The sequence below is a fragment of the Enhydra lutris genome, unplaced genomic scaffold (assembly GCF_002288905.1).
Source record: "Enhydra lutris kenyoni isolate GAN:26980312 unplaced genomic scaffold, ASM228890v2 scaffoldscaffold12, whole genome shotgun sequence".
In the NCBI taxonomy this organism is placed as follows: Eukaryota; Metazoa; Chordata; class Mammalia; order Carnivora; family Mustelidae; genus Enhydra; species Enhydra lutris.
In genome coordinates, this window is record NW_019154096.1 from 64,164,525 (window position 1) to 64,306,503 (window position 141,979).

At 47.5% G+C, this 141,979-nt stretch overlaps 3 protein-coding genes across 7 annotated transcripts; 2 read left to right on the forward strand and 1 right to left on the reverse strand.

Annotated features, from left to right (window-relative positions):
- The first annotated feature begins 9,544 nt into the window (after nt 1-9,544).
- On the forward strand, nt 9,545-29,911 carry LOC111145306 (hyaluronan binding protein 2). The gene is made up of 12 exons (XM_022500144.1): nt 9,545-9,575; nt 16,079-16,189; nt 17,631-17,738; nt 18,916-19,032; nt 20,137-20,256; nt 20,751-20,922; nt 22,330-22,427; nt 23,300-23,555; nt 24,613-24,755; nt 25,506-25,640; nt 26,959-27,104; nt 29,431-29,911. The coding sequence occupies exons 1-12, from the start codon at nt 9,548-9,550 to the stop codon at nt 29,593-29,595; spliced, it is 1,599 nt and encodes a 532-aa protein (XP_022355852.1). The 5' UTR covers nt 9,545-9,547; the 3' UTR covers nt 29,596-29,911.
- A 278-nt stretch (nt 29,912-30,189) lies between these two features.
- LOC111144798 (nebulin related anchoring protein) lies at nt 30,190-99,420 on the reverse strand. Of its 3 annotated transcripts, XM_022499275.1 has the most exons (42): nt 99,198-99,420; nt 98,774-98,868; nt 98,105-98,192; nt 93,812-93,916; nt 91,213-91,317; nt 90,017-90,121; nt 89,136-89,240; nt 88,266-88,373; nt 87,672-87,770; nt 84,654-84,758; nt 83,567-83,683; nt 81,284-81,388; nt 79,517-79,624; nt 78,351-78,455; nt 73,621-73,719; nt 72,234-72,338; nt 70,404-70,511; nt 70,056-70,157; nt 67,563-67,760; nt 66,886-66,990; nt 64,153-64,251; nt 62,975-63,079; nt 61,717-61,824; nt 59,932-60,243; nt 58,769-58,873; nt 55,941-56,039; nt 54,230-54,334; nt 53,425-53,532; nt 52,769-52,882; nt 51,124-51,321; nt 49,336-49,440; nt 48,095-48,193; nt 46,073-46,177; nt 45,625-45,732; nt 44,432-44,743; nt 38,870-38,974; nt 38,000-38,098; nt 36,623-36,727; nt 33,243-33,350; nt 31,719-32,030; nt 30,846-30,977; nt 30,190-30,294 (listed from the first exon to the last, which is right to left on the reverse strand). In XM_022499275.1, the coding sequence occupies exons 1-42, from the start codon at nt 99,267-99,269 to the stop codon at nt 30,190-30,192; spliced, it is 5,187 nt and encodes a 1,728-aa protein (XP_022354983.1). In that variant the 5' UTR covers nt 99,270-99,420. The 3 variants fall into 3 exon arrangements, with proteins under 3 accessions (XP_022354983.1, XP_022354984.1, XP_022354985.1); XM_022499276.1 differs by lacking the exon at nt 81,284-81,388; XM_022499277.1 differs by lacking the exon at nt 61,717-61,824.
- Nucleotides 99,421-104,744: 5,324 nt separating this feature from the next.
- On the forward strand, nt 104,745-132,834 carry LOC111145267 (caspase 7). Of its 3 annotated transcripts, none has more exons than XM_022500076.1 (7): nt 104,745-105,049; nt 111,386-111,495; nt 129,845-129,981; nt 130,336-130,464; nt 131,245-131,420; nt 131,807-131,936; nt 132,530-132,834. In XM_022500076.1, the coding sequence occupies exons 2-7, from the start codon at nt 111,386-111,388 to the stop codon at nt 132,751-132,753; spliced, it is 906 nt and encodes a 301-aa protein (XP_022355784.1). In that variant the 5' UTR covers nt 104,745-105,049; the 3' UTR covers nt 132,754-132,834. The 3 variants fall into 3 exon arrangements, with proteins under 3 accessions (XP_022355784.1, XP_022355782.1, XP_022355785.1); XM_022500074.1 differs by lacking the exon at nt 104,745-105,049 and adding an exon at nt 105,729-105,782; XM_022500077.1 differs by lacking the exons at nt 104,745-105,049; nt 111,386-111,495 and adding an exon at nt 121,909-121,943.
- Nucleotides 132,835-141,979: the final 9,145 nt, after the last annotated feature.

Consider the following 141,979-nt stretch of genomic DNA (forward strand, 5'->3'; position numbering starts at 1 on the left):
CCAAGTCTTTTGCCTGGACCCCGGTTAAAGATGAGATTTCTTCTGTCCACAGAGCTTCAGGGGCGTGGTCCTTTGTATAGGAATAGGAATCTCTTAGACCGGGAGTCTGTGTGCTGGTTGGGGTGTAATGGCTCCACGTGCTTCTGGAACTTAGAGAAAAGCATTCACAAGGCCTGTGATCACTATCTTTTGGAAGGATGTGTGGACACTCTCCCGTGAATTTAGGTCATGCAGCAAACCTTATAATGTCTTCTCTATGAGCTCATCTACCTTAGATTTTTATTCAGATACCCATGATCTGAAGATGTATAGGTCAAATGTGATGGCCGTCAACATCAGAGAGGCAACCATGGGTTCTTCCTGGCCGGAGCTACATTTGGTTTTCCTTAATGAACATCTGTCACCAGCACAGCCTTGTAGGGTTGTCCCCATTTGATGGGTGAGAATCAGACCCAGAGTTGTTCAGCTAACTTCCCAGCCAGGATTGAGGCCCAGATCTGCCCAACTCCTCCCCCCTTACAGGAAGCCTGCTCAACTCCGTGAAGCACGGGCACCGCCATCCAGGGTTCAGAAATCTTTTCTTGCTCTGCTTCTTGGGTGATTTGGGGGTGCCTCTGGTCTTGGTCATAGTGGAATTTGACCTCTTCCAGGGTCAGAAGCCAGAGGACAAGGCTTCGTCAGGCCTGCCCTACTTAGCTCAGCCCATCCCCAGAGAGGACAAATGACAATGGCTCTCCCTTTCCCCAGTGTGTTTGCTTCCACTTCTGGACATTTTAAACCTTAGCGTTTAGACCTAAGAACTCCAGAACTCTATCATCCTCCCAGGCAGAGTACCACAGAAATTTTTGAACAGGCTGGAGTCTACAGATTGGCAACTTGGGGTACATTCTGCTCACAGCCTGAGTTTTATTTGGTGGGTAGAAGTTCAGCCTAAGAGTATTTTAATTTCCTTTCGATTGCTAGGTGACATTTGCAAATCAGAACATTTTACATAGAAATACAAACTCCCAGCTTCTCTTGAAAACATTTTAGTAACATGGGGCTCACATTCTTGCTTGGCACCAACTAGGTGAGGGGCTATTGCTCCCATTTTTAGAAGAAACTCAAGCCCCTGAGTCCATAGGCCTTACCACTTTCTACTGTTGACAACTTTTTGCTTGACAGATGTTCATTATCTGCTGGGTTCTAGCTTGGAGAGAGAGAAAGAAACAAGAGGGAGCCCTGTTTGTCTGTTATGACGCAGAAACAGTGTGGATGTTGAAGAATTGGAATCAATTTTGGATGGTCACATAACTGGGTTCAATGTCTGATTCATTTGAGCATCCAAACCTGCACATCCCCCAGGACTAAACCAGGCCTTTGATGGGAAGATACAGGCCACCCCTTTCTAAGCTTCAGTGTTCCAGAATGTCCAAGTCTCTTTCAAACCCAGGAGGGACATCCCTCCCTCTTGCTGGAACCCACACAGAGTCTTATAGAAAAGAGAGCGACTGAATTTCACTGAGACTTCTCATACATTTTTTTTTTTTTTGACTGATCCAAAGCACAATTTCAACTCATTAGCTTTGGCGGTGTGCACTGGTATTTAGGGAAATCAGGTCGCAGGAAATCGCACGTGAAGATAGGCACAGATATATTTATATTTGAAATTCATTAGGGTTCCCTAAATGCAAAAGCCATGCTGCTGTCACAGAGAAACAGCATGGCAGAATATTCGGCAGCCGGGATTTTAAATAAAACATGCTTTTCTTCATAATTAATATAACAAGGTTTTCTGGCTTAGGACCTGGCAAGGATCCCAGGAAAAATAAAGGGGTGGGGGTTGATGGGTTGGTGTGATGTGCCTCTGACCCAACAAACATATCCCAGGAAGAGTTTATGCTTAGGGAACCCTCCTCAGTCATGCCCACAAGAGAGAAAAAGAAAGAAAGAAAGAAAGAAAGAAAGAAAGAAAGAAAGAAAGAAAGAAAGAAAGAAGAGTAAGAGAGAGAGGGAGGGAGGGAGGGAGGAAGGAAGGAAGGAAGAAGAAAGAGAAGGAAGGAAGGAAGGAAGGAAGGAAGGAGGCAAGGAAGACACAAAAAAAAGAAAAAGAAAAAGAAAGGAAGAAAGAAATTCAAACTCATTGACAACAGTGGCTAATAATCATAATCATAGTGGCAACCATTTATTAAGTTTATTAAGTCTCTACCGTGTATCAGCTATCATGTGCCTACTGCTTATGATCTCATTAAAGTTTCCGAATAGCCCCACAAGTTAAGGACCATGTCACCCTCATTGGACAAATAAGAAACTAAGCTATAGAAAAGATCAATGGTCTGCTGTAGACGCAGCCTGGGGCTGGGCGGGGGGTGGGGCACGGTTACAGAGTGCAGATTCAAACCCAAGTCTGCCCAATCCCAGTTCCAAGCTCACGACCACTGCGCTAGAGGCTGGCCATGTCAGGTGCTACCCAAGAACAAAGGAGAAGGTTCAGTGTGGTGTGGAAGGTGTCAGAAGAGGCAGTGGTCTCAGACTCCAGCTTCCAGCAGGCGACAAAGTTACTCCCACCTGGAGACAACTTCCACAGTTCCTAAAGTTTTTCTTTCTCACCCCAGAAGCATCGAGGCTTGCCAGATGGCTAACCAATCAGTCCAGTGTTTTCAAACTTTACTCATGAATGAAATCTTGTTAAAGCCCAAGCCAGTTTCTTAATATGTTCCTTAAACATACTTATCTTTTCTCTATCTCGATAGATTTATTTTTAGAGGAAATTGTCACTACTATAAATGGAAAAACAAAAATCACAGAAAATGATGTCATTGAATTCTTACTGGTTACACTTGTCACGCAGATGGTCAGAGCCTCAAGCCTGCTTTCTCCTTGTGGGAAGGGGGGACTAGCAAGAGGGGGAGAGGGTAGAGACTTACCAGCTCCAGCGAGTTTTTCTTTGTGATGGTTTTCGAAGGGTTGACAGTAGAATTGGGAAGGGAGTGACCGCCTCCTGCTGTGTTGGCTGTCACGCCCTGGCCAAGCACCACCCACATCATCAGCCTGGAGATCCCTGGGTCCCGCCTAGAAGACGCAGCTTCGGGGCTGGACTGGGTTCCCATCAGCGGGAAGCGACTTTTCTGAGCCCCCGAGCTATTTGCTGAGGCCAACTGGCCCAGGTTAACTTGAGGGGTTATGCTCCTATGGCCGGCCTCAGACCCATCCTACTCTTTTGTTTTATTTGTTCATTTGCCTTTCCAAGGGCTTCCAACTGCATTATCACATCTAGAAAGGAGTGTTTTTGTGCCATCTCCCCGTCCCGAATGACCTTCAATCCTCCCCAATTCCTTGAAAACTACACTCCCAGGGAGCAGCTGCATCCCCTTGAATAACACATCAGGGCAAGGAAATTTTTAGTTTTACAATTGGGGAAACTGAGGCACGGAGGGATTTCCAATGCCTTACATAGGAGCAAATATCAGCCCCCAGTCTCCTTGGCCAGGAGCTTCATGCCTAAGGCAGATACAATCAAAGTGAGGCTGAGGGTAAAGTCACCTGGGTACTGGTTTGAAATTCACATTCTAGGCTTACTCCAGACCCAGAGACGTAAGACACCTGCAGATCGGGCCCTGGAATCTGAATTTTCACCCAGCTCTCCAGCCAAGAATGACAACTGCCATGGAACTCCTCCCTCCACCCCACCCCCTCTCTGCTTGTCACATGAAGCTACAGTCAGTCTAGCCCCTACTTACCAGGGGGTGGGGGGGACTCGGTGGGCTCTACAGCTCTGAGCTTGAAAGCAGAGAAGCTGTACAGAGTGCCTCCGAGCCAGGCACAGGAGACTGACTTCAGAAAAAGGCAGTCAGGTCTTGAGTCCCTCCCCTGCCCCAGTCAGCTCAGGTCCTTAAAGGAATACTTCACACTCACACACCCCGGGCCTTAACTTCCTCCTCCTTACAAGAAGGCTCTAGACCTATTCCTCTCTGCAGTGCTCACTTGCTGGTCACTATGGTCCTGCTTCGCCCAGGCTCCCAAGAAGGAAACCACCCACCCAGACAACTAGGCAGGGCTTTCTTCTTTGGCCTCCCTATTTTCCTTCTCTCTTAGAGCCTTGCCTCCTTGCCGGGGTCTTCAGATTAAAGCAAAGCCACAGTGAACCTGCCGGTCTTGAGAGAGCATCGTGCAGCTTCTGGGCTAAAGCAAGAAAGGCAAGATTCCTTGTGACCATAAAAAAAGAAAGTAAGAAAGAAAGAACCAAGTGGCACCCTTTTGACACCTATTAGGATGGCTAGAGCTTTTTTAAAAATGGAAAGGAACCAGGGTCAGTGAAGATGCGGAGAAATTGGAGTCCTCACGCGTGGCTGGTGGGAATGTAAAATGGCGCAGCTGCCGTGGAAAACAGGATGGTGGTTCCTCAGAAAGGTAAATGTAGAAGTATCCTAGCACCCAGAGAATTCCACTCCTAGGTATAATCCAAAAGGATGGAAAGCAGGAACTGGACGCTATTTGGACACTAGTACTCACCATAACCAAAGATGTAAACAACCCAGGTGCTCCTCAACACACGAAGGGATAAACCAAATGGATATACAATGGATCCGACTCCGCCTTCGGAGGAAGGAAATCTGGATATACACTACCAACACGACCCTCGAAAACATTATGCCTCGTGAAACAAATCCAGTCACAAGGACAGACACTGGGATTCCACACATATGCAGTACCTAGAGTAGGCAAATCTAGAGACAGAAAAGACAACACAGGTGGGCTGTGGGCAGGGAGGAAAGCGTTGTTGTCTAGTGACTACAGACTTTCTGCTGGGGATGATGAGAAAGTTTTGGTGAAAGAGAGCAGGGACCGTTATGCACAACGGAAATGTGGCTAATGTCACTGAATAGCCCACTTACAAACGGTTCAAGTTAAAAAGTACTCAGTTAAGTGTATTTTATTACGTTGTTTGGTTTTTGTTTGTTTGTTTGTTTGTTTTTTGGAAAAGGTGTAAGTGGCTTTGCACAACTGTTAATTTCATCACCTCGCTTGTCTGGAGCAGGAGTCCCAGTGTGGGGATGGTATGGGGCAATAGTTGGGATGGTGACCGGAATCCTAACTCTGTCCTCTGTCACTGCCACCTCTCACCCTGACCTTGAGCTCTTTGTCCAACAGTGAGGACTGGCCTGCTGAACTGCACACTCCTGTCTCTGGCTCACCTTCCAGTCCCAAGGCTGTGGCTTCACCTGGCCACAGGGCAGACTTCTCTCCCACCCAGCTGCCCCCGGGACAAACGCAATTCTTCCTCATTGATCTACCACCAGGTCGTGATAGAACATCCAAGGAGGAAGGGACGGTGGGATTAGGGTCCCCATTTTTTACCTACCAGGGGAAAGGTTTTTCTGTTGTTTGTTCACACCAAGCCAAGCTTCTGGCCCCAAGGGACAGGTCTAGCTCCCCATCTCCCATCTTCTGCTTTCCAAGCTTGGAATTCATCGACTCAGGGTTTTAACCTCTGCCTTTTTGTTTGTTTTCCAGAAGATCTAGAGTTCTGAAAGGTAGGGGAAGAACCAGAATTGAAATAGTCTAGAAAAAGATTAAACTAGATTAAAGAGAGGACAAAGCAGATTAGACTTCAATGCTCCTCACCCCCAAGGAGACTACACCATAAATCAGTAAGACTAAGAGACAGTATCTTTCTCTCTGCCCTCTTTTTCTTTCCCACTAACCAACCTTAGCCTAGAAGATGCTAGAAGCTGCTATTTTAGTCCTTTTGAGACGAGAAATACGAGTTGTGGAAGAAGCAGGCCTTGGCTGGCATGCCCCTCGATCTGGGTGGAGATGTGCGTTGAGATGCATTAGCCACAGTGGACCGGCGAGGCTGGAGCTGACTTTTGTACCTTCAGCAGCTGTCACTGGTGCCCATTGGCCCTCTCTGTGTCCTGCCAGGCCTGGGCTAGTCTGAACAGGCCTTTCCTGGGACAGACAGGGGTCTGATCTCATCACCCAGTTCCATGCCCTGCCTCTCTCAGAATTAGGTAGCTTTTCTGTTTCCTTCTTCATTCTTCCTTCCCAGCAAATGCCTGCCATGGCACCTTCATCCCCCGTCGTAATGGAGATTAAGACTGAGGCCTCTGATGGCCGGCCGGCCCCGTTCCATCCTGGAGGCAGCAGAGGGTCAGCCGAGCTCCTCCGGGCAGCTTACTCTCTGCACATCTGTTTGCTCGCCTCTAAAATGGGCATAATTATAGAACCTCAATGATCAAGGATTGTGTACAGCAAGGGAGACCAAACGCACATACATCACTTGGCACACTGTCAGCTGTCCACGCACGTCAACTGAGACGACAGTTGTCTCCTCTTTCTTCTTAATTCTTTTGCTTTAGGGGTCTTCCTCCTTGGATTTCCAGCCCCAGGATTAGGAGCTGTTTCATTTCCCTGTCACCGTGGAAAAATGGAATGCCATAATGGGATGAAAAGAGACAAATATTGTGCCCACCCAGTCCCCTGGCCCGGCCACCAGGTTAGTTTCAGGATCCAGGCGTCTGGCGTAAACAATGGCCACTGGCCGGGCCTTTCCCACCTGGGCCTCCCGTTACCCAGCCTGTGTCGGGGCACCCCGTTTCTGCATTTCACTGTGGCCTCTGCTGGAGGACCCGGTGAGTCACAAAACAAGTGGGCCGGCTTCGGGTCCCTGGCACCCCCTGACACACAGCCCAAGCTGCACAGCTGAGCGGCAGCAGCTTCCGACTCCGAGAGACCCAGTGGGATCCTCAGGGCCCCCGGCCCTGTAAGGTCCAGCTTTCTTTTTGTTCGGTTTCCCTCAGAGCGCCCGCACCTGCTCCTGGAAAGGGCACGTCTGCCACCTGCTGGCTGTGGGCGGCGCAGCACCTGGCCAGCCCTCCTGGTCCAGGTCAGAGCCGCGATCTGGGGCTCTGGTCCAGGCACAGGTGTCAGAGGGCCTTTTCCGCGCTGGGTGCCGAGAAAGTCTGTTCTTCCAAGTCCTCCCTCCTGTCCTGCCCACTTCTCGGGGCCGACAGTGAACAGGCACGGCAGTTTATATGGGAGAATTCAGGTGGTACCGCCTCTGGGCTGGGCAAATAACGGATAGACAAGCTCTGGACAAGCTTCATGGAGGGAAGCTGAGGTGGGGTAAGGGACAGGATCAAGGCAGAATTGGAAGGAGGGGTAACGTTGGCATCTGGGGCTGTCTTTGGGGCCTCTTTTGGCACCACCCTGCCCCTCAAGCCTGGAGGGGTCAACATCAGATGCTCCCCGTTCAAGACCTCAGGCCCGGGAATACCCCCTGAGACCCGAACTCAGTCTTCCTCTGTCAGGCTCCCCACTCAGAACCCCCTTCCCAAACAAAATGCCCAGGCTTTGTCTCATTCTTTGCAGAAATCAAGCCAGGTGGCCGTGAGACAATTAAACGGGGACAGGCATCATCCAGAGAGCAAATGTCCTCAGCGCTCTGCATCTACCTCCCTCCTCAGCCGTGTGTGGTAAATGTTGTCCAGTCTACAGAGGGTGGAAGGAACAGCACACTGAGCGTGAATATAGATATATTCACGATGCCATTATCATTCTTGAGAAGTTCCACATTGATACACTAATATTCTTTAATATGAGTTTATATTTGGGTTTCCCGGTTGCCCCAATAATGTCTTTTATAGCTTTTTTTTTTTTTAAATCAAGGATCACTCCCTGCATTTGGTTGTCAGGTCTCATTTAAAAAAAACATAAAAACATTAAAAAACATAAAAAAAAAACAGCCTTCCCATCTTCTTAGTCTTTCATGACACACACTGACATTTTTGTAAGGTCGAGGCTGGTTGTTTTGTTGAAATGGCCACTGTCTGCACCTGTCGTATTCCTCATGGACAGACACAGGATAAGCATTTTTGTCAAGAATCCCACTTGTTGATGTTGTGTACTCGGTACCTCCCATCAGGACGCAGTCTTTCTTTTTCCTGTCTTTTCTAATTTATTGTCCATCTGCCTAATTCCCAAAATGGTTAAAGAGGCCGACAGTAAAACAGAAAATCAAAAACTACCACTGCGGGAAGAGGAAGGTTGATGTGGGTACTGGGAAGATGACCACATTGACCACAGCTTTTTGGTGGCTAAGACCCAAAGGGATGACCACATTGACCAAAGATTTTTGGTGGCTAAGACCCAAAGGGAGACCTGTCAGGGGCTAGAAATTTCTTTTTCTAAATAGGAGGTCAGCAAACTTTGTAAAGTGCCAGATAGGAAATATTTGGGGCTGTCTGGTCTCTGTCACGACTTCGGCGGTGTAGCACAAAAGAGGTTTCAAAGAATACTTAAAAACAGGCTTGGCTGAGTCCCAATCAAATTCAATTTGTAAAGCCACATTTCCGGGTTTGGCCCCAGGGGCCTTAGTTTGCTGACTCTTGGATTAAGTAAAAGCAAACGTTCCAGCTATTAAACGAGTAATGCTTTCTTTTTCCGGTAAGTACTGTATTCTAGAAGGAACTGTTCATAACACTATTTATTTATTCAGCAAAAACTCTTTGAGGATTGCCGTGCACCGAGCACTATGCTCAGTATGGGGTAATACATCACTGATGAAACAGACAAGATCTTTGCCTTTCTGGAGGACAGAGCCAATGTGAGAAACAGATAGCGTGCAGATAAACAGATGTAAACTATGTGTCGCAATAAGAACTATGGAGCAGGGTGCCTGGGTGGCTCAGTGGGTTAAGCCATTGCCTTCGGCTCAGGTCATGATCTCAGGGTCCTGGGATCGAGCCCCGCATCAAGCTCTCTGCTCGGCAGGGAGCCTGCTTCCCTCTCTCTCTCTTTGCCTGCCTCTCTGCCTAGTTGTGATCTCTCTCTGTCAGATAAGTGAATAAAATCTTAACAAAAAAAAGAACTATGGAGCAAATGAATGGACATAGTGATGAAACAATGGGTGAGGGGTCATACCCATAGGGGAATTGGGGAAGTCCTCCTTGAGAAGATGTCATTTAATCTGGGACCTAGTGATGGTCATGGAGACAGCTTTCCAGACAGAAGGAAGAACAAGTGCAAAGGCCCTGGGGTGAGGGGAGCTTGGCTAGTGCTAGTTAGAACCCACGTGTGGCTGGAGATTAGTGTCAGTGGAAGGGAAGGGTATGGAAGGAGGTTTATAAGTTGTGGCTGGTGTTTGTATTTTATTCCAAGAACAATGGGAAGCCACTGGAGAGTTTTAAGCATGTGTCCATCCCTAGCCCAAGGAGCTGTCAACCAAGACCATCACCTAGACTTGAGTGTGAATCTGAATTCTATCACAACTGTGTGACCTCTGACCCTCAAATTTCCCATCTGTCAATGGGCCGACAAAAGCCTCTTCAGAGGGCTTTTATAAGAATGAGATGCAGCAATGCACAATCAGGCAGACAGGAGATGCTCAATCCATGCTAATCCCTATCACAGACAGGTTGTCCATACCTGGGCAGCCAGGCCCCAGCAGGAGAGCAGGTTAGCACAAGCCCCATAAGTCAAGGAGGCACCCAGCCAGTCAGCTGACTCGACCTAGCTCAGCCCTGTGTGGGTTTATCTTTGTTTTTGTTTTTTTCAGTTCTCCCTGATGTCCTTACTCCTAGACCCGGACCCAGGTGAGTGTGTGGATCGCCCTGGGGCTCCTCACAAACCACAGGCTGGTTCTGGGATGGAAGAAAGGGGACCCACGCATGTAAGTGCTGTCACAAGCTCAGGGTTCAAATGATTCAGAAGTGTTGTAGACCCCTTTCGAGAAATTTCCCAGAAAAATGCACTCCCGGTATTTGTGTCTCTGTGCACAAACACCATGCTTTATTCAATTCTGAGTTGCCCATGGATACCCCCAGTCCCCTGTCAGGACCCCAAGGGGAAAATTGCTGGTACAGTTAAATCTCTTCATTTTACAGAGAAGGGAATCGAGGTCCTGGGAGGGGAGGCTACAGGTCACACAGCCCATTAGAGATGCGATGAGATGAAAAGGCCAACGCAAAGCCAGGGTGGCACTGGGCACTTACTGGCCCCCTGCAGGCCCACCCTGGGCCCCGACTCACTCCACCCCTTGGGTGGGGAGCCAGGTCCTCTGTGCTGTGCCACGCAGGCAGTCCCCAGGCTGACCTGCCCCTGTGGCGGCCTCCCACCAGCACCCCCAACAACGACCCACTGCCTGGTGCCCTCAGCTGTGCCCAAGCCAAGCAGAGCTGCTCCTTCTGCCATCATCCAATCTTGGTCTTTGACTCTGGGCCCAAGTCTCCCTTCTCTGCTCCAAGACTGAAGGGAGGAAATGCTACGCAAAACTCCCATCAGGGCGGAGACTGGCATTCCCACTGGCGGTGACCTGTGCTGGTCACCCCACAGAGGACCATAGCCAGGGAGACAGCACATGGAGATGGCAGTCATGTCTGAACTTTGGGTCAAGGGCTTATTTGGAGTCAAGGTGGGGACAACTGGGTCAAAATCCATGTGACAGTCAATATTCTCCTGCAGCAAAGCCGTGGCTGGCTCAAGACAGATGATGTCTGATCTTTGTCCACTCCTTATGCTCAGGGGATGTTTGTGGAATTGAGCATGGCATGTGGCTTTTGAAAGGGTCTATGTCTTTCCCCAGTGCAAAGGAGACTGTCCTACTCAACAACATATAATTTAGTTCTTGGAGGAATTGTGTTTCAGGGGGCTCCCCCAGCTGCCCACATCAGCATCCACATGTGGAGCTCAGGGGGTCCAAAGCCAAGGGGACTGGCAGAGCTGCCCCCTCCATGGCCTTCAGCACACACCACTCAGGTACCGGGTGTCATACAGATGGAGCTCCAGAACTGTGGGGTCACACACTGGATGGGGAGCATAGTGGAGTCCAGAAACCTCATTCTCTTCAAGGATTTGTAAAGCAGAACCACCCCTAGTCCATGAGGTCAACTTTGAGAATTAAGAGGTGTCTTTACCCCAAGACACGGTATTGCCATCTTCCAGAAAATTGCGGAAGACATCTACAGTGACCATGAGTTTCTGACACTCTGGCACTGAAGTTGTGCAGTGAACAACGTGAACAACTGGAAGCAGTGGCCCCACTAAACTTGGATCACAGGAAAGGGAGGATTCAATCTCTGTGTTCACAAGGCTTTTAGCTTTAATGAAAGAGATTAGAAGCGATAGGATCAGATTTGGTCTGCAAACAGGAGAACTTCCTCACCATCAAAGTCATCAAAAAAATCTGAATGGGCTGTTGGGCCCTTGGGAGGTAGTAAGTTCTCCATCACTGACCAGCTTTAAACACAGGCTGCTTAGGAGGGAGTGGAGAGTGTTGGATTTAACCTTCTGAAATTCTAGGCTCTAGAAGAACTCTGTCAATAGCTTTTGTCAGTTTGGTGAGTAGATGAAGGGACGCTGGAGCCCACCATCCCCGGACTCCCAAGTCCGTCTCGAGGTGCTCTGTCGACCTCTGGCTAGGGAGTGGGGTGAGATGTGTAGCTGGGCCTTTCTACAGAGCAGGTTAGGTTTTAAAAATGCCCCTGTTAGTGTCTGCTTTAATTGCACATGGGTGTGGTGCTTTGATGGAATTTGTCAGATCCCAGCTGGCTTTAGAGAGCAGCGTGGCCAAGGAAACACCATGCCAGTGTCCACAGGCAAGCGGCTTCTGTAGCTGGTCTTGCTGGACACAGCACATGGCGAGGGTTTGGCAGGAGCAGAAGGCGCCTGGGCCACAGTCCCCCGTGGGTGGCAGAGGTGGGGGCATCAAACAGCACAGACTCCGCTCATCTCCCCAAAGCAGGTGCCGTGACAGCCAACGAGCTTGAGGAAATGCCTCTTCAAAGCCGGCTGGGCTCTGCCCAGCAACACAAGCTAAAGCCCATCCATCAGCTGTCCCGCCGCCTGCCAGTGAGGGTCTCGGCTGAGCTTGCCCTGTCAGCTGGATGGGGAGCGTCAAATACGGGCCAGCAGGGCTGGGGTTGGGGGAGGCCCTCGGAGGACCCGTCTGTGCCACGGTGATGGATGACGCCAACAGGGACAGCATTCCGGAGATTTTTATTCCGTTCCGCACATCTGGCAAGCTCCTTAATCAAGCAGCTGCAGAGTCCCCATCGCACAAACGCGGAGCTTTTTCCGAGAGACCCTGGGTCCAGACCACGGTAATCCCAGTTGAGGGACTTGGAGCGTGTGCTAAAAAAGATTTCTCGATGTGTGTTACTTCCTGGAAGCTGAAACCCATGGAGTTTCCTGAAACACAAACCCACAAGAGGCTCCTGGGCCAGTAGAAAAGCGAACCAGATTTGGCACGAGGTAGACCTGGCTTGTGACGCCACGTCCTCCTATCTCCACACACATTTATTTAGTATAGGGTCCGGGACGTAGATAATAACCAGTTATCAGGATGATTTGAGGAAGTTCAGGATACTCTCACCATCCTTTCTGGTAAGTTCTAGAAACAGACTCTGGTAACTAGACAAATCCACAAGGATTTCTTTTGATGCCTAGTATAAGATGCTCCCAACAGCTGCTCCATTCTTCACCTGAAGCATTCTCCTTTTCTACAGTCTAGAGAATGTCTCCAAAAATGTGTATTCGGTCCTGGAGTGTTTTTCTCCAGTCCAGCAAAGAAAGCAAATTCCATGGCAGACTGTAAACCGTGGGTGGCAGAGGAGGGGCCAGAAAAGCAGGCAGGAAAGCACTTGGACAAATTTCTAGACTCTACAGAGCCCATCAGACATCTTCTTCACCAAATACCTCTGACCCGGAACTCACATAGTTTCTCTCCTAAGTTCCCTGTTTCCTCAGCTCCAAGCAGATACCAACTTTGCTGGCAGAGCTCCGTGCCTGCTGTGTGCTGGCTAGTCAGAAGGAAGGGAGGTCCCGCCACAGAGGGAAAAACTCACTTGTTGAACACAACCATTAACTGCATATAGGGCTCTGTGCTGGGTCTGAGGAAAAGACAAGGCCCTCACTCTTAAGACACCAACTGCCTACTTGGAGGGAACAATCAGATGGACAAAGTTGCATAATAAACCATCTGAGCGCCAGCCATGAAACTTAACATTCTACAAGGCTGCTGAGGAATGCTGGAGTTTCTATAATTCTTATCCCACTGGCAACCCAGGATCAATCAATCCCTGTGTGTTCATTCATTATTACTACAGAGTATACTACCCTAAACTTAGTGCCTTCACCCATGAGTATTCTTCCTAGAAGAAGAATAGTGTGTCAATTCTTTGGATTGGCAATTTGGACCGGGTTCAGCCGGGCAGTTCCTCTGGTCTAGACCAGTCTCGGCTGATGTTGGCCGGGCCTTCTCTTGTGTCCGCAGTCAGCTGATGGATCAGCTGGGCTCTTATACATTGGAGGCCTTGACTGGAAGCGCTGGACCTTTTGTTGCCCACACATTCTCTTATCCTCTATAGAATAGGCCAGACTTGTACAACAGGGCAGTCACAGAGGCCCGAGAGAAAAGAGAGAGGAAGTACACCAGACTTTAGAGACCCAAGCTTGGAACAGGCACATTGTCCTTCTAACACAAGTCCCAAGGCCAGTTTACACCCAAGGGGGGAGGGCGGGAATCAACTCCATCTCTTGGTAGGAGGAGCTATGAAGTCTCACTGCCAAAGATGAAGTGACAGGGAAGGGTGGGGAGTCGGGACTGTCTTCCCCCATCAGATTGGCTCATATAGCCTGAACTTGCCAACGTAGAATGTGAAGCAACCTCACCTAGACTTGGCCATATCTAGCTCCCCTGCCTCTCCATTCCCTGTTCATCTCCCTTCTTGGCTGGCTTTCCTCCCCCATTCACCCTGGCCCAGAAACTATTGTGTTGGAGGCTGCATCCCACTCTTTTCTGTATATCTCTCCATTATTCCCAGTGCCTTCCTGAACCTGGTGTCATATTGGCCCATCATAGGTGCACAGCACCCTTTCCTTATGTAGACAATGGGATTAAGTGCCAACAGCATAAAAAAGACAAAATAAACTTTAAGTTTGGAGGAGGAGAACCCCTGCCACGGAGGGCATGCTTCTATACAACACTCTGAAAACATGGGGCAGGAGCTGCAGAGGATCTCAGTGCTTTTCCTCGCACAGAACTCCAACTGGCTGGCTTCTGGTGACATGGGGCCACTGAGCCTCTGTTGCTTCTCTCCGTCTTAACCAAGGGCCCTGGCCCCCTGGGGAAGAGCAGGGACTTTTTGCTTTGTTTAGCAGAAGTATGACTCAAAGACTACATGTCTCATTCCCTCTTCAGCGTCACTGAAGGCTGAGCAGATCTTGTTAACAAAGCTGGATTCCAGTTAAAATACACCAGCAGACATTTCAGCCATCCCCTACCACCTAGAAAAGTCACGCGATTCCAGTTATGTAAAAACCTTCCCCATTTCCAAATATCTGCAAAAGGAATGATTCTTAATGGCTGAGCTGAGATTAGCCCAGCCGACCTTCAGCCCGGGGGTGGGACGGGAGAAATTACAGGAGCACTCTGGAGGCACTTATCTACACACACCTGTTGGAAAAACAAAAATAAATTCTCTAAACCAAGAAATAAATAAATAAATGATGTAATCAGCTCATTACCAGCCCATTGTCTCTCCCAAATGTCAGTTTGAAATCTTTCATGTCAAACTCTGAAAAATGGTTTTTCTCCCCCCCTCACTTTCTCACTCTCTTTCTCCGCTTTATCGTGCTAGATGGAAAGAAACTTTATTTGCTCCAGGAAGACAATGGCCTTATCTTCAACCTAGATCCTCGTCCCTGGAAAGGTGGCCTCCTCCGGGAGCATTTTCATAGTGGGGAAAAGCAGCTCACGAGAAATAATGAGCAGGCAAAGGGAGTCTTGACTTGACACTGTGATAAATGAGGTGAAACTTTGGCAAGGAACCAGAGTTGGCGTATTCAAAAAGGAAATAAAAAGATCGTTCCATTTTAATGGGAAATATAAAACAGCCATTGTGCAAAAGTCGATTTTTCAAAAGCCAAAGAGATAAAGACTAGAAGGGAATGACTGAGAGACGAGGGAGATAATGCGGTTGATAATCAGGCTGAGGTAAAGTGCCACGCTCGGAGCTACCGGCGGGCTCCGTGGGAGCGCCTTTGCAAGTCTCGCAAGCTGGATTTGCTCCGGCCTCATTACCATATGCATCTCCGGACCTTGTCCTTCTAGCTTTAAGTTGCCGCCTTGCCACACTCCTGCCCGCCGGAGAGAGCAAAGTCAGTCCAACTTTCTTCAAATCCCAAACTTCTCTCCACTAGCCACAGAGTTACCAGCACCCTCTAAGTCCCCAGAGGACAGAGAGCTGAGCCTTACACAGGCACTTGCTCTTCCCAATGGACATGACTAGCATGAGATCGACAACTGGGGGCTGCACCACACCCTGTCTTTCCCTGGACAAAATCCAGGAACCTTCTCTAGGCTGTCCTTGGGCCAATCCTACATAGCAGGCTGGGTATGTGATGGGGATGGTTGGACCCCGTTCCCCAAGGATAAGTGTGAATTAATGGAGGCAGTGGAAGAGACCAGCTGAATGCAATCAAGCTGATGCAATTTAGGGGTTCTATGGGGATTAGCTGCCCTAGTCCAGGTGCTTGGTGCAGGGCTCAGTGCATAGTAACAGCTCAATAAATCCTAGCTGTTAGAACGAGGCTAGAGATACAAGGAAAGTAGTTTGGTGCCGTGACCAAGAGGAAAGTGATGAGTTTCTTTGACTTCGTAAATTAAGGTGACTAATAAAGGCCCAGGGAGAAAGTTAATTCACAGAACCGCCCAACGAGGTGCTCAGGCACCATTGGGTCTGACCCTGGGCACATCTTGTGTAGGACCTTGGAGACCTTCTAGACCCCAATCATCTTCCTACTGTTTACAGATAAGCAAACCGAGGCCCCGAGAATACAAGTAACTTGTCCAACATCACAGTCGGTGGAAAACCAGATCTTGACTTCTCCTCATTTCCAGTCAGGTGCTCTTGACCCTGACAAATGCCAACACTGCCTTGCTGGGCATAGCTCACCCAATGAAAACTCACGGCACCTAACCCCCTCTGTCCACCCTATCAGTCGAGGAGCTAGAAAGACACATGGGTGCTCCTTCAGGATCTGGAAATCTTTGGGTTGAATGATTAGGGTTTCTTCCATTCTCTTCCTACTTCTGCAGATTGGACCCCTGACTACTACGAGAATAGCTACGAGGAATACAACCAGGAAGAGAACAGCAGTAATGCTCCTGCCTACCAGGAGAATCCTGACTGGTACTACATGGAGGATGGTAGGTTCCAACACTCTTCAGGGCCCCTCCTGGGAGGAGGGAGCACTGCTAGAAGAGAGTTTGTGTGTGACTGTACACAAGCACCTCTCTTTCCTCTCTGACCGGCGTCAGAGAATGGGTATCGAGTAAATGACTAAGACTGGCTTTTTTCAGTTCGAATCATACACTAGGAGGACTGGGGGAGGAGGGGTTCCTAGAGAGTCTTTCTCCTACCTTCAAGTGACAGAGGAAGCAGCTGAGGCCAGGAGTGGTGTTGACTTAGCGAGGGTCATACAGCAAGGTAGTGTATCATCATCTGGGTCTCCAGACACGGTGATTAAAAGTCATGTTCAAAATCACTTCCTAGCTTTGCTATACAGAAAGGTCCTAATTATGCAGAAAAGGCTGGGTTGGCATTCAGCATCAGATGGTAGGCTTCACAAATTTGGCATTGAAACTCACCTTCCCCTTGGGCTGTGTTTTTCTTTCTCTTTACACTCCTCGGAAGCTTTGCATCGTTGTTAGTGTGTGTGTGTGTGTGTGTGTGTGTGTGTGTGTGTGTGTGTACGTGCACTCACACATGGGCTTCTACATTTGTTTTTGTTTTTATGGCTTCTTAACCCAAGAAATGGGACAGAAGGAAAAATGAGAAGTGGGGCCTGAGCAAAACCATGTGATGAAGCCAGGAGAAGGAATGGAACGTACTTAGCCGCTGGAATAAAAACTGTAACTGTGCGAAGTGGCCAGGAAGGCAGGGCCAAGATACAGGGCATCAGGGGAACATCAGAAGGGACCATCAAAACAAGAGCTGGGCCCAGGGATCCTAGTTCCTGAACCAAAGAACAATGTGTGTGAACAGAAGGATAAAGAATTCCCCAAGGGAAGATCCATTCAGACAACCATGAAAAGCCAAAGGCACAGATGAAATATGACAAAATCTAACTGAACAAGTAGTTGAAGAAAGATGAAGGCCACTGGGTCATTTCCTCCTCGCCGCCAATTCTTCTGTCACCCTCTTGCCTTTGGTCTTCTTTCCTGATGTTCAGAAAGCTTGTGTTTCATTAGGGGTGGGTTTTCTTTCCCCACTCCTGACCTCCACCCCCGGGCACTGGGAGTAGGGGAGGTCTTCAGGCTTATGAAATGCCTTCAGCATCAGAGGCAGACCCCGTGGCACTCCCAGCGAGACTGGGAGGAGAAAAACACTGATGGTGGAAAAGGGGAGTTTCTCAATGAGAAACTCAATGAGATTCCTTCTCGCCTGTCCTCTTACTAACCTGAATCTCTCTCTGGTCCTGTGACTGCGGTTTTCCTTGCTCTTTAAGGGGAATTCATATTTCCCCCTTTCCCCAATCACCGGCAACTCATTCCCTCTCTCATTCGGGGCAGGAGGCTGAAGGTTGATGGGCCAGCAGGGGGCTTCTCACCTGCTGTGAATCGCAATCATTGACTTCTGCCCTCATAGATCCGTGCCTGTCAAACCCCTGTGAACATGGCGGGGACTGCCTTGTCAGTGGCGACACCTTCACGTGCAGCTGTCCGGCCCCTTTCTCTGGAAACAGGTGTCAGAATGGTGAGTGTGCTTTCACTGGCTTTCCTCTTCACTCTGAGTTGAACAAGAGGCTATTCCTCCTCCAGCTCTAGGGGCCAGAAAGGGCGGAATGATTCCGTGGAAAAGGTAATAACCACACATATTGTATCCCCCATAATGGACTCCTCAGCACGATAACAAGCAGCATCTCATTAATCCTCCCCCATGCCTGTCTGATAGACTGGTATGTCCATTCTACAGATGAGAACACTGAGGCTAAGAGGAGATAAGAGCTGGACTCTGACCAAGCTGTATTCTCCACTCAGGGCTTGTTGTTTAGAGTGTTTAGACTAACTACAACAGAGAAATACTGTTCTTGAATGAGAGAGCAGGAAGAATCTGAAGGCACATGAGGCCCAATCCAGTTAGAGAAAGGAAGCCCAGAGATACAGGGGACTTGCTCATGGTCACACAGCTAGTTAGAAGAGCAGAAATTAGAGCCCTGGTGCCTGGCTCCCATCCCCATGCTCTTTCTTCCTGCCATCCTCACGATGTCTGACTTCAGTGACCTCTTCTGGGCATAACATGAAGCTATGTGATAAGATATTGAGACTAGAACTCTTACGGGCTAAGTGCACCCCTGGAGAGAACATGGTTCTGTTTCATCTAGCCACCATCTAACTGGAGTGAGGGGGCCAGTGAGGACCTTTAAATAGGGCTTTATGATTGCCTTGTTTTCCCTGTGCCCTCTTCGCCCCTTCCTTCCATTTGCAATCCTGTAAGTCCTTCAATAAATGTATCAGGATGGTTTGGGGTATCAGGCATTAACATAATATCTGGGTTCATCCCTCAACTTCCCCTAAGAACGAAAAAACTGTCAACAGAATATAAGATCAACTACAAAGTAGAGAAACTGAAATTGCAGTTCTATTTGTTTGTGGAAGGTACAAAAATTATTAAGTTTTTTTTTTTTTAATCAAGATAGAGCAAAAAAAGAATATGAGCCCTGGGAGGAACTGGGATGCAATCATTCATGACCCAAGGATTTTTTTTTTTTAATTGTCCAGGAGTAGCGTGGTGTTTCCAGACCACAGACAAGGGCACGCATCCTGTCAGTTGCCCCTCACCACCCATCCCCAAACATCATATTGTGCAGGTACCCTGGTAAGTAAAATGTGTCCCCAATCATGTCACTCACTTCTTTATGGATCTCCCATAGTGCAAAACAAGTGCAAGAACAACCCATGTGACCGGGGCGAATGTCTCATTACCCAGAGTCCTCCCTATTACCGCTGCGCCTGTAAACACCCTTACAGGGGACCTGACTGCTCCACAGGTAAGTGCTAAAGGCTCGCCCCTTCTCTGCTAGGTTTTCTCTCTGGCTTGTGCCTGGGATGTCTGCAAACTATGGTGTGGAAGTCCAGATACCTCTGATGCTTTAGTGGCATCCAAGATGACCCTTTTAACTAGGACTTTTTATTTTTATTTTTTTAAAGAATTTATTTATTTGACAGAGAGAGATCATAAGTAGGCAGAGAGGCAGGCAGAGAGAGAGAGGAAAGCAGGCTCCCCGCCGAGCAGAGAGTCCGACACGGGGCTCGATCCCAGAACCCTGAAATCACGACCTGAGCCGAAGCCAGAGGCTTAAACCACTGAGCCACCCAGGTGCCCCTTAACTAGGACTTTTTTAAAATGCATTATCCCAGGGCACCTGGTTGGCTCAGTCAGTAAAGCGTGCGACTCTTGATTTGGGGGCTCTGAGTTCGAGCCCCATGTTGGGCGTAGAGATTACTTAAAAATAAAATCTCAAAAAAAATAAAATGCATCACCCCTAGAGAGTCTGGGGGAATTAACTAACCTGTGTTCCTTCCCATCCAAAAAGAATAATCTTGAAACTCATTTCCTCCAGGTAGTAAGCCTGGTCTATTTCTGGAATGGGCTGTGTAGGGGATTAAATCTGTACTTAGTCACTGCTATGAGTCAGGCATTGTCCCAAGGGATTTATGTTTTTTCTTACATTCTTCCAAAAATGCCACAAGGAAGAGCTTTACAGACGAAGGAACTGAAGTTCAGAGAAGTTAACTAACTTGTTTACAGTCACACAGCCATCGAAGGGCAGAGCCAGGTTTCAACCTAGCCCAGACTGGCCCCCAGTTTCCTGCTCAGTCTATACCCCTTGTTCCTTACTGGGTGACTCATCTATTTAGGTGTTCTTCTTTGCATGGCCTCCATCATATTGACTCAACCAGGTTTGCTTATGTTCTTAAGGTTCATGTGTACATTGACTAGAGTGTCAGTGGGTCTGTCTTTCCCCTGTGGTAACCCAACTTTTATGAAAGGATGGGCACCAAAAGAGTGCCACCAATATCTCCTCATCATCTCTGATGTAGCTACAATTCCTTCTGAAGAGACTTCCTGGCCCCACTTCCTGTGTTCACAGCGGCTCCTGCGTGCAGGCCAAATCCCTGCCAAAATGGTGGCACCTGCTCCCGGCATAGGCGGAGAACCAAGTTCACCTGTACCTGCCATGACCAGTTCAAGGGGAGATTCTGTGAAATAGGTATGGGTCTCTACCGCCTCTTCAACAGAAACTCTGGGCCACAGGGAGGACTTTGGGATCCTTTTATGTTTGGGTTTTGTTCCCAGAATGGAGTTCACGTCAAGATTCCGAAACTACTATTGCCTTGGCCTTCCAACCAAAGGGCATAGGGTGCACCTGACTCTGTGTAAATAAAGTCACAAACTGGGATGTAGTATAGGACAATCGAGCACACCTGGGCCTCCCTGGGCCTCAACCCACAGGCCACCAGCCCTTGCGTGAGCCAAACTTAAAGAATTAATTTCCATTTACCCACAACCACCGTGTTTCATGTTTTTAAGCTGGGTTGAACATGGGATATACAAGCCACTCTCTTTCTAGAATTCATGGTGGAATCTCAGGGTGATCAGTATTCAGGCCCAATCCTCTCCCTACTTGATGCACCTGCCAGGTCCTCTTCAGGAGCAACATGCCAGTCCCTCTCAGTTCCCGTGTCCCTGCCTACTCTTTCCAAGGTCCTGATGACTGCTACGTTGGTGATGGCTACTCCTACCGAGGGAAAGTGAGTAAGACAGTCAACCAACACTCATGCCTTTACTGGAACTCCCACCTCCTCTTGCAGGAGAATTACAACATGTTTATGGAAGATGCTGAGACCCATGGGATTGGGGAACACAACTTCTGCAGGTAAAACTAACATTCTTCTCCATGAGCAGTCTTGGGCGCTTGTCAGTGTAAGGGTTTCTCTGTCCATTTCCCCTGCTCCTAGTGTTCCTCGGCCAGCTTAGAAATTGGGGAGCGGAACACTGAAACTCATCATCTTTCTTTCTGGGAAGGTTTTCCTACACAGGATATGCTAGGTTTTGCTGCTGTAACAAACAGCTCCCAAATCCTAGTGGCTTGAATACCGTGAGGTTTAATTTTCACTGTGGCTGCATGTGTCATGAGGGCTGGGGAATGAGGAGTGAGGGAGAATCTTAGCTCCACAGAGTTACTCAAATACCCAGGAAAGGCAAGGAGAGATTCAAAAACAGAGCATGAATTTTTTTTACTGCCTGAATCTAGAATGGATGCATCATCTCTGCATATATATTTTATTGGACAGAAATAGTCATGCTTTATCCTGCCTGACTTCAAGGGAAAAATGTAAAAGATAAAATGGAATGTCTAGTCAGCATTGCAATCTCTGCCACAAGGATGCTCAGTTTTTCCCACATCAGGATAAGCCCATTTCTACTATGGTGATGACTAGTTACCTTCTTCCCCTTCTGCTCTCTCCAGACACCTCTGATGGCTTCCTCCACTGCTCTAACCAAGGCCAAGGATGCATATCATCTGCTTACAAGGGACAGGAATTTTTTTGTATGGCTTTAAACTGGTTCCATTAAGCCAGAGGATTTCCCTTGCGTGAAATACAAATTATCTCCCACTTTCACTCACTTTGAGCTGTTTCCTTCTTGGAAGGTTCTTCAGAGTGATGCCCATGATAGGCTTCCTCAGAGAATTCTCACGCACAGGATTTAGAAGTCTGGGCAGAGGAGCTCTTCTTTTACCATGTGTCTGTGGCTATTTCACTTTCCTGACCAAGGAGAATCTTCAACAGGGATCTCATTTCTTTGCCTACAAACAATTTGATATGTCCCATGGATCTGGCACAAGGCTTGTCGACTACTTTCTGATCATTGGGATTCTTCTCTGCAAGTTAAGTTTTTCCAAAAACACTATGTGCCAGGGTTTGCTAAGCTTTTGGAAGAATGGAATGGAAAGTGGTCCCTGGAAGAATGCAGGAACTTGGTACTCTCTCTTTTTTTTTTTTTTAAAGATTTTATTTATTTATTTGACAGAGAGATCACAAGCAGGCAGAGAGGCAGGCAGAGAGAGAGGAGGAAGCAGGCTCCCCTAGAGAGCAGAGAGCCCGATGCGGGGCTCGATCCCAGGACTCTGAGATCATGACCTGAGCCAAAGGCAGCGGCTTAACCCACTGAGCCACCCAGGCGCCCCGGAACTTGGTACTCTCTTATCCAAAGGTCCTTTGATGAAGTTCAGTGGCTTCACCAAGCCTTAACCTTAGATTATTTTGTGTTTTCATTTTAGAAACCCAGATGGAGATAAAAAGCCCTGGTGTTTCATTAAAGCCAACAATGCAAAGGTGAAATGGGAGTACTGTGATATCTCAGCTTGTTCAGCCCTAGGTAAGATCACGGTTGTCCCAAAGTCCCAGTAAGGGTGAGGTTGCATGTCAATAGATAGATGTTCCTGCACCCCATCTCTTCTACACTATCCACCCACCATACCTGTTTTACCAATTGCCATCCCAGTGGAAACCCAAATGCCCAATCCTCTGCTCCCCTTTCAGGATGCCTAGCATGCCTGGATACCTTTGTACACTGAGGCCAGTGATCCAATTATAAACTCAGGTTTCCTGACTCCCAGTCAGTGTACTCAGCAAATACTTGTGGATTTCTCGATATATGCCCAGTAGTATCCCAGGTCTCAGTATACAGTGGTGATCAAATATTGGCTGAGACTCCACAGCCTCTCAGGATGCGACACGGACAGAATTCCAGCCTCACGATCTTCCTGGCAGTCCTCTCTGGCCCACCTCTCTAACCACGTCGGGAACATAGCACCCTCGCACCTTGGTCAATGGGATTACCTCCCTGGATAGTTTCAATTCTGTGCCTTTGCTTTCATGGTCATGTCTAGAATACTGACATATGTCTGATTTTGTCCATCTCCAACTATTCTTTAAAAATCAACTCAAGTAACCCTTCCTCCAGTGATAGATTTACATATTTATACACAAGTTTTTGTATACATCTCAGAATAAGAAGTAAAAAGCAACACGTTTATCATTAATTATATAGACTTGCTTCATAGGAATCAAAGTATTAACACATATTAATTGTGCACCTACTATCTGCCTGCCTGGTATACATCAGTGCAGTCTCTTAACTCTGAAGCTTGCTAAGCTGCTGGACTCGGAGTCATACCTCCGACAGCCTCCTTCTGAGGCCCTGGAAGGAAAGTGAGTGGTGTGATTTGTCTTTCTTGTGTCCCACAGACATTGCTGACCCAGAGGGAAGCCCCACAGAGCTTCTGACCAAGCTTCCAGGGTTTGACTCATGTGGGAGGACTGGGATGATGGAGAAGAAGATCAAGAGGATCTATGGAGGCTTTAAGAGCACGGCGGGCAAGCACCCGTGGCAGGCATCCCTGCAGACCTCATTGCCACTGGCCACCTCCATGCCCCAAGGCCACTTCTGTGGGGGAGCGCTGATCCACCCCTGCTGGGTGCTTACTGCTGCCCACTGTGCCGAGTAGGTGCCTACAGAAAGCAGAGGCTAGAGAGACTCGAGTCTCTGGGGGGTGTTCTCCCCTTCCCATCAGATCAGCATTTTGGTGACTCTGGCAGGACCAAAGGGGCTGATCTAACCCTAAGAGCAAAAGAGTTGCTCCTTAAAACCAGATGGAAAAGAGCTACCATGTCTAGAATGCTTACCACGGACATTACGTGCATTATGACAGTTAATCCTGAACACAATCTGCAGGAAGACAAGCTGAGAAAGGACAGGGATTTTTACTTTTATTTATTGTAATATACCCAATGCCTAGTGCAGGTCTTCATACAGTGCCTGTCCTTAGAAAATATTTGTGCAGTGAAAAAAATTATTGTTATTCTCATTTCGTAAACAAGGACCCAGGGTCTTGGGAAGGTTTAGGACCTTGTGTAAAGTCATGTGTAAAGTGAGTAGGTAAATGGGATATGAACCCAGATTGACCTGTTTCCTTAACCTCTCCAGTCTTGCCCTGAACAGAGACAACAGCATGCTCCTATTGAATGCCATTACCATGAACCTCCTGGTTTTGTGTGTCTTCAGCCATGACTCCTGTTTGGCCTAAAGAAGCCAGCACTACTTCCCCTGAGTTCCCAAAGTTCATGGTCAGGGCTGGTCCCATGTAGCCCAGGCCTGGGCTACATGGGACCAGCCCTGACCATGAACTTTTGTGGCAGCCTTCAAAGTCTTCCTATCCAGTGTCATTAAGCAAATTCTTCTGGCATTCCTCAAACATGCAAACATTAACCTCAACAGAGAATAGTTGTTCAAGAAGTTCATTGACTGCTCTTTAGCAAATCCCAGGGGGAACAGGAGGTCTCTCAGTAAATGTGGGATACATGTCACAGCTTACGTTTGGAGACTGTGTTTCCTCACATTTTCTTATTTGGACCACACAGCAAGGTTCTGTGACCAAGACAATAGTTATAGATGAGGATACCAAGACTGCAGAAGGTTGGGTCATTCGTCCAAGGTCAGCCAGCAACCAGCGCTCAGCTTCAGTCTCTCAAATACTGGACCTTTTTACCTTCCCTTGCAGCATAAAGACCAAACATCTGAAAGTGGTGTTAGGGGACCAGGACCTAGAGAAGACAGAATTCCATGAGCAGAGATTTGGGGTGGAGAAGATCTTCAAGTACACCGACTATAATGAAAGAGAAGAGATTCCCCACAATGACATTGGCAAGTCTCCTCGATGGCAGATCTATGGGTCTTGTTCTTGGGTAGATTTCATGACTGATGGAAAGTTGAGGTTTGGTCCTAGAAGATGCTTTTATCTTTTTGGTCCCTCACAGACTCTATAAGGTGGAGAATTTATTCCAGAACCTTTTAGTTTTAAGGGTCTGTGTTGATGTTATGGATAAATGAGGGGAAGAAGTGCTAGCAAGGCTACATTGTACAAAGAAGTCAGCCTTGAATCCCAGCTCCTCCCTTTCTAGCTGGCTTCACTCCTCCAAGCCTCAGCTCCTCTTCTGTAAAATGAATACACTGGTGTACAACAGTCAGCTTCCTGTGTGTTCAGTGACATGACGTGCATATGTCCCCATGTACATCTGGCATCTGGTAGGTGCTTGGATGTAAAGGCAACGATGTTAAGCTGCTGGCTGCTCAGCGTATACCCCAATTCTCCATTCCTGGAAACTGTCACTCTCTCTCTTTCCTCAATATCTTATTTTTCCCTCTTGAAGCTTGTTCTTTAAAAAATGGATTAGAAATTATTTCAAACTCCTCTATTTTTTTTAATATTATGCTCAGCCTGAAGAGTGACTCCTCCCCCAAGAGAAGTCAAAAGAATGCAGTGGCCAAGGAGAGAGGCATTTGTTCGTTAGGGACTGGGAGTGGGGCTTTGCTATGTCTACCTCCTGATCAAGATGAAGCTAATGACAGAGAAGATATCATTATTCATTTCCTCTTTCTCTCCCTCCCTACTAGCTTTGCTCAAGCTAAAGCCAGTGGATGGTCACTGTGCTTTGGAATCCAAATACGTGAAGACTGTATGTTTGCCGGAAAACATTTTCCCCTCTGGGACTGAGTGTCACATCTCTGGCTGGGGTGTGACAGAAACAGGTAAGTCTGGCTGTGCACCCTCCTGAGATGAAGGTGGGTTGCATTAACCAGAGAAGAAAGGGGTCAAACTCAACATCCCTTCTGAACTTGAAATCAGTGTTCTGTTGAAGATGTATTACCAAAAGAAGAGATTACCTCATGGCTAAAGCTCTAGTTAAATCTCATTACTTCCAAGGAGCCTTCCTTGATCTTTCTCTCTGTCCCTGTCCCCTACCTTGACCTCCATCAAGTATTGATCCTGTATCCACAGAGATCTCTCTCCTTCCCTAGGTAGATTGGAAAGAGGATAGATTATAAACAAGATGGGTTTGACGTCAGACAGACTTGGGTTAGGTTGTTGGCTTTGTCACTCGGACAGTTGAGTTTTAGTTCCTCCACATCCACACTTACCTCCTAGGTTTGGAATCATGATAAAAGGAGCTGATAGAGTTCTATGGAGATATTCACTAAGTCAGCCCCTGGAGCGGGGGTCCGTGCTTGTTCACCTGTCTCCCCTGGAGTACTTTGCTCAGGGGTCTTCACATTGTAGGCATTCTATAACCTTTCTTAAACCAAGCTATTGATTTGTCTCTAGGATGTGGTCTTATCCAAAAAAGTAACTGCAGGATTAATTTCCTCATGTGCTGACAAGATTATATTCTCTAACATATAAACTTCAGAAGTGTGTTTCAAGTCTTTCTCAAAGACTCAAAATAGATTTCTCCCCCCCAAAAAAATCTTGTCCTTAATAATAGAAAGCAAGAAACACTTTAAATAGACCTGTATTCATGAAGAAAATGAAATGTAATATACAAATTTGCCAGAAGGCTTTTGGGAAAGAAGATTTCGGGTTAATCAGATCTAGGGTTAACGGGAGACCAGTCTTCACGGGGATCATCACTGTCGTGCACCTAAACCTCTCAATATCACCGTGCTGACCAGAGCACACTGAACAGACCAGAGGACCTGTTCTGGGAAGTGGGTAATCTAACAGAGCAACCAGGACACTGCACCTGTCATTAGGAATCTACTGTGTGCCAGCCCTCCACTAGGAAATTTAAAAAGTGGTTTAAGACACTATCTCTGCCCTTCTGACCTGCTGGTCTAGTTGGGAAGACAGAAGAGAGAATAAATGTCTCTGTTCCACTGTGATATAAGCACAGCGTGGAAGGTCTAAAAAACCACGGTGAAGCCAGGAGGCCAAGAGCTCCCGTCCTTGAAAGAGGAGACTCCTAAGCCCAGCTTAGACCTGGGGCCATCTTCTTATCCATGCTAGCTTCTGGTGGGGCAGGTGTTACCCGGGTCCCCACAGTGGTGACTTCTTTCCTCTACCCCACAGGGGAAGGCTCCCGCCATCTCCTGGATGCCAAGGTCAAGCTGATTGCCAACACTTTGTGCAACTCCCACCGACTCTATGACCACATGATCGACGACAGCATGATTTGTGCAGGAAACCTGCAGAAGCCTGGGAAAGATTCCTGCCAGGTCAGAGGTTCCAAATGGCACTTGGAGAAGGGGACGTGGGTGAGAGCTTGTGCTGGGCAGAGGCCAGACTGAGAGCCCAGGGCTGGGAGAATGGTTCAGAGGCCCACCTGCCGTAAAGCTAAGGCTAAGGCAGGTGCACCTGTCCTCTGGCAAGTTGGTACCCATATCCATCCAGGAGGATCCGGCACAGTGACTATAGCGGCCACTTGGCCTGCCTTGTCTATTTAATTCCCATGACCCTGGTGAAGGGGATATCATCATCACCAGATCACAGACATTTCGAGAAATGATCTTGGCCTAGAGTACCTAGGTGGTGAGTGGCAGAGCGAGAATTTGCTTCCCTGTGTTTAAATGTGAAGATGGTCCCTCTGGTCTCGGCCCTGGGCAACGGGGCTGAAAATCCCAATGAGGACCCAGGTAAGAGACCAGTGTCTAGGAGAAAGATGACAGGCCTCGAGAATTCGCAATAATAATAACTAAGCATTGGGATTTGCATATGTATGTGCATGTGTATGTGAGAGCGAGACCAAGACGGGGGTGGGGATTCAGCTGTAGCAAACTAAGTGATTGAGTGGCTCCTTAGCCTGCTGGCCTTCCTTCCAGTCTAGGACTTTGGGGGACCTCAAGCCATGGAGACCTATGGTGACTCAGAGGTTGCAGGACAGGGAGAGGGTGGAGGTTCCATTGACTGGTGCCAGGGGTTCTCAAGCCTTTCCCTCAAGTCGGAGACCAGGCCCCATAGTGTCTCTCTATAGAGGTCATATCTCACCAGAGACATCCTTCCTAGACTCCGAGGAACACCTAAGCTTAGAATTTTCTGTCTGTCATCCTCAAAAGTCCCCCAGCTGTCCGGGAAACCCCAGTGTGGACACACTCAAACCTCAGCTCCCCCTCTTACAAAGGGGCCCAGCGATGATCTGCCGGCCTCGAGCTGGGATAGGAAATCACCATCACTCTCTCTCAGGTTTGTCCCTTCCCAAGGGGCTGCAGATATCCACCTACTCAAAAGAGGGTCGTGGGCTGATGGGTGTGATTTGTCTGAACCCCCTGGAAGATGAGTAAGGAAACAGATCATTTCGTTCTCTAGGTATTTCGAGGGCTTTGCTCGCAGGCTTTGGAAACAGTCATGGGTTTGAATCCTGGCTCTTTCTCTTTTGACTTTTGTCCATCACTGAATTGCTTTGTCAGCTCGGGCTGCTCTAGTAAAGCCCCATAGATTGACTTAAATAGCATGGATGTATTTCTTCCAGTTCTGGAGGCCGGCTGTCCAGATCAGGGTGTCAGCATGGTCAGGCTCCAGGGGACGCCCTCTCCCAGGTTACAGACCACTGACTCCTTGTGACCTCACACGGAGGAAACAGGGGGCTACCCCTGTGGGGTCCCTTTCCCCAGGGAACTAATCCCATGCTCCATGACTTCGCCTCATCTCCTCCCAAACGCCCCACCCACCGATAGCATCACATTGGGGAGTTAGGCTTCAACATCGGGATTTTGGGGAGGAACACATTTCAGTTCATTACACTGAAATAATTCTCCAATCTCGGGTGCCTAATCTACAGTATGGAAATAACGTATGCATAAAATCCTAAGGTGTGGCTAAGATTCAAAGAGATGATTCACTAAAAATCCTCTCACTGGCTAGTGTAAGCCATGGTGCACGGTGAGAGCCGTCCCTTGTCACCAGCTTCCTCCTGCCGTGTGAGCTGGGCTCAACCAGAACTGGGCACTGTTCTATGTACTTGACAGACATTAATCTGCACAGGAGCTGGGGCGGGGTCGGGGGAGGTCTGTTGTTCTCCACAACCCACCATGTGAGAAACTGAGGCCCACTTCAGTGGGCCTGGTTTGGAACTAAGAAGATCTAATCCCATAGACCATGTTGACAATCTGGACTATGCTGTCTCTGAGCCCCGTCCTCCCCCACACTGTGTGTGCCCTGTGGGGCCTGGGAGGACTCTGTCCAAACAGGTTACCGCCCCCCCCCACCAGACCTTGCAGGAATGAGAAGTTGGGGGCCCCTGAGAACTCGCTGTGACTACGAGTCATGACTAAGCGTGTGGAAGCAGGGGCGTGACCACTGTGATCCAGCCCTGTGGCTTCTCTGCCAACCCCTCATGGACTCAGGGGTCTATGGTGGTACTTGCTTCTCTCCCTTCAGAGCTTTGTGTCTTAGGAGGCATTGGAAGAGCCCTGCCACCACTTTCCAGAGAAATCCACTGGGGTGATTTCCTCCATTGCCCCCTGGCATCTCCTCATGGAAGGCGGAGCGTGTCTCTGAATATATCCTGATTCATAAAGCTGAACTCAGGTGTCTTTTTTCCCTCAGGGTGACTCTGGAGGCCCTCTGACCTGTGAGAAGAACGGCACCTACTACGTCTATGGGATAGTGAGCTGGGGCCTGGAATGTGGGAAGAAGCCAGGAGTCTACACCCAAGTTACCAAATTCCTGAGTTGGATCAGAGCCACCATCCAAAAGGAGGGTAGCTTCTAAGGTGTCTTCTGAACCTGAGAGCCCATTGTCCCGAGCACCTGGACAAGGCCAGGCCTCATGGGCAGCACTGGATGCCCCGGGAGCCCCCAGGAGGCCATATAGCCGAGTGGCCATGCTCTAAGCAGAGAAAACGGCCGCCCGGCCTGGGGCCACCCCAGACCAGCACGTCCACTGCTTTATCAGGCTGCCTCGTGGGTAACCCAAGAAGTGCCAGAACCCACCCAATAGATACTTTGTTGGCTTCCCTTCAAACATGGGCACCTTCTAGAAAATCACAGACCGCCTTCACCTCAGATATTTGCAAACATGGGATCTCAGAATGACCGGAGCCAGCGGGAGTCACCTTGACATCTTTATTCCTCATCCCAGACACCCAAGGTATGCCACAGAATGGGCCACCCACTTCCAGGATTAGACGGGAGACCAACAATACAAGATTCTCTGTGGCTTTCTGAGAGTCGTTGTTTTAGTAAAGGGGGCTCAGGGGAGGGCTGCCGCACGGTTTTTTCAGCTCACTCGAACGGAAGCACGTCTCTGCTGGGCACCTTTCCTCCTGAGCCTCTTTCCCAAGAATCCTGGGCGGACGCAGCTCACTCACAACGACAGAACCTTCCTCCTGTTGACATGTAGAATCTCCATGGCGTCTGGGTTCACATCCCCCCTCTGATTATCCGTGGGCCCCACAGCCTCTGGCCCCCCCTGCGGAAATCAAACACACGTCCCTGAGTCAGGGTGAAGTTTCCGCCCGGCTCCCACAGGATGAGAGATGCTACCCCACCCCGCCCTGGCCCTCCTCCCCCACTCCCCAAGAGAAAGGATCCTCGAGGCAAGAAGGAGAAAGAAGCAAAGCCAATCTCTCATTTAGACGTGGTGTCTTTCTTCAGAACAAAGTAGGGTTCAAAACCCAGACCGCTGCAGCCAGCGAGTCCCTGACCCTTTCTACGCACGTAACGAGCCAGCAGTGAGCGCAGCCTGGGCTGCCGTGGCTCGCGATTGAAGGAGCCTCGGTAGGTTTGTCTCCGCACAACTAATGGCTATGACTTCAGAGAAAACCCTGCAGGAAGTTTAACCCGGGTGTCATCCGCCCGGCCATCTCAGACCCATGAAATTAGGCGCCTTGCCCCAGCTGTGTTCCTCACTTCTTCAGAGCCGGCTGACCTTTGGCCAAAAATAAAGTTTGAAAAGAAACAATGAGTCTGCCTTTCCCCACGGCCTTGCCGGCTGGGGCGGGTTTGCAGCTGGCTACTCACAGAAGCCCCCTGGAGACTTAGGCCCCTCGCCTTGGCCAGTTCTGCCGCCCGCCGAGCCATTTCCACTTTGTAGGAGCCGGGAGGTGTCCAGCCAATACCTCTGGTCAGGTTCAAGTCAGATTTGTACTTGACCTTAGGGGACGGAGGGAAGCAAGACAAATAGGTCAGCAGGGTCTGGGGTGGTGGAACATATGCCGTTGTCAGTAAAGCCAGGACAAGGGGAGCGAACTCCTCCTACAGCTGCTGTGCGGAGGGCCCGATGTGCTATGAGCCAGGCCGGCATGTCCCTGGGCTTTGCATCTTTTGACTCAAGCAACAGGAGTGACACTGGGGGCCGAGGGTGGGGAGGATCGGTTCAAGTCTGAGCTCCCACCTTGACTCTCTCCATGGCCTCAGGAAAGCCATTTTCCTTCTCTGGGCTTCAGCTGCCTCCCAGGGAAAGTGCAAGGACAGAGTTAGGGACCGGCTAAGACCTCTTAGAAACAATGTGGCAGAACCGTTGAAAGCTTGAGCTCTCACATCAAACCAAATGGGGTTCGTATCCCAGGCCTACCCCTTTCGCTGGGTGATCTTGAGTCAGTTCCCTAACCTTTCCAGGCCTGCGTTTTCTCATCTGGAAATTGAGGCAGGGACGGGTTGCTGTGGAAGCTCCAGGACGCTGTGCTTGAAAAAGCATTTGGCAGCGGGCCTGGTCCACGGTAGAGACTCCACAAATTAGAATTATTAGTCCTTCTGGCTCTACAGTGTTAGGTCTCCCAGATTCTATCTCGGCCCAGCTCCCCCTTGAAGGTCAAGGGCCATGCTGTGTGGTGGCCGAGGCAGGGGAGGAGGGGCTTGGCTGGGCGGGAGTGGGGGGCATGGCGGATAGCTCACATCGCTTTGCAGTTGGTGGGCCTTCTGTGCGTGCTTCAGGCCTAGCTGCTCCAGGTCGCAGGTGGGCTGGGGCAGGGGCTGCCTGTAGCCTGTGTCGCTGGCCAGCTGCTGGCTCCTCCTGGCCTGGATGAAGCCGGGCTGGTCCGGGCGGCTGTGGAACTGGGACCGACTCTTGGCAAAATCCTTCTTGTACTCATTGTCACTCTGGAGTTTGCCGACGCTGAGGAAATGCCTCATCCTTGGGTCGTCGTTGACGCTGCGGTAACCAATCTGCAGGCCCCGGTCCCGTAGGAAGGCCTCTTTATACCGGAACTGCAGGTCAGAGAAGCAGAGATGGGTCCTGGGGACCTGCCTGCCCTCCCGGACCAGCCCACAGGATTCTCAGCAGGAAGTGCACCACAGGGTAAGAGGACAGCTTCGGATTCAGGCAGACCTGGAATCTAGAGCTCCCTCTGCTACCTTCTAGCTGTGTGGCCTGGGGCCAGTTACTGAGTCTCTCTGAGCCTCCATTTCCTCACCCGATAAAATGGGAGAACGACCCTCCACCCCACGGGACACGGAGAGGATTCAGTGAGCTGGGGGCTGAGATTTAGGTTCGTGCCCAGCGAGCGGCAGCTGGGGGTACTAAGGCTGCTGTAGTGAATAACTCAACAGGAAGAGGAGCGCGCCCACTCTCTCAGCGGCCACTCTTCCTTTGATTCTTCCCAGCCTCCAGGGACCCCATCCAGGGTTCCTCAAACTATCTATAGGGAAGGATCAGATTCATTTTGTTTTGGTTTTTGAATTTCCAATCCATCAAAGACCCAAAGGTGGTTCTACAGCATCTCATTCGTATGTCGTGGTAACACCCAAGCCAGCCTCTGCCCTGCCGCAGACGAGTCCCCGGGTCACAGGCTTGGTTGTCACAACGACTGGTTGCCAAAAATGTTTCTGAATGCTTGTTCTTGATTTCTGGACCGATTGTGGGCAGATGCGAGCTATTCACGAGTGATCCGCGATCTACCTTCCTTTTCCATAAAAATGGCTGCCATGTTTTGAACACCTGTTACTTGCATGGCACTGGAAACCATGTTGTTTTCAGTCCTACATTGATCCTAGGAGATGAAAATTGTATCCCCATTTCACAGATGTAGATGTGAGCTTTCGAAGAATGTAAGCAACTTGCCCAACACTACACAGCCACGTCCCAAGTGACTGAGCCAAGATTTGAACTCAAAATCAATCTAGGGGAAAAACTCAATCTCTTTCTACCCTGTCACATTGCACTTCAGCTAGAAGTCCCTTTATTGTGGATTAACACATCAGTCACATGTTAGTTCACTTCTAGGGACCCATACGTCAACTTCTAAGAGTGTCCTCCCCAACCTGAAATTTCTGGCTAAGGTTCTAGAAACTAAGGGCCTATTTTTAATTTCATTTGAAATACTTGTCAGGTTTGGGTGCTTGGTGGTTTGCTTTTCAACAGAACTGGGAAAAGCAGTCAGACCTATTAGTGACAGAGGGACAGGGAGCCCAAGGTCTTACATCACTGGCAATCTCCCTGGACGCCCGGGCAGTCTGGAATGGAATGGCATCCAGCCTGAAGTCATAGCCGCCAGCCCGGGTCTGCTCCCAAGAGCTTCTGTAGGCTTTCTAGATGGGGAAAACAGAAAACTGAGTGAACAGGGAGTGAGAACCCCATACCTAGTATGTTTTTAGCTCTGAGCAGGAAGGAATGCATACCCTCCACCCTGCAGGTGTCCAAGGACAGAGCCATGGCCTCACATCCATCCCAAGGAGCTCCCCAAGCTCTTGGGACTGGTGGGGCTGGCCACAGGGGGCTCAGCTCTAAGTTCCTGGTTTGAGCATCAGGCCCTGCTCTGGGGGGTCTGGGGTCTGTGAGTCTGGCTCATTTGCTACATCCTGGTGGTACCAGAGGACCTGTCCTACTCTTTCCTGTCTTTGCATTCACTTTCAGTGCCTCGGGTCTGCAGCTTCTGGATACCAGAACTCAAAGTTTGAGAACTCTGCTTCTTCCCTCATGCTAAAAGCTCTCCATTCCTTGGGTCCAGGCACCCATGTGTTTGTTAGCTCCAATGACTTCCTGGGGGCCCCCTCGGCTACTTCTGAAGCCGAGTCCCACCATCACAATGAAGCATTACGCCTCCCACAGGTAGCCCCCTGGTGCCCACATGGGAGGAAGAGCCTTCACCTGAATTAAATTGATTGCCAAGAACCTGACCGAGTTCCTGACCCATGTATTTCACATCTTCCTCTTTCATTTTTTCCCTTTTGAAGTTGTTCTCACACACCCTCCGGGAGTCTGTAATCACATCCTCTTGGTCCTCAGGTAGACCCACATACCAGAGAGAGCATCAAAATCTCCCATGCCTTCATGTAGCTACTATTTTTTTTTTTTAAGATAAGGGAATGGCTCCATGAAAGGAACCATCTGGTGATCCCAGCGGAGGGCTGTCCTTTATTCGGCCACAGAGAAGGGGGACAGCAGGTGAGACACATCAGCAGCAGACGACAAAGTGACAGCCCCAGACCGTGTCAGGGCCTCACTCATTCCAAGAGTCACAGCAGATCAGGAGGCCCCTGAAGAACCTTACTTTTGTCACTTGGAAATAGAGGTCATGGCTGAGGCTATGATCTACAGGGGATTGAGGGGATTAAGCAAAGGAGGGATGGCAGATAAAAAGCAAAGGGCCTCGCACCACTGCACAACTGGGCCTGGAGCCAGAGGGGCCCACGGAGAAGGAGCCACATTGTTGTGGAGCTCACCCTCCATCATCTTCACCCCTTCACCATCATCATCATCTCCAACTCCAACATCCAAACCCACCAACCACGAGCCAAATACCTGCTGTGTTCAGGGGCCTATTTGCCTAATTGATGGGTCACACATAGCCCCGAGGATTCAGTTTACTGGATCACCATGGATGGAGCAGGCAGGATGGAATGATAGGTAGACAGAGAGCAACATTCAGATAAGGACAGAGCAAGCATCACCTTTAGCATTCCGCCCCTGATACGGTGGCCCCACAAACAGTAGCATATACAGCAAATAGAGTCCAAGCCCTTAGCATCCCCTGGGAAAGGGACAGCTGGCGACTTCCTACAAAGGGTCTCCACGCTGGATCAGGGCTAGGCAAGGACGCCAAACTTTCCTCAGCACCAAGCTCCGACGTCACCCCACTCTGGCGTCTGATGCACCCCAGCTCTCCAGCCTCCACAACGGAGGCTCACCTAGTGCAAGGGGCCGAAATTGGGGTTCTCCCCAAGGCGCCCCCTCCCTGTCCCCTGCTCCTTCCCCCTGTATACTATTTGCTTGATGGCGATCACTTCCTGCCTGAGTTTTTTTTTATTCTGTTGAGGTTTCTGCCTTGCCACTGGGAGCCTTTAGATTCCGTAGGCCCTTTGATTTGGAACCCTGGGCATCCTCTTCTTTATCACAGTGGGCGCAGTTTTGTCCTCATCCTCACACATTAGAGTCATTTGATTTTTAGTTATTTCGGCTGCCTTACACATCTCAACGGCTTTCTTTGCCCAGGAAGGTCACTCTCCCCGCACATCTTCCTCACAGAGCACTTGATCCAATTGTGAGCGTTCTCCACGCCCCCGAAGAAGTGCTCTTTCAAAAGAGGTTCACGAGTTCCCCACATCCCACATGCCCCAGCGGCTCATTTCAGCTCCGGGACTCTGCAGACTGGCATCCCTCGTGAGCCGAGAGGCGTCTGTCGCCAGCCCAGGGTGGCTGTCCTCCTTCCGCCGGGCCCCAAAGGGACTAGCAGTCTCACCCCGGTTTTCCCGGCTCAGGGCTTCCAATCCCAGCGGCCGGCGGAGGCCGGGCCTTCCCCCCGCATCCTCGGAGCACGAACGCCATGGAGGTTTTGTCCCAGCTCTGCTGAGGGGGAGGTCCCGCTTCCCCCAGATGGAGGTCAGCCCACCAGAGCTGCTGTTCTAAAATTATCACTCACACATCCCTCAAAAGCCTCAAATGGTCATAATAACTCATATTTACAAAGCACCGTCGCATTCACCGCGTGGGATCCCACAGGGCTTTACAAACGCCACAAACTAATACACACGCTAACTAGAAGGCGCCTGGCGCCGCCCCCCGCGAGGCAGCCACCTCTGGGGGGCGCGGGAGCAGCTGTCGATCCGCGCGCAGCCCCAGGACACAATGGCCAGGCCAGGGAGGGAAGAATGGCTGGACTCTGGGAGGCCCCGCGCGGCCCCAGGCCGACACACTCAGCCTGTGTGATTCTGATCTGACGCCGTCGTTTGATTCTGCCGCCCGCCTACCTGTCATCCCCAGATCACAGCTTCGCCGGCCGATCGGCGGCCTATTCTGTGGCAACCGGGGCCTCCAACCCCCGCTAACAACACGCCCGGGTTTAGGAAACAGCATCTTGGTTATGCACGCAAAGGGCAGACATCTGAGGGGGACAGAAGTGTGGAGGCCGCCGCCTCCTGCACAAAGGGGCCGCTTGTGTTTGTGCCCGATGGACGACAATTGCGCGGCGAGAGAGGGCCGCCGGGCCTGCCGAGTCACCCGGCTCCGAGGAGACGTGTCCGGGAAAGAAACGGAGCAGGGGTCTACACCTGCCAGGGCCAGGGGAGCCCCTGACGGCAGCCTTCACCCATCGCGCCCGGAACCAGAGTTTTCAAGCCGGAAGGAGCCGCCGACATCGGTGGGCCCTGCTCCATCCTATTTTCCAGTTGAGGAAACTGGGGCCCGGAGAGGAAAGTGGCTCAGACTCACACGTGCTATCTGTCTCCCTCTTGGTTCTGGGTTCTTCCTGTCTCAAGTCCTCTCCTTCCTGGGACTTTTCTCCCCCCAACAAATACAATCCAGTGCGGGTGTAGACACATTTGCAGAAGGAGGGGCGCGCCCCACAAAGCATGGCTCCACTTACGTCACTCAGATGCAGTGCGTTGAGGCGGGCTCGGGCGAAATCCGGGTGGTCGGGGATCGGGGTGTACCTGTGCAGGGATTCCGCATCCCCCAGCCTGTACAGGCGCTGTGGGGGAGACAGGCTGCGGTCAATGCAAAACAGGCAGCTGGCCGAGGTTATGGGTGAGAAGCAGGCTGCCCCTCCCCCACCGGGTGCCATGGGACAGAACCCAGCCCTGCCCACGGGAGAGCATCCCTCCAGAACCCACCACCGGACCCACCGCGCCCATGGGCCGAGAGTCAGGGAGGGTTGGCTGGCGGTAAGTAGCCCCCATTTAAATATTTATCAAGATCTGCTCCAAATAGGCCCCAAACCAGCATCCTGGTTGGCCTCCCTGTGTGGTTTTACAAACAGTATAAGGTGTGGGGCTCTTTTGAGACTCTTAGCAATTGAGTATTGTTAAGTTTTCTACTAGTATGAAGAAGGATTAATGCCCTTATTGCTTAATAATAAATGAATCTTAATAATAAAAAGACACAACCATTAATCCTAAAATGTCTTAATATGTTTTAAGAAAATTAAAGTTTTCAGAGTCTACCTGGGTCCCAGGAAGACACAAGTTTAAAACTCAAGCTTTCTCATACTTGCTATTTTTAGAGCAGTGATCTAAGAGCTACAAAGAATTTTAGAACAGGATAGAGTCTCATCTCCTTTTAGAGAGGATAATATAGTATTGAATATTCTGATCCTTTTCCAAATTCAGTTTGGGCTTCACGAACGTGAACCTGTCGGTATATTTGGACTCTGTGTGACCAGGGGTCAGCTTTGTCACTGTGTGTGCAAAATCAAATCCCTCGACGAGGTCAGAGAAAAAATATTTAAGTTCCTATACTTCAAAATAAATATAGGAGAGAAGAAATGAGGCTAAATCATACAGAGAGAACAGAAACAGAAAGAAGCCTTTAATATAGCTGTTCTTTCTTTTTTCTAACTGGGTTATGTTCAGCTTTTAATTCCATTACCATCTATCAATAATTCAGATGTATCTCATCTAGTGTTAGTAAAAGATCATCAATAATACACAGTATTAATATTGTTATGATTATGAACCAAACCATAATAAGGAGCCTGTATTGAGGACCTACTACGTTCCCCATACTTGCTAAAAGGTTCACATATGTTTATTTATTTATTTCTCATTTAATTCACTTAATTGCCCTCCTTTCAAATAAGGGAATGGAGGTTAGGAGAGAACAAGTTAACTGGCCCTACATCACCCAGGTAGTAGACAGAAGGTTTGCATTCCCATCTATCCCAAGCCCGTGCTCTTAAGCACTGAGTACTGAGCAACACTACCCACTCCTGGGCACCTACAGTTGATGATGAAAACATACCCACCTCATTGCAATGCATGTAGCTGTTCTTGGCATGAACCAGGTCTGGGGAGTCAACCACCGTGGTGAACTTGATACTATCTGGTTTCTTACGGTATTTGGTCTATAAGGGAAAGACACGGATTCCCACGAAACAGTTGAATACGATGTATTTTTCTGAATGTGGCTTCACTCCACCCACTGGGTACTGGATGTGCCGATGCCACCACTGAAAAACAAGTCTCTCTTCTTGGTGGGCACCTCACAGGGTCTCTAAGCTGTCTCTGTGATAAGGAGCATTTTACAAGTATTCACGCTCCTGCACAATTCCAAGGCATATCACAGGAAAGGAATTCAGTAGAGGGAAGGACTCAGCATCAATGCAGACCCCGTCCAAATCAGTTTGGCTACTAAGAGATGGAAGGACGCAGCGCCACCCTTGAGGGGATCCCCAGGCCTGAATCTGCAGGCCAGCAATATCGTGGGGAGTTTGGTAAAGGTAACCATCCCTCTGCAGTGCGTGATGTTATCTGAAATCAGATAACCGCAGACACAACGCTTTGCATAAATTCTGTAGGTGGATGGCAAATTCTGCCCCCAAGAAAACAATGAGCCAGTTTAGCTCATAGCCATCTAATGTACCTACCGGGAATCTTCTAGTGCATCATCTGTCTCTCACTGCCCAGTACAGAACATGAATTTCACTCCCCAGCGAGTGAACTCATTTGGAGGGAAACCTTGTTCTGTCTTGTGATTTGGTTGCAAAAGGCCAGGAAAAAACTGGGGGTCTAGTGGCCATGGGGTCCTCTTGGGGTTTTCACCCCATAAACAGGTTCCCTCTTCAGGAGGAAATAAATGCCAGGTTGCATTTATGAGAGAGTTGGGTGAGTGGTACCTCGCTGATGAGTTCTCCAGCCTTCTTCGCACTCTCTAGCTGGGGGGAACTCAGTGTCAGCCATCCCGCTCCCTTCATGCCCATCAGGTCTGACTTGTAGCGAAACTGCGGGAAGAAGATCATTGGCTTTTACCAACAGAGGGCCAAAGACCATCAGGTTATTTCAAGGTGCTTGATTTGTAATAGCGTCTGTATTCATCTTCATCGTAACACGTCAACATCTTCATTCAGAGTGCATTGTGCACATCATTAAGTCAAACTGTACAAGGGTATGTACTCTGCCAGGAATTAAATAATGGGTCATGCAGAAAAGATCCAAGCAGGCCCCACCTGTGAATGGGCAGGGTTAGAAGTCAAGGGAATGGATGCACATGACTGCTTAAAAAAAGAGTAGAGACCCACACCCAAGCCCAGCCATCAGCCTGGATTATTCTGTTCCCTTCTGGCAGCGAGGAGACTGCCTGCCCGCCTTCCTGCCTGCCTAAAGAGAACAGTTTTACCCACCTTCAGGTGATCAAAGGGCCCAGAGCCCTGGGTCAAACCTGCTGGGACTCAGAGCAAATCGCTTTACCAAAATGTGACTCAGTTTCTCTCTGTGATAGCTGAAGGTCATCACAACCCTTCTGTTCTCATGAGAACTCCTGAGAGGCCTCGAGAGCAAAGGCCACTCAATGCGTTGGATCTGGTTTTGTCTCGTGGTGGTAGGGGGGGAGCGAGGGGGCAGAGACAATGCCAGCAGGACTCTAAGGACCACACACACTTAGATACAACCGGCCCAAAGCATGAGAGGCATTTTAATTTTTTTGTGCCTGGATTTACCTCCCCTTCCTGCTGTTGGCTTGGGATTTGCTTATATCACAATGACGGGCTAGGTCTCATCCATTTTCTTCATTTTAAGGACTCAGAAGATTAGAACTACAGCAGCATTCCTGGGTGAAAATCCTAAGCGGTGAGTGGGACAATAGGTCTGATTAGGAGTCTCCTAACACGTTAAATCTTATTACCCTTCCACGATCTGCCCACCATTACCTAGGACAAGACGGGTGTAGGAATGCTTTTCTTCTCTACTTTATGGAAATTAGGCATTTTTAAAGGTGGAAAAGGACTCTCCAAGGAAATCTAAAATCTGGATCTCAACGAGGTTGATAGCGTTTCTCTAATTTAGATATAAGCTCTGCTGTAACGCCAAATACCACTCCAGAAACCAGTCTTCTGGCCTTTTTAGTTTCCTTTCATTTCAGGATTCACAGCGTCCCTCACAGCTGGCCTCAAAGAGGGTCCGTTTCTGATCTACTGTCTGCTGGTTAATGCTCCTGTGCAAATTCCACTCTGCCTTCCAACTGGTGAAGGGAGACATCACTCAAGTTCAGGAGCAGGTCTCAAAACCCCATGTCAGTGAGATTGCTTTGTATGCCGCGATCTTTCGGTCTACACCGGCAAAGCTTTTGCCTTCCACTCTGATAAAGAACAGAGAAAATTGGATAAATTTCTAAGTTAGAGAGAATAATCCTACAGGGCCTCTTCACAGCCGGGCCTTGCTCCTTTCATACGCAAGATGAAGTGGGGAGCGCGCTTTCAACTCGCCGTTTGTTGCGCTGAGCAGTACAATGGCAGGTAAGTCAGAAAGCAAGATGCTGGTTCCCCAAAGATCTGACTGGGCCTCAGACTCTCTTATAAATGGATTGTCTCTTGATATCTCAGCTCCCAGCCCAGGTTTGACTATTCACACAGACCCTAAAAACAACATGCCTGCCCCGGACTTCACGATGAAAGAAGGGGAGAGAGGAGGGGAGTCGAGAAGAATCAGCTACCCAAAGAAGGATTTGAAGGAGGATTCTAAGATAATAAGAGACCCTCTCACGCTGTCCGGCTGCACCTGGCTTTCCCAGATGGCCGTCTTGCTGTTTTCCCTTGCCCGGATTAAGGCCTGGAAGCCACCTTCAGATTCTTACGTGGGGGTTCCTGGCACCCTTGTTCTGGAGCACAGGCTGCAGTTTTGGGTCCCCAATTCCTAACAATGTCAACAACTGCACCCAGGAGGTGACCGGGAGAGGAGGTATCTGGGTCCTATTAATGAAAATCTTTATACTCACCCTCTGGAGAGGTTTGCTTTATAATCACCCTCTTGCCAACTGTGGTTTGCCTTAGACTCATCACCTCACGCAACGTTCACACCACCCTGCAAAGGCGGGGTTCTTATACACATCTGCAGAACAATTTTGGTGTTCAAGGGACTGTTCAGATTCAGAAGAGCCATGGATGGCTGTTCTCTGGGTGAACCAGACAGAGGGTCCTTAACAGAACCCGCAGGAGCCAGAGAGCCTGGGTTCCTAATCCAGCCACCGGAGGGAGCCAAAGAGCACCAAACCAGGAGTCTGGAGACCAGAGCCCAGCTTCCACTCTGACTTGTGGTGAGGTCTGGAGCAAGTCATTTCCCTGACAGCCTGTGACCCTGGGCAAGTTATTTAAAATCACAGTACTCTAGTCACCACATCTGCAAAAATGGGAGTCATATCAGCACATACTTAGATACTAAATGAGATAGTTCGTGCAAAGTATTGAAGCAAATGCCAGGTTCAGAATAGACATCCTATACATTTTAGCTATTGTTATTATTGTTTCCGATGGAGAAACTGAGGCTCAAAATGCTTACAGAGTCTGCCCAAGGTCATGCAGCTGTAAAAGGTGGGGCCAGGGCTGTCTCCTTGACAGTCCCTGCAGGTGTTTTTCAGGTCTCCCTGCAGCTTCTGTGCAAAATCATGGCCATTAACAGTAGAGCATTCCCTGGGCAGAGTATGAGTCTCAGATACGTTCCAGAGCCAAGCACAGGACAGGCAAGGCTTGAGCCATCATGGCCTGAAACCTTCGCCAGAGAGGTGAGCACCTCTTGGCTCCCTCTGGCCCAACCCACAGCTTTCTTTCTGGCCTAGGTAGGAGAAGGCAGGAGAAGCAGCTGCAGGCCAGGGGTCCTGCTCCTCCCCCAGACTCTGCTGAATTGAATGAACACACATAGAGCCTTTGTTCCTTTTCCTATGCATCATAACCACATGAAATTAGATTTTCAATAACGACCACAAGAAAACAGAAGCCTCAAAAGCAGCTGGGCTTTATGGGGTGTCCTCTGTTCATAGCAGCTTGGAATCCACACTCCCAAACTATCAAACTTCAGATCTATAAAGCCATGTATGAAGCACAACACGGTGATTTTAAAAGTTAAGCAACAGGTTCTCAGCATTCAAAATTGTAGTCTACAGCCTATCTCATAAAACGTCCGTTTAAGGGTGCCAACCACCATTTCCTGGAAAGTCCTCTTCTTTTTAAATTATTCTTCCTACTGGCTTTAGGGCTAAAATATCCTTTCTTTTCAGAAAAAAAAAAAAAGTGATATAAATGGTAGCTTGAGGTAATTTTTTTTTTCTCACTTAGCTAAAAAAAAAAAAAAAACTCACAATATATGGACGCCACCTTCTTATAAACATCTACCCACAAACCCTGAAATCTGAGGTCACCAATCAAATCAACCCTCTCTGATCTTCTGTTGCCTAGGAAGTGAAGAGACCCCTCGAGGACACATAGCCCGTAAGTTTCAAAGAGGGGCTTCCGACCAACATCTTCGGGTTCCCAGCTCGGTGCTAGATGGCCTATGTATCTCCCTCTGGGATATGCCCTGCCCCAGAGGTTTGTCTCCCCCTCCCTGTCTCCAAGGAACAGCCCACTGACAAGAGGGTCAGGCCGCGAGCTCTTCTTGCAGACGGGGCTTGGCCATCTAGCAAGCGGAAGGCCTTTCCAGCAGAACGCAGCGGGCGCGGTGGTGACCACGCCCTCTGTATGGAGCCCCGTGAGCTCCCCCTTCTCCACACTGGACTTGCTCGTGAACCCTGTGTGGCTGCTCTTCCAGCAGACTGTGATGAATAATTAGGTGATCCTTAAACCATCACCGCCCTGACTCATAAGTAACCCCCACTCATGTGTTTATGATTTTCTACCTGTGCCACATCATTCAACCTAAGAGCAGTCGTTGCCCTAAAGACAACCGTAATTGTAAGGCTTGGTGTAGAGAACAATCCAAATAGCTTACACTTCCTGGCCCGTTTCTATGGACCAGACGCCACACTGGGTGCTTCATATAGACCAACCAGTCGGCCAGGGATGCTGCAAGGCACGGGGTGGGGCCCACAGCAAAGAATTCTCTGGCCCAGAACATCCAGGTTGCTGGAGTTGAGAAACCCTGATATGGATGGGAAGGGTTAATGTGACAACAGTCCCACGGGCTGTGTTCTAAAATGAGAGTTCTTTCCTCTTAGGGCTGCTCCGAGGTATAGAGAGACAGCATGAGCCCGGTCTCGTGGCACAGCACCTGCTGCACAACACGTGCTTCACACGTGCCGACCACGCCCACACTGGGTGGTTAGCGGGTTCCTAGGTGCCGACCATACCCACACTGCCTCATTAGCGGGTTCCTAGGTGCTGACCACACCCACACTGTGTTGTTAACACATCCAAGTGGAGGAAGCTGAGGAGTGGAGGGGGATGGGACGGACTCCGGCACACGTTGGGGGAGCTCCCCACCAACCTGTTTGGGTCCCTTGCCTGGGTGAGGACCTCTCCCTTCTGTGTCTGTTGTCTACACTGGGGTTGTGGGAAGCATGACTCCCCCGCCTTGAACTCCCTCCCCGAGAGCAAGGTGGGTGAGATCGTGGGTTCTACGGCCGGTCCTGCCTGGGCATCTCCCACATGACCTTGTCTGTTAAAGATGAGTCATAACTGTCCCTGCCTCATGGCATGAGAGCAAGAGGGACAGTAATGGCAGTCAGTCAGTCAGCATCAGCCATGATTGGATCTACTGTTTTCCGGTCATGACCTTCACCCCCACCACTCAGCGTCCAGCCCCAGAGCTCTCTTGGACCCCACTGCAGGCCTCGTCCTCCTCACTCGCCCACTTGCTTCTCAAATAAGCTGAGGCTCCTCCCACTGAGGGACTTGGCCTTGGGATTTGCTCTTCTGTTGGCTGGAGTGGTATCCCCTTCCCTTATCAACTTTGGTCTTTGCTCAAATGTCGCCTTTTCAGTGGTAACTGCCCGGACCCCACCCCTGATTTTAAATTGCACGTGTGCAGGTCCACACACACCTTCGCACCTACCCCGCCGCCCTGCTTTGTCTGTCTCCACAACATGCATCACCATCAGACGTGTGTCACCATCAGACATACTACGTATCCTTCTTCTCATAGTCTGTCTCCCTCCCATATCGTGGAAGCCCCATGAGCACAGCAGTTTTTTTACTCTTACTGACTGTGGTATCCCCAGGGCCTGGAATGATGCCTGATACATAGCAGGTGCTCAAGAAACAGTTGTTTCTTGATTGATTGATTAATTGGTTAATTGATTGATTGATTAATCAATCAAGAAACAACTTGATTGATTGATTCCAACTCAGATGACCTAACACGGAGACCCAGCAAGTCCTGGTTTTGATGGGGTGGGGAGGGTAAGGGAGAAGCAGAGATTACACCCAGTCTTGGTGGGAGGAGGAAGGCTGGTGTGCAGCCCGAAGGCCCCCTACCTCACTCTGCAGGGCATGAGCTCTCTTGGCCCAGGACATCTTCAGGTCCTCAGGCAGAGCCGTGAACTCGTGGCACCGTGTCCTGTAGTCGTGGTCACTGGCGAGGGCCTGGGCCTTCCTGGCATGGACCAGGTGCACCATGTCCAAGGGCAGGTGACACTGGGCGTGGCTGCTGGCCGCCCCACGCCTGTACTGAAGCTCGCTCTGCAGCTGGCCCACACGCCAGCAGTGCTGGAGCCGGGGGTCGTCGCTCACACTCCGGACCCCAATCAGCCTTCCTCGCTCCTTCACAAAGTCATGTCTGTAGAGAAACTGCAAGGGAGGACTGCTGTCAGGGGCCGGCATTCAGCCTGCTTCAATTCCATCTGCACGTTTTCACTGCAGACTCTAGAAAAATCACCTAGTCTTTCGTGAGGACGTGATGATTATAAGAAGAACCACAGTGAGGTTGGCCCGAGAGCATGCTTCCTCCCTGGGGGATGAACAATTAAAACATCGCTCCATTCTTCCTATCTAATTAAAACCAGATCCCCAGAACCAAAGAAAAGGCCCCACTCCCTTAAACGTGTCCTGTGGCCAAAAGGAATTTATCAAAAAAGGTAAAAGAGAAACTTGTGCTTTAACCGTGCGTACTTGGCAAAACATGAAACCCAAAAGACAGGATCCGTTTATTTGAAGTCCACATTTTCTGTGATTTGTTTGTGGGAAAGAGAAAGTCACCTTCATGTCCCAAAGCTATGGACGCTATCGACAGAGTGGCTGAAACACAGCTGGCAATTCCTCACGCCAACATGTGAAACTACAGAAAGCCAAGAGGAAGATGTGTTAGGGCTGTGTTACGGTTTCTAGAGCAAGTTCTGCTTCAAATTCCAGGTGAAGTTAGGCAGTGCACATGTTACTGGGGGCTGGGGCGTTGGGGGGTGGTTGTGATTGTGGCTCAGGAACTACAATTAGAAATAGATCATCATCTCTCTCCTGCTGGAGACCTTTGCCTGAATTTAGCCCGATTAACAGAGTCTTTCTTTCCCTCCCTCCGTCAAAGAATCTCATTTCTAACTAATATATTCTGCAGGTGACATCCTGTCTCACAGGGTGATAGCTTTGCTTTAATTCAGGAAAATCAGCCCTAGACGTTGTTCTACATGAAGTTAACAGACATTAGGCAAGATGGAAGGTCATATCATTCAACTCACATCACTAGCTCGATCTCCAGAGACACGAGCAGCCTGGAAGGGGAGAGCATCTATTGTCAGCTTATAGCCTTGAGCACGGAGATTACGCCAAGACTCCTGGTATTTTGCCTACAGTAGGAACACATGTAGATCTTCTTAAAAAAAAAATGACATGTTTCGGGGAACAAAGGCTACCCCTTTCATTTGTAATACAGTGTTCCAGAATCGATCCCTGACGAGTGAAATCTCTCTCTTTTGCGAAGACAATCTCATTAGCACACACAGTAGTGCGCGCTGACGCATTTGGACACAACACACTTGCGAAAAGGTGTATGTACTGTGAGTCCCGAAAAGACTTTTTTTTTTAGGTTTCTGGGAACACCGGAAGGGTCACTGTGAGATCCCATCCCAGCCACAGACATGCGTGGCTTTGGAGCCCGTCCGAAGCTTGGCAACAAGAAAGGCTTACGTCACTCAGATTGGCTGCGTTTGCTTTCGCTCGGACCAGCTCGGGGAGCCCCAGGGTCAGGGTGTAGCGGTGCATTTCATCTGCTCCGGCTGCTTTATAGAGGCGCTGGGTAAAAGAGAAGAGAAAACAAGCAAGGAGACAAGGCTTTGGTTTCTGCAATGCTGGAGGTCCCTCGTTTGCAAGTGGGAGATAGGTTCCCGGAAGGCCCCTCACTGGGTCATGGATACACCTGCTGCCTTGGGGAAGATCTTTCTTTCAATAAAGACAGTCTTTCATGAGTCAAATTGAGTGACATAAAAGGAATGTGTAAGGAATTGCAAGTTGCTTTTGACGGGGTTCAGGACAGGTTACCCCGGAATATGGAAACTTCAAGCTGAAAATGTGAGACACAGCGGGGGTTAGAAGAGCTCTTCCTTCTCTCCTCTCCTGACGCAGGTCATGAGATCCTCCTGTGAAAGGCGCCCTCCCTACACCCAGAGGAACCGAGCATCTTTCTCTCCAAAGATGGAGGGCTGCTGAGAGGAAGCTGAGTGAACAGACCTTCCTCAGGATTCCCATTCTTAACTCTATCTCATCTGCCCATGACTTTCCGCTCTTCATTGAACCTCGTACAAAAACGTTCAAGTTTAATTGTTTCTTCTGGTCTCCAGCTCCTTATAAAGGTTCCCATATCGTGTAAAACTTACATTAAATAAACTCGTATGCTTTTCTTTTGTTAATCTGTCTTTTGTGACAGTATCCCCACTGAGAACCCAAGATGGGGAAAGAAAAGGTGTTTTTTTTTTCTTTTTCCTCCCTTACACTTTACTCAACAATAGGCTGAGGAAAGAAAAATACATTTAGGAACACCATTAAGGTTCTTCTCATTATTCTCTTTTCCCTTGAGGATATGGTATAAAGACAATAAATACTAAGATCTGGGAAATTTAGGAGAAGCTCTTGTTGGTGGAAGAGAGGCTCCCAAACTCTGTTCTGCATCCTTTCCTAAAGCCCAGCTCCTCCCATGAACGAACTCACTGCAGTGTTGCCCTGAGAGGCCTCAGCTTGTTCCAGAAACGCCTATTCTCATGCTCAGAAATGGGTCTGTAGCTGAGGAGTTCTCTGAGGCCAGAGGCCGCCGTAAGAGGCACTGTTAGCCCACAGCACTCAGCTCACACAGCAGGCAGGAAAGACCCCAGAGGAACTGAAAATTGTGAACGTTGCTACACAAGCCTTTGGGGGCATTCTTCTCCCAAGCTGCTCTGTCTTACTTTTTGACTTTGGTGAGAGTGGAACCTCACTGCATAAGTAGCCAAGTCTCAGCTGACTTCCAGAAGAGTCAGAAGGAGAATTTTTAAAACTAAGGACGATGCCAAATTTAATTCTCTGCCAAGCTCAATTTCTATTTCAAACTTGCAAGAGAGCCGCCAGAGGGGCTGGAACGATGATCTGATGCCATGAGATTCCTTCCCCTGTGTGCCTCTCTGCTAGAGACGATTAAATGAAATGAGCCCACAGCAGGTGAGGGGAGGAGGCAGAAATTCCAGAAGGCTGACCCATAACACACCACATGACCGCCCTTGGGTAGCCACCCCTGAGTAACCACACACCCTCCCTCTGCTGATCATCAGGACGACTACACGTACACATGCGGTTAGCCAGTATGCGCCTAGACAGAACAGTTGAGCGACCGATCAGTACATCTCAACTTCAGAGCACGGAGGAAACCCGCAAGGATCCTGCTCAATGACCTTGTGGATTCCGTGGGTCTGGGGTGGGGCCCGAGTTGGTGCTACTAACAGGACCCCAGGAGATGCTGGTGCTGCTGGCCCATGACTGCCCGTGGAAACAGAGACTAAACCCGATTTCCAACTCGGCCTGCCTCCCTTCTGGAAAATGTTTACATTCCATTTAGGACGTTCTTTCCAGACTTTCGTGCAAACACACGTTCTTTCTCCCAGCCCCAGACCCACACATATTCAGGCGTATTTTGAACAATCTAGCAGTTTTGTAAAAGCCCATTCTAAAGCCATCCAATTTTACCTCATTGGTAATCTGGTTGCTGAGTTTTGCATGAAGGAGGCTGGGCGTGTCTGTCACTGCTGTGTACTTGAATGACTGGGGATGCTGACGGTATTTACTCTGAGGGAGGAAGATGACGTGATAAGGCACCGAAACAGAAGCGGAACAAGTGCTATAAACACTAGTTACAAAACCTCACTTTTCAACTGCTTGTCCATCCCCGGAACCCAGTCTGACACCTGCTCTCATGACCTCTGTGAACGTGAGTGACCACTGACATCCACATTTTGCTTCCAACCTTTGCTCACGGGAGACCCAGAGGTGCTCAGCTTTGGGGGTATCCCAGAAACAACTGTGTGGCTTTAAAAATATATATATAATGCCTGTATTCCACCCTGGAGCCCATGGGCCCAGGCCTCTGTGTTTCTTTTAAAGTTCCAAAGAGGATTCTGATGCACCCACCAGGTTCAGAAACCACTCTCTTTTGAGATTTCACTGGAAAAAGAAAGCACAGAGTTCAGTCTAAACTCCCACGGTGAGGTCAGTTCCATTTTCTCAGAGCTTCTGATCAATGTGTGAGCCCACATGACACTTCCAGTGCCTTCCAACATGCCCTCCTGTCCTTGCATCTGTAAGCGAGTGGAAGTCCCAGAGCCCTCGCAGGTCTAAGTAAGATTCCTCAGGCGCTCAAAGAACTTAGAATCCTAGTCTTCTGTATTTTTACTATGAAATTATCAGCAAGCTTCTATCAATCATTTCCCGGCCACCAGAGTAGGACTGTTGCTTAGATTGTTAGTGCTAATCCCCTAAAAACTAAATGAGGGAGGTAGGAGCATTTCACTGATTAAGAAGTTGAGACTGAGGGGGCAGGTGAGAGGCTAGAAGTCACACAGCCAACGAGCGCTGGACTAGAATCTCAGTCTCCCTCTCTGTTGGTCTCCAAGGCCTGCCTTCTTATCATTGTACCCTAGGAAAGCAAATCTTACAAGTCAATGAATAATTCTTATAGGTTCACCGAGGAACCTATAAGAATATCGAGGAGCCGGCTCGATATTTGCAAAACTGTGTTAAATGACATCCAGTCGGATTGGAGAATCTAGTAAGAAGAAGGGCCGGCCGAGAGATAATGCCGTGAGTGGCCACTGTTAAGCTGAACGTCTCACTCGCTCTAGCAGTGAGCAGCAAGCTGAGTGCTGGGAGGGAACTTCTGCCATGGCAATAGACTGACCCCCATCACCGGTCCATCCAGGATCCCCGGTTACCTCACTGATGAGTTCAGACGCTTTCTTTCTCCCTTCGATCTCCAACGTGCCCGGGATGACACAGGGAACGCCTCGCATGAAGTTCAGGTCCGACCGGTACAGATTCTGTAAAAAAACACGAGGCATCAGATTAGCCAAACTCACGGAACAAGGAAGCGAAGAAAAAACGGAGGACCCAAGGCAGGGCCACATCAGAATCAGGACGCCAGGCCACGCCAGTCTCTCCGGAGAGGTCACCCTCGGTGCACACACGATGCCCCTCAGTTAACGCTCATCGGGGAAACAAAAACGTAGGTCAGGACAAAAGATTTTTCTGCTGTCACTTGTCTCAGGAGCTGCAGAAGGACGGAAGGCGGGTTTTTATCTTAATGTGGGCTATCAGAAAATAATGTGGTTAGGAAGTCAGTCGTCTTGGGGCAAATGTGGGAATGATGGTTTAATAGGTCTTCTAAAACAAAACCCAGCCGCAGAGGACGGCATTAATGAATCATGGGTTAAGAAAGAACTAATAAATGAATCCAGAATCATCTGGCACAGGCCTGTCTGAGTCTATCGTGGGTAGGCGCGAGTGCGTGCACCTGAGTGATTTGGGCTGACAGTTTAAAGGGTCCCCAAATTCACTCCCCTGCAGAGCCACCAAGGTGTCCCCCCCTTTTTGCCCCACCCCCCAACCCCGGGCGTGCTGTCTTCCAACTGCTATCACAATGAGAGACACGGCAGGCGAGGGCTCTGCTCAGGCAACACACGGGTTCCAAGTGGAGCGTGGCTGCTCCCTCGTTCCTGCAGTGGCTCTGGGGTTCCTGACAGTTCATGTCATCCGATAAACACTGCACACAGCTGGAAGATTCGAATGGATGACAGACATCCCTAATCTGAGCACCCCTCTGCTTCCAGCCCCTGCCAGAACAGGAAGCAGTCTTTGTACGGTGTTTTGCCTTCCAATCCTGACGCGTTAGTTGCAAACCCCATCCCAGGGAAACCCAGCAAGCTGGGAAATAAGGCGAGCACTGAACAGGATGCCCCTGCCTGTTGAGAGGAGACATCCAGGCTCTCTTTGGGAGTAAGGAAATCCTCAAAGCTCCCCAACACTCCCGGGCCACCTCCTTCAGCAAACAGGCGGCATGAGCTTGAAATGCATGTGGGAGGCCCATCAAGGCCTCTACAACTCCCTTCAGGGACCCAGGAAGGATCTCTGGGGCCCGATGTCCTGCCCTCCGCTGGACACTCTCCTCTGCTTGAAGTGGGTCCGCTCTGACCCACCCTCTCCCAACAGGGCATAGGCTCCCGCAGAAAATGGGCAGCTCAGGAATGTACTGAGCCCCATAAAGAACCCCCAGTCCGAGCTGAGGCCAGAGGCAATGCCATTGGCAAATCCTAAACATGCAGACCTGTGAACCGAGGGCATCTTGGTCAGACACCATGTAAGTTCGAGCCCCCCCTTCTCACTGATGGTTGTGTGACCTAGGGCAAGCTACATTTTCCCCTCCTTTGAGCCTCACTGTAATGTATCCTTAAAATAGGATAAAGACTATTGACTTAGGGTTCTTTTGAGGTAGAAATGAGATCATGCATGAAAACGTAATGCTCAGAAACAGTAAATGTCTCCTGCTGCTGTTAAATCCGTACAATCGTGCTGGGCAGGAACACCGGGCAGTGTTTCCAAAGAAAACCCGGGTTTAGGATTTCTCACCTCCAGAGACACCTACAGTGCCAACAGGAGCTTCATGGTCATGATCATGGTCAAATTTCAGCTGATGGAGCCCCGAGAGAGACGCCGGGTCTCCTTACCTCGCTCTGCAACTTATGAGCTTTCTTGGCACAGCTGAGCCTCAGGTCTTCGGCCAAGGAAGTGTACTGGGGGAGCGGGTGTCTGTAGTCCTGGTCGCTGGCCAGGCCCTGAGCCTTCTTGGCATGCACCAGGGTTACCATGTCCAACGGCAGATGGAAGTGTGCCTTTGAGAGTTCAAAGCCTTTCTTGTAATTCACCTAGAGGGGCAGACAGAACAACAGCGCCTGTTTCAAAGCCACCATTTGCAGAAGGACCATCAGGGAGAGTGGTGGCAAAGCAGTTGTCCCAGATAAGCTGGGGAGACAATCCTGGCCAGACCGGTGCTCCCTTCCTGCGGCGACAGGCTTCAGAAGTGGGGACCGGGGCTGACACTCACCACCCCCAGTTCCTGGAGGTCATCCTGATTTGGATGAGGAAGGCCCATGGCTCCCCCAGTTGGAGACCATACAAAAGTTCAAGAAACAGACATAATGTCAGTGATTCCCTTGCTCGAGTCTTTAGATCTTCCTGTCTTCCAGAGGGAAGAAGTTACAGGCTAACCTGGTTTTCTCCCTGTCACATACCAGATTCTCCCCGTCACCCTCTCAAGTTCAGATTTTTGACACCAGGGATTGTCTACTTGGGTGAGCTTGTGAAGAGCTTCTTCAAAGCACCAGATGAGACCTCCTAAGAAATCTGGGGGCCAGGAGCAGTGGGGCCAGCTTTGAGGGATGGTGCTCCCAAGAGCCCAACATGCATGCTGAAGGAAGAAAGGAGAGGCCTATTCCAGACCATGAGCCCCACTGCAGTCCTCAGAGAAGCTGTTGAAAGATCGATGAAACTCACTCCGGGCTTTCTTGGAACTCTGATACATAATCTCCACTTCCTCCATCCTTCCCAGAGCTCCAGCTACCCCTCCCTAACCTCCTGCTCCCATCTCCATGAATCCTCCCCAACTCCCAGCATAAAGCCAAGGACAATTCATGTCCAACCCCACACTCTTAGGTCAGTTTGATGGTCAAGTGAGGCTCAACGTGCAAAAGGGGCTTAGTCCTCTGTGACATAGTGGATCCATCAGCCAACTCACATGTGTGCAAGGGGACAGCATGTACACACTCGTGCCAGCACCCAGGAGATCGAAATCAAGGGCTGCACACCCAGATGTTTCCAGGGGCCAGACAAGTAGCACCAGGGAGTAAAGCAGGTAGTGGTGGGGGGTTGGGGGGGGAGCTGCATGACCAGGGAAACAGAGATCCCTTCTCAATGGAGCTCTCTGCTGTCCACTTCAACTCTAGCCTTGAGGGGTCCAGGCCCAGCTTCTGGCCAGAAGTCTAAAACTTTTATGTGAAAATTTCCATTTTTAAAGGTTTGCAATCAATTCACTCTGCAGACCAAAGAGAGTACTTCTGCTGTGCAAATCTAGCCCACAAGCCCTCATTTGGGGCCACCAGTCAAATCACAGAATGTCCAGTCCCAAAGGGAGCTAAGTCTCTCTTGATGGAGGAAGAAGCGGAAGCCCAGAGGAGCCAAGGGACCTAACAGCGACACAGAGTTCATCTGGACAGAACCAGTGGCCATAACCAGAAGGACCAAGGACGTAAGCTGGCTGGACATCATTAGCCGGGGGTGTGGGGGACCAGCTCCACCGTATTTTCTCCCACTTACTTCGCTCTGCAGCGAGTTCGCATACACTGAATGTGCGAGGCTGAGATCGTCTTCCAAGCTCCGGGAGCCAAGCATCTGCCCTTTCATTTTCTCAAATGCCTCTTTGTATTTGTACTAAAGGGAAAGAGAGCGGGAGAGAGTAACAGCTCGGGGACAAGGGACACGGAATGGGAGAGGTGGGTATTGGGCGAAAATGTTTTGTTCTTTTGACAGTGACTGGGTGAGTTAAAAGAAAACGCGCGGGAGTCGTCAAAAGGCCCAGTCTTTCATATGCAAGACTCCCAATGACTAAAGGGCTGGGTATGAAGTGGCAGGACGTGCTAGCACTTGGGCGGCCCACGCTGGAGGAAGGTGGGTGCATTGTTAGCAGTCTCTGCCCGCGGACTTGCTTTAGGAAAGTGCCTGGCGGAGGGTGCATTTCATCTGCCCGGGGTCTGGAGTTACAGTCCGGCATTGGGCTTTGTACCCGGGCCCAGGGATTTTTTTGTTGTCTGGTCTGTTCTTTCTTGCTGGTCGTTATCCGATCGCCCTAACACAGTCATTTGGGAGAGCAGAGGATTGTATCCACAGGCAAAAGAAGGCAGAGGTGAGGGGCAAAATGCAGTAAAAATTGGTCAGTATTAAACGTTGACACGGTAATGGGGATGGATGCTCACATCACTTAGGATTTCGCCAGAAGCCTTTGCTGCCTGGAACGGAATGGCATCCAATCTCAGCTTATAGCCACCGTCCCGAAGTTTGCTCCAGGATTCCTTATAACGTGTCTGTTGGGAAGATGTGGACAAATAAAGACGTCATGGGATCTGGTGGTTCTGAAATTCTCATTACCGACATGGGGATCTGCTTTGTTGTTGGGTTTTCTCCCCGCACACCCGCCCCCCGCCAACCTGCCCCCCCTTGAAGCTCGAAATCACAGTGTCTTAGCAAACACCAAGAGTTGGATCCTGCCTTGTGTCCACCCATGATGGGGGTAGAGCCTCCTGGGGGGGACTCCTTGGAGTCAGACACACCCACATGTCTCTGAATAGGAAGCAGCAAGTATAAGGTTGAGCGTGCAGAGCTCTTTACGTAAAATACAGAAAACTCAACAGTCTCTATCAAAGGTCAGGGCAGGGGGATGTTGCTGATCATGATCCCGGGAGGGCAGGGTCTCTCCTTGGCGGAGCCATTGGATGCACTTGCCTATATTCTGATGCTTCCATATTTCAGCCCCTCAGTACAAATGCCCTTCATACTAAGGCAGTTTTCCCAGTCTCCTTCTCGTAAATGGGCTTGACTCTTCTGCAGAACAGCCTCCCTAATCTGCAGAGCTCCGTGCCAATGAAGATATGACACATTTTAAGATGGCGACAGCAGAGCGTTAAACTAGGCTCCAGGCCCTTCTGAGCCCAGGCTGTTGTGCCCCACCCAGGCCCCCTGGTCTTTCCTAATTAAAACCAGGACCCCTTCTATCCACCTCACCTCACTGATATTCATGGCATTCAGCTTGGCCAGCAGGACTTCAGGGAGGTCGGCTGTCTGAGTGTAATGATGCTTTATGTTTTCTCCTTGTTCCCTGTACAACCTCTGTGGATGAAGAGAGGTTCTGTCTTAGACCCGGGAGCCTCCTCCACGCAGGCAACAGCCATGCTGCACTCCCGGGGACAAGGGTGGGCTGGCTGCCCCCTCCCCGTAGAGACAGGATGCTGGGTGCCTCTACCGAGATCTCACAGCCAGCACGGCGACGTGCGCCTCATCCCCTCCCGAGCCCCTCTTCCCAGCTCGGGACAAGACAGGCTGAAACTCGCCGCTCAGCGAACACTCTCCACTTGTAGCATCTGCTGACCGTGGGTGAGCAGAAAACGAGATCTAGTTCAACCTTAGTAATTCTGTTATGCCCTATAAACCGTGAGAGGGCATCGAAATCTAGAAGCATGAGAGATGGCTCTTCCACAGGTGAGGTCTGCCCTGGGCCGACTTCAGTCCTTGTTCCCTCTCCTCATCTCAAGGATTCTTGTGCTAATAAATGTCCACTCGGTGGGTCTGGGGTACTAGTCACCCAGAACTCTGATTTGGGCTCATGACATCCTCGTAGAGACGACACACGAAGTTGGCATCGACCACCGGAGAGAGTTTCTAAACCAGCCTTTTCCATCCTAAATCTTATTAGTGTGTCCAAGTTTCTCCGTATCACAGCAGTGCCCCCTAGAGTCGGTTAGGGTAAGGAAGAATCTGGTGGTGTTTTCCTTCATATAAAAGTTCTTGTTTGACCATCTGTGTTTCTCAGAATTCAGGGTGCTTCTGCTGGGCTGCTCGTCAAAAAATTATAAATTCCTAAACGCGTAAGTGTGTAAATCATCCCATAACATGTTCTGACAGGCACTGAGGACATTTCCAAGTGCCTGTTGAATAAGGCATCCCCAGAATAATGTATTCAACTGGGAAGCAAGAAAGAATCTTAAAACTCCTCTCCCATCAATTTTTGTAAATTTTCCTTACGGCAAGTTGAATGGTTTGAAGATATCTCTAAGGTGCGCCTGCCCTGCATAAGGATCTGTGGGCCTGTCTCAATAAAATCAGCCAAATGGGGTTGATCCATATCCTAAAGTGAGTTTTTATAGGATCTCATGGTTCAATTTAGTCCCCAACAAACACTGTGCCATGAGGGCAAAAAGCCAGATCTCAGTTCCACATTATAAAAGGAATTTGGGAAATGACTTCAAAGTTAGTCTTATGTACACAAGACCCAAATCGTTTTCAAAGTCGTTAGGGGAATTCAGAGAGCAAGAATTTCTGCCCTTGGGTCCCAAGGAGTCCTAGCAGGGCTGAGTCTGCCAATTACCAAGAATTTTGGCCCCCAAAGTTCCAGTTCTGAAAACAACACTTCAAAACAAGAAGGGCAGGGGGAAAAGGCCCCACCACAGACAATTCTTGAAAACATGCAAATGGGAAGATAGGAGAGCATGGGGACGGCGGGGTGGCGGAGCCCCACTTGGCATCCGAAGAGCAGTAACACCCCATTTGCATCCTAATGAGGAGGCACCCCCGCTAAGGTGTGTCTCGGCAAAAGGACAAGAAGTTCCTTCATCCTTAGAACAACAGAAGGAGCAAGACAAGAACCCCTCGGCTTCAATCGCGGTGTTGAAAGAAGAGCCCACTCTTAGAGTCATAATGTATATATATTATCACTTACATCCACTGCTTGGGTATAACTAATTCTGGCCTGGACCATCTCCGGAGTGTCTTTAATACTGGTAAACTTCAAAGCACCTGGATGCTGACGGTACTTCTTCTGTTGAGCAGAAAAAGATCAAAGCTGTGAATTTTGTGCTGCTCTTTCATGCCATTTGAAAGGGAAAATCATAGGTTGCTTGAGATTAGAGTGAATTTGTGAACATAATTATTATTCGGCTTCCTCCATCTTTATATCCTCGGTGCCTTCAGGTTAATATTTGTTTCAATTTAAGAATAACCTCATGTCAATTAACATTAAAGTATTTCTACCTGGTGCAAAGAAAACATTGCAAAATTAGGCTATTCCCGTAAAATACTGCGGGATGCACACTTAGGGAAGAATTCTTTTTATAGACTTCAAATACTGTGTCACGGTTGTTTACTTATCTTAGTTTGGGTCCCCCAAGCAAGAAGGAAGTCACATTTATCAATTGAGGTGTCCCGTTTTCCTTCCCCAAAAGGACACCGCAGAGATCATCACAGTCAAAACCTTTGCATTTAACAGCCAACGATATAACAATTCAATCACTTTAGGACCCAGTTAACACAAGCAAGAATTCTTTAAAATGTTACAATAACACAAAGAAGACCTCTATTATTGAAAGGAGCCATCATATATTTTGAAAGACATTGGGGGAGGGGGAAAACAAAGAATTACAAAGAATTCAAATGCTGGCAAAGATCTAGATACCCCATTCAGATTCTAAAAGTCACACTTAATTAATTCCTGTTTTTTTTTTTTTAATCCAAATACATTTCCAGAAGACTAGCACAGTTGCTATCTCAATGGAATTATAAAGTGTATCTTTCCACAAATTGAATAGTTATTTTATAAACACTTCCTCATTTATCAGGTTCCCTTTTTGTATCCTGTTTTGTTTAAAGCAGATACAGTTCAACATCCAGCCCTGTTTTGTCACCTGTTCTTATAAATAAAGTTTTATTGGAACACAGCTGTGCTCATTCATTTACATGGCAGAGTTGAGGAACTGCAAGAGAAATCGTGTGGCCCATAAAGCTGAAAATATTTACTATCTGGTCCTTGACAAATAAGGTCTGCCAGCTCCTGCTTTAAGTGATAGGCGTGTGTACATTTGTGGCTCTTTCAACAGTGTGTGGCATTCTGTCTGAAAATTAAGAGGTCAGGCAATTTGACACTAAACTGGAAATGTGCCAAACTGAAATGAGGTGATTGGGGAAAGTTGCCGAAGGATTTTCTTGCCTGACTGAAGTTGGGAACTGGTGTGAAGCATAGAAGATAAGCACATTTGTTGAGTAGGTTTGCAAAATGAGGTGGAAAATTAGGCCCACCATGGGATAAATAGTTCCAGAAAGATCCCTTGGGTGCCAGACTCAGATGCATGAAGGGATCATCTTGAAGTCTAAATTGAGTGTATAATTCATTTTTTACATCCTTTTATGAGTGGGTCCAGTGAGAGTTTAGGATCATGAGTCCTCAAACCTAGATGTTTGCTCCTGCAAGTTTCTCAAAATCATCCTTTTAAGAAGGCCTTTCTTCAATCAGACTGAATTACTTAAGGTAGTACAGTAGCCACAGAGCTCCCGGGGTCTTCTAAGGCTTGCATGTTGACTAAGATTCCAAAAAATTAGGCCACTCAGACCGATCCTACTTTCAGAACCCACTCTGTGACATGTCAGAATAACCTCCCCCAGGAAAATATCAACGCTAGGCAGGTGTGTTTGAAAAAACAACTGAAGGGTCTTTCTGTTTTACCTACTCACTTAGTAGGAAAGTCTTCTCAAAACAAGGTCCCAGGAGACTAGTAACTAAGGCTACAGGTTTTCCTGGGGCTATGTCATTGTGGTCTCCCTCCAACCCAGAAAAGTCTAGAAAGACCAGATTACTCTGAAAGCAACCAAAAAAATTCTCACTTGCCTCCTGAGCAAACAGACATGAACAGAGGGGGACTTGTGTTGTTGGAGGGTGTGCAGCCACAGTGTGAACATGAGGCAAGGACCACTCCCTGGCCTGTCTAGTCTGGTGGCTCTCTACCTTTTGGCAGAGTCTGGAGACATTTCTGGTTGTCTCAACTGGGAAGAGGGTGCTACTGGCACCTAGAAGGTAGAGGCCAGGGGTGCTGCCAAACACCTCACAAGACTCAGGACAGCCCCCTGCTCCCCGCAAGCAAGAGTTTTCAAAATGTCAATAGTCTTGAGACTGAGAAAACTTGATCTAGTCTTTAAACGATCTGTTTAGTGAAACTCTCCTAAAATATGAGCAGACGGCTCTTTTTAACACGCCGTGACACCTTCGGGTCCAGCCAGGGAGGCTACAAGTAGACAGGAGTGAGATTTAAATAGAAATGAGACCCCCCCTCCCCAATCAGGAGAGACCCAAGTCACATGCTCCACTCCACGTGAATATTCAAACTGTTTACACTGTAGCAGAAGGAGAGGGAGAATATGCACAGAAAGTCATGAAAGAGCTTTCTGGGTGCAATAAATGGGTCTTTTCCTCATCTCTCCCTTGTTGCTTCATTAAAAAGGTAAGTTGGTGGGTAGCAATTGAGCTCTTTTTTGATTGTCGTTACTATTCCTAATACCATTTGTCACCAACTTTGTTTTTGCCAGGGCTCAGTGGGCCCCTACTGGTGTGTGTTTGGTATGCAGTTTCCCCCTAATTACCAGCCCTCGTCTGGGTTTCCAGGCCTTTCATGTAGCTTTGCCTTTTTCTTTGCCTTTTGAGTGGAAATTATTTTAATTTTATACAGAAATGCCACACGCCTCGTGCAGCCAGGCCTGTTGCACGCTGTCAGGAAGTCTCACCTCGCTAATGAGTGCTCCTGCCTTCTTCGCCTGCTCCACATTTAATGACCCGGTGGCGACCCAGCCCGCGCCTTTCATCCACCTCACATCTGCCCTGTATCGGTTCTGACAAAGGAGAGAGGGAAAAAAAAAAAAAAAAAGGCAGGCCATTGTCGGTGCGCAGACATTTAAAGGGCTATTAACGGCGCCCAGATGTCGCCTTGGTGCCAGCTGAGTCAAATTAGATGCCACTTTTGTCTTATCCATTTCTGTACAGTCACAGGTAGGGCTCCAAAATGTCAATTAATTTCCCCTGTAATTGGAGAGTCCCCGGGCCAGCGCGTTAGGCCCCGCCCAGCAGCGCCCGGGGTGGAGCAGGCGGGGCTCATCCACCTGGTCCCTCATTAAGGACGCGTGTCTACCTCGGGAAGAGGAGCGTCCTCATTGTCTGCTTTCCCCGTTTCCTTGCTTAAAATGACAAGCAGGGGAGAAGAAAATGAGAATTCACAACAGAACCCAGGTGGGGAGCTATTTGAGGGAATTTCACAAGACAGCCGAGGCTTCCCACCGCGCCGTATTCCTTCTTACACCTCGGTGTGGCGCGGGGGGGGGGGGGGGGTTCTCATTTCTTTACTCGCCATTGAAGGAGTCGTTTTCATGGAAAGCCATTTAAATGGACACTTGTCTAAAACTAGCATATCGCCCATCTATCCGGAAACAGCTCGACGAGGAAGGGGGTGTCAGCACTGCCCTCCCCAGCCTCTCGTGGAACAGCCAGGTGGGGCACACAGGGAGAAAGGGGAGGGGGCTCTGGGGGGTTAACGTGCTGCTCCTGAAAAGGGACTGCCAAGTTGGAAGGAGGATGGGAGATGCTGTCCCAGAACAGGCCACAGTTAGGAATGTCACACATACATCTGCCCCCTCCATAGTAAAAGGAAACAGGGGAAACGAAGGCAGAGCAAACCCCAGGAGAAGAAAGTCCCTTTGTGATTTTTCTGGGTGCTGGTATAGGATCTAAAGTGGGCAGAGCTGGAATAAAACTGGAGCCGCTAGGAGAGGGAGGATGGGTCTGCCCTACGATCCAGAAACAGGTATCTGGATGTATTAGCTATTGTCTGGGGTGGCTCGGGCAAACACTGGTGGGGGCACTAGCACACTTGAACACGTGCACACACGGAGCTTACATCACTCTGTAAATCGTACGCCTTCTTGGCCCATTCCACCTTCATGTCTGTGGGCAAAGCGGTGAACTGATGAGATGCTGTCTTGTAGCCGATGTCTGTGGCTAGATGCTGGGCCTTGCGGGCGTGCACGAGGTGGACCATGTCCAGGGAGACATGGCACTGGGATCTGGTGTCCTCGAACCCTTTCTTGTACTCGAGCTCACTCTGCAGCTTGGACATTTGCAGTGAGTGACTCATTTGTGAATCGCCCCGGGCGTCCTTCGCCCCAATGAGCTTCCCTCGGGACCTCTCGTAATCTTCCTTGTACTTCACCTAAACGGGAGGAAGAGAGTGGAGTGCCTTAGCATCTCCTGAAGCCATTGTTCACTTTCAAACCGAAGGCATGACAATTCCAACACAGCCACACAACAGAATGTTATTAGAATTAGAGTCATAAGGAGTGTGCCTCCTATCATCACACAGTGAACTAAAATATTACTCGCTATTTCCCTTTTCACCTCAGCTGCCCGTCAGCTCAGAGCTACACTGAAGGCCCAGCTATGCTACGGTCTTTTCCCGAGTTCCTGGTGACATTCTGTCTCTTATCTCTACTCTTCAACCTCGTTTTTCCTGGCTTTAGTTTTAAGTGGCCTGCTGCTTTCATGAAAGTCACTTTAAATACCTTCCTGGGAATAGTGAAAACACCATAAGCAGAAAGTCATCATGAAAAGAAGACAGAGAAGAGCCAAAATATGATTGCTGTTTGAGAAAAGAGTTCAAATGACACAATGGAGCCCACAGAAATATGCAGGAATGTGGGGAGCATGAGGGAGCACACCGGCTTGGAAAAAGATGTGAGGCCAAGATCAGAAGAAATAAATATGTGTGGAAATGCTTTAAAAACTGTAACAAGACACAAGCATGTGACAACCTTTTCAACATTATCAGGAGACCTGGGCTCTCCTCTCCTCTGTGCCAGCTACAACAGCAGTCTTTACTGAACCCTCACTCTGAGGTGAGCGTGCACCCCCCCACATACACACATACTCCAGGCCTCAGAGCATGTCTGCAGACCAGGGATGCTTGGTGAGCTCTTCCCAGGTGAGCAGAGAAGGAGCTTACGCCAGAAGGTAGATCGACCACATCACCAAGCCACTGTTTAGTTCAGCTGATATCTCCATATATTTATAGAGACAAGTACATTTATGGGTGTGCATCTATTTTGGAAGCCAGACTGTCTTGATGAAGTGAGCGGACTTGGCCTTACATTCTGGCTTAGGCTTCTTAGCTCACATCAGACTCCCAGCAGATGGCTTTGGACGACGGAAACTCAGTACGCATGAAATCGTTTCCTTTCCTCATAACTGCTTTGCAACTGCCAATTTCCCGATGAGTTAATGGAGAGGTGCAAGGTGGCACAGCCTTCCCAGAGTCACAATGCTGAGAGGGGATAGAGTGAGGATTTTATCAAGGTCCACCTGCTACCAGAGCCCGTGCTCTTAGTCGGTGACCAGCCACAACGTCCTTAGATAGTCCTGGAAGGTCTCTGGGCATCAGTTAATCTGTCAAATAACCCATTTAGCTCACTAGTCTTGCTACTACTACTACTAATGCTTCCAGCTACTAAAAACCAACGTGTGGCAGGCAGTGTGCTGGGCACTTATGTGGCAGTCTCACTGCAAAGAGGTCACCTCTCTCCCCACTTCACAGATTGGACCCTGACACTCAGAGAGCTGAAGAGCCTGTGCAGAAACTCTCTGACTCTCCCAGACGGAAAATGGCAGCCTTCATTGAGCACCGACTCACCTCACTGGCCAGGTCCCTGTTGGCTTTGGCTGCCAGGAAGCCCAAGGAGTCGAGACGCAGCTCAAACCCTTTTGCCTTCTGGTTTTCCCAGCTGCTCTTATACAGTTTCTGAGGAGAGGCAGGAGAGAAGAGATCACCCTCCCGTGCGAGGGCTACCCTGGCCTCTGTAATGCTCTCTCTCAGAGGCCAACACTGACTGTCCTTCCACAGCAAACTGGTACCCACAATACCACCGGACCTCCTTGTTCCTGCCTCAAGGCCTCCTGACACACAGGGCTTCTGTCAAAAGAAGCAGAATTCAAACTCCAGAGACCTTGAAAAATACTAGGAGTCTTCAGGGAGGTCTCAAACACATGACCGTGGTGCAACGTTCCAAAACCCACAGCAACATTTCTGAAAGGCCTGTTCCCCACCCCCGCCTACTCACACCCCAGACCAGCTGCTGCTGCATTTACAGCTACTACCTCCCTTTGTCTTCCTGCCCCCAGTCTCTAGTCCCCCTGGGTCTGTCCTTGCTCCTCCTATCTCTTGTCCTGCCCCCTCCTGCAGATTTCAAGTTCCTTCCTCTGCAAGTCTCCTGCTCTTTCTATGTGTGTGAATTGATTTAGCCTCTGTTGCTCCTTCTAATTCTCCCCTCTACCTATTACTCGGACCAGGACTCCAAGGACCAGGTTGCTGAGTGTGAGAGCTAAGGAAGGCCTCTCCTAGCAGACAGAGAGAAGGAAGTTGGGACCATGCATGCTTTTGTGTCTAGGAGTAATAGCTACATTGTACATACTCCTTCCAGGGATTTCTGTATATTAACTCACTGAAGCCTGTGACAACCCAATGAGACAGGAACTAGTATGACCCTGATTTTACCAATGGGACAACTGAGAGCAAAGAACTTGCCCAAGGCCACATACGTAGTAAGTGGTAGACCCAAGGAGCAAACCCAAGCAGTGTGGCGTGAACACCTTGAAGTTTCACTTGCTTACCAATACCCTAATGTTGTTCTAAATAGGACCGGCAATCACCACTGCCTCCTACCCTGTTATATTCTCAGTCGTTCAAGATTCCCACCCGCTCTGTTCTAGGAAAGGTGGTCCTTCCCTCCCCCTAAGACACTGGCCAGGATCAAGGTCTGCTGGCTGGGCTATTTACAGTGCCCAGATGTGTGGAACCTCCCTTGACACACCAATACGGTGGGTGGGTCTTGCTGCCCAGGGGCCTACATCGGGAAGCAAAGGCTACAGCTGCCTTCTCCCTCTTGCCATACCTCACTGAGATTGGCAGCGTTGGCTCGGGCCTGTAAGAAGAGAGGCTCGTCGTTGCTGATGCTGTACTGATGGACAGACCGCTCGTTTCCTGCCTTATAGGCCACCTGTTGGGAGAGAGCCCTGGGTCAGGAGCAGGTGGTGCGGGGTGGGCCGGCATCACTGACGCGTCTTCAGATCCACTTGCCGCCTCTGTGACTTGCACAGGCAGTCCTTTACAAACCCGCCCAGACCAGACACTGGCCAGCGGAATGCAATAAAGGAGGCTTCCAGCCGGAGGGGTGAAGGCAGAAGCAGCGGCAGTAAGGAGCTGAGAGGAGAATGTGGCTGGGGAACCAACACCGCCAGGGTCTCTGTCCCCACACTTCTGCCATGAGAAGGCATCAACCTTCCCAAGCTGTTCCCATCTACACCGCCCACAGCCGCAGGAATAACCCCCCAGAGGTCTCGGATGAGCACAGACTCCCCGAAGGAGAAAAACTCGAAGCCTACCCTGCCACCTGCACCCCCACCATCAATCCCAATAATCCCAGTGCATTCACAGGTGCTGACACCTGGAAAGTGAGCAGTGACCCGAAAGTCAGCGTCAGTGGGCATCTGAGCACTCTGCTCTCTCTCGCTCTCCCTCCCCCCCCCCCCCCCCCCACAGCGGCTCCCTGCTGACGCTGAGCTCTGTGGATGGCACCTTTTCTGGCACGTGGACTTAGACCTTTAGGAAGGAAGGCCGGTAAGGTCCTGGCCCCATTGTAGCAGCTTGGCACCTGCTCGGTGGCGGGGGTGGGGGTGGCGAGTGCCGAACACTGATGTGTATATAAGGCACGTGCTGTTTCATTGTCGTGCCACCCAGATCTGAGCTCAGGTCACCCTCCTCCAAGGTAATTCTCTACTGGCTGCAGAATTATGGAGTCTTTGAAGAGAGAGAGGAGAGGGAGAGAGAAGAGAGTGGGCAATTCTGAGAGCCGGAAGAGAAGAATGTCAGTGGGTATCTCCCTCAAACCAGCCGAGGAGGGGAGTGGGTGAGGCAGGGAGAGCAGGGACTCTGGTTCCCACACACAGCCTGGAGGCCTCCGGGCAAGCCGAGCCCAGCCTGTCAAAAGCAAAGGCTCGTGGTTCCTAGACCGCGCCTGGGCCCAGCCTGTGACACAGCGGCCCGGCGGGGCTGGGGCAGCCTGGGACTCACCCCGCTCTGCAGCTCCTGGCTCCTCCTGGCGTGCTCCATCTGGGAGCTGTCGGCCACGCTGGTGAACTTCAGCTTATCCACCCTCTGCCGGTAGTTTTTCTGTTTCCAAAGGAAAGGGACCCTGTGGCATTCGGATTGGCTGTCCCCACCACCGCACTTGTGCTCACGACCACATGCACGTTCTCAGGGATTCCCCCATCTTCTGGGCGGGAGCCCTCCCGCAGGGCCTGCAGCTCCATCGGGACCCCACAGACCTGACACAGCCTGCTCTGGGGAGCTTCTCTTAGCTGCTGGTCCTGAGCAAGGCCCTGAACTTCTCCCCCCACTAACCCTTATATCCCTCCTTGTGCCCCGAGATGCATCCATTTTGTAAATCGAGATCTGGCATAGGAAGGGAGGTGGAGGGAACTGGGACTTTACCACCCGGAAGACAGAGGCCAAAGCTCGCCTCCGCCTCTTTCCAGCTCCGTGGCCTTGGGCACATCCCTTAATCCCCAGAGCCACTCTGGCCACAATGGTACAAAAAATAGCAGCTGCCCCACTGTGGGAGGGGCAGAAGCTTCACGGCTCTGCTTTCGGTAAGGGCAGTCCGGGGGCATAAGAGTGTTCACGTGAGCCGTCACCGGAATGCGTGGTGCTGTCGCGACCATCCAAGGAGCCCCTGTGATCAAGGGAGAGGACATGTGGGGGGTCGCGGACAGAGCAGGCTGGCGGCCTGGTGGGATTCACCCTCACAGTTTCTCCGTGTTCCAGATCACTGAGGTCTTGTCCTCCTGGTGTCCCCACCTCCCAGCCACACAGTAACTGGCAATATTTCAGATGTGCTAATTCTGTCTCCCCACAGGGACTCCTTGTCCTTCCCGGAGGTTGGCTCCTTCGGCTTTTCCACGGGACATGCCAAAGTTGACGGGAAAGGAGGCAGCTGAGCATGGCGGACTGAAGCTGAAGCTTCATGTGGAGGGGAGAGCCGAGAGGAGCAAACCCCCGGTGCCGTCAGCAAGAGGGTCACGGATACCAGCTGAGCCCAGAATAGGGTTTGGAATATCGAAGCTTCCAAGTGTCCTCCCTTGAGGAAAAAAATTATAGGGGCAACTGGGTGGCTCAGTGGGTCAAAGCCTCTGCCTTCGGCTCAGGTCATGATCTCAGGGTCCTGGGATCGAGCCCCACATCGGGCTCTCTGCTCAGCAGGAAGCCTGCTTCCCCCTCTCTCTCTGCCTGCCTCTCTGCCTACTTCTGATCTCTTTCTCTCTGTCAAATAAATAAATAAAATCTTAAAAAAAAAAAAAGAAATTCTAGAGACAATATTCCAAAGAGACTTGTTATTCTCCTCTCTCGTTCCAGTGCGTTGAATGGGAAAACTTCACCACACAATTGAAGGAAGTCGCATTACCCTTCCATGGTGGGAAATTCCCGATCGTTCCAGACTCTGCCTTTGGTCAAATCATAAGAACTGACTGAGGAGCCAAGAATCCACCCTGTACAGGGTACAATAGAAATATAAAACAGGAGAAGAGGGTGCTGTCTTCCTGGCCCTCGAGGAGCTTAATAACTAGTAGGCACAGGAAGTCAGGCAGAGATGGGAATTCCCAAGGATGGAGGTCAGCCAGCTGGGTCTCCTCCCCAAACCTTTATCCAAGACACACGGGGCTTTGTTTGCTCCACCTGGAGTTGAGCAGGCTGGAAAAGAAGCTAAGTAAGAGGAACCCTAACGTGTCATTCACTTTTCTCTACCTTCCTTATTTCTATGTTCCAACCCTTAGTGTGTCTGTGTCTGAGAGAATGATGAGCAGGAAAAATAAGATTAATTTATAAAACGTGCTTTGGGGATATAAGACCACTTCATGGGCAGGAGCTGGGGCCTCGGATCACACACACCGGAACAGAGCCCAGCTCTGCTACCTGCTCGAAATGTGACTCTCCATCTCTTTCCTCATGAAAATGAGGATATTGATAGGTTAGTCAGAGTGTCTACTCCCATAGGACGGTTGTGAGCCATAAATGCGCCATATGCATGTAATGCTCTCGAAGCCGTCAAATAATGACCTAATTATTATCAGCCCACGAAGGTCAGCTCCATTATCACTATCATTACCATTTGCAAGAGATATGCCGACTCAGCCTTCCTGATCTGAAACAAGAGTTCCCTTTGAAGAGCCCAAACAGAGTTCCTGAAATAGTCACACTTCCGAATGAAATGCCCTTCAAAAGTCCTCCTCTGCCCTCTGCCAAAGCCAGCTTTACAGGGTGCAAAGAGAAGCAGAGGCTTAGAGCCGCAGGGATGCTCTAACAGTCTCAGTTTTACCCAAGAGGAAGAGGATCGGAAGGTTCCAGAAACTTGCCCGGAGTCTGCAGTGAGGGTAAGGCACCGGCATCATGGGAACGCTGACCTCAGAACATCAGGTTCTCTGATTCAGGAGGAATCGCACACACCTCCGTGACAAACACATTTCCCCACGTGCCCATCGACTGAGTATGACCACCCTTCCGAATTTGTCTCTGGATGCCACTGCTACTCTATGTAAACCAGTAGGCTCCTTGCAGACACCTGCCCAGGATGGGTAAGGGTGTGAAGACTACCCAGAGTGCACTGCAGGTGCCAAAATGAAGAAGGACTCCTCTGAATCAGGCCCCAAACAAGCACAGGGCTTGGGGAGGGAGAAGCAGAAGGAAAGACGGCTCTCAGGGTCTCGTGGACTGAGAGCCACTAGAAGCCAGGGCCTGCGCTCGGGTTACCTCGCTGACCAGCTCCCCAGCCTTCTTGGCCTGTTCCAGATTGAGACTTCCCTCCGTCAGCCACCCGACTCCTTTCATCCATGCTAGGTCGGCCTTGTACTGCAGCTGCGAGAGAAAACCCAGGCTGTAATGGGACATAGGGAGGCAGATGGGGCAAAGGTGACGGGAGACTTAGGGGAATCCGTACTCTTGCCTTTGTTTTCCTAAAAGAACTGTCCCCCTACACTTTTACAGCACTCTCCTTGGGGGTGAAGCCACTGTGCCCACCTTGTAGCATGTTCTGTCTCAGTGTTAAAACCCCATCACTGACGACAAAGAGGGCTTTTCAGTCTTTTTCACCAAAAATCTTATCTACCAACCTGCTAAATTTCCAAGATTTACTTGCCATCTTCAACACTTGCTTCTTCCTCTTTGCTCGTCACCATTACCAGCACATCTTGACTCCTGCAATAGCTCAGAGCCCCAGGTCTCCACGCTCTAGCCTCCGCTGTCTTGACTAATATCCATAGCTCTACCTCCCCGCCCGTCCTCCCTGGGTCCAGCCCCTCCTGGCAGTTCTTCCTGCTCCTACGAGTTACATCATAGACTCATGCACGGGTTCCAAATCACCCTCAAAATGTCCCTGTACTCAACTGCAGGAGAGGCGTGAGGAGAACTGGCAGTGAGTGGGGGCTCACCTCACTCTGGAGCCCATAGGCTTTCTTGGCCCACTGAGTCTTCATGTCTTCAGGCAGTACGGTATATTCATGCAGCTTTGTCCTGTAGTCCAGGTCACTGGCCAGAGCTTGGGCCTTCTTAGCATGCTTGATGTGTACCATATCCATGGGGAGGTGAAAGTGGGTCTTACTCTCCTCGAAGCCTTTCTTGTATTCAACCTTGAATGTTATCAACAAGGCCATTATTTGAAATCTGCCTTTGCAGAAGTGATTTACAACACAGGAAAGAAGCCTGGGCTTTCATGAGGAATTGGCAATGCCACTCATCTATCAGAAAGGTGTGACTCAATTTCTGGTTCTAGAAGGGGGCAGTGCTGGGGAGCTATGGTTCCACACTACTTTGTCTGTAGGAGGAATGCCTCTCACCAATATTAAATCTTTTTATCTGGCTGATCCAGGAGGAGAAGGCTCTATCCAAGGTTTCTGTAGACTCTTTAAGAGGCAGAATGACAAGGTTGGGCTCCAGAGCCAGATGAGCCTGAGTTCAAGCTGGTCTACCCCTTGCCAGCTGGATGACCTCTGGAAAGTTACATCACCTCTATAAGGGCTAATGTTCTCAGGGGACTATTGTGATAAGCAAGCAAAATAGTAGTTGAAATCCACCTAGTACAAGGACTGGCATAGAGCAAACACCTGAAAAATGTTCACAGTGAGGATGATAATGACGATGGTGGTGATAGTGATGATGGTGATGATGGCGGTAATAATGTTGATAGTGGTGACGACGGTGGTAACAATGGTGATGATGGTGGTGATGGTGGTGATGACAGTGAAAATAGTGGTAACAGTGGTGATGCTGATAATTGTGAATATGTGGTGATGGTGGTGGTGGTGATAGTGATGGTGGTGGTGGTGATAGTGATAATGACGACAGTGGTAATGAATGGTTATGGTGGTAATGGTGGTGATGATGATGGTGGTGATGATGATGGTGGTGATGATGGTGATGATGGAGATGGTGGTAATGGTGGTGATGATGATGGTGGTGATGGTGGTGATGATGGAGATGGTGGTGATGGTGGTGATGATGATGGTGGTGATGGTGGTGATGATGATGGTGGTGATGATGGTGATGATGGAGATGGTGGTGATGGTGGTGGTGGTAGTGATGTGATGGTGACAATGATGATAGTGATTATAGTGAATATGTGATGATGGTGGTGGTGGTGAGGGTGGTCATAGTGGTGGTGGTGGCGGTGATAGTGACAACGATGGTGGTAGTAGTGGTGATGGTGGTGGTAATGATGGTGATGGTGGTGGTGACGGTGATGGTAATGATGGTGGTGGTGACAATGATGGTAGTGGTTATAGTGAATATGTGATGATGGTGGTGGTGATGGTGGTGGTGTTGAGGGTGGTGATAGTGATGATGGTGGTGGTGGTGGTGATGATGGCTGTAATAATGATGATGACGGTAATGATGGTGATGGTGGTAATGGTGGTGGGAGAGGTGGCATGCTACAGAAGAAGCAGTATGGTGCCAGTACTAAGAGTCCTAGGCTCTAACGCTACCCCTCCACCTTTATCACTGACTACTATATGGCTTTGGACAAGACATAATCTTTTTGGTCCCAACTGCTCCACTGCAAATAAGAAATGTCATTTTGTTCTCTGTCTAAAAAGAAGCCAAATTCTCAATGTCTTAGTATATTTCATGATGATGTACTTCACAGGACTTGTTCCATAGTCACATCCAAAATGGCAACCCAGATGCCAACTCTCTTATTCTAGTCAAACCATGGCTCCTGAATGACTCACCAGGTAATTATATCTGGCCGCACCATGGGAGCAGCATAAGCTGGCCTCCTAACTTGGAGCGGCAACTGTAAAGCAGAAACTCAACGCTCCTGTGTCCTTTTGGCCTGCTCAGCATCGTCAGGGAAGACCTGACCTGACACCAAGTCTATCCTCCCCCACAAAGCATCTTGGTAAGTGACACCTAAGAGGGTTAATCTCCAGCCATTATAGCTGTTTACAAGCAGCGTCACTTTGGTCGGTTGGAGTCTCCATGCTCCAGTTGTTTGCTAACGACTTTGTACATCAAGTGTGTCACGGCCACAGGACCCACTGGGGACATTGCCACAACAAGCAGGATGCTTAGTGTCTGACTCTCCCTATAAGATTACGCTCCCCTGGGGAGGAACCTGTTATGTGTTGTTCATTCCTACAGCCCTGGTGTCTTAACAGGATCTTGCTCATCGTAGTTGCTTGGTAGACTTCTGCAGAATTAATACAGGTGGACAGACACCTTTGTACCTTGAGCCATAGATGCCAGTCACCCTGTGGGCCCACACGCCTCATCTAAATAAAGAAAGTGAACAAACTCCTCACACAAGCCACGAGAGAATTTGTAGGTGGAAGTCAACCATAAGGTCCCGGGTGAAGTTGGCCCCGGAAGGACACTTAAAGCAGCACAAGTCTGAGGAAGGGGTTGAGGGACAGGAAAGAGTTTACCTCACTGCTCATCTTGGCCACCTGCAGGGAGTGCAGAAGCCTTGAGTCTGTAGTGCCCATGACTTTGCCTTTCGTTTTTTCATACTCTTCTTTATATTTAATCTTGAGAGAAAGAAGAAAGTCTACGGTGAGGGGAAGAGAAACTGTGCCACCTCAGGGGCTTTGGTATTCTCAAGGTAACGGGAACAATTCTGAAAACAACCTCCCGGGTCTTCCGCGAACCCAGAAGAAGATTAAAGTCCTGGGATGTTTACAATGTAAGCAGTCATTATTTTTTTCCGCGGGACTGCCGACATTTTTATGGGAACCATTTCTTATATATTTCTGAGTTAATGAGAGGAAACCTACATTGCTAGCGAGCTCTCCGGAGGCTTTGGCAGCCAGCAGAGAAATCGCATCCAGCTTCATCTCAAATCCTTTCCCCTTGGCCTTCTCCCAGCCTTCTTTGTACTTAACCTGGCAAACAGAAACACAGGTGACTAAGAGTCAGGATCCAAATTCCTGCCCAAAGTTAAAAAGACATTTAAAAGAACAACAACAGGGGCACCTGGGTGGCCCAGTCGCTTAAGCATCCAACTCTTGGCTTTGACTCAGGTCATGACCTCTGGGTGGTGAGACCAAGGTCTGTGCTGGGCATGGAACCTGCTTAAGATTCTCTCTCTCTCCCTCTGCCCTTCCCCTCTCTTCCTCTCTAAACAATAACAACAACAAAGCTGGTTTCTTCATCTGTTTACAGACCAGAATCTCGGCTATTATTGTCAAAATAGCAATTTTTGAGACAGTGCATTGATTCCTGAGCTGTGGGGCCATGCAGGGCAGCGGTGATGGGACAGAACAAAGAGTAGAGTCACGTGTCTATCCGGGCTGTGCTGTTTCCTGATCATGAGACTTTGGGCAAAGCACATTACCTCTTTCAGCCTTGCTTTGCCATTTGCAAGAAAAAGGGAAAAAGAGAAAAAAAGAAAAGAAAACAAAAAAACAACATAAAACCTCCTATTACCTGTCTCAGGGTTGCTGTGGGGATAAATTGGATAAAGAACATGAACCTGGGAACTAAGCTGGTAAAGACATAAGTTACTAATGTTGGCATGGTAACAACACCTATCAAATCGCCTTCTACTCTCCAACGGTCAATCTTTGCTTTAGGCCTGTGAGGCTCAGAGACATCAAACGACCTTACGTAGGTCACACAGCTTAAAAATGGCAGTACCAATTTCTGACTCAGGGCATTCTGATACCGAAGCCCATGCTACTGTGTCTATGCCATAAATAGGTGCTAGGGGTAGGATGACTCAGTAATTTCAAATGTAAGGCGGCCATCTCAATGAGCAGCCATAAAGCAGTCATTTAATAAATGGTGGCTCCTCTTCTTCTTCTCCTGCCCCCATCTAGGACAAAAAGCCTAATCATAGCCCTCTTGTGACTCCAGGAACAATCTAGTGATTAAGATTGATCTTAAAACTGAAATTTTCAGGGCACCTGGGTGGCTTAATTGGTTAAGCGTCTGCCTTGGGCTCAGGTTATGATCCCAGGGTCCTGGGATCGAGCCCCGGTTCAGGCTCCCTGCTCAGTGGGGACACTGCTTCTTCCTCTCCCCACTGCTTGTGCTCCCTCTCTCTCTCACTCTCCCTCTCAAATAAATAACAAAAATCTTAGGAAAAAAAAAAAAAAAACGAAACCTTAAATTTTCTTTGCACAGCAAAGCAGCAGTCAGAATTCACCAGGACCATGACAATGATGATGGTGGTGTGTGTGCATTTGAACACATGTCTACATAATAAAAATTAAATTCCTGGGGCGCCTGCGTGGCTCAGTGGTTAAAGCCTCTGCCTTCGGCTCAGGTCATGATCTCAGGGTCCTGGGATCGAGTCCCACATCGGGCTCTCTGCTCAGCGGGGAGCCTGCCTCCTCCTCCTCTCTCTCTCTGCCTACTTGTGATCTGTCTGTCAAATAAAAAAAAAAAAAATCTTTAAAAAAAAATTAAATTCCTGTGATCAGTTTATCCCCAGGGAACAACCACGTGCCATGAGACAGCAAAATTCAAAATCATAACATGGTGGGTGCCTTTGATGAACGTCTCTCACAACGACAATAGTCTCTGCTTTCCAGGCCTGGTGCCCTCATCCTCACGTTGGTTAGTTAAACTCTACCATGTTCTCACCTCCATTGCTTGCTCACCTCACTAAATAGTTCAGCATTGGTTTTGGCCTTCACCAGCTGAGGTACATCCTGTGGCAAGGTGTAATTCAACTTATTTTTCTCATAGTCAGCACGATAATTCACCTGTTGGATTTAAAATAAACCCACAGAGTAAGCGCAAGGTGTCTAGATAGACAGAGGTGAATTCTGGATGCAACGCTCTCTTTTTTACTTTCCCCTTGGGCCCATAGCTGAGAAGGAGTTTCTAGAAAAGGCATTTGACAAGGAAGCCTGCAATTTTAGGAATGGTTTAAATGAACTGATTAAAGAGGTCGAATGAAAAGAAAAACGATTCAAAGGCACATTCAGGGTTATGAGTTTATAAAAGATTTCCCTGTGGTTACTTCACCAACTCTCCATGAAGCACTAGAGGGTAGAGAACTTGTTTTTTGCTTTTTTGTTTTTTTGTGTTTTTTTTTTTTAACGGCCGCAGTGCTGAACATCTTGCTTACATACAGAGAAGATACTCAGAGAGTAATTATCCCATGGCTGCCCACACTGAAAAAAAAAAAAAGCCACCTTAAGTCACCTAAAGAAAGGTCAATCAGACATTATGTGACTTCCAGTGGAAAAATACAGCATCATCTGCAAAGCATCCTTGTCCCAAAACTGAACCTAACCCTGATCAACCCTACAGATGCAAATACTATTTTATAAGACATTTGGAGGCCAGAAGAACACATGAAGTCCACACTGGGATGCAGTTCATAAGGCTCAAACCATGGGAAACATAACAGGATCAACACTCCAGCTTCTTCTATAAACCACTTGCGAGGAAAGAAGAGAGATAAACAGGAAACCTTAAAGATGAAAAGAATCTTAAAGACCTATCAACCAGCCACAAGCATGGACTTCATTCAGATCCTGATTCAAACAAAATGTAAAACTGTAGAATTATAACTTTATGAGATCACTGGAATGTTAAATGCTAATAGGATACTGGTGACACCAAGAATTATTAGTTTTTGATGTGATGTATTAAATTGTTTAAATATGCTTAAATTTTTTTTTATCTTTTAGAGAGCTACCCTAAAATATTGATAGATTATATTATTTAATCTCTGGGATTTTCTTCAAAATAACAGAGGAGGGAGAAGGGGATGGGCATACAAATGAAGCAAGACTGGTCATGATGGATAGAAGCTGAATGAGGGATACATGGAGACTCATAACACTATCCTTTCTACAATTAGATGTATTTGGAATGTTCCATAATAAAAAGTTTAAATTAAGGGGGGTCATCTCGTGGTTGTCACAAGATATCTATTACTGTTAATGAACGCCAAACCCTTGGGGAGCCAGTTATCCAGGGGCCACAAAGCACTTGAGTCCCCCACATCTGGCTGGGCAAGGGCTGGGGCCTTACGTGACTCAGTTGCTGGGCATTGATTTTGGCTTGGATAATCTGAGGAGTGTTGGTCACAGAGCTGTACTTCAACTTGTCGATGCTTTGCCTGTAATTGACCTGGTTAAAAGAAAAAAAGAAAAGATACAAGAAGATGTCACCAGCAGTTTTCTCTAAGATTTGCTTAGTTCCCTACCCCCAAGCCCAGCAGAGCTAATTCTCCTATTCTATTCTCCTATTATTAATTCTCCTATTACGAAAGAAGGATCAAAGATTCCAACTGGAAACCAACAGATACTCCAAGCCCACAGATAAACAAACAAACCAAAAAAAACAAAAAAACAAAAAAACAAAAAAACACCCAAAAACAAAAACAAAAAAACCCCAGTACATTGATGAGTGAGTGACTTGAACAGGTCAACTATAGAAGAGGTCAACTAAACTGCCAGTAAGCATAGGAAAAGCTGCTCATCCACGTTGTTATTTTTTTTTAAGGATTTTATTTATTTGACAGAAAGAGAGCACAAGCAGGGGGAGCGCAGAGGGAGAAGCAGGCTCCCCACTGAGCAGAGAGCCCGATGTGGGACTCTACCCCAGGACCCCAGGATCATGACCTGAGCCCAGGGCAGACACCGAACCGACTGAGCCACCCAGGCACCCATCCACATTGTTATTATGAATCAGAGAAATGTATATTAAAACTGCAATGAGACACCCCTCGACATTCGCCTGAAGAGTGAAAATTTAAACTGCCGACTACACCAAGGGCTGGCAAGGATGTGGAGCTGCGGAGACTCTCACAACACAGCTGGCGGAAGTGAGGGTTGGCACAGCCACTTTGGGAACCAATATGGCGCTTTGGCACACACACGTACCCCAAGTCTCCACAATTCTATTCCTAGGTGCACTTCCAAAGAAAACGCATGCACAAGGTCACTCTATAATAATTCAAGCTGCCTGTCTATACTTAATGTACTTTTCTATATATGTTTTATACTTCAAAAGAAAAGAGGTTTTTTAAAATGGGAAAGAAAAATGAAAGAGAGACAAAAAGTCCAGCTGATACGGTAAGTGGGAGGAAATGGCACATCAGGCTCTGGGTGAGGATACTCTAAACATGGCTTCACCCTGTATGCCAGCCCCTGCCTGGCCCTCACTTTGGCCTTGCCCGAGTCCCTGAGAAAAGGGCTGGAAGCTAGGCACTTTCCTGAAAGAAGAAGGGTGGGTGGGTTTAGAAGAGAAGCCTCCAGGACTGCCTGGTGCAGGGACTTCTGGTTTCCCACCATTTCAAGAAACTGGGGACTCATGGATTTTCCCTTCTGAAAGTACAATTTGCCCCTCAGAGACTCAAGGATTATTAGCCATTTGCCCATGAGAAGATATTCATCCAATCATCTTATTTTCCTCCAAACCTCCTAAGAGCTACTGCAGAGGGAATGGGGACTTGAGCAGGGAGGTAGAAGAGCATGTTGGAGGCTTGAGGGCAGGGAATAAGGAGAAGGGGTAGAGGGGAGCTGACTGAGAGCCCCAGGGACCCGCATGGGGGCAAGGGGAGCCAGGATGCAGACAAGTGAAGAGAAAGAGTGTGAGGTTGTGGACGGTGAATGACCTCTGCCGGCGTGGTCCCCTGTCCTTCGTTTATCCATTCATTCATACCTTAAACAAACAGTCACAGAGCGTCTACTCTGCACAGAGTGAGCACACTCAGACACAGCCCTGTCTATGTAGATATCTCAGCTGGGTCCTTGCTCTCAGGACCCCAAACTGACTCAGTCCTGGGGACACCTGACACTAGCCCACCTCCCACCTACAGGCTCTAGGTGAGGCCCTATCCATCAGCGACCCTCTGGGTTTGTTCACAGCAATCGAACCATTGAACCTCTCACACCTAAGCTTCATGCCTCTGTTTTCTTGCCTGAAGCCCAGGACCCCACCTTGTATCCCACACAGTGGGGCAGCTTCTTTAGGCTTACACCAAGCCTAAGAACATAACACCCCTTTGCTGTGTCCCCACAGCCTGCTGCCATCTCTGCCCAGACCTCCACTGACCGCCTCTGGCCATGCTCCTCTGACCACCACCCTCTTATTATCCCTACCTTACAATGTGAAAACAGGCCCAGAGAACTGAAGTGACTGGCCCAAGGTCACCCAGCTAATGTCAGGATTCAAATTCTAGCACTCTGCCTCCCGAAGTGGCTCTCATCCTCTGCACTTAAACCCGGTTTACCAAAGCTAGCGTAGTGTGCTTGGAACTTTTATTTTACAGATGAACTTGGGGTCCCCTGTAGCCAAAGCTACTACTGTTTAGACAGGGAAATATATTCTGAGTACAAACAAATGACTTATAGATTAATTTCTAGGACAGCATCTAGGAAAAACAGAGTGTTCCTGACAGCGGCACACGGGGTATTTTGTTGGATTCAGAGCTAAAGAACAGCATCACTTTGTGCTTTTGGGTTAATGGTTCAATGACAGAAGTTTTGCTCATTCTCAGTTGCAGATGTAGGGTATATAGAAAAAGTAGGAAATACAAAGTCATTTCAATGTCAACCATTAATGAGACTAGAGTGCTCTGGTGTCCTAATGCATTTACTCAGAGGGGGAATTATCATCTCATAATAAAGAGTCTATTAGAGTTCAGAATTGTGCATGATAAAATGTCATGAAAACTGTATTTTTTAAAAGGCATATTCCTTCCCAATAATTTTGCATTAAAGTGCTGCAGAGCACAATTACTCTCCTCTGCGGGACATAATTAACAGTTTCCATGATTAATCACATCCTTGCAACATCATAGATCCTTGGCCATTGCTTCCATCTACTTTCTGAAGGAACGCTTTGCTGAGGATGGAGTCTCATTTTAATGCTATTAGTGCTGATAAAATCCCTCTGAAAGGAATGCCCTCTAATTAAACACCCATGCCTGTTTATTTAATTTCATAGCTATTTGACCACCTTTAGAGCCACCAGACAGAGAGACCATAAATGCTCTTGTAATGGATTTCCCAAACTTCCTGAATATTTAAGTCCCTACACTAGGGGTGGTAAACTCAAATTCACACAGGAACCAGGAAGGGAAGGCCAAAGAGAATAAGATAAGACAGAGCACCTGCCACTCAGTCCCAGGCAGCTGCTACCACATGGGAACTGGGGCTGTCATTTCCAGAGTTTCTAGATTGTTCTAGAATAGGTGAAAATATGAATTTTTTTTATCAACCCCCCAAATCTCTATATGTTGGCACCATTGTTTTTTAAATACTGTGTGGCCAAACTAAACACCTCTACAACCTCAATCAGGCTCCTGGGCTTTCAGTTCAGAATCTCCCTCTGCTTCTAATTAATCCTTCTAACCCAGGCTGGTTTCATTCTTCTATCTGGTTGGCCCAGGTGAGCAGGCTATATTTCATGTGCTTAGTTTGATCCACAGTCTTACACAAACAAACATAATAGCAAGTCATGTTACAACAGGAGTACAAAGTTGTAAGAATCTCTCTAGTTTTCACTGGGCTCTCGAACATGGTTGATGGAGATCTACAAACAGAATAGCTCCCATTCTAATGAGGTGCTCTCAGTCCTCAAGTCCCAGGTGATGCATGCAGCCAAAAAAGGAAGGAAGTAGCTTAGGTAGTCAAGTGTATCCTTGGGTTTCATAAAGCGCAGTGGTAAGTCAATACAACCAAACTTCTTGGGAAAAGAAGAAGCAAGGCTTAGTCTCCCTTTATATCCCTCAACTTCCCATCCTTTGCTTTACTATACATTTGGAAAGCCCATTTCATCCATTAAACTATCATTTGCCAATGATCCTCCTTTGTTGTCCTATAAACCATGTTAAACACTAAAGATGTCCAGCAGGACCCCCACTGTTCTCAATCTGAGCAAAAGGGAGAGCAATGTGAAGACCATCTTACCAAGAGCAAAACCCAAGTCAATGTTACTAGGGTCACGCTGAGCCCAAAGGAATGTGAAGGAAAGTAGCACTGGGCACTTAGTAAGTATATGCTGAATTATTTGTTAAATTAATAATTGGTTAGAGATAAACATCACTGACAAATAACTATGATATGCCCTCAGGTCTAAACCACCTTAACTACTTTTTAAGAAAATAGATGATTTTAATCTTTTTCCTTGTGTTTTTCAGAATTTTCTAAATCTCCTGTAACAAACATATATAGTAAAATTCCTATAATAGAAAATAATAAATTTAATTAATTATATGTATTTCACCAAGATAAGCCAAACTGTGAAGAAATAAAATCACTGCTATAATAATGAAGAAATACTTCTACCTTCCCAAGTGTTCCTGAGTCAACATTAAGTCAACATTACTACTTCCTCTCAACTTATAACTATTTTATTTTTTATATATTTTATTTTTTGTATTTTACTTCCTTTAGTCCCTCAACATAACACACTCCAAAACTTCAAATAGGAGCAAAGAAAGAAAGATTATTCCTCATTGTTAAGGAAGAATAAATTTAGGGCCCAAAGGCAGACATATTCTACCAAATTCTAACTGAACTTCAGATTATTTTCAGGATGAAAACAGAGTTGTCCCCACCTTACATGGAATATCTAAGAGTTTCCACACACGCATGAATGGACTCTCCTAGTGGAAGAGTTCCCTTTCTCAATCTCTTCCATCTATGAGGAGCTTTTAGAACTTTTTTCTTCCCATCTTGCTACTTAAGAATCACTCCACAAGAGGAAGTAACAAGGAATAAAGCAGAAGATGCTCTTGGAGGAGGACTTACATCTTTCAAGGGAACCAGTTTCATTGTTGTTTGATAGGAAGGAGTGAGAGTGGCTGGGTAGTTGTAGTCCACAACATCGTGTTTATAATCAGCCTTGTAGGCGATCTAAAACACACACACAAACACACACACACACACACACACGAAGAAAGAAAGAAAAAGAAAAAAGAAATTAGTCCCCACTTTCTTTGTTTTGACCGTGTTTGAATGTCATAGGAAATTTTTAAAAAAGTAGTGAGAAATAAAATTAATTCTTTTTCATCACCTCCAAGGAAAATTAAATTATGTTCATACTTTGCCTTTAATTAATTTGAATTCTTCCTAATTAATCCAAAAGTAGCTAACTTCCATCTGTAGCGCATTTATTTTATCTTTCTTATTAATTATGGACCTCCTTATAGTTTTTGTTAAAAAGAAACACCGGCATGTGGGTGTATGATGAAAGGTCTTCTTGGCTAACCCCCTAGAAAATAAATGAAAAGTCAAGAGTCTTCAGAGTATTTAAATTTTTTTCCTAAAGGTCAAATTTGACATTCTCAAGCAGAGGAAATTTGACCTTTGTATGTTTTACTAATGAAATCGGTTCCTTTGAAGTGCCCTTTACCTTCAAGATTTACAACTTGGCATTTACAAACTGTCAGGTAAACTGACAAAGCCAAGGAGGGATTAAGAGATTCGGTGCTATGGGATCTGATCTATTTTGTTACCCCACTACTTTGACCAGTACTTGCCCATAAGAGGTCTTCACTGAACACTACAGCTGAATAAATGAATGAACCAACCAACCCACCAACCAACTCCAAAGAAATCACAAATGCTTTGGAAGTTTGAGAAATTTCGAATAAGAATATGTTCATCCATTTCTCTTTACGTCTCAGAAACGGGATGTTTTTCTCACACTGGATCAAAGATAACAGATCTAAGTACTCTTCAAGCCAGAGAAAACGGAGATAAATAAATGGAAGCTTTTGAAAATTTTCAAGGGTTTTACCTAGCTTTCGTTATATTGGTTAATGTTTAGAAGCTTTTATGGGTCAGTCTTTATACAACAGGACACCGACTTTTAAAAAGGAAGTTTGAAAAAGAGTTGGCTGAATTCTTCAAATTTCACCTCCCTCCACCCCAACAGGTCCCCAGACCTACAGGCCCTTCAAAACTGGACTCACATTGCTGGCCAAGCTTCCAACCTTCATAGCATGGAGAGTCCGTCTGTCCATACCAACTCCTTCATAGTGGCCTCTCATGTGGTTCTGGTAATTTTCCTTATATTTATTCTAGAAGGAAACACAAAGCTTTCAATAAAAGACTTCTCTTCCCATCTTAATGCAATGAACTGGAAATAAAAACAACTAAATAGAACCTATTTAAGTAGTCAATGTATCATTGAATAAAAAAGAAGCCAAACCTTCTTTCTTTTTTTTTTTAAAGATTTTATTTTATTTATTTGACAGACAGAGATCACAAGTAGGCAGAGAGGCAGGCAGAGAGAGAGGAAGGGAAGAAGACTCCCTGCTGAGCAGAGAGCCCGATGTGGGGCTCGATCCCAGGACCCTGGGATCATGACCTGAGCCAAAGGCTGAGGTTTCAACCCGCTGAGCCACCCAGGCGCCCCCAAACCTTCTTTCAAAAAACCACTTGAATTTCAAGCAAGCACAGGAAGATGGAGGGAGACAAGCACAGAAGCACACAGCAAACATAGGATCTGGTGAGTACAGGCAGCAGGAAACAGACCCAATTTTCTTTTTAACGTTTTCACTTGGGAATGTGTCCAATTTTCCCCATGTGAAAACCTCCCATGAGCGGGGCCTTTCCAATGGACAAGACTGGTCATGCAGACACTGGGTACAAAGCCCCACACTAGGGGATGGTACAAATCACTACATGCTGTTACCTCTGTTTCTAATCACATGAAGAATATAACCTGAGCTTCACCAAATTCTGTGGTTTTTTTTTTTTATACACAAATTGGTGGCTACTAAAGCCATGTGAAATAAGGATGTCACATCCCAAATGCAGCTTACCAAGTGAAGGGAAAACCAAAACATGATGCCAAGAAATCATAAATAGGAAAATCTGGGTAGCTTCTAATGAAGCTGCATTAAAATCACCTTCCCTGGGAAGCCACGAAGTTCTACGCACTGAGATTATTTAAACAAATACTATTAACCACGTATCAGACATGATTCTACTCAGTTCGTCTTCACAAGGACTCCATGAGGAGGAAGGACTTAGTATCATCCCCATTTTACACATGGACAAAGGGGCTCCAGGGGGCTTGAACGACATGCCCAAAGTCAAACACTTGACTAATTCTGGAGCCGGGACTGTCAGCTCCAAGGCTGGTGCTCTTCACCACTACCTTTAGCCAAAAGAAATTCCTCCCTGAGCCTTACAAAGTCCCTCGTGATCTTAAATTCTACTACAGTATGCCGCGAGGCAGAAATAAAATCACATCATCTAGTATAAGTCCTTGATGTTCTCACGGCAATATCCCCAGAACTTCGCTGAGAATTTCCAAATTTACAAATGCCATCTGTTCCTCTGTAAAATGAGGAAAGCACATCTGGGTCCCCAGGTGAGAAGAGATCAGACGTTAACTAAGAAGCACAAAGTCGCGTTGAGAGGGGATGTCGCATGCTCAGCCAGACTCCCAGCATTCACCAGCAGGAGCCGATATTGCTACGCAGGGAGAACACGAGAGGAAAGGTGCTACTATTAAGGATTCAAGGTCAAGTGCATGGTAGGACAGAATTAACACCAGGTGGACTACTCCCTGCAGGCAATCTTAATCAACACTCTTAGGTATTTGTGCCTAAGATGCCATGCTTCTCCGAGACAAACAGATATATTCACATAGACTGTCTCTTAAGAGACCTGGAGATTAGCTCATTAAAAAAAAAGCCCAAACAAATGCTTAGGTGTTAAAAACTCACATCGCTGGTGAATTTTGAGATCTTGCTCACGTTCCTGAATTGAGGCGTCTCACAGTAGTTGATACTGTGACCTTTACTACTTTCCAGGTCCCTCTTATATTCCACCTTGGAAACCAAAACACCAGACGCACAATAGAACCAGGCCCAAAGCCACTCTTGAAAATGTCCCCAGGACTTTACTAGGTTATTTTTAGAAAACTTTCAACCCAACATTTAAAAATACCAGGCATTGGACACCGTAAGTTAATAGTACATGTGTTCCTTTCAAATAATAAATCAGTAAATAAGTAGTTTGGCTCTGGAAATTTAAAGAAACATGGTCCCTTCCAAGAGAAAATCCAGTAAGAGATCATACAGCCCAAAAAGTGGAAAAATAGGTTTTAGAAATCAGGACGGCAGTTACTCTTGGGGAAAAGTGTCTGCGGGTCAGGGGTGGGGGTATATCTGAATCACGTTCTGTTTCTTGATCTGGTGTTAGCTACATGGATGTGTCCACTTGCAGAAATCTCTCCCATCAGGCACAAATGGCGTGTACATTTCTCTATATGTACACTTCAATAAAATCTAACCACAAAAGTTACTTGACAAAAGAGTATAGTAAATGAGACCACTCACAGATGCACAGAACATCTTCTAATTTTAACTGGGTTGGCTAGTTGAGCTCCCCTGGGTAGCTGGATGTAAGATGAGAGGTTATAGTTACTGAAAAGGCCCCAAGTCGTCCCAGGTAATTAATTGGAGGAGCCAGCTGAAGGCCGATTACCACAAATAGAGCAGGACTGGTTTGTCCTACTGGGTAAACATAAGGGCAAAAAGAAATGGAAGTTTCTCTTGTGACCTCTTACCAAAACAAAACAGAAAACCCCCCACAATTTGTTATCCTATCTTACAAAACATGGTGGAAACATGCTTTTTAAAGTATGCAAGATACATTATAATGCTCACAATCTGATAAGAAGTGAAAAAAGTATACCAAGCTATAAATAGAGTTTAATTCTAATCTATAAATGTCTTTATATTCATATACTTGTTTATAATATCTTCACCTAGAAAAAGGCCAAAATGTTAACAGTATTTTTCCTGGGTGATAAAAATGTACTTTCAGGGATCTGGTTCCAACTCTCTCCCTAAAATTCTCTCTGAACCAGAATAAGACACGTTACTTCTCTAGACCTAGGACAAAATCAGGACCTAAAGATTGCTGAGGTCCCATCTAGACCTAATATTCTGTGAATCAAGAGCAAGGTTTGGCAACTACTTGACTCTGCTCTTGTGGTATGAAAGTAGTCAGAGATGATATGTAACCAAGCAGGACGTGGCTGTGTTCCAATAAAACTTTACTTATAAAACCAGGCTACAGGTCAGATTTGGCACTCAGGTTATCATGGTTGGCTGACCTCTGGCCTAGAGTATCAGAACCATCTCAAACATCTGTTTAAAATGCAGATTCCAAGACCTAGGCACCTATCTATTACTTCGAAATACTTGAGATCAGGAAAATGTCACTCCTGGAGATTCTGAGCAGCCCACAGTTAGAGGGCCACAGATGAATAGTTGGGGGCCTGAAGACTGGCCTTTAGAAGTTAGGGAAGATAAATATTTTAGGATACTTAAATATCCTCTTCTGAATTGCAGATAACTTGTTATGGGAGTACTTTTAATAGCCCTCCTTCTTCCCATTGAAAGAGGTTGTTAACTCAGATGCCTTTAGGGTCTAGAGAGGAAATGCCAATGAGGCCCCGCTGTGAAAGAAAAGACTGGAGGGCGTGATAAGGATTTGGGAGCTCAAGGGGTTATTTCCTTGCCAAAGTCTCAGCAATTCAAAAAAATCTGAATCACAGAGTAGACTGAACAAAACGCACCATCTGGCGGCCAGTCCAGCCTCTAACCTACAGGAATTCAGAGGAGACACACAGCTTTTGGGAAACCGGACTCCGATAACAAGACAATGAGAGAGGTTCCGTGTTGGAAACACTTTCTGATCTTTGATTACCACTCCGTATGAGTGACGTATGGTTATAAAGTTTGGCTGGGGCACTATTCTGCAACTAAAAGTTGACTGCCTGAAACTTCTGTGAGAAGCTCTGTGAGAATTTGAGAAGAAACTTCGGAACCCTTGGAGAAACTTAATTTGTTTAATTTGTTTGATTCTAGGCTCTCTCGTGAGTTGCTCTCTTTACTGCCCATTTGTTCCATGGAAAGTGGCAACCGTGTGCAGCTCCTGCGGCACTGAACAAAATTTTTCACGCTGGGCTTGCCCCATCCACAGTGCCCCGTACGCACCTCGCTCACAAGCTTGTTCACGCTCTGGGCCCGCTTGAGGACCAAGTTGTCTTGGGCTGGGAGGGAGTGATAATGTGCAGGGCCTTTCATCTTATTGAAGTCCTGCTTGTATTTTATCTGAAAGAAGCACACAACGAGGGCCCAGAGTTGTTATTTTCATGCTCCGTGAGAGAAATTACTCCAAAATGACCCAGCATTTCATGTCAATAGTTACTTAAGAGAATTTTCTGAAGGGGGGGAAAAAAAAACAACTACATAGGCTTTTTTTTTTTTTTTCCTCCATGAAATCTATAAACCACTCAGTCCCTTTTGTATTAAAGTTTTACTGGCCCTTTTCACATTTTGTGTACTTTATACTCTAATTCTGCATGAAGAAACGTCTTGAAACAAACATGCCAAAAAGTGTAATTCCAAACCCAGTCTGCCCATGGTTTCAACGTCTTTTCTCATCTAACCCGCTAACGAGGGGCCAAGTGAGTCACATGTTTTACATCCCCTGTTGGGCCAAGAATGCACTGTCCTGGGCAAATGGATTAATAACTGAAGAGCACAGAGCAAAGGAGAAGGGCAAAGGGGGTGTGAAATTCATGTGCGGCTTCTGACTATATATAGACCAAGCTCAAGTTGGTGTGTTGGATCTACATGGGCACATCGCTCGACTGAGTTTAATTATAGTCTATCTTTCAAGGACCGCCAGCTGGCCAGCATTCTGCAAATTAAAATCATTTCATCCACTGGGTTATACCCAGTTTGATAGTCATGTGACCTGTTTTCATCAGCTATTCCCCTAAAGTGCTAGGTTTCTAGATGGCTTCTTTTGCAAAGCCTCTCCTAACCCCAGCTTATCTGGCTGGACCAGCATTGGCACCTGCTTCAACTCGCCTAAAGTAAGTTCCACCGTCTGTCGGTGTCACGCTCCTTTGAAGCAGGTAAACGTGACCAAACGGTCTGAAAGAAGGTGTCAGAAATTTGGAGAGAAATCAAGCGCTAATTGATCTGTGTGCAGGCTTCCGTTAAACATAGTCTTCAGAATCTCATTTCTCCTCTGCTTTGGCGGCTCTGCGGGTCATCCCAATATGGTACTTACATCACTGGCGAGTTCGTTGGCTTTCTTGGCATTCTGATAAGCGGGGGTGATCATGGCGGGGAAGCTGCCTTTTCCTCTGTGCTCCTGATAGTCCTCCAAGTAGCCCTGCTGGGAGAATAAAAAATGTCCCTCAATGATGTTCCCCTCCCTCAGAGTGTGGGGGGTTGGAAATGATCGCTCCTAGAGCCTGTTCCTATAGAGGCCCGTCCACCATGGACATTGCAGGGAACACCCTAGGAGCAGAACCATGAGGTGACTAAGACTGTGGACTCTGTGGTCAGGTGTACTTAAATGGTGCCTGGCACACAGTCGGCACTAAATAAATGCTAACTAACATCATCAACATTCCCACTGGATAAATCCAGACATTCTACAAGTCTCCCAGACCCATGGATTATGCAGTTCTCAACCCCTATCTGACACCAGGGAGGTCTGTCTGCCTTCCAGTAATCCCAAAAGCTGCCTTTGTTGGGCTGCAGATCTATGCAGAGAAACCCATTAACATCCCAGATACTGTTTTCCCATGTGCCAAGAAAAGCATTTTATAACTATTTGAATTTTTTGTATTCAGGGGGAAATTTCAAATTGCCCTAAGAGGCTGTATATGGGGTTAAATGTGAATTTTCAGACTATTATAATCTGAGCCTGTTTCTTCCTTCCTCTTCCCCACACCACCCACCCACTCCCACAAAACAAAACTTTCTCTCTCATGGACCTGTCGTGATGTCAGTAGCATAAAACTTTCCTGGGATGGGATGGGATGTACTTCAAGACCCCATCTGATGCTACCTGCTCTCCGGGAAACGCCTCCCTCATTCCCAGTCCTCCCCCAGGCAGAGTCAGCTGCTTCCTCTTCCGTGTTCCCATCAATCTGAAGAAACCCAAGTGCTCCCTCAAGCTCATGACTCCATCTTCCTATGGCCTCCTCCAAGGCAAGGGCCTGCCCTACTCCCACAGCGGGGTCAGAATCCAGCACACACATTTTTAAAAATAAAACACTTGGGTCGAATTAGAAAGTCCAGGCTTCCCTTTCATCCAGTAATGACAATTGTTCAGCCCGAGTGCCCCCTTTAGCCCCTTTGACTGCCAAACTTGCCAAACAGCAAGTAAAAAAACGTTAAGCTAAAAAAATAATAATAATGAAGGCTCCCAAATTCTTTGGTAATCTCCTTTTGCCCCTTCTGCTGCATGGGTGGGGCTGGCTTAGAACTTTATTTTAACTTCTCTGCTTATAAGTATCCGCGTTGGGTGTGTAAATCTTTCAGTGAGACACTCAATCCTGCCGGGGAGTTGGCTGGTTACAAACAGTAAGTCAATTACACGATATAGTCCATTGACCTTAAAAAAACGTTATTCGTGAAAAGGAAGAATGAATTGTTTGGCATTTTAGGCATTACAGATATTTCTAGTTTATCTGACTGTCTGTCTGCTTCTCTCTCACTCCCTCCTCCTCGTGCCTGGCGGGTCCTGCTAAATCACACCAGGAAATGCCACACGAGGCTGATCCTCTCGACAGTTGTTGGCGGTCCTATCAAACATCACCCACTTTGATCCTAAGATTTGTTATTACCATGACGGGGAACTTCAGCCAACATGTCCTAATAAGCGAGAACCAACTACCACACTGTGAGGTCGCATCTCCATGACGGGTACAGACATGTCTAAACACGTTCACGTCCTGCCAGAACGTACTGGCCACATTTAGAACCAAATATTTTCTGCCGAATATAGGAACCAAATATTTTTTAAAGTGATTTTTAAAACTCGACTTGAGCCTTCTATACAACAGATTGAAAACATGAAATCTCTAAAAATATAATTTTATTGAGGCTAAGCACTGAGGCCATTTAAGTAACTTACAGAATTTAGCAAAATGGACTTTTTCTTTTAAGATTGAACATTTTTGTTCAGACAGACTTTTGCAAAGGGGTCACACCCCCATCTTCATACACATCCTTAGTCTTCCGTGAGTGTCTCCCTAGACACTCTTTTAAAGAAAAGAAACAAGTTGTTTCTGTCATAAATTATGTATGTTGAATAAATCATGTATGTTGTAGAATCTGCCCACTGATGAAAAATTCAAACAACTTTCCAATCAGTTTTTTAAAAAATCAACTAAGCCCACTGAGTGCATTCTTCTGGTACACATACTTAGCCTTCCAGTATTCTTTACTTACAACTATGAAAAGATAATATTCCCTTTCTTTCCTATACCTGTTTAGTACCAGAAAATACAGAGGGATGTGCGAATAAAAATTAGCTTCCACTTATCATCTCAACCTTTTTACCCCCTATCAGTAGGTAGTTCACGTGAGAAGTGAAATTGGGGGAAAGATTTGCATTCTCTGCCAAATTGCTTCATCTAACAACCTAGATAAGATATGTAGTTTCTAAGAAATGAGACTTGCTACTCAGTGTAGTGCCCAATATTTTTCCAGACATGCCTTTGGATCCCTTTCGTGCTTACACAGTGATGAGCTAAAATTAGCCAGTCTTGGGCCTTGGGACCATTCTTCATTGAATAGGTGAGAATGTTTTACTCTTGACAAATTCACCATCTTGACAGGGGTTCTTTATTTTTAAAAAAGAAAAGGAGGGGCGCCTGGGTGGCTCAGTGCGTTAAGCCTCTGGCTTCAGCTCAGGTCATGATCCCAGCGTCCTGGGACCAAGCCCTGCATCAGGCTCTCTGCTCAGCAGGGAGCCTGCTTCCCTCTCTCTCTGCCTGTCTCTCTGCCTACTTGTGATCTCTTTCTCTCTGTCAAATAAATAAATAAAATCTTTAAAAAAAATAAAAAAGAAAAAGAAAAGTGCTTAGAAACTCTTTTCCTACATGGATCAGTTTGAACTCAATGTAATTGTTTATCATTGCTTTCTGACTTAGAAAATCCACCTTTCATAAACAGGGCTAGATAAACCACAACCCAACCCCTAACTCCAGGGCCATTGGTTGTGTGACAGGCCAGTGGGCTACTGACCATCAGAAAGGGCAGTCTCCCAGGGAGTGATTTCATTACCTACCTGGCCATATTGGTCCATGCATTCCCTTGTGCCTGCAGCTCCAGCAGCCGAACTAGCCATTCCCTTCATTTCCCTTTGATATTGTTGATGGTACCTCACCTAAATGAAGGGGAAGGACAAACCTGGTGTGAGTTTCACCTTCTATGCACAGAAGCCAGAAGAGTAAAAACAAACGTCTCATGGAATGTTCTTTTTCTGCTTGGGTCCAGGGATTGTGTCTTAGACATCAAAGTGCCAGATCATGGTCTTGATAAAACCCATTAAAAACTATGAAGGGGTGGCTCAGTGGGTTAAGCCTCTGTCTTCAGGCTCAGGTCATGATCTCAGGGTCCTGGGATCGAGCCCCGCATCAGGATCTCTGCTCAGCAGGGAACCTGCTTCCCTTCCTCTCTCTCTGCCTGCCTCTCTGCCTACTTGTAATTGCTCTCTGTCAAATATATAAATAAAATCTTAAAAAAAAAAAAAAAAAACTATGAAGGAAAGCTACTCCCTGGACCATGGTGCATGCAAAAGCAGACAGGAAGTTGTAGTCGCCCGGCACAGGTAAGTTCCTGTTTCCTCTCCTACCACGAATACACTGTCAGGGATACTCACATCACTGGCCAGCTCATTGGCTCTCTTGGCGATCTGATAAGCGGGTGTGATCATGGCAGGAAAACTGCCTTTCCCTCTCTGCTGTTCATAGTCTTCCATGTATCTCACCTGGAAGATGAAAAAAGAAAAGGAATCTCATGCCACAATCGTGCTATGTATGAGGTTGTCTGATGAGAAGCCCTGCCAAGGGTTTGCATGAAACCCTCACATCGCCACTCAGAGCCCCTATGGCACCATCAATGGCTTATGGCTTGATGTACCATATGCATCTTCTTTACCTTTTTATTCCTCCAAACCCAGCACAGTCCCTGGCACAGGGAGACACTCAATGCAAAATTCAACACATGAAGCACATGCTATGGGCCAGGTGGTAAGGCTAGGCAGAGGAAGGAGAGGAGGCTTTTGCCCTCAAGGGGCCACCAGTCAAGTCTAGGAGACAAAAGAGGCTTCTCAAACCAAGGTGAGCAGAAGCTACTTGTTAAGCTGGACCTGGATTTGTGCTTACACTTCCTGCTCAGAAAAAGACAAAGTTCTTGGTCTTGTTATGTTAGGGAACAATGGGGCTGTGAAAAGGCAAATGGTAGAAAACCCTTAGAAGTTATATTCTCTATTTGCAGCAACAAGGATTGAAATTTTTTGGATTAATCACATATATCTGACTTGTGACTGATACTAAGCTTTCTCTCTAAGGAAGAGATTTCACAAGGTCTGTGCTGGCTAACTTATGGGACTTGACTGTCCTTGACCTTAGAAAGTTCCCCCTGGCTCTCACGCAGGACCAAGAGGTCTCCACCATTCTTCCTCTCTCTACCTCTAAGGAAGGAAGGAATGGAGAATTTTAAAAGCCTCTAGGCCTCCATCATTTCTTACATCACTTTGAAGCTGTCCCCCTGCCTTGGCCCGTAGCAGCTCAGGGGTATCCGCCACCGTGGTGAACCTGGAAACACGCTCGTCATGCCCTCTCTTGTATTCCACCTGATGAAGAGATAGCATGGAGTCAAGGTCATACTCACCAGCCTTTGTGAGGACCCTTCCTTGCAGCTGTCCTGAAGCTATACCATCAGGTTAGTCTCAACACAAGCCTATGACCAAGTCTTTAGTACAAGCTTCCTAGGCTCCTCTTCAAAAAGCTACTGTGCTACTTTTTTAAGTCAGTGCTTACTGTGTTAAGTCCAAGAGAATGCTAGGCATGGCTAACCATTAACAAATATTAACCCACCTCATCTCTATAACCATTGCATGTGGCAAGACTCTTACTGTCCCCATTTCTTTCAAATGAGCCACTGAGGAATAGAGAAGCTTCGTCATTCGCTCATGGTACACAGCTAGTAAATGAGAGAACCAGGATTCCAATCCTAGCACTCTCACTCTAAAATCCGAGCTCTTAGCCAACAAGCTTTCTATTCCTCAGGAAGACGTGCCATCTACTTAACAAGAATCAGTATCTAAAATGTTAAATTGACCTCAAGAAATTATTTGGTCCAGTCTTTGGAGGAGTTACTTCGTCTCTCCATTTGATAGATGTGGCCCAGTCAAGGCAGAGAGGATCTCTCAAGGCAAGATAAACTCTTGAGAGAGAGTCTTCCCTCAAAGAAGAGGGAAAACATAACAGCACAGTTCTCTTCATAATATCACACTAATAACACCTACTGTCCACAAGCACTCTCTTACTGGTTTTTATCTGAATCCCAGAGTTTCATTAGTGACAAAAATTAGCATAATCTATGGTGAATAAGCACTGGGATACTCACTTGGCTGGCCAGCTGGTTGGCTTTCTTGGCTCTTTGATAAGCAGGCGTGATCATGGCTGGAAAGCTCCCCTTGCCTCTCTGCTGCTCATAGTCTTCTGTATACTCCTGCTGGTCAGAGTCAATATCAGCACGAGAACCAATACGATATCAGATAAGAATGAACAAACTGTAACTGTGAGCATCATCAGAACCAATGCAACTGAATTTATAAGGTAGTTAGAAACCATTTCAATCACCTGGAGTGAATTCAAAAATGTTATTCCATTGGTGACTTGAATAGCACTTTCAACACTAAAGAAATCCTATTTTCCAGGTCAAGGGGATTCCCCTTCAGTGCTTACATCAAATTGTGTGGAACCTGGCCCAACCCAAGGGACCCAAAGAGAGCACCACCCCTTTGACTCAAAGGCTTGTATGATAATGCAGCAGTTAATGTGTGGGAGTCTTTTCTATAACTTGTCTGCTAGAATTAGTTCTACAGCATTGAGAATGAAGTGTCAGGCTTCCCTTCTCACTTTTTGAATATCGCTGATGATTAGTCTTCCTACTGAGACATGGCTCCTAGCATTTGTGTCTCTGTTTTCTTTCCATCTGCTAAAGGCTAAGTCACTAAAGACCAAAAATGGTTTCCAAAGTGGTTTCTTCAAAGGGCAAGTGCCCAGGGTGTGTGGAGAGAACCAGAAGGTACTGTGTGTAAATCGTTAAGGATTTCCACAGTCTGGGCCAAAACTGATTTCTCTACATGAAAATCTAATAAAATCTCTCTTACCATGCTGGGGGGCAGGAGTCTAAAATGGGCTATCAGGGCTGGTCTTTTCTGGGGGCTCTCAAGGAGACTCCATTTCTTTACCTTTTCTAGAGACCACTTGCATTTCTTAGTGTCTGGTTCCCAATGGCTTTGACCTCTGCTCCTGTTATCACATCACCTTGTCTCTGACTCTGGCCATCTTGCCTCCCTCCTTATAAAAGACCCTTGTGATTATATTCATCCACCCTATCGATCCTGGGTAACATTCCTATCTCCAGATCCTTAACTTAATCATATCAGCGAAGTCCCTTTGGCGAGTAATGTAACAGATACACAGTTCCTGGGGTTGGGACATGGTAATCTTTAGGGGAGAGGCCGGTAGTCTAGCACAATCTTAAGATAAAGAAACATTCAAACTCATTCCTAGAATAAGTTCTAAAGCCCTTACCTCACCAAGAGACTTTCGGGCCTCAACCATCCTTACGATTTCGGGGTCTGGCAGATCTCCTGGGCACCAAGCATTCCCTTCCCCATACCCAGTCCAATAGGCTTTCTATAAAGGAAACACACAAATGCATAAACACATACCCCACACATTTGGTTGGTAAGACCTACCCCACCCTCTTAGCAATGCTCACATACACTGTCAACACAAGAGAAATTCTCTAAAAACTATAAACTCCTAGTGGCCTATGGTGGGTTTCAGCTAAAAGAAATGTTCAACTTTTTCACCTAGAAAATAATCCAATATCCTAAAAAGTAGAACTTTCTGGGAGTCATTTATATTCTAGAAGGGTTTCAAATGTAACTTGGCATTTCTTGGCTCATCACTGTACCTAGACTGAGCCAGTGGGGAGTTGCTACGGACAGGCAATACGAGCTAAACCAGCATGATTCAGACATGATGCAAAACCCTACTACTTGTCATGTGCCTAATACTGGGATAAGCAATTAACACTGGGAAAAGAAAAGCCAAAAACAGAGAAGGCAGTTCCTTATTTAAGATATCTGTGGCCTCCATAGGGACATGAAACCAACACAGGAAACAAGTAATGATTAGAAAATGTCTGTGTGCTTAAGTGTACTGTATTGATGACAAACATGAGGTTTTAAGAAGCGATCTGTATGTGATGGACCCCATTCTGGATAGGAAGATGGAACTGAGCTGGACCGCCAAGGCTGAGGTCAGTTAACAGGGGCAAAAGGAGAAAGGACATCCATTCTAGAAGGTCAGTTCCATGAAGACAGGGATTTCCATCAGTTTTGCTTATTGATGTATTCTAATAGCCTGGAACAGCGCCTGGCACAAAAGACTCGAGAAATATTTGTTGAATAAATTCCAGGAGTGGGAGCTACCGTGAATAAAAGCATGAAGGCAATGATGGGCTTCATGTGAAAGACCATAAGGAGATGGGTTTCGTTGGAATTCAGGGGGAAGAGATGGGAGCCAAGTGGGCTAGACGTAGGGCAAATTGAATAGGTTGGGTAGAACCATGCTTTGGAGATCTAGAAAGACAGATAGTTCATATGTGAAAATATGCTCAACCATACTAGCAATCAGGGAAATTTAACTTAAAACGGTAAGATAAAAAAATTGTCAAAAACTTTTATCTGGAAATACCAAGGATCAGTGAGAGTATGGAGGAATAAGTCTTCCCATCCTCTGCCTGTAGGAATATCAAATGCACAGCCATTTCAGAGTGCAATTTGACAGTAGCCATGGAAATTAAAAGGCATGTCTCCTTTCATTTTCCATTACCTGTTCTAGAGAAACACTCATTTGTGTCCAAAAGAGGTCACACACAGGATGTCCACTACAACTTCATAATAGAAAAAAAAATGGAAAGAATCCTGCCCATCAACAGAAGAGCATGATACATCCATTCTTAATGGTTGCATTCATGACATAGCCATCCAAAATAACTTAAAAGGAGGCTGACACAAATATCTCCAAGATATTTGTTGATTGAAAAATATAAGCTGCAAAACAAGGCATGCTGTTTCATAGGGAAAAAATAGGAATATCCCAATAGAAATATACATAGGCAATATGTATGCATATGCATACATATAATGCATGCATATAATACATATAATATGCAATTGCAATATACATATGCAATTTTCAGCGAAAATAATGGCTAATATTTGTTGTGCCTTCCATTGTTCTAAGGTCTTTACATTTATATACTCTCTCAACCTTCACCATTGTTCTGTGAGTCAGGAATTGTCAGAAGTTCAGTTTACAGATGAGAAAGCCAAAGAAAAGAATGGTTAAGTAATTCATCAGAGGCCTCTCAGTACATGGCAGTGGTCGTATTCAAATGGGAGTACTAAGAGACAGATGACATAGGTCTATATTTGTAATTGAGTCAAGTCTGAAAGAATATACAGGTCCCTCTCCAGAGGGACTGATTGGAGACGGTGCACAAGGGGTTAGCTTTGTACTTCGGATTTTTTTTTTTTTACAACAAGGAAAACACAAATATTATGTGTATAATGAAAAGTAAATGGCTGAGGACTTTTGAAATGATGAGACTCTCCCTAGTGAGCATAAATTCTCAGGTGGCAGGAAGAGTAAGTTAGGGCCATCTAGGAAGCTGTGCGTGACCAAGGTCACTGGACAGGCTGGACAGAGGCAAAGCCAGAAGGGAGAAGGCCATCCAGGGGGCCCTGGCGAAGGTCCAGGCAGGAGCTGATGTGGATTGGAGCAGGGAGAGTGAAATGCAGGAGAAGGGGCAGAGCTGAGGGATGTATCAGAGGGAGGAAGGGCAGCCGTGGTTCCCAGCCTGGGTGCTTGTTCCCAGGGACAGAAACACAGTAGTTGGAAGGGACAAACTGACTAGTGAGTTTGGGCTGGAAGCAGAAACAGTGGAGATGACCCCACGACAGGCTGCGGGATGTCTTCTGTAGACAGCTGGAATCACAAAGTGGGTAAATGAAAGCCTAATCCATTTCTCTAGAAGTAATACTCATGATGCGTCTCACTTGCAGAGTGCGTGGTTCTCTTCCCTTTTATCCAAACCTGGTCACACGTCTCCTCTCACCTCGTTTATCGGGGGCTGCCTGTTAGGTGCAGCTGTTCCATCCCTGGATTTCATGTCCCAGTGAAAAACCGACTTAAACTGTCCGCCCTCATCTTGGTCATCAATCTGCACCACGGAGACGTTGTCAGTAACGTTTCCATCGGAGAAGAGAAGGAAAATAGACAACATAGAGTTAAATCGGAGGGATTGTTCTAAATCGCAAAGGCAAAGCTTCGTAAGTGCACAACGACACACACTGGGTCGGTCTGTCGCACTGTGGCTTCACCCGCTCCACCAGCCAGGTGAGGCGTGCAGAGCCCCTGGCAGTGTGCAAAGCTCTAGCTAGCAGTGTAATTAAAAAGACTGAGGGTCTCAATGAACTTATCACACGACACCCAGTATTCAGGTTAGAGTAACCTCAGAAAACGCTAGATACCAGAGTAGTGGTTCTTAATTTTAGTCTGTGTGAAAATCACCTGGGGAACTTGGTTAACAGGTTGGCTCCCCAGACTCATGTATATGTTCCCCTGTGCTTTATAATTTTACTTTTCCTATCTTGACCTGTAATACATCTTGAGTTAGTTTTTGTGTACAGGTGTGAGGTAGGGGTCCAGGTCCATTCTTTTCCATGCAAATATCCAATAACTCCAGATCGTCCTTGCCACACTGGACTGCAGTGGTACATCTGTCATAATCCAAGTAACCGCATAGGCACAGCTCCATTTCTGGACCTTGGGTTGCTTTCCGCTAGCTGGTCTATTCTTACGCAATACTACGCTAAGTTCATGACTACTCCTTTTGTAGTAAATCTTGAAATCTCATAACTGAAGTCCTTCCATTTTGTTCTTCAGAATTTCTTGGCTATTCTAGAATCTTCGTGTGGTTCACATCATTTTTAGAATCCATGGGTTAATTTCTACGAAAAATGCCAAGACTTACACTGGAATTACCGTGAACATGTAGATCAATATGGGCGGAACTGCCATTGCGATGGTATCTTCAGAGCCTTGGGTGTAAGCCAAGAGTTCTTAAAGACAACATAAGAAGGACCCGCCGTAAAAGAAAAAAATCAAAAGGTCCTAGGTCCCAACCCAGATATCATAATAAATGAGGTCTAAAATGGGCCCAGAAACCTACGATTTTTACAAGTGGAAATTGAAATCATGGATTTTACAGATGAAGAAAGAAACTGAAGGCAAAGAAGTGACCTTACCAAAGTCATTCAGTCATTCAACAGGTAATCAGAGCCAGGCTTAGAATCTAGGAATTCTATTTCCACACGAAAGGCACTTCCTCTCATCGAATTTCTAGGCTGGCTACCACCCAGTGCAGCTACAATATGTGTATTTTTAAATATAGAAATTGAGAGTGCTTTACCTGCTTCTTTCCCTGGATTCTGAGAAACTACCACAAACGTGACATAGACTGAAGGCAGCATTTCTGGGTGGCAACACTGCTGATACTGGAGGCCGGTTAAGTCTTTCTCCTGGGCCCTGTCCTTGGCATGGCACAATGTTTAGCAGCATAGCTGCTCCCTGCCCATCAGATACCCACAGTACCCCTCCCTGCCAGCTGTGACATTCTAAAACATCCCCAGACATCACAAGTGTCCTGTGAGGAGTAAAATTGCCCTCCTAGAGAGCCATTGCCTTAAGGAATCAGAATCGCATGATCAAAATAGATAGAAAGACTTATTTGCTTGTTCTCCACCCATGGAACAAATCCATCACTGGGGAGTGCCTGCCTCCCCAGAGACTTTTCATGAGATTCTGGATTATTCTGAGGAAGTAGGAAGAAGGGGAAAAATAGTAAGTGTCGCTATTAGGGTAAGGAAGAAGCATTAAAAGCTAAAGTCCCCTCGCTGAATAAAAGAGAATCTAGATGTTTTATTTTCCTAAAAATTCCATGCACACCTACCAAACAGGAAATTTTGGCTTAGACATTTATTTATTTTTAAACGGGTGACATTTAGGAAACACAAAACTGTCAGCCTGCTTTGAATGCCAGCTCAAACTTTCCTTTTCTCCTTCATTACCATCACTGAAGCATCCCTTTTGTTCCCTCCTTTAGCACAAGTGCAATGAATTTGTTTTTACTCAATTGGCAAACTCAGAGATGCAAGAGTTAGGCAAAAAAGTCATCCATTCCCCTTCCTCGGGTGCCTATGAGACCCAGGGCCTAGAAGGGGCACAGCTGTCCATTTGAAAATTTTCCTGATGGGGAAGAAGGAGAAAGTGATCTCAACAGCCAATTGTTTGGCATAACACACACATACACACACATGCACACAAATATGCATGTATACACACACATACCATGTACACAAAAATATACACAGAGACGTACACATACACACACACACACACCACGCACACATATACATATGCACACATGGGCATGCATACGCACATGGGTATATGCATGCACCACATACACACATATGTGTGTCCGTGAATGCCTATTCACACCTACACCCACACATACATACGCTCCCCATACACGCACAACCATATGCATACGCACGCACACATATTCGCACAGAAGCAAACAAACGCACACACACACGCGTCCCGGTAAGTTCACATCACTGTCTGTGGCTAGCACCAGAACCAGCACAATTCTCACTCCAGCTTGGGCCTGTCACACACAGTAAAAAGAGAATGAATCCACTACCACCTCAAAGAAAGGTAACATTGTGCGACCTGTTGTATGATTGGAAAGTAGGGACAGGCCAGTTAGGAGCTAGCGTGGCATGGAAAAGTAAAGACATTCGGGATCTTGTTGTAGAGTGTGTAATACCTACAAACAGCACTCGGATGGTGTAAGTACTTCTCCTGGTGTTGAATCTGTAAAACCCTGGCTATCCAATGGTAGAAACGTCTGGATGTTCGTTAACATAAACAAATGCTTTTCTCCTCCTGGACAGTTTATGCTATGTGCATAGAAATAGGCCAATGGAGCAGTTTAGGGTAAGCTTTCTAGAGTCCGATAGATCTGGATTTGTACCCACTCCAGTATCTGGGTAAAACCAGGCAGATTACTTAACCTCTCCGAGCCTCAGCCTCCTCGGCTGTAAAACGGTAATATTACAGAGGATTCTTGCGAAGAAGAAATGAGATAAGATAGAGAAAGAGCCCAGGAGAGTCCCACATGAGGTCCTCTGTTTAAGTAAGAGCTACACTCAGTATTCATTGCAGTTTTGGGTAGCTGCCCTTAGACATCAAGAGAGGGGAACAAGATCCCCATAGAACGAATGCTCTCAGTAATGTAAGATTGCTTGTGAATTCTTAAGGTTTGCAAATCCTTCGAAATCAGTGATGTTTAAGCAGCTCGGCACCTCGGGCTCCTCATCCGCAGAGTGAGATAACAATAGTACTTACCCTAGTGGGCAGTCATGTGTATTAAGTGAATTAAATGACTGTGCAGTAAACGTTACATAAGCATCTTGAAAAAAATAATAAGCTCACAATGAGTCCAGGGCTCTTAGCAAAATAAGCTGTTTGGCAGGAGGTGTGGGGGAAGCTCCCTCCAACACACGTTTTCCTGAGGAGACCAGCGGTCTGGGCCAGCCGGAGAGGCAGTCTGAGGCAAGGTGACGTGAGGAGGGCAGATCTCTAACAGACTTCCACCTCCTGTGCAATGTTCTAATTTTAGAAAGTTGTTAGCTCCATCCCACAGAGCAGCTTCTGTGGGGCAGGGGGAAAGAAGTGAAATGAGTCATCATCTTAATAAATGCAGGCATCCAAGCCATCCCTAGCTATTTGACAAGACCCCATTGTTGGTTTTTCAAAAGAGGTTGGTGTATCAACAAGGCTACCTGGTCTATCCCAACATCACTTCCAAATCAAATTATCTCTGACCTACCCCTGCCCCCAGGGGAAAGAGAAACTGCTAGTAATGGTAAACACTCCTGAATTCAGAGAGATTTTAAGAGTGTGGAACTAGAGGTTTTTAATTTTCTATATCAAAATAATCATGGGAGAAAGTAAGGAAAAGCTCTTGTACTGTGTTCCAGCTATATAAACTTTTGGGTTATTAGGCACCTACTGTGTACAGGGCTTGCCGGGTAAACCATCATCAATGTGAACAGAGCTGGCAGACAGAGATTACAAAGGCGTCAGATATTCAAGCCGGATTATCTTGGGTCCTACCTTACATTGTGGTAGGACAAAGAGCAATATCTGTTACTTAAATGCACTTTGTGCCTCTAAATGAAAAGCATGAGCAGGTTCAATGTTGACACAGACACTTAAAAACCTGAGGTAAGAAATTTTCTTCAAAGGCTATTTTGAAGTTCAAAATTAAGTCACTTACCCCATGGATGGCTTCTGGGGACTTCCTCACATTTAGATTTAATGGAGTATGATAGACACTTGTGAAAGTGTTGTTCTTGGGGTTATGGCTAGAAAAAATAGACATAAACCAAAATTAGAAATGTACTTTTACCCAAGATGATTGAGTATCCCTAAAGGTATAGTCATTTTTTAAGTTGATAAATATAAAACTTAATAATTAAGTTTATGACTTTCCAGGCAATGTCTTAAAGGAAAAAAAAAAAAGGAAATCAAATAAATTTAGTATATATTACTACAAGACCAAATCTAACTGGAAACGGCCACTTAAAAACTTTCAGGAAAAAAAATATAGAAATGGATTCTGGAATTATTTAAAAGAAAAAAAATTAAAGTTCTTTAGGCATATCTATGGCAATTACACTGTTCTGCACAGTACTAATGATTTGACATGTGGTTATAGCAGATAGATTTGACTTTTTACTTGGAAGAAATTTGAAAAATTCCAACTTTCTGTCCTTTGCATAAAATCCTGCCTTAGGGCTCGTCAGTGATTTTATGTAAATGAAAACTTTGGGGAAGATATTTCTTGGATTTAACTCTGGGCTGTGTGATTGGAAACTCTGATTGGCTACTTGCTAAAAAATAAATAAAACTCAAGAAGTGGTGGAGGCGGGCACCAAACACTTACGCGTGACAGTATGGCTTTTTCTGGTGACTCACGAAGTTATTAACCGATAACATCATCTTGCAAACTTCACAGTGAAAACATGCTTTATGCCAGATCTAGAAATCATAGAGAAGATGTGGCAAAATTACCTTTTCTTCCAAACTCAGGATTCTTACACATTTCCAGGTAAAAATGGATCCTTAGAGATAAAATGGTAATGTACACACACATAGACACAAACATGACTATAATATGTTAAATGAATGAATAACCTTTTTTTTTTCCCAAAGAAACATAGAAGACAGAGATAGAAATGAGTAGAACTGAAGAAAGATGAGAAATACATCTCCTTTTGATGGTTCAAAAAACCCTACATATCCCTCTGTAAGAAGATAAATCTACCATATTGGTTATTATTTCCAAAGGCCAAGAAATGTCCACTGACCTGATCTAGACAGCTGATCTTCTCAGCAGGATAAACTCCATACCCACACCTAGAGCAAGCCTGCACATTCATCTTGATATCCGAAGAGAGAAGACAAATCTAGGCAACAGGCAAGAAATCCAAGGAAAAGTCCCAGGCTAGCTGTGCAAGTTTCCCAAATCCTGACCACAGTTCAATCCCCACGGGCACCTTGATCATTCAAAATCCAACTTCCACTTTCCTTTGCTGACCTTCTAGTTTGAAGTCAGCAGCTGGATGGTTTTTAAAGCTGCCACTTACTCAAGGGGCTATTTTGGCGACTCACACAGCACGCATGCGCCGGGGAAATTAGGTGGAGGTATTTCTAGCTGACATGCTTCTCTAAATAGAAAAATGAACTCACAACAGCATCATGTTTATGTGGGTGACCAAATCCTCGTGTATGACTAGGCAGCATGTAGTAGTTTAACACGAACTATGATCATAACCCAAGAAAAGAATACAAAGAGATAGGCCATACACTCATCCAACAATCCAATTTAGAAAAGCTCACTCTGTGAGGCCTGTGACTAAAGTAGAAAGGCCAGCTCCCCAAAAATATAAGAAATAAAACAGGATTGATCCAATCCATGGGAAGGGTAAACACCATATTTGAAATTTTGGCTTTATCTATTAAAAATGTTTACAACACAGGGCGCTTGGGTGGCTCAGTCGGTTGAGCATCCAATTCTTGGTTGTGGCTCAGGTCATGATCTCAGGGTTCTGAGATGCAGCCCCGCCCCGTCTTAGGCTCCACACTCAGCGGGGTTGTCTGCCTAAAGAGTCTCTCCCTTCGTCCCTCCCCCTCACATCTATCTCAAATACATAAATAAATCTAAAAAAAAATTTTTTAATGGTTTAAAGCGAGGCTGCAAACTGATCAAGATATTTGTGTTTAGTTTCTACGAGAATGCAAAACTAGGAACCTACTAGAACGCTCAGTGTCTTGGCCCCTATGTTATCCCGAACTATTCCAAGTTCTGATTGTTTACTCTCTTGCCTCCTGGGCCTGAAGTGGGGCAGCTTGAAGACAAACCCTCTCCTCTTGGCTTTGTTAGCCCCTCCATTGTCTTCAGTGTCCACTAAGTGTCACATTAAAACAGCCTTCCGGGAACAGCTTAAAAAAGATGGCACCTGGGGCGCCTGGGTGGCTCAGTGGGTTAAGCCGCTGCCTTCGGCTCGGGTCGTGATCTCAGGGTCCTGGGATCGAGTCCCGCATCGGGCTCTCTGCTCAGCAGGGAGCCTGCTTCCCTCTCTCTCTCTCTCTCTGCCTGCCTCTCCGTCTACTTGTGATCTCTCTCTGTCAAATAAATAAAAATCTTAAAAAAAAAAAAAAGATGGCACCTGACCTGTTCCCATTCCTCAGCTAACTACCTCCCACAACCCTTACCCTGTTTTATGTTCTTAATTGCAGTGAACTGCCACCTGAGATCCTGAATATTAGAATCTCTGCTTTTTAAAATTATCTGTCTCCTCCTTCAAAATATAAATTCCATTAAAACAGGATCCCTGGTCTTTGTCATTTCTATCTCTAGTGCCTAGAACAAGGCCTGACACAGAAGAGATGCTCAATAAGTACTTACTGAATTAATGAAACAAATTTAATACTCTCACCAAAATGCCTACAGAAGCCAGAAGTGAAGTCACAGATCATATTAGGGACCTTCCCAAGCGGGTGGCCACACACCCCATCTGAGGCAGCAACCACTCCTCAGTCCCAGTCGACTTGTCATGAGGGAATCAGTACCCAGCCCTGCCAAATACTGAGACTTTGCCAGAGAAGCCAAATACTTGCATTTACACATCAGAGTCCGTGTTTTTGTGAGACACTGGGAATTACACCAGGCCGGGGGCAGCTGAGAGTCTAGGACCTGGGTAGGCTACCACTGAGGGACCTCTGGTCTAAAAGCTGAGGTGACATTGGGGTGTCCCCAGGTGGAGAGATGTCAGCAGTTTCTTTGTGTTGTAGGGCCATGGGGAAGGCTGCAAAGCAAGTGAAGAAAAGTAGAAAGTAGCATTCACATGACACAAGCCCGAAAGAGAGGCTGCGGTCTGAGGTTCCCAAGGATAGAGAGTGGGGCCCAAGGCTTTTCTGTCAGCACAACGGGGACCCTAGGTAGAGAGTCCAGGCTCTGGAAGATTCCCACTCTGGAAGGTGGTGCAGGGCAGCTTGAGCGGATGGGAACAACAAAGGACAAAAACTTAGAGCCTTCCCAGAACATTCTGCTCTATACCAGGCTTCTCAGGCCTGACCTGGGAAGTGGGCTGGCTGCAGGCCCCATAACGACTGGGAGAGGCTTCTGCCCCAATTCAGAGGGATGCGGAATCACAGTCAGATTTCATTTAAGGTAAAAGCCATGTTAACACTTCTCTAAGGTGTGTGTGGTCGCTTCTGGCTCACCCTCCTGAAAACGTAATTAACAGAATGAAGAGGTTGAATTTGACTTGTACCATCACTTCTGCTTTTAAAAGGCAGGTATTAGGTATCAGAAGCCATGCAGAGAAACCACCCCAGTGAACTGGAAATGGACCCTATAAGAAACTCGGTGACCACTCACTGCTGGGGTAAGCACCACACAGCCCTTGTCTGCCTGGCCAGCACCATGGGCCAGCTTTCCTTTGTCCATCCCACCCCACCTCACATCAGGTAGAGCCCTTGCCCTTGCCACGGTGACTACCTCAAGCCATCCAAGCCTTAGCCCACGAGCACACAACATCGTGGCCTTTGGGATTGGTTCAGACAATAGGTCTTAGCCCGGAGTCCCCAGAAAACAGAACGTGAGGCAAAGGCTTACATTCAAGGACTTTATTAAGCACTGTAGTCCCAGGGAGCAGAAGCAAGGAGGCAGGAAATAGAGGGGTGACACTGAGTATGAAGGTTCATTGTCAAAGTAGCTGCTAACTGATGCGAGGTGCCTTGGACTGCTTGAGCACCATCTTCCGAGCCGTGCTCCTTGGGAACATGTGCAACAGTAAGGAAGGGGGAAGAACGTATCTGTGGCCCCTGTCTCCGTTTGGTGAAAGTTTTGTCCCATTGGGTGTTAGCTCCCCTGCGTGTCTATGCTGCGGGTATGCCCATGGCGTCCCACAGCATCTTATGGCTCAACAACAACAGGGAAAAAGCAAGGGCAACAGAAGGCCAAAGATGCTGTTGGTCGTGCTCCCATTGAAGATGGCAAGCCCACACAGAGCCTGCCACCCCTGCTGAGCCTGGGCCAGCACAGGCAGGCCGAGGTCCTGAGACAGGTGAGGCTGTGTGGATCAGAAGTGGCTCTTGACACATGTCTGATATGCTGTCCAGCCCACAGAGAGTTGGGGACTTGGGCTTGGTTGTCACAAGCCAAAGCCAGATGGTGGAGAGTCTTGGTCCTTGGTTTGGTTGCTTCTGCCAACACTGCCTCATGTTTCTTTGGCTTTTTTTTTTTTTTTTTAAGTCTTGACTCATAGGGAGATTGTGATCAGCGAAAAACCCTCACATTTTGTTTCACATTAATGGCTCTCATGTTCAACGTGTGGGTGGTTGATTTCCTTTTCGAACTTAAACACAGCACTGATTGATCTCTTCGATTTCCTCCCGTTGACGGTGGCCCCATTGCTGCAGCTGGTCTAGAGTTTCTGGTACCTTGGTTCTGTCACCCAGAATATGAGGTAATTCTTCCTAGCTCTGAGTCATTTCCAGTGCCCTCCAGGGCCGTGGATGTGAAATGGTTTTGAAATTGCAGAGATGACAAATTCAGACTGAGGAGAAAGCTCCATACCCTTTGCTCTGTCACTGTCACTTTCCTTAAACTGGAGCTGTTCCTCCTACGCCGTGTCTACCTTAGCTTAGGTTCTCCCAAAAGCAGAGCTTGAGGTGAGGACTTGGATGCACAGTTTATTTGGGGAAGGCTTCCACAAGGCAGGAGCGAGGGTTTGAGTGAGCCAGTAAAGTCAAATGTTTTATTCTGAAGTAATTACCACGGTGGGCGGCCTATAACAACACGTAACAACACATAACATAACATGCTGCTACCCCTACCTAGAGCTGAGATACAGAACCCCCCTCCTTTCCCCACCTCAGGACCGAGATCCAAACCTTGCTGAAGAGAGGATGTCTGTGGCTCACTAGATGGCAGAAAAGTCACTGTGGTGTCACGCTGGAGGAACTCCTAGAAATCTGTCCTCTAGAACTTTCTGGAAGTCTACCCTCTGGGTGCTAGAGAGAGTTGTTCATAGGAAGTTATCTCAAGGGAAGAGTTCTGCTATAAAACCATCTGAAGGAATGTCAGTGTTGCTGGGTACTGCTGGCTACCAGGCATAGCAGTAGCTGGGCACTGGAGAAGCCTCTGTAAGAGCCTGATTCTCCAGGAAAGGACAAGAAGGAAAATTCTTTTTCTTTTTTTTTTTTTTTAAAGGCAACCTGATCCTGGTTCTGCCACTAGCAAATTTGTGATACAGGCCACTTCTCCGAGTCTCAGATTCTTTATCTACGTAATGAGCACAGGGATTAGTTGTTAAGGCCCCTTCCAAAATCTAACACTGTGTTTCAAACTTAAATGTATAAATCAGTAATGAATTTTCTTTACTGTAGGGACTTTTCATTTCTTAAATGATTTGCAATTGAATTCCTTTAGAAAGTAAATTATCTTAGTGTCTACAAGACTTTGTTATCACACACATTTCAGAAATACAGATGCTAGAGTAACACAATGTGTCTTAATCTGTGTGGGCTGCTCTAACAAAATACTACAGACCACATAGCTTATAAACACCAGGAACTTAATTCTCAGTGTTCTGGAGGCTTGAAGTCCAAGGTTAGGGTGCCAGCATAACCAGGTTGTGGTAAGAGCTCTCCTTGGGGATGCAGACAGCAACTTCTGCCTATGTCCTCTTAGGGTAGATGGGAGTAGAAAGCTCTGTCCAGCCTTTTTTAAGATAAGGGCACTAATCCTCCTCACTAGGGCCCCACCCATAACTCCCGATGTCAGATGCCAGCACTTTGAGCATTAAGTTTCAGCATATTAATGGGGGTGCAGTGGACACCAACTTTCAGCCTACTGCATTGGCCACATGGGAAATAGTGTAACTGTTTAAAATATTCAGGAATTAGAGATTTTTGCTGAAGTTAATAAATTATAATTATGCCCTGACCCTTACCTGCTGCCAGTCTTCCTTAAACCAAGGAAGTGTCCTTACCTGGCGAGATTCTAGAGACAATCCTGAAGTCTGAGGTGCATGGTGAAGTCCGCAAACACAAAGAACAAGATGTGGTTCTTGCCTGATCTCACGCCATGAGAGATTCAAGGTGTAAAAAGTTCTTTAAAAGCAATTATTTCTGGTATCGATAAAAATCACAAAAATCACAAAATCACACGGCAGTGTGACCGAGTTAATTAGTTGCGGTCCTGAGGAGCCTGGGAGAGAAAGGCTTTGGAGGCGCCGGTTGGAGGCCCAAGGGTGAAGAAAGGCAAAAGTATGAGTGATGCGTGCGTGCGCGCGTGCGTGCGTGCGTGTGTGTGTGTGTGTGTGTGTGTGTGCGCGCGCGCGCGCGCGTTCGTGCACCTATGCGGGGCTGTAGGGGTAGGAGCGAGGTGGGAGCGCGGAAGTGCAGGGTCCCTCCCACGTTGGACAGTCAGGGCCCCATGCCCAGCGGCTGACACTTGGGGGCGCTCAATGAATACAGCGGGACTGATTCTGGCGCTTCCACGGGACAAGTTCGCCCAGTTGCGAGGCGGGAACTCGTCTATGAGAGAACTCGCCTACCGTCCTCGCGCGAACCGAGGCGCCCCCAGAGCGGACACGGGAAACCCACCCGTGACTCCACGGCTGGCCCCAGAAGCCCGGCCCCGAAGAAGGTAACTTCAGCCTCTGCGGGCGCCGAGCACCCCTCCTCCCCAGGGTTGGGGCGCCAAGAGCACAGACTGGGGTCGGGGGCCTGGCTGGGGAGAAGCCCTCTGGCTGTGGGGCTGGGTTCCGGGTACTGGTGCGGAAGCCCGAGGGGAGGTGCAGACGGGGGGCAGCAGCAGCAGGAGAGAAGTAGGGGCGCCCCTAGCCAGCGCCGGGTCGTCGTCGAGCGCCGCAAAGTCCCCGCAGCGCGCTCCTCCGCGTGCGCGACTGGGGCTGTGCGCGCGGCTGGTCTGCAGAGCGCGCTCCCGGATCACTCCGACTACCGTTGGGGGTGCAGAAGGTGCTCCCCCCAGGGGCTGTGAGCGCGGCGTCGGGATCGTAGAGCTGTCGGCAAACTTCACCCAGCGCGCTCTCCGGGGACGCGGCCAACTTCGCCAGCGCGCCATCCCCCCGGGCGACGCGCTCGGGCCACGGTGCAGACCCGGCGACCGGTTCTGCAGGGGGCGCCCTCCCCGGACCGGGCGCGCGGTGGAGCGGCTGCGCTGGGCTCGCGAGCGACTCCGGGGAGCGCACCGGCTCGAGAGGGAGGCGGCGCCCGTGGCCCAGCCGGGCCCGGGCGCGCGACTCCTCCTCCGGCCGCGCCTGGCCTTTTACTTTCGCTTTCGTTGGGGCGGCCCAGACCCTCGCCGCGCAGGGACGGATACGGACGCCAGCTCGGGCAGCCCGGCCGCGGCGGATACGGTAACTTCGGCCCCCGCCTCCGCTCGCGCCCCTTCCGCCCGAGCCGCGCGCGCTCCTTCCCGGCCTCTGCCCGCCGCCTCCCTCCCACCCAGCCCGGCGCCCCTCCCGCCGCCGGACCGGCTCTCCTCCCACCACCAACCCCCGAGCCGCCCCCCTCGGACGGCCTGCGCCGACACTTTGGGGAGAGGGCCGGGCACCGCTTGCTCGGCTCCGCAGGTCCTCCCTTCCCGGCTGGCCGCGGGATTTGGAAAAGGGGGCGTGGATTGAGACCGGCGGTAGGGGATCGTGATCTCGCCGGGCTGGCCAGCGAGCGCCCCCAGGGCTGTCTGAGCGCCGGTGCCCGCGCCCCAGTTTGTCAGCTGTGGGCCTCCCTGTGCCTGTCCGTTTAATGGGAACGGTGGTGACCGCGGGCTGAGGGTCGCTGCGAGGATGGAAGGAGGCGATGGCGCACAGGGCAGTGCCTCGGTCTGGGCTCCGTGTGCGGGGAGCTGCTGTCAGCCTGGCCAGGGCCGCAGGTGCAGGGCTCTTGAAGATCCCTGGAGGAAGTGAAAAAAGGCAGGACCCCAGGCGACCTTTGTATTGAGTTTGTTATTGCTCTGGTGGACTATGTGGCCCTGAACTTTGTTTACTTAAAGGCTGTTTCCTCCTTCGGGGGCTCCTGAACTTCAGCCTGCATAGACAGCCCTCACCTGGGTTCATAATCCACCTTTGCTTCCTGTTAGTTGTGCGGCCCCGGGGCAGGTTCCTTAAACTCTGAAGAATCCGATGTTTCTTCTGCAACATGGGAGGAAGGAGCCAGCCTGTAGCAGGGCTGTGAGCCTCTGGCGATGGGGGTACTCGCGTGCCAGCAGAGCCCCTTCTCCAAGTGCCAACGGTGAACGGTGGAGGCCATCAAGGCAGCTTCTCTTTGAGCCTTCAGGGGGATTGTCTCCACGGGGGCAAGAGTGGGTGCAGGTTGTGTTAGGTCACCTTTCAGAGGAAGCAGCTGCAATGAGTCCATCCTCCCGCCCATGGGGGAAAAAAAAAACAGTTCAGGATATAGCCGCGAAGTGATTTCCGACCAGAAGTGCCTACCAGTCACCTATGAAAATGTGTTTAGAAATCATCGCTAGAGGAATTTTTTTTTTCTCCACAAAAGCTGCTTAAGATGTGGATGTGATTTTAAAATATAGGTGAAGGTTGACAGCTGAATGCTTTTTAGTCTTGAGTTCTGCCAACAGTGGTGATAATGAGGAATAATTGTTGAACATCTAGAATGTGCTACACTGGGCTTAGCACTTGACGTGCATTTCTCCATTCATCCCCACAGCCAGCCTGTGGTGTGGGCATCGTTATCTTCCCATTTCACAGATGAAGAAGCTGAGGCTCAGAGACGTGGAGCACTTTGTTCAAGGCCCCATGGCTTATCGATGGAGGAGCCAGTTTAACCCCTGATCTGCCCCTCCCCTGACTGGGCTCTGAACTTGGTCGTGTTGTCTGTCCTGTATCAACAATTTATTCGGGGCACTGAATGACTTAAACATTTTAAGTATGTTTTAGTTAAAACATTTATAAGGAAGTATTTATTGGGCTGCCTGAGTGGCTCAGTCTGTTAAGCATCTGACTCAATTTGGCCTCGAATCAGGATCTCAGGATCTCAGGCTCCAGCCCCTGCATCAGCCTCAGGGCTGGGTGTGGAGCCTGGTTAAGACTTTCTCTCCCTCTGCCAACCCCCCACCTTCCCTCTCTTAAAAAAAATTGGGGGTGGGGGATGCCTGGGTGGCTCAGTCATTAGTGTCTGCTCTCAGCTCAAGTAATGATCCTAGGGTCCTGGGATCAAGCCCTGCGTGGGGCTCCCTGATCAGCGGGAAGCCTTTTTCTCCCTCTGACCCTCCCCTTGCTTGTGTCCCTTCCCTTGCTGTGTCTCTGTCAAATAAATAAATAAAATCCTTAAAAAAAAAGGAACAAAAAATATTTACTGAGTGCCCACTGTGTACTGGGCACTTTTCTATGACTAGAAGAAAAAAAGGATGATTAAGATACACTCTCAGTCTGCAGATATTCTAGTGACAACAAGATTCTAGTGACAACAAGAATGGCAATAGCTAACGTAGAGGGCTTAGACAGAGCTGCTGGCAGCTCTGATGCTTTCTGAGAGGGCGCCTGGGTGGTTCAGTGGGTTAAGCCTCTGCCTTCGTCTCAGGTCATGATCCCGGGGTCCTGGGATCGAGTCCCGCATCGGGCTCTCTGCTCAGCGGGGAGCCTGCTTCCCCCTCTTTCTCTGCCTACCTCTCTGCCTACTTGTGATCTCTGTCAAATAAATAAAATAAAATATCTAATGCTTTCTGAGCATCACATATTGATTCATTTAAAGAGAAGATAGACACCTTTCACTGAAGACACACGTGAGCAGCAGCCATTCCATGACTGACTGTCGTGGTAGCCTGAGCCCTACAAAGGCGACAGACACCAGAGAACAACAGAGTCTCCGCCCTCTCCAGGCACAGCAGAGGTGAGATAGGCCTGGATTTTCTTGGTGGGCTCCGAGAGTGAGTGGAAATGCGGGGTCAACACCAAGTCTGGGCTTGACCGAAATGATGTGGCCAGGATTAGGCACCCGCTGGGTCAGCACCCATGTCCCGGGTGAACTTGATTTTACCCAGAAATGAAGCCCAGCCTCATAGGAGTCCGAAAGTCACTGAACGTTTGCTGTCCCCACTGTCTAGGAAGTGGAGACACAGAATACCCCTGTGGCCTCGTGTTTGGAGGAAGAGCTCTGGAAAGCCCTGAATTTTATGTCCCAGTGGGGAAGTCCAAAGTCCCATCCACATGGCTGGGAAGGAAGAGGAGTTTCAGCTTCACCCCTGCTCTGATGTAACATGTGTGCAGCTCCCCGCTGCCTGCAGAGCCCCGTCCCCACCCTCTCGGCTTCCCCTTCTCAGACCTCAGGTCAGATATCCCCTCCCCTGAGAACCTTCCCAAATTCCTCCAAGGCTAAGTCCAGTTCCCTCACGTGGCCACAGATAGTGGCTCCTCGTGACACTCACTGCAGTGGCAGCGTGACATCTATGCCATCCTTTTCTCAAAGCCCCATCAAGGCAGCACCAAGTCACTGTGCCCGCAGCTGCATCCCTGACTTCTAGCACCCAGCCTGATGTGGTCAGACCCCCAGTAAACATTCACTGAATGAATGAAGAGGAATCACCAAAACTCTTCTCAGCGCTCCCCCAACATCAGAACCAATGTCTGGCTTGCTTAGGAGCTGTTTTGCTTAGGGTTGTCCTTTCTTAAAAAACTGGTCCCCTTGTTTTATCATCGTATGTCCTAGACTCAGCCTTGAAGACAGCATCAGCAAAAGGCCTGAGGCTTAAATACCACATGCCGAAGGTAGTGTCCTTTTCTGATGGATTTTGTCCAACTCTAACTTGCTAATTTTTAAAATATTTCTGTGCTTTGCTAAGGACAATCCCTATGGAAAAGTAACTCGGTCTATATAAAAGGGATGAAATAAAAACTATTGAGTGTTTCCTCATGCCTGGGTTTATGCTTCTCTGATCCAGGGAGGAGGTTATCTCTGTTTTCAAGAAAGTTTTGCACTCTAACCTGAAAAATCTAACCGCCACCAACCGGACGCTCGGGTTGGGTCTTGAGAAACAAGATGGCCACCTGGCTTCCCATAGTCCTTGGAGAGAGCCAGTGGGGGACCCTCCCTCCCTCTTGGTTCCCTCCTCACTCTCCAGCTCACCCCTAAGGAAAGTTGCAGGGTGACATGACAATGCCTCTTCTTCCAACCGGCTGCATCACTTTTAGCTGATTCTTTTCCTTTGGGCCGTTGGTTTCTAACCGCTCCAGTCAATTAGTATTTATTCAGTAAGCACCTTCTGTGTGTTGGGGGCTTCTGCTGGGATGAACTTAGAACTGTCTTGTTTGAGCTAAACAATAAGCAGAGTGAAAACAAAAGACAAATAAAGAAAATGGGGGTGGGGGGAGCTGATGCGATTGGTGTCCTCAAGGCAGATCGCCCTGTGGTGCTGCCATTTTAGCTGAATTCTGAGGACTGATTATTAGCAAGCTGGGCACTGGGCAGAGATGTCCTGTCCAGCAAACATGTGGGTGGTGACTTCCAGAAAGACAGAACCTGAAATGAGCATAATATGCTGAAGACACTGAGCAGCTGCATGGCATAATGATAGAGGTGGGGGGTGCTCTGGGGTGCCTACTGCTGGCTTCAGATAGAGAAGTTAGGTAGCCTAGAACAAGCTAGATAACTTTTTCTAGCCTCGCCTACCTCATCTCAAAAAGCAGTGATCACAGGGGTGGTCTAACAGCATTATCGAAAGTGTTAAATAAGGTAACGCTCACAAAACAATTACCACATAAATAATGATTTTCTGTTCTTTTCTTAAGATTTATTTATTTGAGAGAGAGAATGAGCAGGTGGGGGGGCAGAGGGAGAAGCAGACTCCTCATCAAGTTGGGAGGCTGACACGAAGCTTGGTCCCAGGACCCCCAGATCACGACCTGAGCCAAAGGCTGACGTTCAACAGACTGAGCCACTAGGTGCCCCAGTCAGTTTCTATTCTTACTGTTATTTTTTATTCTTTAAAGTAGAGGGAATAGTAGATTAGTAGGAGATCCGACATTTTTTGGAAAAGGCCAGGTAGTAAATATTCTAGGCTTTTTTCTTTTTTTTTTTTTTTTTAAAGATTTTATTTATTTGTCAGAGAGAGAGAGGGAGAGAGAGCCAGCACAGGCAGAATGGCAGGCAGAGGCAGAGGGAGAAGCAGGCTCCCTGATGAGCAAGGAGCCCGACGTGGGACTCGATCCCAGGATGCTGGGATCATGACCTGAGCCGAAGGCAGCTGCTTAACCAACTGAGCCACCCAGGCGTCCCTATTCTAGGCTTTTCAGGCCACATGGTTTCTGCCACAATTGCTCCACTCTGGTTGCCGACAATATGGAAACGGGTGGGTATCTCTGAATTCCAATAAAGCTTTATTTGCAGAAACAGCTGGTGGGCCGTAGTTTGCAGGTGCCAGTACTAGATAAGACAGGTCTTAAAATTCAAGGAGATGGGTTTAGATTTGAACTTTTTAGATCATAGGGCTCTCTTGAAGATTCTTGAGTGGGAGAATAATTTATGGAAATCTCTCCTGGTACAACCATGTAAATAAAAGAATCTGATACAAACAGCTTTGTACCCCAGGTTGCTGTTGTGTTTGAACTGGGTTTGAGTGATGCCAGGAAGAGGATGAGCACCTTATAACCTGTCAGGAATGTAAGGGAGAGTTTCTTGTCCTACAAACCTTGACCAAACTCCCACAGCGTCTCCTACACAGGGAACCTTTAACAAAATCCTGGAGGCCATGGAGGCCCAATGCGACGCTCCCCGAGGGCATGGATTTTGTTTCCTTTGCTGCTGTCTCATCCATCTCTCATACAATGCCGGAAATAAAGCTGGTGCTTGAGCATTTGAATGACTGGTTGGTGCATGATTCCCTGGAGCCTAAATATGCAAGGTGGCCCACCTGCCAGCTTAATTAAAACCCGTGTCACTAGTGAGTGCTGCTTAGAAATATCCTGAGGCTTGTGATGTTGGTTGTGGTTGGTTTTTCTCCTTCCAGATGGCAGATGATCAAGGCTGTGGTGTGGAGCAGGCAGCTGGGGACACAGGCAGCCCAGACGCGGTTGATGCCAAACCAGACCGGTCCTCCTTTGTCCCGTCACTCTTCAGGTAAGTTTCCTTCCTCGGCCTGGGCCTCTTCAGCCTGCTGTGTCTCTGCCATTGCCACACATGCCCGGGTGAGGGATTGTCTGGGCCAGAGGTCTATGCTGCGCCTAGAAGATTTGCACAGAATCCTGCCAGCTGTCTGTGACAACACTAGGAAGCCCGTGTGCACTCCCTGTCTCTGGGAGCAAGCCAGACTTGGTGGTTGGCGGGGGGGGGGGGGGGGGTCTTCCTGCTCAGTGGCTGTGCCTCTGGACAGCAGCCACCCAGGAGTAAGGAGCTGTCCTCCATGGAGGTGAGTTGCAGCCGACCTCCTTTGCAGCAGAGTCTATGAGCTGCTGCTGCCAGTTGGGGCCAGGTTTGGCTGAAAAGCAGAATCCAGGGACATGGGACAGGGGGTTGTAGGGTAGCACTCCAATGGAGGAAGCCACCTGTCTAGTCATTCTCACCTTGTCTTTTCTTGAGTTCACTTCTAAAATTCTAAATTTTGCATTTAGTAAGAATAATAGCTTCTTTTATTACATTCTTGTATGCTGGCTCAGTGTTGCCTGTAGCCCTCACAATCTCAGGCGATAGTTCAGTTGTTATCATCACTTAATAGGTAGGGAAACTGAGGCACAAAGAGGTTTGCTAGCTTGCCTCTCTGATGACAGAGATTAGAACATACATGGTACCAGCATCATCAACAGCTCTACTGTGCTTTCCAGTTAAACGTGGGGCTGCAAGGACAGAGAGGAGGGGTCCCTTACTCCATTCAACCCTGGTCATAGAATGGCAGGCGGTAGGGCTTCCTGGCCAGAAGCTAGAGTGCTTTGTGGGTCCAAAGCATCTGACTATTGGGCATCTCCTAAGCCAGACCCCACCTGGGAAGGACAGTGTCAGAGATAAAAGTTGAGGTTAGGGAGTGCTCCCAAGCAGTGCTCAGGAGGGGAAGAGTTGGTGATGAGGGGCCGCCTGGCTCCCTACAACATCCTGGAGAGACTCTGGGATCTCACCATCCCAGACAAGACTCGAAAACGTGGGAAGGGCCCCAACATCCTGGACCCGAATTCCACCGGCCTTGGTAGCCATTTAGGATCAAGAATACCCGAGAAAATGATCAGAACATACAGCTCCAACCCCTGAAAAATTTTGAAAGCCATCAGATCAGTCCATCCAAGCTAAACCCCTCCCCAGTGCAAGCCCAAGCCCCTTAGAACGATGCCCATCAGATGTTTCATTCACGTAGCTGCAAAGTGATCTTGTAGAACTATGCGTGCACTCATCCATTTTAAGGTGACACAGAAATTTCTTGTCAAATAGTTGCGAATGATGTGAGAATATTTCAGTTTTCCCAACTCTTTGAGGCTTTGGGTGAAGCGGGTTGCCTGTGGTGACAAAGGAAGAGGAACTGTGTAATGGCCATTTCACAAGGCTTGATAAAGCCTTGTGGTATACTTGCCAGAAATTATGAAAACCAGTGGTGTGTTGTAACTATTGACATTTAAAAATCACTTGTTTATGTGTATATAGTAGAATCTAAATCCACAAGAGTTTTGTTGTTGTTGTTTTAAATTTTATTTATTTGAGAGAAAGAGAGAGTCTGTGTGTGTGAGTGGGGTGACTGGACAGAAGGAAGGGGAGAAGCAGGCTCCCTGCTGGGCATAGAGCCTGATGCAGGATTCGATCCCAGGACCCTGAGGTCATGAACTGAGCTGAAGGCAAAGGCTTAACCCACTGAGCCACCCAGGAGCCCCGTCCACAGGCGTTTTATAACCGCATTTCTCCATTAAGAATGGACACGAGCAAGCTGTCTTTAATAGCTAGAATTTTTGCTGTTTCTTTTTTCCTCAAACTCTTGTTTTCCCCTCCCACACAGTATTTTATTCTGCTGTAATGGGTGTAGTTGCTTGAAAGTCTTTTATTGCTCACCTCATCCTGAATCTCTGTACCTTATAGCTGTGCATGTAAACAGATGCATTAATTATAAGGCCTTTTTCCAGGTATCAGGAGTATTAAATGAAATTTCTCCTATATTAAGTTACTAATAATTTCTCCTAGACTAATATTCTGTCCTGGCTATTACTGATTCACAGTTGGTCCAAACAGAAATGTTGATAAATCATCAGTGCTATAAAATTGTTCTTCATCACAATAATACATAGAAATTGCATTTAAATTGCAACTTATGGGAAATCAGGCTTTTAAAAACTAGTTTACAAATAAATGGACAAATAGTCATTGCTAGAATAAGGAAGTTCCATATCCCCTCTTTTGCCTATTTATCATTTTTAGGGGTAGAAGCGCTGAGAAACCATGAATAAGTACATGGGATGACAGCAGTTCTACTCTAATAATGCCACTTAATTCTTTGAATTCCTTCAGAGTTCTCTGCCAAAAACTGACAAATCAATTAGTTCCTTCTGCAGTTGCATTGAGAATGATTAGAAATTACCTGACTTACAAAAGGAATGTTCTTCAGCCCTTAGAAACATTTACTTTTTTTTCCTTTCTGGGAAGCACATTCAGAAGGCTTCATCAAAACTTCTCGAAAAGCTTTGCGCAGTGGCAGTATCGTAGCCAATGAGGTTTATCCGAGGCACGATTATTGCTACTTGAAAACTTCTCAAAACTGTACATTAAACCTGTTCCTCTTTACTTAGAGGCAACTTATGTAACCCCAGATATTCCTGACAGAGATAAGATAATTAAACAGCAATGCTAAACATTTGTTGATATCCCTTTTTCCCCCCTTTTTGGTAAATGTTTATTTTAAACTATCTGCTTTTAAAATATGTCATTGTTAAGACCTTGGAGCTGCAAATGTAGCTCATTCACTTAGGTAAAATGTCTGTTCTGTCTTCCAGTTGACAAAGCCAGTCCTTCTTGGACTCACCAAGATTTGCTTGCAACCAGTAAAGGTCTGATACCATTTTCAGTTCAGCAAATGTGTTGTTAGGTATCCCTATGACAACCAACCATGTTTCTGACTCTTGGAGGATAGTGGGTGGATGGATGGGTGGATGGATGGAAGGAAGGTTGGATGGATGGATGGATTGATGGAGGTAGGTAGGGCGGGGAGAGAGGAAAGGAAGGAGGAAGGAAAGGCACAAAGAAAGTGCTGTGTTTACCTCCCTGAATCAGTGTTTATTTGCTTTGCTGTCACAGAACTCTAGCCCAAAAGTGATAGTCTTTGGAAATAATCAGGGGATAAAAAAATCAAAGTCATATTAAAAACCACATCACTCCCATTCCATTCTACTATATTACATATTTTTATTAGTATATTTTTAAACATATAATTGAGTTTGGAACAGCCCAGTGTGTCCCCCAACAGCCCCATTTCTAATGCCATCCTTCACCCTCTCTAGACTCTTAACACAAATAGGAAGCCCATCGTGGTGCCTCATCCAAGGAGACCCACAGATACTAATACTTGAATTGTCTGTTTGTTAGAGGATAAGGAGGTTTTGACATTACCTAGGAATTAGGATGGATGAGATTCTGCTCTTTTTTCATATATTGGGAGATAGGAAACTGAGAAAGGGTAGGCAGTAAATCAGGCAGACAAGTTTTAGGAAAAATGCATATGGAAATTGAGGATCTGATCATTTCCTTAAAGCTGCCTATGTCTGCACCCCTTGGAAGGTCTTTTAGTGCCCTGTTTGAAGACCTCTGCCTTACAGGTGCATCATTTTGCAAAAATAGATACAGTCTGTGATATGGGTTTGGTTTTGTTTTTTTTTTAACCCCCTTACATCCTTTGGAAAGGTCAATAAGCCCTCATAGTCTTCTGTATTCTAGTGTGCTGACCTTTTTTCTTTAATAGCATGGCTGACGTTGACCTCAAGCTTCATGTTATCAAAATAAACAGTAATTATCCTTGCAAAATACTTGAATCATATTCCATTTTCCAATTAAATATTTGAATTAAATTAAACGGGCAGGGGCCAGATTTTAAAAGGGCTTGTCTGTCAGTCATGTTCGGGATTTAGAGGCTGTCTTTATTCGTTGTATGGGTTACAAGACATGACTGTTGAATTAGCAAACAATACTTTGCTACGGTAAATGGCAATTGAATGTCTTACTCTTCCAGGCTGTGAATTGTTAGTTGCTTATTTTCTCTGCCTTCGCCGGGCATCGAACCCAAATCCTGTATTATGTGAGGCACAGGCCACCTGCCAAGGAGGCAGTCAATTCAAATAAACTTCTTCCAGAATTTGTGATGAACCCTTAAAATTTAGGTTTTTCCTTTCATTTGTTTTTTAACTTAAGATGGAAGGTTCTTTCATATGGCTTTAAAATTAACCATATTAGGGGGTGCCTGGGTGGCTCAGTCGGTTAAGAGTCTGCCTTCAGCTCAGGTCATGATCGTGGGGTCCTTGGAGGGGTCCTGGGATGGAGCCCCGACGTCATCGACATCATCGGGCTCCCTGCTGATCCGGGAGCCTGCTTCTCTCTCTCACTCTCTCTCTCTCTCATAAATAAGTGAAGTATTTAAATAAATGAATAAAATTAACCATGTCAGGTGCTATTTTGGGTCACTAATTCATTCTTCCAGTCATTCATTAATTATCTATGGAGCAACAGTGAGAAGTTAAGCCCCTTGTACCAAGTCCCATAGTTGATTAGTGAATTTGACCCTGCACTCACCTGCTGCTGCCTTCTCAGCTGCTGCCTTAACATATCAGGCTCTTAACATATCAGACCCACAGGACCCCAGCCCCAGACACTCATGTTCCTGCTGGAAAGGCAGGCATGCAACAGGTAACAGAGGCAGGGTGGCGGTCGGCAGGGCAGAGCAGGGCGCTGGGGGAGTAAAATTGAAAAGGAGGCATAGCCTGGTCTTGGGTGAAAGAAGCTTCCCCGGGAGATGCGATGTGTGCTGAGACTTGATGGGGGCAGGAGGGTGGTGAAGGGGGGTGTAGGTGTGTAAGGTCAGGGCGATGCATGCTGGCAGGAATGTGGGCTATGGCAGGTACCCCAGAAGAGGAGACCAGAGAAATAGGCAGGGGCCAGAATTTAGAAGGGCTTGTCTGTAAGTCACATTAAAGATTTGGAATCGATCCTAAGAACAAGGAAATCATGAAAGAGTTTAAGAAGTAGATTGACTTAGGGGTGCCTGAGTGGCTCAGTGGGTTAAGCTGCAGTGCAGGGCAGGTCCTGAAGAGGGCGCTGTTGCCAGTGGAATGCGGCAGGTGGAGCGGAGCCGCTGGACCCCAAGAGGTGGCAAGAGGTAGAAGCAACGGGACTTTGTGACCAAAAGGAGGAAGGGCCGAAGAGGGGAGAGATGCTGAGGAAAGCGTCATCTGAACTCCACGGAAGACTGGAGTCATGTGGTGACCCCTGAGTCCTCCAGCTAGAGAAAGGGGTGATGAAATCCCTATTTCTATTGTCATAATGACAGAAGGGCACCAGCGTTTGCCACCTTTCACCGCTTCCCTGAAACATTCCTGCTGCCTTGGCTTCGCTGCCCGAGAGCGTGTGACAGATTTGGGTGGTGCCAGTGACTTGGCCTGAGATGGGGCGAGACTCAGAACAATGTGATTTGCCGCGAAGGGTGGGTGTCCATGGGCATACCCGGCCCGTCGGCAGGGTTGACACCCTGTGCCTTCAGCTCTGTGTCTTGAGATTCTAAATTCTGCTGAATTTAACTCATGGAGGGGAGATGTGAAGACGGCAGAGTGAATCTGCCAGTGTGTGAGCATCCGGGCTGCTTCCTGTTCTCCTGCCCGCAATAGCGGGCACCCCGCCAGCCCATCCCGTCCCCAGCTCCCTTCTCCAAAGTGTCAGAATTCTGTCTGGTAAGGCAGTGGGTGGGGGACAGTGGTGCCCCCTGCCCCCATTTCTAATTCAGGACACCTGCCTTCCCCTTCCGACTGTAAGGATTTGGGGAAACAAAAAAGAAGTCCCCTTCCCCCCACCCCCCAATGCCAGGGAGGACTCACTGGCCCCAGGTAGTCCCAAGCTCTGACTTACCTTGGCTTTGTCGCCTCAGTGTCACTAGATGGCATCACAGCATCGTTTTATTTCTGTTCCGTGGGCCCTGGGTATACCCGGCTGTTCTTTAACTCTACTTTAAAAAAAAAATCTTATTAAAATGTTTTCTAATTTCCTGATTATTGAAGAACATTTGGAAAACACAGGAAACCACAAAGGAAAAATATTCGAGATATTAATTTAAAATAAGTCAAAGTGTTTGGACTTGTAAACAGAAAAGACTTCAAAGAAATCAGTACGTGCGCCATCAGCGTTCGTTATGAACCACAGTTTGTGGAACAAGTTCTAGAATCATCTGTGCAGGCGAAGAGGGTTTCCTCTTGAAGTAAAGGTAAAGGAAACCCTAGCACCCGGCCCAGGGGTACCCACCATCCAAGGTCACCGCCTTGTCCCTGCCCTGGTGTGAACTCGGGTTCTTATTGAATGCCTAGGCACGGCTCCAGAAATGAGTACAAAGAGCTAATTGCTGAATGGTAGTGTACTGGGAACTGTGGAGGCAGGGGCAGGGAGGGCCGGAGAGTTGGAAATGGAGTTATCAGAGGACAGGAGGAGCCGGCCTGTCAGGGCCAAGCCACCGTGAAAGTGAGGATAGGCTGGGCCTTGAAGCACGGGAACGTGCGTGGAGGCCCCTGGACAGGATGCGTGGGGTCCTGGAGGTACCGCTGTAGGTCCAAGACCGGCCCGCCTGGCAGCTTCCTGCAGGTCCTCCCTGGAGCACACTTGAGCTGTGAAATCAGAGGCTCCTTTCCCCTCCCTGCTAAAGGAAATAAAAGGCAAAGTAGCAAACATTTCACACCCTCAAATTTCCCCGGGATCTTGCTGGAAACTTCTCCCTCCCTGCAGGGGGTGGGTGGTTGTTTATCCTTCTAGTCCCCGAGCCAAGGGAGCAGGAGAAAAGCCTCATTTTCAAAACTTGATAAACTCCCAGTCTTTGCGGCCCTGGTTCAGAGCCCGCGGGCGTTCTGCTTGGTGTCCCCTCTGTGCTCCGGCCTTTGTGCTCCTCTGGTGTATTTCGTGACAGCCACTGGCTTCTAATTCTTTCTCCTCCGTGGCCACTCGGGTTTCTCCACCAGCTAAGTGTTATATGTAAACAGATCCCCGTGAAAATATGTGTTCTTTGTATAATTATGAGAAAGATCCAGGTGGCCTATCTTTTCATTTGGAGGTGAGGGGGTGTTTCAGGAGAAGTGATGCTTTGGAATTAGAGGAAAGGACAAAGATAGCAGACCGTTAGCTCATTCGAAAGAGTATGTTCCAAATGAAGCAAAAGCTCTTTCCGTCACACCCATTGATTCAAAGAGAGCCAGGGACGCCTGGCTACCCCCAGCCCCCCGCAAAAAAAAAAAAAAAAAAGGAATGTTAAAATATAACCCAAGGAGTTGGCTTTTCCATAAAGGAAGTCTTTGAATTCTAGGCGATAGAATACCAGATGCCTGTCTCCCAAATGTGTATATAAACAGTACCCAGGGTTCAGTGCTGTGTTTGAAGCGGTGATGACACCACAGGGGTGGTCTGGAGGCAGACATCCCAGGTTCTAGTCCTGGCCTCCCAATCACTCGTTGAGGGACTAGCAAGTCCTTTGACTTTTCTGAGCCTCAGTTTTCTCCTCTGCATAATGGGGATATGAATACCCACCCCTGGGATTTTCTGTGAGGCTTGAATAAAGTAACTGTCAGTTTGCTGAACGGAGTGATGAGGAAGAAGAAACCGACATCCTTCCTGAGGGGGAGGAAATCCTCCCATTGTAATGTTAAAATTAGAAGACTACTGAAAATGGGAAGTCTCCCAATTCCCTCCTCTAATGGTCAAGGAAAGTTAAGACCAGGGAGGTAAAGTGCTTTCTTTACCCACGGTCACCCAGCAAGACCGGACCCAACACCCAGCTCTAACTTAGGGTCCAGACCGCCACCCCTTATTTCGAGCGCCAGTCCTGACCGTGGTGGCGCGGAGCTTTCCAGCCGCATTAATCCCCCAGCAGCGTGGTTTTTCTCTCCTGCCCAAGTGGGTCAGCAGATTTAATTCTTCATTGAACTTGCTCCCTTTCTGCCTCACTTCAGCTGAGGGATGGACGCGTTCCAGCAGGACTGGCGATGGGCTTTCTGATAAAGAGACCCAAGTGCCCGTTACAGGAGCAGAGAGCCACGCTTCTGAAACAGGGTCACGGGATCTAGAGACTTTGAAGCTCCACACGTGGAGAATCCCACCAGTTATTTTAGGTCATTGCTCTCCTAGAAGGGAGAAGTGAGCTGGAGGGTTAAAAGAAAACGAATGAAGAAGGCGAGTCAATGATCCGGTTTTCATAGTAATGAAAATGTTGAAACACTGTTCTAGGGACGCATGGGTGGCTCCGTCCGTTAAGCGGCTGCCTTCGGCTCAGGTCATGATCTCAGGGTCCTGGGACCCAATCTTGCATCCAGCTCCTGCTTCTCCCTCTGCCTGGCGCTCCCCCTGCTTGTGCTCACTCACACTCTCTCTCTTTCTCTCTCTGACATATAAAATTATAAAAAAATAAAATCTTTAAAAAATCACTATTCTAGAAGCAAGTCTAGTTATAGAGAAGTACTATGAGGAATGCCTGGGTGGCTCAGTCGGTTGAGCATCCGACTCTTGGTTTCCACTCGGGTCATGATCTCAGGGTCATGAGATCGAGCCCCGTGTCGGGGTCCAAGCTCAGCAGGGAGTCTGCTTGAGATTCTCTCTGCCTCTCCCTCTGGCCCCTCCCCCCATCTAAAATAAATAATTAAAATTGTTAAGAAAGGAAGGGGGGGCAGGAAGGAAGGAATACTGTGAAACCAAGGCCTCTTGTTTCTCTGGGGCACATGTGGTCACAAGTAATAGAGGCACAGCGTGGCCTTGCACTTTCAAACCCAAAGCTCACTGGAGAACTCAGGGTGTTCTGTCTGGCATGCTTCTGTTACGGAGAGTCTGCCGTTCCTCTGAAGGCAGAAAGGATAAATGCAATGAGTTTGTCAGAGTGCAGGCTGGGTCCTGTTAGCCACTCTAAGTTCTGGAGCCTGTAGCCATAATACAGACATGAGTTTCAGGCTCTTAAAAGGGAATCCTGTCCTTGATTCCCCCCCTGGCTAATTTCTTTTACTCTTTTATCAATTTTTTTTTTCCTTTTTCTTTAAGAGAGAGAGTGAGAGCATGCCTGAGCAGGGGGTGGCGGGGCAGAGAGAGGGAGAGAGAGCCCTATTACAGAGCCCGAGATGGGGCTCGATCCTACCACCCTGAGATCATGACCTGAGCTGAAATCAAGAGTCAGTCACTTAACCAACTAAGCCACCCGGGTGCCCCTTTATCAATTTTTATTGTCAGAGGTCTCTGTGCTTCGTTGTTTGCGGGGAGGAGGGAAACGTGCACGTGGATAAGTTTGGGGGAAGGACTCTTTTTCTCCCCAGCCTATTTTAAACTAACTTTGTTTCCCAAAATAGGTGTATGCTTGCAAATTTGAGTTTCAGAAAAGAATGTACAGAGATGTTTTTCCCTTTGTTCACAGACCTGAGGATGGCAAATGTTTCAGTGTGCCGAGGGGTAGCAGGTGCTGAGCTCCACGCCTTCCCCTGGCCGTGACTTTGAACCAGGAAGTTGAGGAAAGCATCGTTAAACCATTTGTTTCGTTTTCATGTATTCACATTTTCCTCATTGCATTTGGAGGGGTGAGATGGGAAAGGGGTAGGAACTCCTGGATCACTCACTTTATTCAAGACCATTGAAAAAGGTTTATCTGCCTTATTTGAAAATTAAGGTGTTTGGCCTGCCTCTGTAGCCTTTTGTTTTTATTATTTGTGTTAATACCTTGAGTGAGTACTTTTATAAGGACGAAAATAGCCTAAAGAATTTGAACTCCGATTAATCACAGAGTCACCTCCTATTTTTGTTCATTTACTTGCATATAATTTCACATACTTTGCCATTTCTGTGTGTGCCGTTCTGCCACCTTTTGTAGACGGGCACTTTGGTGGGTCACCCCCATTTGCATGCTCATCACTTTAGAAAGCTGTGCGGTATGTTATTCTACTGACAGTCTCTTGCTTAGCCATTCCCCTCTTTCCATGTTTTCACTCTTACAAATGGTGCTGCTGGTTGTATCTTTGTGGACGTTTGGGGTTCCCCCCACCCTTCGGATCCCATGCTCCTAGAAAGTCACTTTTTCTCTAGGGAGCTGTCCCAGAGCGGGGAGGATGCATCAGTGTGGGCCTGGGCATTTCTGCCGGTCAGCAGAGAAGGGGGAGGCCAGTGTGACTTTCCCAGCCCCAGTGTGAATGGTCCCATGGAAAACTCCAGCCTGTAGTTCACTGCTGATTCAGTCACGGGCCTTCAGGGCTGGGCGGGCTGTGCCAGTCTGCTGTCCCCGGCTGAGCCCCGAGCATGTTGAGTTTTTATTATTACAGAGAAGGAAACTCGCTGCGCATAGTTGTCGGACGAAGCCTAGTTCTGATGCACAGGGGGGTGCTTCCGGATGGAGACACGAGGTACCACCTTCACTCTTTCCTTTCCTCTCTGCCTCACTGTGTGCCTGGGTATGTCAGGAGTGTCGGGGATACCCGCCGTTCAGATGTTGAAACCATGAATGAATCATCCCAAAAATATTTAGACAAAACAGCTATGAAAACCAGAGCTCTAGTTCCGAATGAAACAGCCCTGGGGAAATGTGTGCCCGGTGGTGTGTTTACTTTCCTGCTGATGAATGTCTGCAAACAGATAGAGCTTCTGGGGATCCTATTCATGGAGACGCTTTAGAAAATAAACAGTAGCAGGTTTGCATGTTTCTATCCCCTTCCAAATATAGAAAGGTATAATTCACATCTTGAGCAGCCTAGGGGATCTGTTAAGAGGATAAAACCTGTATTTATCCACTCGGTGATGGGGAAAATTACATTCACACCCAGAGTGGATTGTAAAAATTCATTGTGCACTTTCTGAGGTTTTTTACTTCTTCGTAAAGGAGGCAGAGTATTTTTATCCTGTAATGTTTTCTGGTACAAGTTGCTGTAGGCTCTTCAAGGACGTCTCTTTATATAAACAACCATCAGAGCTTGGTTGTAATTTTTTGCCTCCTGACTTTGTTGAATTGACTGAGTTGGCCTTGCACTGTGGAATTTGAGGTTCCCAAAAAATGGGTCTCTAACCTAAGAAGTGAGGATCATCTAGTTTCTTCCTGAGAATCAATGCTGTCTTGATCTGTGTTCCTAGCAGATATTTGAGCTTACTGAATACGTTTGGGAAGAGAAGATAACAGTCCTTGCTCATACGGGTGAGGAAAGGCAGCACAGAGAAACGAGAAAGATGGTTAGGAAGCATGGCTGTACATGAACTTCCTGTGGCATTTTAGTGCACACTTACAAACACTTGCTAAGTCCTTCAGCCAGCCTGTCCTGGTTAGTGCAGTCTTGCTTATCTGGCCCTAAGAACAGTGATTTCATGGCCAGATTTATTTTTTAAAATCTGTAGCCAATTGCGAAACACTGGATCTTTTAAGAGGATTTGGAACTTTTAATTCACTCTTCTGGTTTATCATGAGCCTTGCAATTAATAGCAGGTTTCAAAACAAGAATCCTGTGTTTCTTCTCAGCATGGTAATCTTGGCCAAAGTCTTCAGAAAGTGAAAAAGGTCAAGATAAAAGCTGGGTTTATCAGCAGAGAATTAGCAGAGACAGAGGAGAAGGGGTTGGGGAATGGAGAGCAGGTAGAACCTGAAATACTAGAATCTGACTTAAAAAAATACCATGGCCAGCTTTAATTTGCTGTGTCTTTGCACATCTCTCATCTATCCTTCGCAGGATGAGTGGGATAATGATTATGAATAGGCTCTGTAAAACATAAAGCATCACACAGACATTAACAATCCTTGTTGCTGGTGACGTAGGGAAATGGGAAGGGGTTCCTGAACCGTTTGCACCGTTGGTCAGATTCAGGGGAAGGGCTTGCTTCCATCGATCTAGTCCTGAAAGAGGCTCCACGCACCCTCCCTTTTGGGGACTGTGCCATAGCCCTGCACGCGTGTTCCCGGATCTTCTGCAGAAAAGTCCTCTGAACTCAAGGCAGTGAAAATGGCCACTTTTAGAAAATCCTGTCTCTGGGGGAGGATCACCAGCTGAAGAAATGGCTCATCTGGAATCCCTGAAAGCTTCTTAGTATCCTTCTCGTTCCCCAGCCCCGGGCGAGCCTGCTGTGCTGTGGACTGTTGGCATCTTTAATTAGCAATGGCTAATTGATGACCACAATCTCTTTGGAGCCCCAGACGCCTTTGCCCGTGTCCAACAGCAGTTGTTTATCTGAGGATCTGCTTGGCTCCAGCAATTGATTTCCAAACAAACAGTAACTCTTCATGAGTTGCTGGCTCGGGGATTGCAAAGCTTCCTGCCCTGGACTCTCGGTTACTGTGCCACCAAGGCCATGCAGGGGACTCTCCAGACACTGGGCAAATGAGGCAGAAGAGGGGTGGCATTTCCTGGGAGCATTTCGGTTGTGGTGTTCAAGTAATTGCAGGCCCCCCCCATTCTGTTTGCCTGGCACCCCCAGGAGACCTTGCAGGAAATTGTAAATCACACACGTGACCCTGCAGTCTCGCTGTTGCCGACGGGCACCATGCACAGGCCGTGCTTCCCAAGGTGTACCTGGTTCGACCTTCTGGCCACAAATCAAGGGTCCTGAAGGCTGCGCCCACGTTGGGAAGTGGCCTTTGACAGGAGAGGGCCAGCTGACTCTTCTGCCCAGCATGGGGCTCAGCCGTGAAATGTTAGAGTCAAGAGGGCCCGTGCAGTGGCGCCTGGGTGGTTCAGTCGGTCAAGTGTCTGCCTTTGGCTTGGGTCATGATCTTGGGGTCCTGGGATGAACCCCACATCAGGCACCCTGCTCAGCAGGAAGTCTGCTTCTCCTTCTCCCTCTGCTCCTCCCCACCATGTGCTCACGCTCTCTCTCTCTTTCTCAAATAAATAAATAAAATCTTTTTTTTAAAAACGGCCTGGGTGGTAGGAAGACAGGCTAGTGCTGAGGCCCTCACACATCAGAGGGAGGGTGTGGGTATCTCTAGGACGCTCTGATTCTCTAAGTCTAGGCCAAGGTCCTGGAATCTGGATTGTAACAGAGGCAAGAAATACTGGAATAGGGGAGTTGGTTTTGGGCCTGTGACTGGGTCTGGGCTCTCATCCCAGTCTGGCATTGTGTTCTCAGGTAAGCTCGTGTCATCTTTTCCTATGGGATGGGGCCAATACCCTACAGAGTTGTTGGAAAGACCTACGGGGTCATGTGTACAAGGCAGTGAGTCTTCCAAAGTGGTACTTACTGTGACTGTATTTATTAACACCGTTGTTACTGACACAGAAGAGGAGGAAGCTCAGAAGACTGGAGAATAAAGTCACATGTGAAATCACAGTGAAACACAGAATCACGGGGTGTCTTACGAGCCCTTGGAACGAGTAGCACAAAAAAGTATGAATCCAGTAATCTTCAAAATAGGCCAGAAAATGAAATCCATTTGCAGCAGGTGATTTTTAACTACTAAATAATCTGTATTTTAACCTATTCAATAACTGATTCACATGTACTAAAAAAGAAATACAGTCATGTTCTTCCTCCTTCCTGCTGTCCTTGCCCCTGGCCCCCATCACACAGGTAGCCACTCGTTATTCTATACAACAAATACCATTAGTAATAACAGTAACATTGGTGCACTGTTGACTGCAGACCACACACTGTCCTAAATGCTTTGTGAATATCAACTTGTTCACAGGCTGTGAAGCAGATGATATAATTTTATCCTTTTTACAAAGGAGAAAGCAAAGCCTAGAGAGGTTAAGTAACTTGCCCGTGATCACTCAGCTATGTGGTAGAACCAGGTTCCAAAGACCAGCCGTCCAGCCCTGGAATTGATGGGTTTATCCATTATGTGACCCTTCAAGAGTCTTTATGCAAATATAAGCGAACATAAAGATACGGTATTTTCCCATTTTTTTTCCCCAAATGGTAGCATACTATTCTCATTGTCCTGCCCCTTTGTTTTCTTTCATGCTTCATCTGCGTTCTGGGAAATCCCACATCAGAACACAGGGAACTTCCTTATGCTTTCTTGCAGGGTTGTGTTATCCGAACAAAAGACCCTCCCCCGCGTGGTTCAACCAGGAAGCAGAGGCTGAACTAGATCTTTACACCTGTCCTTCAGGTCCTGATGGGAGTGGCCAGCTGGACAAAGTCCTGTCCGCCCACCAGGTCTTTTAACTGAGGCATGCTCTTAAGGTTGACGATTGGAAGTAAGAGCGGCAGGGGGGAAAGGGAGAAGACTCGCCAGTCCCCCGTGTTTCCAGGTAGCGTGAGGTGTCACGCACAAGACAAATACTCAAGCCAGACCACTGCCCCAGGTGCATGCAGAAGCAGCCACCAGCAGCTGTCCTAAAACAGTCGCCTCTCGGAATTCATTTCTCATCCTAAATGGGAGGCAGTACTTCTTTCTCTGCAGCAGCCTTGCAGCCAGAATTAGCAGAATGGAAGTGAAGCCACGGCTCTTGTGGGGTCTTGAAGGGAAAGTGGAACAGAAAGGGCCCTAATCCCCAGGAGAGGGTGCTCAGAAGCCTTGCGACTAGTAGTAGGCGGCAGACTTGGACTCTGATCCTAGCAGAATGTATCTTTTATGTCGTGGACTCTGGTCCACTTTTTTTTTTTTTTTTTTTTCCTGGCGCTTTCTGCATCTTGATCATCATTTCTTCCTTTTGTTTGTCTCTCCAGTTACGTGCTTTAAACTGATCACAGGCGTTGCTTCCCCAAAGTTAAGCTACAGATGGTGTTTTCCCCAGGCTGGTGCCTCTTAGGAAGACGAGGTCAGGGGGATGGAATGGACTGCTCCCTAAGACACATCTGTGGTCTGGGAAGACCTGGGCTTAGCAAAAAGCTCTTTGGGTTAGAAGGAAAAATAAATACTGACTGACTCAAATCCAGAAAGAGGAAGCAAATACTTTATTTCGTTTTGAAAAATGAGAGTTCAAGAAAGGGGCAGGCTAAGTAAGGGAATTCCCTCCTTTTTGAAATCTTTACCAGGGATAAGAATCACATTTCATATTCAATTTTAAGGTACTTTTTGTAGCCATAGAAAGTATTTTCTTTAAAGGGTGTATATCTTTATTCCCCTTTTGTAATCCTTTTTAAAAAAAAGTTTACCTCCCAAATCTATTCTAATAGAAGCGGAGTCCTTTTTTGTTTCATGTAACTCATAGCCAAGCCAGTTTTTCTTATAAAAGAGGCTCACCAGTTTTGTTTTGCTTATCATTGTGGATGGGCTGATGGCAGCAGCTTTAAAATAATCACAGTGAGTTTCTTACTTGGATGTTGTTGTACAGTTTGTTTTAGAATAATTCATATTGCAGAAGGTAGAAGTAGACTTTTATCTCTTAAAGACCTCCAGCCTGTTAGACTTGGCCCTAGTCTTATTAGGGTCTTTAAGTGGCCTTCAGTTAGCTAAAGACCTGTCAAGAAGCAATGAGAAAATGCAGGCAGAATTTCAACAAGGTCCTGGTCCCTCATAAGCCCTGACCACTGTTAGCGGTTATTATAACCTATAGAATGGGTACAATGGAGCCGCTTCCACCTCCTTCAGAGGCATAAACTGAAGATTTTATGTGCAAGTGAAAGACCACATACAGATAATTTTCCACATGCACAGAGAACACTGTCGGGATGGGTCGTTGTCAGGGAATTCAGAAGTAAATCCTGCTCCCCCGTGCATGGTGTGTCCTTGAACACTGCAGAAGCTCGCTTTGCTGATATGCATCTCCACTGAGCTTTTATGGAGGCTCAGGAGAGGGAGAGAACTCCACGAGAGTATTTCCTGCCCATGAAATCGACCACGTCATTCCACGAGGGTCACAGAAGGCTCTGTTTTCCAGGAGAGGAGGTCAAGGCTCTGTGAAGGATCCTGTGGGCAGATGCCTGTGTCTCAGCCCAGTGCTCATTTGTGCTGCCTCCCTGGGGAAAGAAGCATGACAGAAAGGGAAGGGAGGAAAAATCTAGAGAAGGTGGAGGTTGTTTCTCTTTTAGACATCAAGTGATGTCACAGAAGACAGTTGGCCTTAGAGAAGTGGAGGATAGAGCGGGGTTGCCGTTGAAAGACAGCAGTAAGCACTCTAGAGATTGGACCAACAGAGCCACACTGTGACCTGGACCCAGGTAGGAGGGGCGGCGGCAAAGGCCACGTCCTTCCAGAGGTTCTGAGAAACTACAACAGGCGAGGTTCAGCGAAACTCAGGGTGAAAGGCCCACCTTTGTCAGGTAACAAGCTGAGTTTTTATTTTCACTCTACTCCTTCCAGCGTTTGACGAGAATCTGGGAACAGTGGCGGACGAGTCTTCTTACAAATGCTCTGGGGTGTGGGGCGACTCAAGGGGCTGACATCACCTGAGGCCCACGTGGTGGTCTCATGGTCTCACTTTGCTCATCCCTGCCTGGCTGACCTTGAACAACCCCTACCGTCCTGTGCACCTGTTTCCATGTCTGTAAAATGAGGGCACAAGACTGGATGCATTCATTCCTAGAACACATCTTTTTAACCTAACTGCCCAGACGAGAACCCCTCATACAGTATTTAACAGAAGCAGCCAGAGTGGGCATGTTTGACTTGTTTTCGACCTTACAGGGAAAGCATTCAGTGTCTCCTCATTAAGGATGATATTATCTGTGAGTTTTTCATAGATGCCCTTTTCAGGTTGAGTTAGACCCAATGTAATCCTAGTTTATTTAGCATTTTTATCATTACAGAGTATTGAATTTTGTCAATTGCTTTTTTTTTTTTTTTTTTTGCATCAGTGGAGCTGATTATTTGGTTTTTGTCCTTTATCTTTGTCTATTAAAGTGATGGATTACATTAATTGATTTTTGGATGTTAAACTATCTTAAATTCCTGAAATTGGTCACACTTGGTGATGATGAATAATCCTACTCATAGATCGCCAGATTCGGCTTGCTAATATTTTCTCAAGAATTTTTGCATTTAGGTGCCCGGGTGGCTCAGTCAGTTGGGCATCCAGCTCTTGATTTCAGCTCAGGTCATGATCTCAAGGCCATGAGATTGAGCCTTGCCTCAGGCTTCACGCTGAGCATGGAGTCTGCTTAAGATAATCTCCTTCTTGGGGCACCTGGGTGGCTCAGTTGGTTAAGCATCTGCCTTCCGCTCAGGTCATGATCCCAGTGTCCTGTGATCAAGTCCCACATCAGGTTCCCTGCTCCACAGGGACCTTGCCTCTCTTTCTCCCTCTACCATTCCCCCCATGTGTGCTCTTTGGCTCTTTCTGTCAAATAAATAAATGAAATCTTTAAAATAGATGCCCCTACCCATTTGCGTGCTGTCTCTCTCTCTCTCTCTTAAAAAAATGAATAAATAAATTCATCTGTACTCATAAGGGATATTGGTCTGTAGTGTATTAAAAAAAATTATGGAACAACTTATATGCTAGGCACTGTTCTAGATATTGGGGATTCAGGAATTTTTCAGAACAGATTAAAAAAAAATCTTTTCTCTCCTGGCGTTTCCATTCCCATGGACGACCAGCACGGCTGCTTTCCACTCACACTTGACATTGTTTTCTGTGTCCTCTCAATGATGCTGCATGTTCCAGCCTATGTGCCAGACTTTTGGTAAACTGGACAGTAGTTGTCAGGAGATTGGAAGGGGATTACTTTCTTTTTTAAGTTGCTGCTCCTTTTCCCCCCTTTTTAACGTAACCGTGTCTAACCTCAGGTAATAGTGTTCTGAGTGTGGGTTCTTTCATTCAATAGTATCGTGAGACTGGGTCCGTGTTGCCATGGTTGCTCATTCTCATAACGCAGTCTCTCCTCACGTGCGTATTCAGCGGCTTGTTCACTGGGGATGGACGTTTGGGGTACCTGCGGCTGGGGGTCCTTGCTGGACCGCACCGCTGTGCGCATGCGTAGTTGTGTCCTTTCTGCAAACGCGTTTGTTCCACTCAAGGATGTATTCCCAGGAGTGGAGTTGCTCTGTCCTAGGATGTGTTTAAACTCAGTTTGGGTAGATTCTGCCAGTTTTCCACAGTGGAAGTACAACGTCGGTTCCCAGCAGCTACGCGGGAGGATGGCAGGTGCCGTTCTCGGGGTCACCGGTGCCCTGTCGCCGTGCCAGTGGGCGTGTCAGCGGAGCTCCTCGCGTTGCCGTTTTAGCCTTCCTCTCTCTGACAGCTGACGAAACAGAGCAGGAGATCCTGTTCGTTTTAAATATGACGATTTTTTAAAGGGAGCCGTCTGCCCCCCTCGCGCCTGTTCTTACAGGGGTTCCGGCTTTCCTGGGCGCCCCTTCCATGCTCACTGTAGAGTCAGGAGGCCATTCCTGTTCCCACATCTCCCACAGCCCCTGACTGGCTTTCTGTTTCCCCAGTAAGAAGAAGAAAAATGACCCGGGGAAATCAATCAAGACAGCCCAGGAGCGAGTGCCTACATACCAGTATAACATGAATTTCGAGAAGGTGGGCAAGTGCATCATCATAAACAACAAGAACTTCGACAAAAAGACAGGTCAGTGTTGATGCTACGTAGGTGTCCAGGAAGAAGGCATGAGGGACATCGGGAGCTTCGAGTCTGAGGTCCCACCACGTGCATTAGCTGATGCGGGACTTGGACCGAAGGGCTAAGAATCCAAGTGTGCTGTTGGTTTTGACTGAGGCAGAGTTGCCATGAAAGGCTCACCTTCCGTGGGCAGGCTGAGTGACCTTCTCCTTGGAGTTCGCTTATCGCAGTTGCTCATTTAAACTATGACCTTGCGAGCATTGACACCAGGGCCCGCGAGGCTTGTGCTGAGCGCCCAGATGGGAGGCAGATGGCAGGCCGCTCTCAGCCAGGGATCGCTCACCGTGGCCTTCCTTCCCACAGGCATGGGCGTCCGCAATGGAACGGACAAAGATGCCGAGGCTCTGTTCAAGTGCTTCAGAAACCTGGGTTTTGATGTGGTCGTCCATAATGACTGCTCTTGTGCCAAGATGCAGGACCTGCTGAAGCAAGGTGCGTGCCTGCCTCCTCCCCGCTCCCCCCTACCCGCCCCGCCCACCTCCTCCCTGTCTGGGAAAGGGGCAGCCTGCCACGGGTCTCTGGAGGGCGGCTTGGCACACAGCAATCTCAGCCCTGGGAGCCTTTCCTTCCTCTGGGCTACTCTGGCCCGGGCTGAGACCTTTTCAGGAAACTGCATTCGCTCCCCAAACAGGTGAAATCAGCAAGTAGGACAGCAAAGGATAGGTTTGGTATCTACAGAACAGTCTCAATTTCCAAAAGCTAATTCATAGGGAAGGAACAAGTCAGTATCTTTCTGTCCAGAATGGAGTGGAAGTGTCAGCTTTTCCCTGGTGGCAGAGAGAGATTAATCATCTCCCTATATTTCAGATGTTTATGTTTTAAACAGACTTTGCAGAGACGGGAACTAAGGCACAAAATGGCAATGTAACTTGCCTGGTGTCGCAGACCTAACAGAGACCAGGGCTGTGCCCATTCAGCACCCCACTGCCCCCATGCTGCCTCCCAGCAGCCGCCTGAACCCCTCCCACACAGGGCGGCACACCTCCTCACGAGGCAGCCCCCTCTAGGTTTCACGCCCTGTGAGAATTCTAGATTTTCTCCCTGTCTCTAACTTCTCTCCCCTGGGCTTCCTTCTCTCCAGAGAGGTGCTCCTTCCCCTGCACACCTGTCTGACAGTCGGCGGCCCCTGCCAGGCTGGGAGGGAGAACCCTTTGGAGAACCCACTAAGGCCTTACATCTTAATCTTTCCATCCTCAAACTGCTTGCTCGCAGCCTCTGAAGAGGACCACAGAAATTCCGCTTGCTTCGCCTGTATCTTGCTAAGCCACGGAGAAGAGAATTTAATTTATGGGACAGATGGTGTGACAGCAATAAAGGACTTGACAGCCCATTTTAGGGGGGACAGATGCAGAAGCCTTCTAGAGAAACCCAAACTCTTCTTCATTCAGGTAATCCCTTTTCAAAGCCCGTGCCGTTAAAAGAGGAAAAAGATGACAGGGATGACAGAGTGACGGGTTCTAGCACTTTTACAGATATACGCGCGGTTTCAGTTGGGATTTGCAAATCTAGGATTCGTTTCTCTACCCTGCTGTGCTTGGCACCTCTGTTTGCATCAGATCAGTGCTTGTGAGGGTTTCTTTAAGACACTGCGGTGTTTTCATTTGCTTTGCTTGCTAATTTGACACAAGCTTTGTTCATTATGGATTTCTATATCGAATGCTTATCGAGCCACTAGGGCACACCGAGTGGATCCCTAGGCACCAGGACGCAGCCATGAAGAGCTCGCATGTCTCTATTCCTGACTCCAGGAAGTGATCTCTGCTTTGGTACTTAGGCTTGCCGGGGGACAGAGCTCGATGACGGGGTCCAGGCCGACTCGGGGCCGATCAGTGACACAGATGCCAATCCTCAATATAAGATCCCCGTTGAAGCCGACTTCCTCTTCGCCTATTCTACAGTTCCAGGTATCAGGTCCATTGCCTGTGAACCAGACAGGGGCACTCCACCATCAGAATGCAGGGTGGGGCTGTATGGGTTTCCTGTTGCTGCAGTGATAAATTACCCGAAACGCAGTGGCTTCAGACCTTACAAGCCTATTATCTTACAGTTCTGGAGGCCAGAATTGCAAATGGGTTGGCAGGGTGACGAGAATCCCAGAAGGAATATTCTGGAGGCTCTAGGGGGGATATCCACATCTGTGCCTTTTCCAGCATGTTAGAATTCCCTGACTTGTTGTCCCCCGCCTCCACCTTCAAAGCCAGCAACCTCGCATCTCTGTGACTCCTCTCCTGCAAATTCCTCTCTTGAGGCTTGGATTAGAAAGTAGCTCCCCACCCCCCCACCCCCCACGCAAAGGGCAGTGAGGAGTTCCAGAGTGCTTCTCAAGCATTTCCGCTCCATGTGCCCATTTGTCTCCTGCACACTTAGGTGTTTCATATTTATCTGTGCAAGAACACTTAGGCTGGGCATTTTCATGCACCGAGAGCTCCTTCTAGGTGGCACGTGGGGCAGCGGCCAGCTCAGCTGATTTGATCGTCTCCTTTCTGTTTTGTTGAAGGCTATTACTCATGGAGGAACCCAGGAAGTGGGTCTTGGTTTGTACAGGCCCTGTGCTCCACCCTGAACGAGCATGGCAAGAGCCTGGAGATCTTGCATATCCTCACCAGGGTGAACAACAGGGTGGCCAGGCACTTCGAGTCCCAGTCTGATGACCCCCACTTCCATGAGAAGAAGCAGATCTCATGTGTCGTCTCCATGCTCACCAAGGAGCTCTACTTCTGAAAAAGTAACCATTTCAGGGATGCACTCAAGCGGAAAAGCTATGGATCATTTGTTCATGAGTCTTTTTTTTTTTTTTTTTTTTAACGGTCTTGAAATACCTGGAAATTCTAAAGGATTTTAATTCAGGAACATTTATTGATTCAACAGGAAGGAAACTTTCTGGTGCTGTCTTACATTCTTAAGGTTTTTGGAGATTTTTTTATTTTTTACAATGTTATCCATTCAATGGCTTTGTCATTTCTTCTTAAGACTAATTTTCTGTTCATGTCTTTCTCCTTGTGGTCCCACTTAGTACATACAACAGAAACAACCTCCACAGACTCTTGGCTGTGTCCACCATGATTGTGTTGACATGGCAGACAGGGTCCACCTGGCCCAGAGCATTCCAGTGCTTGGAAAAAAGCAGGCTGTATTCCCCTGTGTTGCCGAAAGTGGGTATTGAGTGTGATTTGAGTGATTTTTCATTGGCTTAGGACAGATTCTCATGCAAAACTTCCCAGATAAAGCGGGGGTGGTGGGGGGCGCCGGGTGGAATGTTCGTGATTCTAATATGTATCAGATAGAAAACAGAAACCGTTTTAGGTATTTCAATAGAAGGAATTTAACAGAGGAAATTGACCTACAAAAATAGTAAAAGAGAAGCCAAATGAAAGGAATCTATGATCACCTAGAACTATGAAAAGGTGTGGTCCCCTTGATCCAGAAACTGGGGTAGCCCACAGGAGCCGGAAGGGTCATGGGGGCTGCCTGGTGAGAGCTGAGACCTCCAAGAATTGGGAATTGGAGCCATGGCAGAGACAAAGCTCTGGCCTGAGATGAGGCAAGACCAGCTGGGTCAGATATGGAGAGATACCCTGCCTTCATCTCTCCCGCCGTTGAGTCTTCCTTCTGTGCCTTACCTGGAAGCCAGCTGCAAGGACCCTGGGAAATGTGATTTCCTGCAAATACAGAGCACAGCAAAGCCTAGTGAGGCAGGGCAGGAACAAGGAATGCATATCAGAACGGCCCGTAATGTGAATATAAGTAATCCTGTTCCCTGATGTGCAACAATTCCTCCCTTCAATTTATTCATGGAATTGTCAGATAATCTTCGTATTGCCCACTATGTGCAAAATAATCTTTTTTAGCTTTGAAATCTACCTGGAACTTTTTAGATTATTCCAATCCTTTTTCTGAGTAAAATTTTTTTGTTGCCTCTAATTCTCTACGGGGGAAACGTTTATGGCAAAGATTTTTGCACTTTGTTTTCAAGGTTACCTTTTGAATTTTTGACAATTCTGTTCTGGCCCAATAACTGGTTAACACACAGATATTCATATTTATTGATTAAAATCTGGTTGCTTAATTCCTAACCTGCTCAGTTTGCTTTCCTTCTAAAGTTTTTTATAGCAGTGGAAAAATGGAAAAACATGGTAGGAATCGACCCCACTGACTTCACCTCCACACAAAATATAATTCATGTCTCTTTTGAAGCTGGAACACGAATACAGCAATAAGTCAGTCCCTTTGGAAGCTGAAATTCTTCACATAAAGGGTTAATTAGAAAGCTATTTGCCATGGGCTACCATTTATTAATTTGGCAATAAAATCAGAGCAAGTAGAAGTTATCTTGTTTCAATAAGAAAGCTAATTTAGGGCCAGTTTATTCAATCTGTCCCTGGTTTCCTGTCATCTAAAATACACCAAATGTACAAAATTTAAGTGCAGATCATGAATCAAGAATCAACAAGCATCCTCCCCACCGTTCTCAGAATTCACCAGCCGTTCTTTGGAAAACAGACTATCCTACTAAAGGAACCTCTCGTAGAAATAAATGGGCTTAAGAGCATTGTAACTGAAAGTAGAAATTACAGCATTCTAGTTCTTCCCCTCGTAGGCTTCATTAAAGATCCCCAGTGTCAGGGTTTGGGGTTCCTTTAAAAATTCTCTGAGTCATCATAGGTACTAAGCTCACAAATAATGAATATTCCTTCGTGTCCTTTAGACCAGAGATAGAAAGGGCTGTTAAGAAAGAGCCTTCCCCCTCGAACACTTCGTTGGGCAGACACCCTTGTTAATCAAGATCAGAGATCCTATTTCAAGTTGGGTATATAGTCAGTCAACATCTCCATTCTTAAACTTTTCTTATCTTCCTATAAACCAGAATTCTGATAAGAACTCAGTCCTGGTGAATACACATTCCTAGTTCCCATTATTTACAACCCAACCTGCCCCTTGCAGGGGTAACAGGCAGAGCCCCATCTTGGCTCCCAAGGAAGCCAGTGGCCTATGCTATCCTCACTGGCATCATGGGCTCAAATCTGGGCTTATCTTTGTTTTTTCTCAAGGTGCCATTAGCCAATTTTAAGTGTTAACTTTTAATACATTCACAGTCAGCTTTAAGCTCTGCCCTGGGCCTTTTCTCTGAGCAAATTTCCATAAACCAGCTAAGCCTATTGTGTTTATGAATTGCCCAAAATAGGTCTCAAAGTGCTGGAGTTCAGTGTATTCACATGGTTTAAAACCTCCAGGAAAGGAAGGCCCCTCTGGGAGAAGGAAGATGATGTCCTCTGGAAGGGCACAGGCCCTACGTGACATATCCTTTATTCTGTCCAGTCTTGCAGCCCATCGCCTGAAAATCTTGGCACCAGCTGCTCTGGGAACCAAAGACTGCCTTTGGACTCTGGAGGAGCAGATGTCTCCCCCCTTCTAGCCTTTCATCTTTCATGCCCCTTTCCAGCAAATATCTGGCCAAGGGAGAAGCTGTAATGATCACCAGGTTCAAACAAGAGTTCATCTGCGTCATTAGCCAGGAGACAAGGAGCCTCAGCCCAGGTATCTCTAATTTCCAAAGGAATGGGATCCTTAAGAGTTCTTCAAAGACACATAGATCAGAAGGTTAGTTGAAACTGTTTGCCTTGTAGATAGGTCACTCAGTCTTGCAGCATCGAGTGTGTGAGTGTGTGCACAGTGACGTCAGCATCCCCGGGGAGCTTGTCAAAAAGGCAGGGTCTTGGGTTCCGCCCCACACCTGCTCAACACGAATCTGCCCTGTAGCCAGGTCCCCAGGGGGATCCAGGTGCATCTTAGGGTCTGAGAAGCTCAGTTTGGAAGGCAAGACTCCCTTGTTTATACATTGTTGCTTGCCCTTTGCACTTCTGAATGTGGAATCACTAATACAGAATAGTCCTACAAGGAATTAGGGAAAGAACAGATATATTTTGAAGCTTCCACAGAAGACACCTGTTTAAGCATCTCTTAACCTTAATATCTTCTCATGAAATGACATGTTGCCCTTGATTTACATGGTAGATGTTTTATGCCCGTCCGCATTTTAAATGAGCCTTCTGAGCCACATAATAGGATTGCTTCTCTGTTTTCAAAGTGTCTTTTTTTTTTTTTTTTAAGATTTTATTTATTTACTTGCCTGAAAGTTAGCAGAAGCAGGGAGAGTGGCAGGCAGAGGGAGAAGCAGGCTCCCAGCTGAGCAAGGACCCCGATGCGGGACTTGATCCCAGGACCTTGGGATCATGACCTGAGCAAAGGCAGCCACTTAGCCGACTGAGCCACTCAGGTGTCCCTCAAAGTGTCTTCAGATGTGAATTGCAGCCTTTCAATTGTCTGCATAGGTAGAAAGGGATTATGGGAGCCAATGCTTGCATGTTTTCCTTGGTTCAGGAGCTACTGGGCATTGAAGCCTCAGAGCTTGTCTCTTCCCATCCATCCTCAGAGCCCCGGGGGATGCCAAGAGAATTTTACTTCTCCCTGCCACTGTGCCCTCAGGACATCGATCACCCTCGGATAAACCTCAGAGCTTTGTTTGAGATCAGATGGCAAGTAATTCTTTTTCCTTCGTAATTAACACAAACACACGGATCTTGGAAGGCCCCGGCTACCGCCACAGTACTGAAGTGGACTTGGAAACCCCAGTAGCTTGCAGGCTAATGTGTGAACAGCCATTAAAAATTACTTGGCCCACAGTCAAAAACACACAAGCCAGATATGATGAGTTGGCTTTTCCATGAGTTTTGATTTTCAAGGCACTATAAACATGTATGGCAAGTTGTAGAGGAACTGTGCGTACATTGCTCCAGAATGCAGATGAGGGGGTGTCCCTCCACTTGGGGATTGAGAGAGGGGCTCCCGGGGGAAATATCTAATCCCCTTTCAGGTTAGCCACCCAAGAAAGGCTGAGAGGAGGCAGTACAGAAGGGGAAATTAAGGTCGGTGGGTAGAAGCTGACATTTTTACTTAAGAGATTCGCAAGCTCTGGGTACCTACCTGAGGATCCCTGGGGATCTGTGCATGAAGCAGAACCCTGCACCCAGTATTCCTGGGATGGAGACCGGGAATCTGCTCATTTAACAACCTGCCTGGATATTCTGATGCAGGTGCGTTATACTGCTATCAAAAGGCTGCCTTGCAGATCAGCTCGAGTGGCAGCAAGGCCTAAATTAAGCAGCTGGAAAAAGACCAGCAAAGGGCCAGCAATGCACTGACTATTCGCACACTTGGTTATTCACAGTCTTATCAGCTCAGGCTGCTGTAACAGCACCATGAAGTCAGCAGCTTAAACAACAAACAAATATTTCTCACAGTCCTGGATGTTGGGAAGTCCAACATCAAGGCACTGGCAGATTCCATGTCTGGTGAGGGTCAGCTTCCTGGATCATAGATTTCACCTTTTTGCTGTATTCTCACTTGAATACAGCAGAGAGGGGAAGGAGCTTTGGGGGGGTCGGGAGGTCTCTTTTATGAGGGCATGAGTCCATTCATGAGGACTCCACCCTCATGATCTAATCACCTCCCAAAGGCCCCACCTTCACATATCATCCTATTTAGGAACTAGGATTCCAACACAAGAATTTTAGGGAGACACAAACTAACACCTGGCTAGCCATCTTACCCCAAGATTGAATGGCAAAGGATCAAAGTCGCTGACGTGCTCAGGTCTTGAGAACACTTGCCCAGGAACTTCAGAGGCTCTCCATGACCTTCAAGGCCATGGCAACTTGTGAGGCAGCCCACCAGTTGCAAGGAAGGAACAGAAAGCACACAGCTTGCAGTGAATAGGTCCAGGTGCCCTGCTTCCCCAGCTGGTGTCAGCCGGCCCACTTCTTTCCTCTTCCTCTCCAATCACTTAGGCAATCATTTCTAAACAAGATGGGCCACTCATGTTTTTCCTTCCTCTGGTACTTTGTGGATATCACAATGCAAAACACTCCCTTTGACAGCATAACTAACATGTTTAATTCCGTCTACATCACCTTTCATAATTAGTATTAACAGGATTAATGTTAAGTCGGGAAGGGAAAAAATAATTTTCAAGTGAATGTTTTTTATCCTAGGGTAAAGGGCTAACTCTTAAAAGCTTAGGAAAATCAGCTTTTGCAAATTATCCTTTCTGAAGCTTCCAGCTGTATTAAATGCTGACAGTTTTTAAGCACTGAGATGAAAGAGACAAATTCTTTTTCTTTTGTGTTGGTAATTACAATTTTGCTTAGCCTGATGAAGCCTGCTTTCCTCTTGAGACATTTGCCAGCGTACATTGATTCCACAAATATTTACAGACTGCTAAAGGACAGGGACAGCTTATACCCAAAAAGATATGGAACTCTCAAAAAAAGCCTCTCTGACACATTACATTTGTGGCCACCTCCCCAGAATCCATGTAAACTCAGCAAACGTGTTTAAAGAACATTGTCCCTGGGTTGATTTAGTGTTTGCTTGGCTGGCAATGGCCGCCAAGGTCTTTCTTCAAAAGCCTTCTTTTTCTCATAGTTAAAAATAAGTTTCCAAAAATGTATATTCATCTTATGGATTGCTATACTGTCAACACTTAATCTCTCAGGCCACCCACATGGCATGGAAGAGGTCTATCCAGGGGTGGTTCCAAATGCCATGAGTTTGAGAACAAGGTAAAAGATTTGACTAGCAACTCCACAAGGCTCTGAGACCCACCTTGTTTTCCTAGAACGCCAGTCAAGAACCAGGGCTCTGGAGTCAGACAGCCCCGTTCAACTCTAGCTTTGACAACTTCTAAGTGGCATAACCTCTCAACCTCCATAAACCTTGTTTTTCCATCTTAAAAGGGAAAGAGTCCTGTGTAGGTACCTAGGAAACAGTACCAACCTCCAGGAACCATGTAAGGAGTAAATGAAATAATGAAGGCACAGCGTTTAGCGCAATGCCCGGCACACAGGACCGGATAAATGTTTGATTATGTTTTTTGGTCTTTTAAAGATTTTATTTATTTATTTGGCAGAGAGAGATCACAAGTAGGCAGAGAGGCAAGCAGAGAGAGAGGAGGAAGCAGGCTCCCCGCTGAGCAGGAAGCTAGATGCGGGGCTCGATCCCAGGATCCTGGGACCATGACCTGAGCCGAAGGCAGAGGCTTAACCCACTGAGCCACCCAGGCGTCCCTGATTATGTTTTTTAAACCAGCCTGAACCTATAAATAATTAGGCCACAGGAGAAAGGAAAGGGGGGGGGGATGGGAAAGGAAGTACAAGTAGATTCTAATATCCAGAGGAGGCTCTTTCCGAGGAGAATGCTACCCATACAGAAGGGAGGAGGAACGTGGGCAGGAGCTCAAGCTGACGAGTTGCTAGGAGATCACAGGAAGACAAGAGAATGGCAGAGCCACCAGCCCGAGCTTCAGGAGAGGAATGGGCACACAGTGCACAGATGCCCAATAAGATACAGGGTGCCCAGTTATGTTAGACTCTCAGAGCAATTGGTTTTAGTGTATGTCCCAAATATTGCATGGAACAGACTTACATTAAAAAATTACTGTTTCCCTGGAATTTCGATTTAAACTGGCATCCTGTTTTTGAGGGGTTTCGTTGTTTTCGTTTGTTTTGCTCTGTGTTGTTTGTCATTCTTGTTTTGGTTTTGTCTGTTGCTTTGCTTGTTTGCTTGTTTGTTTGCTCACAGCAGCCACTCTGGCCCAAACTGCAGAGAGCTGCCCGGCTGCTGTCACCGCACCCCAGCCCCCAATTCCCATCTCACGGGGAAGTGGGGAGGAGTCAGAGAAGTCATGTGTGTGGAATGGCTGTGCAAACTCCGCAGAACTATCAAATCGAGTAAGGATACATTTCCTTTGGTGGGTGTCATTATGAAAACTCTGACTCATCAAGCAAAAGCCAGGTCTTTGTAAATTTAAGGAGACGTATGGAAAATTCCAAGGAGTTGGGGAGGTTATTCAGAAGGGGAGGTTCTAAGACCTCAATGAGAGGGACTAGATATGCTGATTCTTAGCTGTGGCTGCACCTGAGAATTACATGGAGCGCTTCTCCAGTCCCCAAGCAGCACCTAGACCTACTAAGCCAGGACACTGAGAGTGGGACCAGGAATCCGTGTTGTTAAACCCCTCCATGTGATTCCAATTTGCAGCCAACCTTGCAAAGTAGTGGTAGAATAACCTGTGAAAGGGAAGTTCAACGGGTTAGAAAACTTGGTTCCTAGGGAGGGTGCTAAGGGACGGTGACACCCTGTAGTGTGACCTTCCCCAAGAAGGGAAGGGGGATCAAAGAAAAACAAAGAGAGGAGGGAATTTGTAAAAATAGGTACATTCCATCTGCTTAAAAAAGAAAAACAAACATTATAAACACTTTAAAATAACTACCAAGAACAAATGAGAATGGCTACTTTTAAAACCAGGAGATTTGGATGTGAGCAAAAAGCAGTGGGTGAGATAAGAAAAGCAAGTGAGAATTTTCTGTAATTAACCCACCAGCACCTTACAGCCACATCCATTGGGAACAGCGGTCCCTCTCATTCAAGAGGGCAAAATGATCCATTTGTGATTGAAAAGGGCTGTGTTGGAGGATTTGTACTTTCCATGAAATCACAGATGGCTCATAATTTTTCCTCTAACTTCTTAAAGGACTTGTGGTAGCTGAGGACCAATTTCCCTCTCAGGCATAAAGATTTAGAAGGTGTGGGTGGTTATGTAAAAATGTAGGAATTCTTGTGCTGAGTAAGTCACACCTACAGGAGAAGTCAGCACTTGTCTTTGACTAACTAACCATGACAGTCACCTACCAGGAAATAACCTTTTATATATACATACATTTTTAATCAAATATTCATTGAACTATGTGCTAAGCACTGTTCCTGGCATTGGGGATAGAACAGGTAACAGAAAAGTCCCAGTCCTCATGGAATTTATATTTTAGTAGAAAATACAGATAGTTCATATACTTCCATACAGTGAGAAATGTTATAAAGAAAGATAGATTAGGGGACTCCCGGGAAGGTCAGTCAGTTAAGCATTTGCACAGGTCATGATCCCAGGGTCCTCAGATTGAGTCCCACATTGGGCTCCTTGCTCAGCAGGGAGCATGCTTCTCCCTCTATCTGCTGCTCCCCCTGCTTGTGCTTTCTCTCTCTGACAAATTAATAAAACTTAAAAAAAAAAAAAAAAGATAAAGCAGGATAAGGAGAAATGGGAGAAGGGAACGTTAAGTTAGGTAGAAGCCTGGGAAAGCCCTTTCCAATGCCTACATCTGAGCAGAAACTTGAATAGAGTGGCAGGGGAGGGGGGTGCACCATGTGGATATGTGGAAAAGGATGGTTCTAAGCAGAGCAAGCAGCAAGTGCAAAGGCCCTGAGGCAGCTACCACCTGGCCCTGTTGAAGAAACATCATGAAAGCAAGTGCTATAGAGCAGGGTGCTGGGTAATAAGGATGAAAGGCAGGCAGGGCCAGATCATGTAGGGCTTTCAGACATGGTGAGCACCTTGAATTTTATGCTAAAGCAACTGGAAGTCATTGGAGGGATATGAGCTGGGAAGTAATAGGATCTGATGAACTCCTATAAAAGACACTATGAAGACTGGATTAAAGAGAGAAGGAATAGAAGCAGGGAGCCCAGGTAGGAAGCTGTTGCTGTAGGTTGCTTGGTAAGCTGATGGCAGGCTGGAGTGGCCATGACATAGTGGTCAGGATTGGGCTTTATTTAAGAGGTAGAGCCAGCAGGATTTGCTGGTAGATTTGAAATGGGATTGTAAGAAAAATCTAGAAATGGAGGATGGTTCCCATGTTTATGGCACAAACAGGTAGATAAATGGTGCCATTCCCTGAAACCAGGAACATGTTTTGTGGGAGGGATGAAATTGGTGAAATGAACATTTCTATTTCGCACAAGTTGTGTGAGTTATCTACCGGACACCTGAAGTAGACCCTTCCATAAACCCATCTGATATCCATTCTCCTTGTATTTGTTTCCAATTGCTGCTGTAACA

Excerpts from the sequence above, each read along its gene's own strand:
- LOC111145306 (XM_022500144.1), top strand. The coding sequence starts at position 9,548 with ATGTCCTTACTCCTAGACCCGGACCCAG. Across the intron at positions 9,576-16,078 it reads ACTCCTAGACCCGGACCCAG|ATTGGACCCCTGACTACTAC; the intron begins GTGAGTGTGTGG and ends CTACTTCTGCAG. Across the intron at positions 27,105-29,430 it reads CTGGGAAAGATTCCTGCCAG|GGTGACTCTGGAGGCCCTCT; the intron begins GTCAGAGGTTCC and ends TTTTTCCCTCAG.
- LOC111144798 (XM_022499275.1), bottom strand. The coding sequence starts at position 99,269 with ATGAATGTGCAGGCTTGCTCTAGGTGTGGGTATGGAGTTTATCCTGCT. Across the intron at positions 93,917-98,104 it reads CCCCAGAAGCCATCCATGGG|ATTGATGACCAAGATGAGGG; the intron begins GTAAGTGACTTA and ends TCCGTGGTGCAG. Across the intron at positions 33,351-36,622 it reads ACGCACTGCATCTGAGTGAC|AAAGCCTACAGAAGCTCTTG; the intron begins GTAAGTGGAGCC and ends TTCCCCATCTAG.
- LOC111145267 (XM_022500076.1), top strand. The coding sequence starts at position 111,386 with ATGGCAGATGATCAAGGCTGTGGTGTGGAGCAGGCAGCTGGGGACACA. Across the intron at positions 129,982-130,335 it reads GAACTTCGACAAAAAGACAG|GCATGGGCGTCCGCAATGGA; the intron begins GTCAGTGTTGAT and ends TCCTTCCCACAG. Across the intron at positions 131,937-132,529 it reads CGCCTATTCTACAGTTCCAG|GCTATTACTCATGGAGGAAC; the intron begins GTATCAGGTCCA and ends GTTTTGTTGAAG.